Here is a 144,179-nt window from a genome sequence, read left to right on the forward strand (position 1 = left end):
TAGCTACAGAAATTAGGTAATTATCCATTAATTGCACAAGTAGAAGCATGTAATATGTTAACAAGAAAGTTTATTGTAGTGAAAAGCAGATTTCATGGATGAACAAAATTCCTCTTTAATCCAATATTTGTGGAAGAAGGGCCCAACTCCATGGAGTTGGGCCTTTCTTCCATGAAAACCATGATTAACTTTACGTGGAAGACTATTTAGAGAGTGAATTTTGGCTCATCTTTCACACACAAGGAAGAACAGTCTGCTGGCAATAAAATGCTGGGTCTAACTCATTTTTGTAAAAAATTGGAGTTGGGCCCTTCTTCCACTCAGGTATTCAATTCTATCATCAGTAGATAGCATCTGATTCTAACAATGATATCGTCAATAGAAAGCATCTGATTCTAACAATTCTATCATCAGTGGATAGCATCTGATTCAAACAATGCTATCACCAGTAGATAGCATCTGATTCTAACAATTATATCATCAGTAGGTAGCATCTGATTCTAAGAATGCTATCATCAGTAGATAGCATCAGATTCTAACAATGCTATCATCAGTAGAAAGCATCTGATTCTAACAATGCTATCATTAGTAGATAGCATCAGATTCTAACAGTGCTATCTTCAGTAGATAGCATCTGATTCAAACAGTGCTACCATCAGTAGATGGCTTCTGATTCTGACAATGCTATCATCAGTAAATAGCATATGATTCTAACAGTGCTCATCAGTAGATAACATCTGATTCTAACAATGCTATCATCAGAAGATAGCATCTGATTCTAAAAATGCTGTCCTCAGTAGATGGCGTCTGATTCTAACAATGCTATCATCGGTAAATGGCATCTAATTCTAAGAATGCTATCATCAGTACAGTAGATAACATCTGATTCTAACAATGCTATCATCAGAAGATAGCATCTGATTCTAACAGTGCTATCATCAGTAGATAACATCTGATTCTAACAATGATAGCATCTGATTCTAAAAATGCTATCCTCAGTAGATAGCATCTGATTCTAACAATGCTATCATCAGTAGATAGCATCAGATTCTAACAATGCTATCATCAGTAGATAGCATATGATTCTATCAGTGCTATCATCAGTAGATAGCATCTGATTCTAACAGTGCTATCATCAGTAGATAGCATCTGATTCTAACAGTGCTATCGTCAGTAGATAGCATCTGATTCTAACAGTGCTATCATCAGTAGATAGCATCTGATTCTAACAGTGCTATCATCAGTAGATAGCATCTGATTCTAACAGTGCTATCATCAGTAGATAGCATCAGATTCTAACAATGCTATCATCAGTAGATAGCCTATGATTCTAACAATGCTATCATCAGTAGATAGCATCTGATTCTAACAATGATATCATCAGAAGATAGCATCTGATTCTAAAAATGCTATCATCAGTAGATAACATCTGATTCTAACAATGATAGCATCTGATTCTAACAATGCTATCATCAGTAGATAGCATCAGATTCTAACAATGCTATCATCAGTAGATAGCATATGATTCTATCAGTGCTATCATCAGTAGATAGCATCTGATTCTAACAGTGCTATCATCAGTAGATAGCATCTGATTCTAACAGTGCTATCATCAGTAGATAGCATCTGATTCTAACAGTGCTATCATCAGTAGATAGCATCTGATTCTAACAGTGATATCATCAGTATATAGCATCAGATTCTAACAATGCTATCATCAGTAGATAGCCTATGATTCTAACAATGCTATCATCAGTAGATAGCATCTGATTCTAACAATGATATCATCAGAAGATAGCATCTGATTCTAAAAATGCTATCATCAGTAGATAGCATATGATTATAACAATGCTATCATCAGTAGATGGCGTCTGATTCTAACAATGCTATCATTAGTAAATGTGTTTAATATCGCAAATTTCAAAAACATCTAAATTTAAATTACTTGATATCAGAAGGACATTCCTGGTATTTAGAATGCAATTGGATATGTCTGATGTGCACCCATGTCCCACAAAAAATACTGTGCAAACGTTGATATCCGATCCCTTAATGATACAATCAAATAACAAAAACAAGAGAGTCCCATGATCTGCTTGAGCAACTGTGGTTTTAAAGTAGTTATCATAAATGCCTCTTTAAAAATGTTAGCAATGCTATCATCCCTAGATAACATCTGATCTAAATCGCTCGCAAGACATAGTGTCGTATCAGCCATTTTTGACAAAATGAGATAAGATCAGTTTCATAATCTATGTATAAAGCGCTACATTCTGGCAGACTTTCAAGACATGCATGTCATTAATTAATCAATAATTAGGTTTGGCGTATCTCACTCAATGGAATTATTGTGTACAACATTCCCCTTGTTTTGGACGACTGTAGACTATGCCATAGTCGAATTTTATTAAAAATATGTTATTTTAGTCATGATGAACCCATTTCGTTGAACTCAAAATTATAAAGTATTCAATAGTAAAATGGTCATAAAGAGTTAAAAATATCAGATGATTAGTGACAATAAAAGTAATTTAATGCAACATTATCTTGCATAATTATAATGGCTCACTTTAATACTGAACAATTCTGATTTTGGAATCTACCAGTTTATTGATAGCGAACTTGGGAAGCTAACAAACAGAGGGAGTGCGGTGACTGAAAAGATCAGATACAGATGTGAAAATCTAACAGTTGCACACAATAAATCAGAGTTTTATGCTTAAATGTAATAGCCAGAGTATGCAAAATGGGCAAGTGGACTACGGAGAAGTCTAGGACGACTGTGGCGCGGCGTATCCGTGACATGCCACTATGTGGCAAATATGTGACATACACCATTGTACACCACTATTTTGGTATATCGCGGCTGTGTGGCCAATATGGATATGAATTCAACTATTATTCGACATACTGGCGTATCACGTGTCGTATTTTGAATGGAGAATAATTTTTCAAAAATTTTGACATAGGCCTACTGGCGTATAAGTTTATCTAATTACAATTAATTGGTGAATGACAGCAATGTATTTTATACATTAAATCATAGTGTAACTTTTAAAGGGGCATTTCGTGATCCACAACCTCATCCCCCCACTTTTCCCATAAAAGTTGAGATTTTTACACCACTGGATATCTCTGGCTACATAATGTTTATGTACCAAATATTTCTTGCAGATTAATTCGTTTAGCAAAAATATCGCCAAATTTGAATTTCGTTCTGGTGCACCAGAACGAAATTACAACACATTGTCTATGGAGCAGTGTAATACACATAATCATGCATAACTCACAAACGCAAAATCGGAATCAACTAAAATTTTGGAAATAAGCTTTTTTCGTGGATATCTACAGAAAAATGTCATAAAAAGAGGATGCTAGGATCACGAAATCCTCCTTTAAGTTACATTTAATGTATAAAATATTTAAAAATATTTATATTTTCATATACATTCAAGAAAACGGGACATTTTAATCGAGGCAATGTATGACAAACGGTTAAAAGTTGCAAAAACTTCAGATGCAATTATCTCAAAACCGGCCATTTTCGTGATACGCCACTATGTCTTGCGAGCGACGTAATAATGCTATCATCAGTATCACTTTGTTGTTATCTTGCATCGAAAATCAACCAGATTATATGAGGACGAAGTAGGCCTATATACAAAAAAAGCATCTATAAAAAATTAATAGAAAATGTCGACGACGATTCCAAAAATGCCGACGATTCCAAAAATGCCGACGAATCCACATGTATCTTTAACATTTGGACCATTCCTTCCGATATTATGGACATCCTTATACAGATGTCCATAAAGCTATCGGAAGGAATGGGCCAAGGAATGCAAGATCGATTTTGATTCAACTTCTGATTTTATACCAAATTTTCAAGTAAAAATATATGAACATATGATGTCTTCACAAACTCTAATGCTATTTTTAGTGTTTGTTCCTTTGTATTTTTTTTTTTTTTTTTAAATATCAAAGTGACCTTGGGCACATTAAGTCACTTAGTTCAAATGTTTTGTCACAACGCTGAACTTTCCAAATCAGTGATTTTACGGTACCTATTTTGTATCAGTTAAAAAAAGGGTCAACGATCCTATTCAATTAACGCTTTACTCTCGACTGTCTCTGTAAGGCTGAATTCCCCATAATAATACGAGTTCGGTCCCCACACCAACGCTAATTTTAACAACCAGTACCAGTGTAAATTTTAAGAACCACTAAGCCAATAGCAGGGATGTTCGTACTTATCAAATTTCAAACTAATTGTCATGATTGTGTAAAAATCTCTACGTTATATCATCTTAACAAGCAATTGTCAAAAAGGTTCGCAAGGAAAGGTTAGTCATGTTCGTGGTTAAGGTCGAAGTTATTGTTATTGTTAAGCAAAAGCCCTATTCAGATAATGGTACACGTTGACTCTACAGTTGTCTACTACAGCATATTACGGTGAAATACAGGTCTTCAGTAATCTTTGCTTTTTATTTTCAGTACTTGGGTGAGTGTTTTGAAACTTTTCATTGCATTGTGGTAATTTTTTGAACATGTTCATAGTGTATGTAGCCTCTTAATGATTTGACATGCAGATATTAACGTTTTCAGAGCATAATTTGAACCTTAAGGGGGTACTACACCCCTGCTAAATTTTGAGCCTATTTTTGCATTTTTCTCAAAAATTATAGTGCATTGATGACAAGTAAGATATGTATATTATAGGGGCAAGGGCTACAACTACTGCACTGAAAATGTTATTTCAGCACAGACAACAGTTGTGGAGTTACAGTCAAAAATGAGGGAAAACCACTATTTGATCAATAAATCAATAACTACTTGCCTTGAGTTGCTGCAATTTCAGTGCAGTAGTTGTAGTCCTTGCCCTTATAATAAACATATCTTACTTGTCACCAATGCACTATAATGTTTGAGAAAAATGCAAAATTAGGCACAAAATTGGCCAGGGGTGTAGTACCCCCTTAACCATTTTAACAACAAATAATGTATAAATGTTATAATATAAACTAATTACAATATGTGCTTTACCGTTGTTCATATTTGTTTGTTTGCTTGTTTGTTTTGAATAAACATATGTAACGTGTTATTATCAAAACCAATCTTTTGTTGGGCAGGTGTGCCTCCAGTAGTGGGGTAGAACATTTACACGTATACATAGCTCCGTTTTGAGTGTATGTAAATAGGCCTACATAATAGTAGTCATATCATGCATGCATGTTTGACTGATTCTACGATTGAATTATGCTTCACCTGGCAAAAAAAAATTTCATTGGTGTAATATTTTCAATTTATTTTTTTAATTTAGTGCTAGATGTTTGTGCTATAGATGTTTTTCTGCCACCGGGAGTATAGTCACGCCACACCTGATTATGGAAAACGTGATAATGCCATTAACGTTGTAGTGCCAAACGAATGCTCCCGGCTTCTGAAGCTACACTTTTGTTTGTTTGTTTATTTGTTTGTTTGTATGTCTGTGTACATATTGTCGGTTACAGACCCGCGGTACCATGGAAACCCGGCATGACGAAGCAGACGCAGACCGTGACACTGCTAATATTCCAACATCAACTTCAACCAATCAAAGACGATCTAACAACTGTCAACTACCAAGAGGATACAAAATTATCTGCATTTTTGCGTTAATAGACGTGTTGCTATGTGTACAAGTGTTTATATTAAGTGGAGAGAAAGACATGGAGTGCTCGGTACTATCGTATCCTCAAGCATCACAGGAGAACTTTACGACGGTTCCTGAACAATTGAAGATTCTGATGCATAAAAGCACATTAACGGGGAGCGGCAAAGTAAGTCTCACGATTTAATTCCAAACAGTATCACCGGAAGATAGCATCTGATTCTAACAATGCTATCATCAGATAGCATCTGATTCTAGCAATGTTATCATCAGTAGATAGCATTTGATTATAAAAAATTCTACCATCAGTAGATAGAATCTGATTCTAACAATGCTGTCATCAGTAGATAGCATCTGATTCTATAACAATCAGTAGATAGCATCTGATTCTAACATTCAGTAGATAGCATCTGATTCTAACATTCAGTAGATAGCATCTGATTCTAACAGTGCTATCAGCAGTAGATAGCATCTGATTCTAACAATGTTATCATCAGTAGAGAACATCGGATTCTAACAGTGCTATCATCAGTAGATAACATCTGATTCTAACAACGCTATCATCAGTAGATAGCATCTGATTTTAACAATGCTATCATCAATAGATAGCATCTGATTCTAACAATGCTATCATCAGTAGATAGCCTCTGATTCTAACAGTGCTATCATCAGTATATAGCACCCGATTCTAACAATTCTACCATCAGTAGATAGCATCTGATTCTAACAATGCTATCATCAGTAGATAGCATCGGATTCTAACAGTGCTATCATCAGTAGATAGCATCTGATTCTAACAATGTTATCATCAGTAAATAGCATCTGATTCTAACAATGCTATCATCAGTAGATAGCCTCTGATTCTAACAGTGCTATCATCAGTAGATAGCCTCTGATTCTAACAGTGCTATCATCAATATAAAGCACCCGATTCTAACAATTCTACCATCAGTAGATAGCATCTGATTCTAACTATGCTATCATCAGTAGATAGCATCTGATTCTAACTGTGCTATCTTCAGTAGATAGCAACTGCTTCTAACAATGATATCGTAAGATAGCATCTGATTCTAACAATGCCGTCAGTACATAATGTCTGCTTCTAACAATGATCATCTATAGATAGCATTTGATTCTTACAATGAGATCATTTGTCGCATCTCATTATATCAAAGCTATATACGTGTCAGTGTTTGTGAGTGTGAGGCAGAGGGAGAGAGGGGGGAGGGGGAGTGGGTGAAAGACAGGGAGAAAGAAGCAGAATTTATGATTTAAAAACAAACTTGAATAAAAGCTGGTGACGTGCACTCGGCATAATCTACGGTACATAATACCATAATCACTCGATAGTTAGCATATGTGCCTTCTATCGAGCGCTCATAATAGCAAACCTGCAATTTTGTGTTCGTATAATCGATGATTTGCTCAAAACCCTTTACACTTTTGTGGATGGCGCTCTTCATATTTGCATGTTTTCAAAAGCGCTCGCTCGATATAAGGCACATATGATAACTATCGAGTGATTACGGTATACAAATGTAATGTATCATTCTTTTCTTTTGCAGCCTTCCATAATGGATGTCCTATCACGGTTAGGGTATTCAAAAGGCAGAACAGATGATTGGGATTTATTATGGAGTCGTTTGTATCTATTTGATCCTGTAGTTAAGAAGCGGTTTCCAGAATTAACACGACTCATTAATGTAAAAAATATGCCTTCAAATAGTAAAGTGAGTGTACTGCTAATAAAATAATCTGTCGAAACGCCCGGATTTACACCACAAGTCAAAAAGAAGTTTAGGGACCGTTGACAAACACTTGATGGGGGGGGTCTGATGCCAAAAAAATTCATCGCGAAAAATTTTTGGGCCCCCCTTTTCAGGTCTCAAAAATTTCAGCCACCCTTTTTTTTTGACAGGAAAATTATGGGTCAACCCCATAGAAACGCATATAAACTCAATTTTCCCGGGAAAATTTGTGGTCAATTTTTAAGGGGCCTCCTATTTTGCATCAGCCCCCCTAACAAGTGTTTGTGAACGGTCACTTACTGAGATTTGCGATTTGTTTGTGAGGTATCCATATTCCATACTGAGGTTGAACTTATTCATTACTGTCGCAAAGGTTATAAAATGTAAGCTTTCAAAAAACAAAATGAAAATTGATTAATATCCCAATCTACACACTGATCTGAACTATTCATGTATTTGCATGGGGCTTCAACTTCGTCAATACTGTTGCTTTCTTTCCTCATTTGTTTGTTAACTTTTTTATATTAAAAATACTATAATGAAAATCTTAATATCTTATCCTTGCAAATCTCAATGTGTAAAAACAAAATACAATGCTTCTTTTGCCATCTGCAGGTAAATCATTTTCCCGGAATAAGTTTTATGCTAGACAAGAGGCTACTACTGACCAGTACTCAGTCCAACAGATATATACCAAAAACATTTGAAATGCCAAAAGAAAAAACGCAGTTTTTAGATCTGGTACGTATACAAGGTATGAGCTGGTATGGGAGCAATTAAAAAAAATTATAGTGTCTTTACTCACCTTGGCTTAATTGTTTTAAATTTGGGGATATTCATGGAAAATTTTGCAAATATATTTTACAGAGGGAGTATGAATTTTAAATGGAATTAGCACATTATCCAACTTCAATTGAAATTCGCACTCCCTTTGTGGAAGATTAAGGTTGAATCTATCTCAGAGGGTGTGTGAAATTCAAATGAAGCGTGTTCATTCCATTTGAAATTCATACTCCCTCTTTGGAAGTTTTTTCAAAGATCTTCCACAGGGGTAGTGTGGATTGTAAATGGAATAGCATTATTTGGTAAATCTGGTGTCCATACGGACCGCATTGTCAACAACACTCATTGAATTCAGGTTTACATTTTTTAACACTCGGTCGTTTCAAGTTATGAGCTTTATTGGTTTTGGTCACATGGTTTCCTATTATCCTGCTTAAGCTCTTGACTGACGTCATTACTGATACCTTTGTCTGTACTCTTTGTTAAAAACTTAGAACTTGTAGAAAGCAGTTTCGGTTTTCATTTCAGTTGGTTACATAATCGTGAGACCACATGCAGAATCTAGTGGATTTAAGTTACCTTGATCAACGTATACAAAAGAAGTTTTTAAATTTCGCAGTGCAATATTAACAAGCAGAGACATTGAACAAGTCAATCTGCAGATGATCCGCGAATAATCCTTTATTTCCCTGTGAAAAAATATAGATCATCGAAATATTTCCAATATGAGACATGTGACATATCTTCAGAAAGCCTTTATTCTCGAATTTCAGATCATCATAAACCCTTATTCCATATGCTATTTAGTTATTACTCTTTAATCATGTTAATGATCGTTAATTTTTATGATTATTTTCAGATGAAGATACCAAGACATAAAAATCGATTGTGGATTGAGAAAGCTCAAAGACATAAGGGAAAAGTGAAACAAGTAAAAGGCAAGTTATGCTTAACATTGAATTATCCAGTCGCCGGATATTTTGAATTACCTTTGACGAATTTCGATGAGTACAATCGGTACAACTTAAGCTTAATCAGTATGAGGGTCATTCAAAAAGTTCTGCTTCAGCCTTCATATCTTTGCGTCTGTAAATGAAAGCAAAATACTTTTTACGATTTATATTAACAAATAATAATATAATCAGCAGTTTTATGAAGCTGCCGTTAGCTAAACAGAGTTTTATCAGAATGGAAGTTTTAACATCCCTGACAAATAAGGCTGTATCTTCGACCATTCAGATGTCATCACGAAGTCGCTCAATAGCAATGATATGGATTGAAACTTACACGAGATTCATCAATCAGTTATTCTGGTGAAAGATAGAATTTACACCATAATAGATGAACGATGGATCTCAAAGTTTCACGGGGAAAGACTCACCCCGGAGACTCGCTGGATACACGAACAGAAATAGACGGATAACATAATAATTATAACTTCACAATAATCTTTAATTTCGCATCATCAAATCAACAAAGTATCACAACATATCTGTCTCCATCAATAGCTGGTCACCAAATACAATGATTCGTATTTAGCCCCCGATTTAGCCAGAATCGATGAGAGAAAGACCGCGGAGCGATATATTTAAATAGCCAAATTGAAAAATAGAAAGAAAATAGCACCATAACAGCAATATACTCGTACTTTTGGTAAGAGATTTATAACTACAATTCCTTCATCACAACGTGTTAATTTTCAGCGAAACTTAACGGAGAGATCTGGAAAATTTCTATTAGGCCTACATACAGAAAATGCGACGTGACATTTGCGCTGAACATTTCGGTTTTGTTCGATGATGATCAAACAAGAAGTAGGCCCTATATTATTTTTAATAGCATTGTATCATATTTTTTCATTCATTTTTTCAGATATAAATCTTGACCAGAGCATCCTCGTTCAAGAACTAATTTCCAAGCAAATCCTTCTTCATGATCATGCATTCAAGACGAGCGTCCACGTTCTCTTCACGTCCATAGAACCATTGAGATTCTACACGGCCCTGCAAAGTGCTAACACTTCAAAGTGTTCATAGTTCTGGTCGCTAGGGTTCAACTCCCCGCACAGGCATGGAATACTACGTAATATGTATCATGTTCGCTTCCATTCAGCGATCAATAACCTGAAAAACCCATATGTAATGCAATTCAATGCACAAGCTCATACACCTGTGGTTCTTTGATGTTACTGCTTACAATAGAAACATTGATCAATAATGAACGTTGGTCAAAAGATGAGCTTACTGAAGTGAAAAATTATGTACATGCAGAATCATCATTTATGCATATTGCCTTGAAAATCATAAAAGGCGATTACTTGATCAACTCAAATGATTTTATTAGCGTTATTTATACACCATATTTCAATATTTCTAAATGTTTTATATGTCTTTTGACCCAGAAATGTATGTATTTGATGCGAAATTGTGATGAAAAATAATATTTTACCAGTCAGATTCAGAAAGAGAAAATCTCATTACACTCGTTAATTACATCACAATCCAAACATAGATGTTCAAGTTCATAGAGAATGTTACAAACTGTTGTATGTTTTGCTATTTTGTTTTCTCTGTAGGGAATGTGTTTTATCGTTAAAATCGGATATGAAAAACTATCATAAATACAGCAAAAACGGGCATCACTATTTGTGTGCGTAATACAAATTTACGAATTATATAGAGGTGACATATGACACTTATAAAAGCTGTATCTTGAAAAGGAGATTACTCTGATGCTAGAATTTCGGCATGGAGACTCATGTGAAATGAAGAAAAATATTCCTGATTGATTTTATGTGTCTTTTGAGCTTTAAATGTTTCAAAATGCCAAAATCAACAAAATTTGAGTAATTATGATGTCATCAACATGACATTAATATTCATGAGGAATAATTATTGCTCCCTCAATTAAGAAATGATTATCAAATGGTTGTATTTCATCGCACGACCTTCTAGTAACTGTATCTAGAAATTTATGATGGTTACTTGTCAATTTTTGCCGGAAACAAGCTTTTTCTATGGTTACTGACCAGCTCATTAGTGCGGTTCATCAGACATTGGGACATTCTTTACCGTGGGATTAATACCGCCCTCTGTTGATGACAGGGCTTCGAACTCTTATCAAGGCGATATAAGAATTGCCGGGCCGTGTCTACGTTATACCATATGAATTTGATCATGTACTTACTCCTGAGAAATTCTCTCTTGATGATCTGAATGACACCCGGAAGTACTTCACAGATGGTCATAAAGAAAACAAGAAAGTTCATACCGTATGTCTGGCATTTATAATTCACTCGTACAATGGGCCTTTTCAAGTTTTTCATTTGGCATTCAGTTGAAATCCATACACTCCTATAATGGAAGACATGAACTTGGGCTCTAAACTTCCACTCAGGGTGTGTGAACTTCAAATAGGGTTATCTGAATGGGTGACTTCATTTGAAAACTCAAGGTCATGTCTTCCATGGCTATGTTTTGAAATTGAATAGCGCATTGCATAATAATGCTTTCAGTTTCAGGGTTTTTTTTCATTGTTACTTCAAATCCGGGGCTCAAAACCGATTTTGGTTATCCCGCCGAAGACGATGACGACGACGAAGACGATGATGATGCATGATGATCCATGATGATGATGATGATGATGATGATGATGATGATGATGATGATGATGATGATGATGATGATTATATTAATAAAAATTATGACACTGATCATTTTCTATTCTAATCTTTAGTGATTTTAGTTTTTAACATGTTTTAAAACTAGGCCTATCATCCACTTAAAATATCTTTTTCAGTTACCAGAAATGAGTCGTCATAATAAAGCAGGATACACAGATGGACAGATGGTAGCCAGCTATTTAATGGATGCAGGTGAAAATAATATTAGGAAGCTTTATTAATAAAATAATATATACAACATGAAGTTTTCGAGCCATGACTGATGATCCATTTATATTGAAGTTATGTCCGTATATTTGTGGTGTTAAAATGCCCCTATTTAAATCTTATTGGGCCGTAAGGCGTAGGGGAAGGCGTATCGCATTGCGTATGGGACAAACGCATTGCAAAATGTCAAGTACTTTGGAAGAGATGTGCAAAACGGTACGCCTGCTACATCGAAGGTCCGCTAAGTCGAATGGTTCGCTAAATCTAAGATTCACCCTGATATCGAACTAGTACGTATGTTCATATACCAGACTGGTTTACTTCGTTATGTCAAATATCGAGGGCTTAGAGCCACAAGCAGCTATGTCCATTTGTTTTCTCAATTACATGTTACTCATTTCGGCAACAAATGTATATGCATGGTCACTTGAACAGCTGGCTACACGCAAGTGACCATGCATATACCCCAAAGTCACTTACATTTTCTTATGGATGGCAGAATTAACCGTCCATTTGTTACCGAAATGAGTAACGTGTAATTGAGAAAACAAATGGACATAGCTGCTTCTGGCTCTAAGCCCTCGATATGAAACAAGGCTCATATGTGGAAAAATTGATAAGGCTCGCTATGTCGAATATATACTTATTATAAGGTTCGCTACGTCGAATGTTCGCGTTGTCGAACTGATATTGTCCTACAGACCTAATTGAGGGCTCGATATATCGAATATGAAATAAGGCTAGCTATGTTGTAAACGGAGGTTCGCTATGTCGAATATAAATCAGGTTTGATAATACATATATTCGACATAGTGAACCTTATCTTATATTGACATAATGAACCTTGGACATTGCGAACATATTCGACATAGCGAATTCGACACAGCGAACGTTATTGTATTTTTTGACACAGCGGACCTTATTTTTCGACATACCGAGGCTTATTTCATATATGACATAGCCTTGACAATGGAACCTCTGGTATACCAGTTCAACATACTGAACTTTCGACATGTTCAAGTTCGATAGCCTAAACCGTCGATATAGTGGACATGGCAGGGGTACAACTCTCTGAATGATTGTTTCTGTTTTCGCTCTCTTCTCGTTAGTCCTGTCTGATCCATCGCTTTTTGTATCTCCTTTTCCTCTTCCCGTCAGTTTTTGTCACTGATAAGCCTTTGTTACTTATCATAACGAAATGTTTTATACATGACAGGTCTTGACGTATCTACGATACACGGCCAGATTTATGATGCCATTCGAAGCATTGTGTACAGCAGAAGAGATATTATACAACAAATATATCAAGAAATGTATGCTGGGTCCAAGTCAAGTTTTAGGTAAGGGGCAACAGTACTGCCATTAATGTATAAACTCAAGGAGCCACACTTAAGAAACATTCACACGTGAAACACACCTACACTACAAGTACCCCCATCAGCCCCCCTCACACACCCCCCCCACCCCACACACACACCCTCCCCCTTTACACCCACCCAGTACGCAAAACGAGGGGGCATAATGGGCTGATAGCATATCCGTTCTGTCTACATAGAATCATAATTTTTTTACAGAATGTTTCTGGGCTTTTTTTTCGGGTTTTATTACAGCGTGTTTCTATATTTTTCCAGTTTTAACAGATCGTTTCTGTTTTGTCACAGAATTTGTCTCTTTTAAAATGCAAAAACAACATTTTTGTATTTAACGTTCGTAAGAGAAGACATGACATTTTAAACATGGAATGAGCTACTTTGCCACGTAAATTGATTTGTTAAGAATAGGGGGTACTTACATGACTTAAGAGCTTTTTGCGTATCGTTAAATGTGCTATGAATTTTTTGTGGACAATGAAAGGAAAACAGCTGAAGCAAAAACGATGGGAATATGTATTATTTTGATGTAACAAACCGTAGAATTTCGTCTACAAGCATAAATCACTCTCAACGAAGGTTTAAAAAGAGACGAAACCCTCCACTAAAATATCGCAGTAGCTTGGTCTTACATTGATACATGTTTGTACAGCTGCCAGTATCAGTAATATATAGTTGCTCAAACTCCAAATATGTTTTTGTCTTTCGTCTCTTTCATACAAACAACCTCGTTTAGTGGCATATGCTTGTAGGTTGAATTCTACGGTATTAGTTCAACGCCAATGTTACGTATGTTACGTTTCATACTGTTGCTTGTCGCAATGTAAGGCTGTTAAATAACGTTATAAAATAACGTACACTAATAGTATGCTACATTATTAACGGTTTATTTCTACTTTACAGCTCTAATTTCTTTGAGCTCATGAGATGGGATTTTATCCTGGGCGACAATTTGCAAATCTACCTACTTGAGGTAGGTAATTCCGATTAGCTTTTCACGTCCATTTCCATACGATTTGTTTATTTTGATCGAATATTTACTTAATTTACGTTACAAGCGCCTAATAAGTTCAGTGGTACTGTGGTTAATATTTTTGCGCTGTGTGTATAACAGTATGACGTATAATAATTATTAAGTTTTTCAGTGCATCAATACTTTTGAAGCAAAATGATTCGTCTTAACATATTGTTCTATACATATCAGTTTCCCCCGATTGATAATAAAAATATACTCTTAATACTCAATGACACTAGAAATTTTTTATTATTGGACTTAAAAGGGTTACGAAGTTAAATTTAACAAGGGAGATAGTTCCCAGCAAACACAAAACGTTTTCGACATCATTCGCAAAAGGTTATAAAAGGTTGTCTGAAAACGTTTAAATGTCGGGTTATATAAAGGGTATAAAACGTTTTCATAACATTAAAAATCATTTTCTAATAATCTACTGCTCAGCAAACAAAAAATGTTTTACAGAAAACGTTTACACGTCGGGTTATATAAAGGGTATAAAAACGTTTTAATAACATTCCAAAAACATTTTTGAAAACTTGATACAGAACATTCTAAACAGAATGTTATTTTGGAGTTGAAAAAATATTTTGCGAAAAATGTTTGCCCAAAATATTTGCAATAACGTTTTAAAAACGTTTTCATGACCTTTATATAACTCGACATTTAAATGTTATTAAAACGTTTTGAAAAAAAAAAACATTTTAAGAACATTTCTGTGCTTGCTAGGTGCAAATATTTTAACATAATGTTATTTAAGTGTTGACAAAATATTTGGCAAAACATTTTTGCAAAAATAGTTTACAATAACATTTTTGAAAACATCTTAAAAATATTGTTGTAGTGTGTTTTCATACAAAACGTTTTAAAACGTTTTCATGACCTTTATATAACCCGACAATTTAATGTTACTAAAACGTTTTTATCTAAACCAAAAACCAAAACTTATTAAAAACGTTTGCTGTTTGCTGGGTTAAGACAATACGTTAAGCTTTTTTAGCGAAAAGGGTCCGCCTAAAAAATATTATGCTCCAAATTCACTGTGCTGATTATTAATACGGTCACTAAACGACTTTTAGGGATTAAGGGGTACTACACCCTTCGATGAATTTAGTAGTATTTTTGCATTTTCTCAAAACTAATAACACAGTGGTAACAAAAGTTATGTATAGTATTAGGGCAAGGAAGCCAGGTACTACACTGGAATTTCACTGACCCAAGACAAGCGGTTTGTTATTTATGATAAGAAATAAGGTACCACTAGGATGTACCTCGTTTCCTATCATATATACTGAACCGCTTGTCTTGAGTCACTGAAATTTCAGTGTAGTAATTGGATTCCTTGCCCCAATAATATATATAACTTTTATTACCAATGTGTTATTATGTTTTGAGAAAAATGCAAAAATAGTCACAAATTTACCACAGGGGTGTAGTACCCCCTTAAGATGTAGCCTACACTTTGCATTGTAGATGAATAATCAAGCGTTTCGTTTCAGGTCAACCCTGCTCCACAGATGACGTTTAGAGGTGCCGGTATTCCATCAACTATGAAAAACGAACGACACCTGTATAATGCGATGCGAACACTCGGAGTTGACAAAATAGGCGGCCATACTGCTAAAGGAAATTGGTGAGCGTGTTTTTGTTTTTATCGTAAACACAATATTTCGTTCTTGTAATCAATAACCAATCAGTCTGCCGCCTGGACAACCAATTCTTTAGAAATGCTTAGTCGCGCTAAAAGTCGATCGATACATGTAAAAATCAGCACAATTCAGAGATACACCTTTTTGCTATGAAATTAATTTTCTCGGTCAAATATAAAGCAATATATTTTTTTTTTCTTCAGTAATGTCAGTTAAAAACTTGGTGCTTGGATATACATTTTTTTAAAACCCTGGTGTTAAAATTAAGCATCAAATTGTGTCTTTTAGTGTGATATTTTTGATTTTTATAGGCCTTGAATTCGCCTGCGAGCTTTTTACGGAATTCATGTTTTAGCGTCTCAAACTAACATAGTTTGCTAAAGAAAGATATTTCCCACCTCTGTAAAGCACATCGTGTGGGTCTATATGTTATAGTTTTGTCAGAATTTCCGTTTTTGTTTTACCCTTTTTCCATTCATGATCCGAAAATGTCAAACTAAGTAAAAGTAGGCAATGGTGAGTACTTTTATCTCGAGAGCAACCAGCAGAAATAGTCGATATTTCCTTTGTTGTTATCCAGGTCAATTTTTCATTGAAAGCAAATTGCCCGACCAGCGATTAAATCCCCAATTGGGTGTTCTGGTTAAACATGACCAGTAGGAGCGCTATAGGTCTGGGAATTTCTTTGCTATATTGAAGTTCTGGTAACACTATAGCCATGCCGGTATTCCTATTAAACCCAGGGATATCGATCCACAATGCTAGTACTAGCCTTTAGATTTCACGTGTTGATTTAGAAATTTTTCAGCCGACAGTGAAAGATGGTGAAATCAAAACGGAAATTCTGACAAAACTATGATATATAGCTCACGGTGATGTGCTTTAGAAAGTTGGGGAAAATCCTTCATTAGCGAACTATATTACTTTGAAAAGCTAAAAGGTTGATCCAAGAAAAAGCTCGCGGGCCGAGCTGAAGCCTATAAAAATCGAATATCTTACACTAAATGACTGAATTTCAGGCCTAAGTTTAACACCAGGATTTAAAAAAAAATCAGTATCAAGCATTATAGTTTTTCCAGCCATTTACTGAAAAAATGAAAATTATTGCTTTTCATTTGGCTGAGAAAAAAAATTTTACACTGAAAAGGTGTAGCTCAAAATTTTGCTCATTTCAACACCAATTTCGATCGTTTGTATTGCCTCATTAAATGACTGAGTGAGCCTTGCAGAACAAAAGAATCGGTTGTGCAGGTAGCTGACTGCAATCACATCGTAACCATCTTTGAAATCCAAACAAGAAATATGTCTAAGGTTCCGTGTCTTTATTGGGAATTTTACGGGAGGGTACTTTTAGGTTGCGCTTAAAATTCATGGCGAGGGAGCGCATAACGGCATTAGACGAATCTTTCAAGAGTGTTCAAGAAGTATACGTTATTCAAACTATTTCAATTCATCTGTACTGTGAATGTTGTTCGTTATGAACAATTCAAACTTAAAACGAAGGTGATTTATTCCCGTTTTAGTGACGTTTCACAACTACGCTAGTGGTTTCATCAAATGCTAATACTTTTAACTATCAATAAATATAATGTTTTTGTTTTTTGTTTATCTTTGACAGGTTACGTGATAGTGACGTTCTGGTGTCGGCAAGCATATGCTATAAATCAACGTGCGAATCTTGCACATCACAGGTAAAAGTTGCCATCGATGTGAATACGACAGAGTGCCGAATAGCATTTTACTATAAACCGTGACTCTTCCGGCAATTTTTCAGGCATTTCGCTGAGCGCGATTAGAGATCAAGCTTAAATTGTATTACTCTCTCAACAGAGGGCGACATTGCTGATTTTATAGCAGTGAAAGGTTTATACTTGGATTGCATAGTGCAGTTTTGTCCATGGCAAATTCACCGTGACCTTTTCAGCCATAAACCCGCTTAGTGAAGATTAAACCGAAATTGCAGTACTAAATCATTATAGTAATCGATTGTCCAATGCAAATTTCTTACCACGTGATAATATTCATCCAATGAGCGATCGAATTATCCGCTACGGTCGACTAATCCAATCGATAATGATGCTATTGACATGTACGGACGGAGTTTTGGGGTATTTTTTACTGGTTGCTATCATTTACTTATCAAGGCGGTCCCCCGTTATTATAAGGACTGTGCTAATAATTTAAAGACTGACATGTCAGATGTAGAAAATAAACCATACTTGATTGACAGAAAGTTCTAAATTTGTACCTATTACGGTTTCGTGGCACCCATCTTCCAAATGCGACCAAGTCAGGGCGGCCCGGTGAAGCAAAATGTGCATTGGATTAACATGGGAGTTTGTATAAGATGTAGATTTCCTTTCTCATACAAATGTATGGTCCCTCGTTATTAAAGCTTGTACCGGGTGAAAAATTCAGATGTTTTGAAAAGAATAAGTAATTGAAACATTGAGCAAGTACTAAAATCATAGCTTTTATACTTTTTGATATATGATGCTAACTAGTTCATCTCCTATATCTACAACACAGCGCTACCAGTACGGGTCAATTGCCTATTGTGAGTGCCCCTGTGTTGTGTGCATACATCTACTATACTAAAATAACCAGCGAAGTGGGGGTGTGTGTGTGGATGTCTGTGTGTCTGTCTGTCTGTCCGTCCGGCTATGCGTTTCGCCGCGCTGCGACGCATCGATCCGATATTTCGGATATAGATAGGTATCGGAAAAAGCATGTTAACCGTGTGGTTTTCGAGGTTATCGGAGGTCAAGGTCAAAGGTCAAAATTTCAAACTTTGTCCGATCGGGCTCAAACTTGGTGGGTGGAATCCTTGATAGGAGGGTAATATATGCCCAAAATAAAATTGCGGTCAACCAAGGTCAAAGGTCATCACGGTGGGTTCAAATTTCAAACTTTGTCCGATTGGGCTCAAACTTGGTGGGTGGGATCCTTGATACGAGAGGAATATATGCCAGAAATAAAATCGAGGCCAGCCGAGGTCAAAGGTCATTACGGAGGGTTCAAATTTAAAAACTTTGTCCGATCGGGCTCAAACTTGGTGGGTGGAATCCTTGATACGAGGGGAATATATGCGCGAAATAAAATCAAGGTCAACCGAGGTCAAAGGTCATCCAGGGACTACATTTTATTATCACGGGAGTATGAACAAAATCAAACCGAGGTCACTCGAGGGCGAAGGTCAAATGGGGTCAGCATGCCCAATTGGGCTTAAAAGTAGTAAAAAGAATGACGGGAACATGTCAAAAAGTCAAAAGGGGCCATCAGGGGTCAAATAGCATCGCTATCAGTAACTCTCACGGCAACGGGTGAACTAGTGTAGTTAATAATAACTGCATGATGGCATTCGGCAAATGGGCAGCGCGTTTTCTGTCGATCGAGTGTATCTGTATGTGTTTCAATCTCTCAATATGTGTACAGAGAGGTGTCCTGGTACATGTATCCCGCATTCAGTTTCGAAAAGAGTAGGGTCTTCCAATCTGACGCATACCATTCACACAATATTCTATTGGACCTTCAAAATACACATAGTGTATTACACAGTTTGTACTATAATAATAATATCAAAAAAGGATTGCAATATTGTCATGAATATCTGTTATTGGGTGTAAGGTCAAAGTGGCCAAGATTGATGAAATCGGATCATCCTGAATTTAGCTCAGAGGAAATCCGTAGACGAATATAATGAATCAGTATTCTATTTTCTTTTCTTTTATAGGAATGTCTTCTATGTAGGCACTGCCTTCCTGATGATCACGTGACCATGCTGAAGGAATCTTTGGGACAGCATTTAAATAGACAGGGAATGAGACGACTTCATCCGAAACCCATGGTAAATTTGATGACTTGAAGGATATTTTTAGGGAAAGATTAAATCTTACTCAACTTAGTGGAGAGTCGTGTTCCGTTAAAAAATGTCAGAATGATAACAGTCGATATCTGTGCTGACGAAACTAAGTTGGACGTGGACAACTATATAGTATGAATTAAATCTCGTGTTTCGGGATTTTATCATACATCGCAGATCTTGTCACAACACAGAACTTAAGGCATTGATTTCTATAGGGTGTTTTAGTTCATTTTACATTACAAGTATGTAAATATCAGAACTTTGAGAATAACTTAATATTATTTTCAAAAAGTACATGTAATAAACTCGTGGTTTGGTGAGACTACCTACACTAGCTTGCAGAGAAGTTATTGCCCTGCTGATAAAACATAGGTGGGACTTTATATTAGAGACATTGCGATTTCCAAACGTAGACATCGGACGTACGTTGATCTATTCAAAACCACTCTCCTGTATCGAAGCGAGGTCACGTATTTAGCTATTTTTGAAAATGTTCCACGTGCGCAATCGACGTAGATAGTAGATACATCGTTGAAAATGCACAAAATTTGTCCATTTCACAATATGTTAAAGACAGTCAACATACGAAGGAAAGTCTAACTATTATTATGATCATTTTTGTTTGTAACAAATCATTATAATAAAGTTACAGCGATGTGTTAAAAATGGAGATTGCCCATTGAAATGTGTGTGATACTTTGCGTACAAAAAATGACATTGCGATTTCCCATATTGGATTCCAACGTAGAATAAAACGCCAATGCTACGTTGAAATGTGCTGATTTTACCTCATGTCTAAGTCCATGCAACGCGCCCAATTTTCAGGACGAAAAAGTCTCATTTTTAAAGTTAAGTCATCATGTATGGATGTAGTGATCTTTAATCTACCAAAATATATGTTTTTGGGCAAGTATAATATTTGGGGAGCACAAAAGTTCAAAATTTTAGTCAAAATCAAAAGCGGCCTGTTTGAATTAGGCAGAGACTCAGCTTGATTAGATGATTAGATCAAATATGATAGTCTTAATTCCAGCTGACTTGTTCTCCTTCGTGACGAATGAGCACAATCCAGTTTGGAACCGAGACTAGCAATATTTAACACCGTATTAACGTACGTAAAAACGTACGTGAAAACGTACGTTCCACGTGCTGCGTTTGGAACATCACACTCTCTCTATTATCTTTGCGACCCTCCATGAACGCAGCTTTGATGGGCAATCAGCCAATCCGATTACCGGTCTGTTGTCACTATAGTGGGGAGAATGAATCCGATTCCTAAGTTTACAATGGCTACACGCTAAAAAGGTAAACAAAGTTTGTACCCCTCTGAAAGCAATTGTAGATAGAACCCGAACTGAACTGTTAACGATGCACGTGTTGAATAATCCTTTTCTTTTCAGATGAATGGAGGAGGATCAGTCAAGGAATACGACACAAGGAGGGAATACATTCCAAAACGTGAACAATTAAACACCGACTGGATGGAAGAAAAATGCAAACAAGATACATACTGGTGTAGCTAATAGGGGCCGATTGCTGGTTATGATTGCATATTGGTTGAAAAACATTGTACCATAGAAACGGCTTTTAAATCTTGGGAAAAACCATTGCTCTAAAGTTCCATTTGACAGCTTTAGGTTCATTCTTCTTAAAATCTGTGAACCCTCTTCACGTGAGTGACGACTACAGACGACAAGATATTCTTTAATAATTTCTGTACCCTTTAATGACCATATTTATCATTCAAATGAGTACAAACAAGCCCAGTATTGGTTCAATGGTTACTGCTGAGATTCATTTAGAAGAACAAAATCATTTTTTAATAGTAAACCCTTTGAGCATTTGTTGGGGTTGCTGTGCTAGTACAGACCATGGATATAAACTACTGGGTACCACACTCTCACAGAAACTAAAGTTACAGTGGCGCGATGTCACGGCTTTGCCACCTTTTCGTGCCTTCGGCACTACACTCGCAGCCTCGCAGCTCGTTTCTCTCGATCGCAAGTAGTCTTTGGCAAAGTCTACTAGACTTTGCCAAAGACTACTTGCGCATGAGCTTGCGTTTCCTTTATAATCAGTTACCCAACTGAAGCTGTATTATAGCACCTCAGGCTCATAGCGATACCGCACATATAAAACAGACACATGTGCACAACCAGAGAAGATCCGATTTAATCAGTTGAGCTGTTTCAATGAGTGTTATCTTGGTTTAATAGCTTTTAATGGGGTTTAAGTCCTGCAAAGGTCGAGATGAATTCTACTGCACACCGTCATCATCCCTATATCTTCGTGTTGAAAATTGCCGTGATAGTACGATGAATCCTCACGTTTTTCAACAACTACGCATGGTGATTTTGTTCGAGATAGGCCGTGCGACTTAGGCTAAGCATACAATTTGAGATTGTGAGAGCCTGCCACACTGTTTCTATTCTATGTTTTACGATTTTCGCATGATCAATATATGGCTGGCCGTAACCGCCACAACGTGGAGCTGCTACGCGTAGCTTACTTTTCGCTTCGCGGAGCTAAATTGACCAATCATGTTAGATCTTTTCATTACGCGGAGCCAGTGGATGCATCCTCGTTCCAGAGAGAGAAAACTCTTGCCAAAATTAATGTTTACTATGGGGATTTTAAATGAATTGATTGTAAATAAACCACGACCAGTTGTACAGGATCAATACCATTGTTTGATTAGTGTATAGTCAATGTTACCTTGCATGCATGTGTTATGTGTGTGGCGTGTTTGTTTGTTTGTCTACTGTGTCAGGCCAGGATCACTGACACCCACGGTACTGATACTCTCATACTATCACGGTGATCATATTGTTGAATGTTGTTGACTTTAAAATAATCATGATGCAGTCATGTCTACAGTAGAACTCACCACGACCTTTGAAGGACTTAAACCCTATTAAAAGCTATTAAACCAAGATAACACTCAATGAAAACAGCTCAACTATGTTACATCAGATCTTCTCTCGTTAAATACACACTGCACTTGTGTCTGTTTTACCTGTGCAATGAGCAATGAGCTGGTATTATAGTTTAGTTGGGCGAACGATTATAAAGCGAACGCAAGGTAACAATACTGTGGGCTTTTGTTTACGAAATGAGACAATAGTCTGCTTATTGTTAACCAGCGTTCTTGAAAATGAGAAGCTTAATGACTTAACACGGTTTAGAAATAATTTCTTCATATTTTTTTTTATTAAAGTACCAATATTTCCAAACACCTAAATTAGCTAAAAATTTAGGACATGTTACAAAACTATATTTTCTAGAATTTCAGAGAATACTTTAAATATTGGCCGGTTATTTTTTACACAGTGACGTCAACTAGGCAATGGCCTATACTTCTAACATACACTATTTGTAGAGGTCACGCGTCAATGGTGAGCGCACTGAGTATTGTGTATAGGAAAACGGACAGTAACTACAGTATGTATGGCCTACTACTAGTATATAAAGTAAATCCGAACTGGTTTGCAGTTTGCTGAAGGTCGAATTCCGCAGGGACACCGCGCAAGTTATACAAATTAGCTCCCGGCGATACACTGCAGATCGCAGAACTGTGTGCATAGTTTACCACCACTCTGCCTAGCTATATAGTTATGTACAATACTGTATGAGTTTCTTATGAGTGCATGTCCATCTTAATAATAAGTCAGTTCGTACTTTTCATAAACTACTTTTTGAATCATAACTTTCGTGACCGAGGATATCTTGCAACTACGTGACGCTCGTCTGGCAAATTCTTAATGAATAAATTCGCTTCACGTAATGAGTAAGTCGTACTTAATTGGTCAGTTTTACCTCCGAGTAATGAAAAACTCTAACATGATCATGATTGGTCAATTTGGCTCCACGGAGCAAAACGTCAGCTACGCGTAGCAGCTCCACGTTGTGGCGGTTGCGGCCTACCATATCAGTATCCCATATGATATTTCTATTGCAAGAAAATTTTATTTGTTGTCAGGTTTTATCTTAAATACACTATCTGGAAATTAAATACACTAATTAGTGAGGACCGGTATTTTGCTGTGGATATGTTTAACTGCAATTTGCGGGTAAAAAATTTGAAATCCTGGGTAAAAATTGTGATCATATTTAACTCTTTGAGAAAATAATAATATAAAGGAATGCATGTAAAATCCAGCTGCAATACAATGTACATTATTGACACACTATCACTCTCTTTATCCACGTCAATAATAGAATATCGATTTCAATCGAATTGAATAAATTGCTCAGTTTTGAGTTTGTAGTTGACTACTAAGCGACCTAAGCGGTCGATTGCTAGCCAATCAGATAGAACTCCTTTTCTTGATGTTCGGTGAAATACCACTCGCCCGTCGCTCACCAACGGAGTATTAAATTTATATTTATCGTATAGGACGTCGACACTGTGTACTGTAGACATGACTGCATCATGCACTGTCGTGTGCAGCATCTTGCTGGCTCTAATTTGATACCATATTTGCTACCAAAACCTCTAAATTGACTAAGATTGACACCAGTTTACCAGTATAAAATTTGGGCATTTGTAAAAGTTGCAAATGAGACACAGTGTCTTCGACCCTATATCTTCATGGCAGGAATCGCCATGGTAGGTTAAATCCACAGCCACGATTAGCCATTTGGTTCAAACCTTTAAAGCTCTTTTAAACTAATAATTAGTCGAGGGACATAACTAAGGCTACTCACAATAGCCGGGTAATCGATCTTGGTTGTGCGTGATTAAGCTTGTATACCCCATTGAGGTCAATGGTCATCGACTTTATACTGCCTACAGTGAGTGCAGCTGTACTACACGCTGCACGCTGTAGTCCATAACAGGACCAACGCAATATAAAATGGTCAAATTTTGAGTTCAAAGCGCACGGCCAATTTTCAAAGCGCATGCTAGCGACTATCATATCTGTTCAACACGTATTTCCAAGTTTATGAGACCAAATCTGGTTTCTTGAGAAAAAAATCATGACGGGAGATATTCATCATTTTCTAACCCGGTATCAGAAGATTTTCGTCTGATATCAAAATCGTGCATAGCAATTCACGTGTATCGATCCCGTGTATTCATTTTAGTGTCCCTTCTGCACCAAATAATTATTAGCCAGGCGGTGTCGGTGTGTGAGAGGTGTAGGTGATTGCAGTACAAGACCATAAGCCTTTTTGAAGTATGGCGGGCACAAAAGGAGAGGACGTACTTTGGAGTGAGTAAACGTTTGTCAGCTGAGAAAGCATACAAAGGTTTACTCACTCCAAAGTACGCCCTCTTTTGTGCCCGCCATATTTCAAAAAGGCTTATTGACATAACCCAAAATAACTACTAGGTCATATCGATCGCAACATACCCGAGTAAAGCAGTATTCAGACTTTTTATTGTACGTACAATATTGTATGTAACATATATGGTCAATTCCAGCCAAAGGGCCAAAATTCTCTCTGGGGGCCATTTTGAAAATGTTTTCCTTTTCAATTCTAGACTTATCAAATGAGACGATCATGTCTAGTGAATCATCAGGTGGAAGTGCCATCGGATTGAAAAATAACTTTTCTTGCTAGACCAAATAAAGTGTTAAATGCGCATATGCATGTTACCCACGAATTCAAGCATTTTTCACCTGTTGTACGCCATAAAATTTCACTTTCTTTAATATCTTTCAATATTTTATGTTTGACTCATATACACTAGAAATCGGTGAAGACTTTGAACGTAAAATAGAATTTTATTACATATATCTACAAAGAAATATTTTGGTTATTACAAATTTTAAGAAAGAACCAGGTGTACAGTTAAGATTGTGTCAATTCTTCGAACTCTTTCCAAAGTGGCTGTCATTTAACATTACTGTATTATTTCGAAAGATAAGAATAAATGCTTCATATAAATATAAAGTTAGATTTTGTTTCTCGTCGCAGGATGAGGATCTCGGATGGATTCGTGGGTAACAGCGTCTGGAAAATAGCAATTCCTATTAATTTTTTTAAATAAAAATAAAAAATACTTTTCCTAATGTCAATAATTCAGGCTGCAATGGCACTAAAATGAATTTTAATCAAAATACAGACTACATGGAATATTTAGAATGGATCATTATGGCATTTTGGGTATAACAATTTTGAGAATAATGAAGTTGCCAAATTCAAATAGACAGAGCAAACAGTTTTATATTATTATTTTAGTAAAATCATTCCATATTTTCATGCAGCAATATTCTATTAACTCGTGTTTGACAGTTGCTATGAACTAAAAACACTATCAATACATTGTTAACTATAATTTAAGTAGGGATTCGTGGGTAACCAAAATGTTCGTGGGTAACACATATTTGAAGGTATGTATTGGTAAGCGGCCAAATAGAAAATATTACAGAAGGTTGGAAACCACCATGCGGTTATTCCTCCATTGTGTTTCAATGATTCCCGTTTCTCTAACCAATTGCATTTACCCAAAAATGGTAATTTAGGATAATCAATCAAAACTTCATGATGCAGCTTCAGTATACCTTCAAGAGGACGCTATTAAACAGGACTGTTTTGGAACCTATTTCGCATGTTTTCAAAATGTTAAGATGCATAAGAAACATATAATTTACGAGTAAATCCTTGGATTCGTGGGTAACGCCGAATTCGTGGGTAAAGCTATAATATCAAAACGTTAGGGTACCCTAAGCGTCATTACTCATTTTCTTATTTCATTCCATTAACAACCGCGCGAACCGTCCACTGACATCAACAAAAATCAAACATTTTCTCAAAACATTTGTATTACTAAAATCACAACTTTGAAATTATTAGTCATATATCACAGTCGATATACCAAAACAAACATGAGAATGTCCTGCAATTTATGATCGCATCGAAAATAATGTAGATGATATTGTTTACTCGCAAATAATTTTTATTCACCTCCACCTTTGTATTAAAAATGTTTCGTTTTCTGCATGAAATCCATGTTTTTCAACTTTTCTATGATTTTCTACGTATTTTGACCATTTATCTCAAAGCGTTATAATGACATGGAACCATTGTATACCTGGTCGAGGTATCCAATTGAAGCTTGGGATGTTTCCAAGCTTATCATCTAAGAAAGAATATGATTTGTCAAGTATCTCACTCGCCCGATCGCGTACAGCGAAAAATCTGAAAAAAATTTGGTACGAGCAAAACCCCAAATCACCTCTGCTTGAACTAGGTATATTGGTCTCTCCGCATTCTGTACACAGTCCGTGCAGTGAGCCGGTTCGTATGTTGAGGTTTCACCAAAGGTTAAAGATGGTAATCTGAGACTGCATTGAACTACACACAGAGATTGCGTTTGACCTTGTGATCCCTACAAGCAGTGTTGGAAAGAAGTTATAAGTCGCAGTTTGTAATGGGTCTCTCAAAGCTAAAACGTTTTGATATTTCGAGTGACGGTACTATAGTACCGTTTGGGGTTTGCGTTTCTTAGGTGTATAAACTGTAAGTACTGTCAAAATTATAGCATACCCATGGCTTGAATATGTGCTGATTTAAACTTAAAATAAACAATCTCCTTATTTTTCAAGGTTAGCATCTATTCGGGATTCGTGGGTAACAAAAGTTTAAACCGTCGTAGATTCTTTTTTAAAGCGGTGAACGTATTTTTACGATTTACAATTTTAAGCGCTTGTCAAACTAAATTCAGTGTCCAAAGTCATTAAATGTTAATTTAAGTTATGGCAATTATATTTGCTGGACTCGTGGGTAACAGTTGATACGTGGGTAACGTCAAATTTGATTTTATGGACTTTTATGGGTAAAACGTATTTGCATAAAATAATCACTTGGACCTCAGAATTATAGAACGAAACTTCGTTTCATGATATAGTCATTTATGACATATTCACTTAACATTTTTCAGAACGATCATTTTATTTTTGATACGCGGGTAACAACATTATTAGCCAAATTGACTTAATGGCCTCTAGAGTCCAAAAACTTTGGTGGAATTCAATCGTTTTACATATGATGAGAGATCATGCAAACGTCTTTCTAACGGTAATAATTTCATTTTGATTGAAGTACATTCAATGACATATATGGTGCTTTATCTTTGGATTCGTGGGTAACGCCAATTCATTTAAGCCATCATAACTTGTCCCCTGGTATGACTTGCTAGTAAAGGCCTATATGCACAAAGAGAGCACATTGGGCGTGACATGATATGCTCCATCAATAACGTGATTTCCTTTATTAATGACATTTTAAAGTGGAAAGTTAACATAGAGAGAATTTTGTCCCGCTTTCGCTGGAATTGACCATATACGTATTAGTCTGGTCAGTACTAAAATCGCAGAGTGATTTAAAAATATTACCATAGTCTGGTCAGTACTAAAAGCGCAGAGTGACTTTATTTATTGCATTTTAATTAAAAGAACCACTTTTTAGGTAAGTTACACAGCTGAAGTTGTGATAATATTGAGATACAACAATATCATGGTATAAACAAGAATATGTTCCTTTGGTAAAAATTTCTATAGTCTCTACCCTTAAAGAAAACTTAATCTTTGTTTTTCTTCTTTTTCAAAAACAAAGCAGGTGTTTAATTATTTTCTTCTTTTCTCTTTAATGATAAAATCTGAGTTTGGCGGGATATGTACTGCGGTGAGAATAGAACATACATCGCCAGTAGTTCATCGCATGTGAAAAGTAATTTTAAAAATGCCACGTTTGCCCGATTTCTTTCGCGGTCGACCAATAGGTTTGCTGGATGAAAATGTACCAGTAAAAGAAATCTACCAAAACACGTTTCAAAACGTAAAAGGGGCCAAGTTTAAAAAATCTTTCCTGTGTGGCTTTTCACCCTTTTTTAAACTTGGTCCCATTCAGTAAAGTGGTACCGTAATAACATGAAGAATGAGTCCTAATTTCTACATGCAACAATTAGGTTTAAGACTGTTCGAAAGCGGTGCAATATGACGTAGGCTATGTATTATCAAAAACATTTGAAGGTTTATGTTTCATTATATTGCGTGTTCATAAAGAGTAGTAGAGTATTATATATACTTAGCAAATTGACTGTCTGTCAACCTGCTATATATAGGACATACATCTGTACATAAGGCGCAGGATCGCACAAGACGATGAAGAATTTAACAAAGTAAATATTTGCGACTTTTGCTTAAATCAAAATACATTATAACGTCTTTACGGAAAAACTTCAATCAAGCACGAACATTAATTAATTTACTCTACAAAATGAACACTGAAAACTAAGAAAACAAATAAGTAACCTAAAGATGACTTCGTATGGGTCTTTAGAAACTTTCATAAATGGGACCAAGTTTAAAAAAGGGTGAAAAGCCACACAGGAAAGATTTTTTAAACTTGGCCCCTTTTTACGTTTTGAAACGTGTTTTGGTAGATATTAATTCTTTTTTTGAGGTAAAAAGATATTGCGCGGTAAGTGGTTCTTTGTAGCCATGCGAGGCGAAGTAGTTGGATATCCATATTTCGCGGTTAATGGTTCTTTGTAGCCCTGCGGAGCAAACTAGTTGGATATCCATATTTCGCGATGAGTGGTTTTTTTAAGCTTCGAGGGGCAAACTAGTTGGATATCCATATTTCGCGGTTAGCAGTTCTTTGTAGCCCTGCGGGGCAAACTTGTTGGATATCCATATTTCGCGGTTTGTGGTTCTTTGTAGCCCTGCGGGGCAAACTAGTTAGATATCCATATTTCGCGATGAGTGGTTTTTACAGCTTAGAGGGGTAAACTAGTTGGATATCCATATTTCGCGGTTAGCAGTTTTTTTTGTAGCCCTGCGGGGGCCTATGTTCGATATCCTCATTTCGCGGTTAGTGGTTTTTAAACGACCCGTAACCACCCCAATCAGCTGCATGGGGTAAAAGAATTATTTAAAAAAGTAGTAGCTGAACCCTTTAGTTCAGCCAGGGACTGGAAACGACATATTGATGACTATATATAGAGTGTATTCAATAAACAATACGAGAGCTGCTAAGTAACCGCTATCCGAACCATAAACACATGCATTATCAGACAACGAGTGTTCCATTTCCTCATAGCTTCTCACTAGCCCTAGAACTCTGGCCATAGTATCCGTTTTTACTTCCACTAGGGCCAGAGGCACTTACATTGAAAAAATTGTTGGGAATGCTTGAACGATCCAGTACAAAAAATGAAATCATTTCAATGCTTGATCGAACCAATACAAATGTGTGTCAGGTCACTAATTAACATGATAAAACCAACTTGAGAACACACAATCGCCGGTCATTTCTAAAGATGCATTTATACTTTAATCGCTTTTGCAGAAACCTGAATCGCATGCATGATCAGTGTACTAAATCGCCGTCATATCGGCCTGCTGAGCATGCGCATGATTCGCTGTTTTTCAAAAGCGACACGTAGGCTATTATTGACACCCTATGTCGGTCAACGTTCTCTAGAATTGCACACATAACTTGTGCAGTTAACGACAAGGATTCAGTCTGATGATGAGCAACCCATGGGTATAAACACAGCTTTACACAATGACTAATTTACATAGGCACAAAAGACCGTGTTCATGTACCGTTACTCAGCCAAACATGGCAGAGTAGGTCCCGGATGACGGTACATGTTCCTATCTCCTCAACGTTATACCTTTCCAACAAGGAAAGAGATACGAAAGGCGAACGTCTACTTCTCACGTTGTACACACGTCAGTCGAATTTGGCGGTGTTGGTTTGTTAGCCCTCCAAGTTATAACATCGTTCACTTTGTGTTGAACATTTTATGTGGGCCGCAATGTAATAACATAAAGATCATTCTGATCAGTGTGATGATATCATTTCAAGAGGTCACTTCCCGATTAACATGATTAAGCTAAACAGCCTATGTGGAAGAATTTTATGCATGAGCATTGAGCAACCACATCAATGATGTAGTAATGAATACCCTCTATTGTTATCGGATTAATTTTTACGACCTTCGATTACATGGGAGTAGCAACGAGGACACGGTGTTTGATTTCACTCACATAATAGATCAATATTGACCTTCATCCAGCAAGGATCAGCCAAGCACTACAGTGGCCAAGCACGAAATGTTTCTTGTTATCTCTTCAAGTATTTTTACCTTAGGTCTATAATCATAATGCAGGCCTAAATCCCGGGCCTAAATAAAGTGTACTGTTCGAGTAGGAGGATTTGTTTGATATTATTCTTGATTTTGAATAATATTATAGTACCTGTTTGTTTCCATATATCGGTTATTAAAATTACAATTCACCACATACACATTCCAGTTTGCGAGAGGTTTATAATGAATAAATGAATAGGTGTTATTATTTCGAATTATAATTATTTAGGGAGAGAGTTTTAGGATTTTGTTAGAAAAGGGATGATTGTTGATCATGTTTATTTTATTGTTTTATGTATTTTCCTGTCATTTCCTGCAAACCTAATAAAGATATTTTGATAATTGAAAATTGAAAATAGTCTGTATCATAAATCGTAGAGGTTGAAAGAGTCAACAAGCGTCAGAAATTATAATTTGCCATGGAACTTCGGTCATATTTTATTTGAAATATAACTGGATGTTAGGGTCTGCATGCATGGTATGTTGTGTATCACACCCATCATGGGTTCGAACCCCTTTATTGTATTTTATTATTAAACCTGAATAGCGTGATTACTTTTGAATGAGCGGCAGCACACATATTTTGTTTGAGGATAGCTGGATCTATCTCCTTTTCCTCACATCTTCTCTGTAGTACACTAAGCTGTCTTTTTATCTAGTGTTTAGACAATGTTTACTCAACCATTGCTATCAATGGATGTTGCCATTTTTGACGACTTCTAACTTTTGAAATGCCCAAAATGAATCAATAAAACCGTGTATAAGATATTTGTGGGGATATTTGGGCGCGATTACAAAAAATTAGAAAATAAATGGGCACTTCTGGGTTGGGTATCTACAGAGGCCCTGTATGAAATTATTGATTGGCCCCAAACAAAGAATTTGAACCGGTGTCCTTCACCGTAGTTATGGCGGAGTACAGTCCATTCAATCAAATGTTGTCATCAACCTATTTGATCGTAGTGCAGGGTTACGTGTGTGAGACGCACTGCCCCGGACGATTGCCACCATGCTTTTCGTTGAATGCATCTGAGTAGTCTGCCATATTTACGGGATGATACGTCACATGCAATGCCTCTATAGATTCTATAGAATTTATGTATGATATATTTTCGATGGTAATATATTTTCACTTTCAAAGTTTGTAGTTTTCATAATTGCAATTTCTGAATATTATATAAAAAGCGGGAATAAATCTATAAATGTAAGAGTATCGGATCATTTTGAATGTTAATAAATACGAAACGCCGGCGGTAAACACCAGCGATATCAGGGATTGCCGCGATTCTTGCCAGTAGCTTTTATGAATAGAATACAATAGTGGATACAATAGCGGATACAATAGCGGAACAATAGAGCTCTCTTACGGGTAAATAAACCTCGTCGCGTTTTGCTAAATTTCACTTCTTCTTTTTCATGAACTAACCGTTATTTCATTAAGTAGCCGTTATTTTTAAAACTTGGCAAAACCTCGACGCGAGGTTTTTAATTGCTCGTCGTATGAGTTGCGCCCAATGCGATTCGAAAATTGAAAACAAAATTACAGGTGACAGGAGAAGTGAAAAATCAGCCGACAGCACCTCGTGGACGGGTCACGTCTGTTCGTCAGGACATGTCAAAACTGAATTTGGCTGAAACCAGCAACGGATCCAGACTTTTAATAATAAACAGCATGCGCCGACGTTGTAATGCACTTGTGAACAATGTAGGAGGACACATTCCCTACTGAACATCTAGACTATTAGTTTTATTTCCATTACAAACACATGAACAGACCTGACATACTATATTGTTTGAAAATTGACTCCTACCCAGCAAACACAAAACGTTTTCGACATCACTCGCAAAAGGTTATAAAAGGTTGTCAGAAAACGTTTAAATGTCGTGTTAAATAAAGGGTACATTAATGGTATAAAACGTTTTCATAACATTAAATAACATTTGTTGGTTATTTACTGTATAGCAAACACAACTGTTTTACAGAAAACATTTAAATATGGGGTTATATAAAGGGTATAAAAACGTTTTAATAATATTCCAAAAACATTTCTGAAAACTTGGTGCAAATCATTCTAAACAGAATGTTATTTTGGGGTTGAAAAAATATTTTGCAAAAAATGTTTGCCCAAAATATTTACAATAACGTTTTTAATATGTTTTCGCGACCTTTTATTTATAACCCGACATTTAAAGAACATTTCTGTGTTTGCTGGGTGCAAATATATTAATATAATGTTATTTAAGTGTTGACAAAATATTTGGCCAAAAATGTTTGCAAAATTAGTTTACAATGACATTTCGAAAACATTTAAAAATATTGTTGTAGTGTGTTTTCATACAAAACGTTTTAAAACGATTTCATGACCTTTATATAACCCGACATTTTAATGTTATTAAAACGTTTTTACCTAAACCAAAACCCAAAATATAACTTATTTAAAACGTTTTAAAAACGTTTTGTGTTTGCTGGGTATGGACTAAGGTGCAACTTTTCAAACTGCCTCTTTTTTTTTACATAATGAACCATTGTGACCGAACGCAATGACTCAAAACAGCGAAAGAACACCAACAACCGCGACTCAATGGATATCCAACTAGATTGCCCTGTAGGGCTACAAAGAACCACAAGCCGCGAAATATGGATATCCAAATAGATTGTGCCGCTGTGCTGCAAAGAACCACAAACTGCAAATACGGATATCCAACAAATTAAAGAACCACAAACTGCAAAATTATGATATCCAATTAGATTGCCCCCGCAGGGCTACAAGGAACCACAAACCGCGAAATAAGGATGTCTAACAAGCTTAAACTACAAATTAGCAAGGGCTTGAAGAGTGAGGGAAATTAAAACCACAAACCGCGAAATAACGCCAACAACCGCCGCTTAATAGGGATATCCTACCAGATTGGCCCGTAGGGCTACAAAGAACCGCAAACCGCGAAATTCGGATACCCAACTAGATTGCACCGCAGTCCTACAAAGAATCATAAAACCGCGAAATATGGATATCCAACAAATTAAAACCATAAACCGCGAAAGACCGCCAACATCAATATGGATATCCAACTCGATTGCCCCGCAGCGTTACAAAGAACCACAAACCGCGAAATTTGGATATCCAGCTAGGTTGCCCCACAGGGCTGTAAAGAACCACAAATCTTAAACATAATCATCTTGCCAAGTCGTGACACTTAGACGCTTCCGTAGTATGCCCCCGGTGGGGTCACTCAACTTGCAATACTGACCGCACGATCGTTACCAAAATCGCGGAAAAAGGGGTAATTTTTAGGGCTTGTCCGCGGACAAAATTGTCCGTGAAATTGGAAAAATAGGGATGTTTTATCGCACAAATGTCCACGAAATTGAAAAAAGGGGTTCTTATTATTTTCTCCCGACCCCGTGGATAGCTGGCCAGATAAATAAGGAATAAATTTGGTTTCCTACTTCGTACTCATCCCATGATCAATATTGTTCTCGGTTCGTGCGTAGCCTTAGCATAGATTCACAGAAATTTTGCAATAGCCAATTTATATGCAAGGGGTACTACATGTACTTGAATTCAGTGATGCCCTGTTAATTACTGAAAAAAACATTCATAAAAGCCTTGTCCTTGAAATGTTGAAATAGGGTCAAAATAGGAAATGTGTCCTCGGAATCTAAAAAATAAGGGTGTTTCAGAGTACCATTTTGTCCTTGTTTTGGAGTAAAAAAGGGGGTAAAATTTCATGATTTGTCCTTGAAATCGACTGCGAAAGGGGGTAATTTGTACTTGTGGTAACGGTCCTACGTGTCCCCCCTGCCAGGGAGTGACCCCACCGGGAGTATGCCTAGCCACATAATACGCGTATTTCCCTGTTCAACTTGAAGTAAATAGATTGAATCTGTGTCTCTCTGTCATTGTCAAAATTGGGTATGTGTTGTCCATATTTACATTTTCTTATATAGTTGCCTTAAATAATTAAAGTATATTAAAATGTATATTAATCATATGTATTCCTATTAACATTATAGTCACGCGGTAGCTGTGACAAGCAAGTTTTTAAAAAAAAACGACTGATAGTTTTATTAAATTATTAATTGTTATAAATCAAGGATAACACAATTTCCAACATCTGTTTTTCGTTTTATTGGTTTTATTGAGTACTTCGTAACCTGATGACTTTCCACGCTTGGAGCTGCTTGGCTACATTCATAAAAAGAAAGGAAATCTACCAAAAAACGTTGACAACGTAAAGAAAGCAGCAAGTTTAAGAAGTCCCGACCTCGGCTCACTTTTTGAAATATGGGCCCCATTTTGAACATCAACAGCAAAAGGGTGTTTTTATTTTATTTTTAACAAAATACAAAGTTTCCAACAAGATGTAACGTTTTAACAATAGCATAACTGTCATTACATGCCTACTTGTTATTCGTTTAATTCAATCATTAATCATGAATTTAATATTATAAAACAAAACAAATACCGTGCAAGAACAAGATAATAACCTTTCTGGTCGTTCCAGAATGATTACAAATTAATATCGCATCGGCGCATTAAAGATACATTACGATTCTGGAAATGTTTTAAGTTGATAATATGATAAGGATAAGGTTTAAATCAATACCTAAGTTTTTTTTTTTTTTTTTTTTTTGTAGATTGTAGATTATCCTTATTATAGCACTTAATTCGACTGGAATGCTTCTGAGTTTTCTTAGCCGGTATTTAACACAATGGGGTGCGCGGGTGTGTGTGTTATGCAGGGGGTGCGGAGGGGTGTGTGCGTATTTCTGTTTATTAGTCTACAAATATTGAGTAATCATGTAATGGCTAGAATTAGAACAAGGGGGCCCATAGCGCCATTAGGCGAACGTTTACGGTATAACGAAAACAAATCTGTAAAATATGTCAAAATTATTTGCAGAATCATTATTTCACTTAGCATACTAATGTTGGTAATGGGTAATCATGATAATGGGATATAATATGTACCTGATTCGTGTGAATTCTCTAGTGGCGCTCTTCGGTTAACAAACATACATTCACGAACAGAGAACGAGTCAACCTTTTTGATATCAAGCAGACAAAAAACCAATACTAGTATAGCCTTTTATTGGACTGATAAACTTTAATAATGAAGGCATATTAGGCAGGACCAAGATGATCCTAGAGCTGCAATTTTCAATCTGCCTCTGGGCATTATTTGGAGGAATTGCGTTTGGACAAACAGGTAAGATTTCTAAAATTCAATTCAATGTCAAAATGTGGTACATGGAAGAAGTATATGACGTGTTGTATATCCTTCTGATATAGGCTACATGTCAGTTTGTTCTCATATTGTATATTGTTGTGTTCATTCAACCATCTTCTGTATAGTAAGTATTAAATGCCACACAACTTGTACAATTTGACACGGAAATAACTTAGACACGGAAATAACTGCTATCATAGAAATTAAATATACATTGTAGGGGTTATGAACCAAAAAATGTAGCTAAACGAGTCAATATTTTTGATGAAAAAAAATTCTCCAAAAATTATTACTTTATAACTTAACATTGTTCTGATTGTTTGGTATTTCTCACCTTTGCATTTACCATTTTCATGAAAAAAAGATATGTTTGCAATCAAAATAATATTGCTTCTTACGGTAAACATACAGAATTATGTTTCAAGTCACATTAAATGTTTCAAAAACATTAGAAGAAACAAAAGTGATTAAAATGGTAAAAACCATGATTTTTGCCCAACTTTGGTATTTTTGAACACTAGAAGTACTTCATGTGAAAAATATTACAATTGATTGTGATGAGCAGTTACATGGCTTTAACTGGACACCAAAAGCACATCAATAGCTCACCAAATATTGATAAAATGGTCACAATACTGATTTTTAGAATTTTTTAATGGGTGTTTTTGGTAAAAAATTCAATTCGCACATTTATATTTACTAGTTTTATGAAAAAAAGACATTTTTGTAATCAGCAGAATATTGTCTCTTGCGCTTATTATACAGAATTGTGTTTCAAGTGACATAAATATTTCAAAACATTTGAAAAACCAAAAATTAATAACAATGATAAAAAACACGATTTTTGCCCAAATTTGGTCTTTTTTCAACATTAAAATGACTTTATATGAAATAAATTATAAATAATTGTCAAGAAAAGTTGCGTAGCTTTAATTTGACACCAAAAAGACATCAATAGCTCACCAAATACTGATCAAATGGTCAAAATACCGATTTTTAGAATTTTTACTTGAAGTTAATTTAAATTTAAATGAAGGTTTTTGGTAAAAAATGCATTTCTTACCTTTAAATTCACTATTTTTTTTTGAAAAAAGAAGACATTTTTGTAATCAGAAGAATATTGTCTCTTAGGCTAAACATACAGAATTGTGTTTTAAGTTACATTAAAGATTTCAAAGTATTTGAAAGCCAACAAGTATTAAAAATGATAAAAAAAACCATGATTTTTGCCCAAATTTTGTCTTTTTTCAGTATTAAAATTACCTTATATGAAAAAGATTACAAATTGATTGTCATTAACAGTCGTGTAGCTTGAATTTGACACCAAAAAGACATCAATAGCTTACCAAATACTGATGAAATAATCAAAATAATAATTTTGAGGATTTTCCTATTAAAATGGAGGTTTTTGGTAAAAAAGTGAAATTTTCACCCCCATGGCCAGCGCTTTGGCGAGTAAAAAAATCGATTTTTGAATTCTGTGGAAAATTCTAAATAAGCTAGACCCTGTCAGAATTTTGGAACCCGAGGGGTGATTAAATCGATGCTAGCTGAGGGACCAATAAGAGGATACATATTGTAAGAATAGAAATTATTTACAAAATAATTTATCTTAGAATCAGTATTATAACGTAAAATATCAAGATTAAAATCCCCGGGAATGTAACAATTCTTATTTTCAGATGCAATTCGATCAAGACAATTTGAGAAATCAGTATTAAATAAATCAATATCAGTACGATGAGCTCTATAGATGTTACCCACAATTACATTCTTTGAATTGGGGGAAATTAACTCGACAAAAACTGATTCTGAGTGATCATGATGCAGTCATGTCTACAGTAGAATTCATCTCGACCTTTGCAGGACTTAAACCCCATTAAAAGCTATTAAACCAAGATAACACTCATTGAAGCAGCTCAACTGATTAAATCAGATCTTCTCTGGTTGTGTACAAGTGTCTGTTTTCAATGTGCGACATCGCAATAAAGCTGGTATTACAGCTTCAGTTGGGTAACCGATTATAAAGGAAACGAAAGGAAACAATGGTATGTGTACCATTGTTCACGAAATGAGACAATGACGTGCTTTTTGTTAACCAGCATTCTTCAAAATGAGCAACATAATGATTGTTGACTTAACACGGTTTGGAAATAATGTCTTCATATTTTTGGTGTTATCTGTCGTTTACATATCCTTCCTAAAACACAAAAGTGCGACCCTCTCCAAACATCTAAATTAGCTAAAAATTTAGGACATGTTACAAAACTTTATTTTCTAGAACCTATTTAGAATAATTTAAATGTAGCTTTTACCGTTTTTTTGTGGCATCCTTCAGAAGTGAGCGGTCCGATACCAATATTTTCGGTCAAATCTCCATTCAATTAACACGGGGAGTTGGCTAGCTATGCCTTGCCCTCACTCATATTTTACAAAAGTGCGACCATTTCTGAACATCTAACCTAGCTGTAATTTTAGGTCATGTTAGAGAAATATATTTGCTAGAAGTTTTGGAGAATAAATAAAATATTGGCTGGTTATTTTTCACACAGTGATGTTAACTAGGCAAGTGTCCATTCTCCCAACATACATCATTTGTTGAGGTCACACGTCAATGGTGAGAGCACTGTGTATTGTGTATAGGAAAACGGACAGTAACTGCAGTATGTCAACATTGTCAACATTGCCATGTGCACGATCCTGGATCAAATTTAATGCTTCTGTCACACTACACCGAATAGGTCTTCCGTACAAGAAACGGATGGTATTTTAGTAAATCCGTTGTTGTTCGTCAATGATCGTTTTATGTTCTTTTTATGTCCTGCTATCATCCGCCAAATGCGTTTCGTGTTAGGTGATGTTCGTTAAGTCCGTCGGCAAGTTTTGTGCATGCACAAAACTTGAAACGGAGTGTACCGAATACACATGTTCGGTATTTATCCGATGTGTGTTCGTATGGTCCTGCATATTGCCGGAGTTTGTTCGTTCTCCTTTCGTTCATGTTTGTTCTTTGTTCGTTGCACTCGGCCCGTGTTCGTTGCAAATACGTTCCTGTGAGGCCTTCACCACCGGATAGCATATTTTTGCATTCGGTGATGTACGTTGACCCAGACCGTGTTAGTGTCACACTACACCGGATCGGTCTTCCGTATAAAAACGGATGGTATTTTAGCAAATCCGTTAGTGTTCGTCAATGTTCGTTTTATGTTCTTCATATGTCCTGCTATTATCCGCCAAATGCGTTTCGTGTTAGGTGATGTTTGTTTAGTCCGTCGACAATACGTTTCAAGTTTTGTGCATGCACAAAACTTGAAACGGAGTGTGCCGAATACACATGTTCGGAAGTTGTCCGATGTGTGTTCGTACTGTTCTGTATAATACCCTGGGTTTGTTCGTTATTCTTTCGTTTATATACCGCAGGTGTTTGCAAGGTTTCGCAGGCGCTTGTGCCGGATGTAGGCCTATGGCGAACATGTGCATCGATCATGGGGGGGCTTTCTGAAGGGTGTGTGACGCAGTATCATATTGCCCCAGTACTTTAGTGACTGACAAGAAGAAAAAAGGGTGAAAGGAGAGAAAAAAGAAAAGAAAGTGAGAAAAATTGAAGAGAGAAGAGAAGAGAAAAAGTTGCACGTAATTTAGTAGGACCATGCATGTAAGTAGTATTGAGGGAGGGCACTTTCTGAAGGGTAGAGGACGCAATATCAAATTCCTACCAGTTTTAGTGATTGACAAGAAAGAAAAAGAAGAGAAAACATGGAAAAGGTTAAATTGTACGTTATTGAGTAGGCCCAGGATAGTATATAGTAAGCCTAAGTATAGGCCTGTGATTATTATAGGCAGTGCTTAAATGTGGTTCGATATGTAGGGCCCGTGACATTTTGTCACAAAAATCAGTATTAAGACGGACTTAGGCCTATAACTGACTTTAACATATCAATCCATGCATGTATTACCTGAAATTACGAGTCTGAAGTCTTATCTAAGTGATGTCAGTGGATCAGTGTAACATTTTAAATTTTGCAAATTCAGTTCGGGCCTTCTTTTTTTTTGTTTAAGGCAATAATAGTGTAAAATGATGCACCAAAAACAATTTTCCAAATTTTCCATTTTTTTAACTATTTTTTTACACAATATGCCTAGTCCTAATAATGTAAATAGGCCCTACAGTGCCCATGCAAATGGTTTCAATTGCACCTTCATTTTGAAAAATGGACAAGTCTTCCTTTTGCTTCTGCTATGGACATCCACGTGTTATTTTTAAAATAATTGTTTATATTATACAATAATCATAATGGTGAAAACTTTTCAATGGCTTCAATTAGGCTTTCGTTTCACCAATTTGCGGCTGTTTCAAACTAAAATAGTACCCAATAATAGTGCTAAAATTGATCCAAAAATGACAAATGGCTTCAATTGGGCCTTCATTGTCCAAAGGTTTCTCACGTCTATTGCCCCCGGACGCTGGTTGCCCTGATATATCAGATTTGTAGCCCTTTTGTACTTATTAGCCATTATTTGACCATTTTCGTCAAAGTTTTCCCCCTTAAAAGTTGTCTTTCCCCACTTTGTTCACCCTCTGAAAAAGTGCTTGCTACGTCACTGCCTCTAAGGGGTCAAATACCCTCTCAAACACCCTCTCCTCCCCCACTTTTCTGATAGGGTGGACGTCCCTGTTGGTGCCACATGCCACGGATTCGCCGGTCATTTGTCGGACGTTGAACGATTGAATATAAAACGCCTGCAGGATTATTAGCGGCCACAACGCATAGAGAGACGAACGGGAATCGGACCCCGAATCCCGACATTTGTAGGACGTTGACCCCAAATCCGGTCATTTGTCGGACGTTGAACGATCGAATATAAGACGCCTGCAGGATTATTAGCGGCCACAACGCATAGAGAAACGAACGGGAATCGGACCCCAAATCCGGTCATTTGTCGGACGTTGAACGATCGGATATAAGACGCCTGCAGGATTATTAGCGGCCACAACGCATAGAGAGACGAACGGGAATCGGACCCAAAATCCCACCGAATCTTCTGCCGGACTGGTGATTTTTCCACCGAATAAAATATTTTTGTATTCGGTGATGTACGTTGATCCAGTCCGTCGTAGTGTGACAGACCTATAAACTAGAGCGGTTCTCGGCTTTCGCGGTTCTCGGCATTCGCGGTTCTCGGTAGTGTGGGTTGGTCCGTATGTGACGTTTCTGTTCAGATCCTTGTGTGACCCTTCCCCCCCCCAGAAAAAAATCATCCGCCACCACTGGTTATAACAAGGGCCTTGTAAATGCAACTGGTGAGACAGAGCCTCCCATGACGTTTGTGTTTTCAGTCTGATTTCAGTTCCCTAACAGGTACAAAGTTTACGCATTATCATTAGGCCTACCAAGTATTGTATGTCCTATAATCTCTTATGTATGACATGGATCTTTACCATGATTGTGCAAGCCAAAAAAATATCATTTCAATACCCCAAACATGCGTTAAAAAAGACCATGTTTTACACATGCAACCTCAAGTTTAGACATATAATATAATTTGGCCTAAACCCTCATGCACGGGAAAAATCATGCCGCCACCATTGGTTATGACAAGGGCCTTTTAGGGTGCACACCAGTAAATAACCCCCACTGACTTTCTGTACAGACAGGGGCCGGAAAACAACTCAGTTCTTCAAAACTTCCCTTTCTGCAAGCAGAAGGTCAGATGACGACATCCATTGTAAAAATTAATATATGGTTGAATCCAACCAAAAGTGTCCACGGGCCAAAAATAAAAGTCCGAAATAAAAATGTCTCCACATTTTTTTTCCTTTTGCCCATTGATTGATGACATATTGGCCTTATAGGAACCAAAAGTGCCATTACTAATCTTGAAAAATAAATCCAGGACGTGTGATAGTAAATGTGATATCAAAACCCAATGTTACCTACGAATACCACTAGGATGCTTTCACTATCGCAATACTAATCAACCTAAAACAAATGGAATATTCCCATTGACGCTTTTTTCGTGTAATGTAGACCACAGGGTGTCAGGAAAATGCTAGCTCAACCAGAAAATATTTGTTTTTATTTTTATAACGCGATCAATATGATCTTAGTCAATTTATGCTAGTTTATTTTTGAAAATGAAGTTTAGGTCAGTTTCTGTATTTTATTTATCAAATGAGTATGAATCAATTTACACATTGTATAAGAACGAGTATGATATATGTTTTCAAGAATATTAGGAATTATACGCATACACCTAACGCTTTATACAATGAAAAGGTGAAGAAACCCGGGTATTCGTAGGTAACATGAGCGATTTAACAATATCTATATTGCGTTTATAGGTTTAAATTTTGCTATTATGGTAATGAATTAATAAAATGGTAGTTTTTAGATCTCTTTCAGATGGTACGTCCAAATGAATAAATGCTATTACCTTAGATCAAAACATTTTTGATGCTTTTAGCAAGATTTTGACCACTTCATTTTAATATACAAGTAGTTAATCAGCAATTTTACATAATAAATAATTGTTGAATGAATCCGTATATGGGTAATAATAGTGTCCTGGGGTACCGCTTAAAGTTTTTGACAATTAATTTCCATTGGTAGGGACACTTCATTACACATGTCATGTATTATGCTGTATTCGTAAGTAACATTTCAGTATTTGTAGGTAAGAATTAGACTTTTGGTGGATATCGCAATCAAAACTTCATTTTATAAAGCACTTTGAATGTATTATTTTATTTATGAGCGTTTATTGATACTTTAGACCCTATCATGTATTAATAATGTCGGTTCACAGCGGTGGAAAGAGGATTGAAGTAAGAAACAAAGGCACTAAAGTGACTTTAATTTGCTTAATTGCACACAAATCGCTTAAAACCGTTATTGCAGACTTGTGAAGTCCATCTTGGAGTCGGTTACGTCTTGTGGCCTTTCGTTTGAGGGCAACTACAATTAGCTTTATACCAGGGTCGGAGGGTCCATCAATGTGTTGTCTAGATCATGAGACAATGAGAACAGTCGTTTTTTCCATGGTATTCGTAGGTAACCTTAGCGAAAACGTCAACAGTTACGTTCGAATAAATCAATTTGGACACAAATTACTCAGAAACCAGAAGGTTGGTAAACATTTAAAATGAAGCACACATGACAGTGGACAAATCCAAGTATTTATCCCCTTCTAATCTTCTTTGAATCTGATTTTTCTTTCAAATGAGCAGACCGTCGTCTATTTCAGTACATATTTTTCACCAAAAGCCGTATTCAGTTTTGCATGGTGGGCATGTATGTGAATTCGCAACTTTCATTGACATATGATTTGATAGCAAACATACAGGCCTTTGTTATGTACCAATATGGGCATTGGCATGAATGGCGGTGTTTCACAATACTGTCATGATGTCAAAGTGTATTCGTAGGTAACATTCGGTTATCGAAATTTACCTACGAATACTTGCTTTTATTGTTGACATCTCAGAAATATTTAAACGCAGGTTATTGAAACTTGGTAGAAATAAAGAGTGTATCACCCTGCACCTATTGCTTAACTATTGTTTACTATTCTCTCACTTTGTGGAAATGGCACAGCTTTTAACATGTGAATACATGAATACAAAAGCCACCTAAGTCCATGCGAAGTTATTTTGAGAGAAAAACCCGTGTATCATTTTAATTCCTTCAGTTAGATTTACCTGGTCAATATGGTAAGTTTTACGTGCAAATGAGTGGATTAACCTGTATTAGGTATGACGATTAGCATTTCAGGGACTTCGTGGGGTTCATTTTAAATTTTGGACTTAGGTGGTTTTTGAATCATATACAAAGACAACAATGTTAGAATGAGATTACCACTAGTAAGATAATACAAAATAAAGCACACAGGTATGTATAATGTTGATAAGCATTCTGCCATGTAATATAAACCACACACTTTCCTTTATTAAACCCATTTTTGTTCAAAAGTCATTCTCTAGCAATGAATGTGTTACAAGTGGACTTTTATACATACTGGATTTCAATCAATGTGTTACAAGACACAAATCATGGAATTGGATGATTCATTCATACATGCTATTTTTCACATGCCCAATAGACACAGAGAATGAATTTGAGTTGTTCTTTCATGCATATGACAGGCCTATGTATAGCAACAATTTCCCATGCTTAACTCAATTTGGCCAAAGTATGGACTTAGGTGGCTTTTGTATTCATATATTCATGTATTCGGAGGTAATGCATATTTTTTACCAAACCTACCTTTGTGCCATTTAGAATTTCTGGCAGCTAAACACAATAATAAAGATGTCCGAATGCAATGCATTTCAGTATTGGACATATCAAAGCTTGTATCAATTGCGCAATTATTAGTGATTTCCATTTTTCAAAGATATATCTAGTGCTATGAAAAATTGTATTCGTAGGTAATGTAAAAAAATACCACTCAAAAAATTATCACAAAAAATTCATAATTATGTACAAATATGTGAAAAATTGAACAGGCAATCTTTGAATACACACCTTTCAGGAAATCAATTTAGATTCAATCCAATGACTTCTTTTCATAACTGATTTAGATGTTTTTAAAAATACTTTAAGAAATATTTTGAAAAAATGGGTAAAAATAGCATGTTTTGGGGTCTCTGTGTCTAAGTTTTTCACAGAAGGGGATCTTATTATATATGGCGCGAAGCGTATGATCAAGGCGAATAAACACAATACAAAAACGAATGCCAATTGATTAATACTTTTAAGTTATGGCCCTGAACATGCCGTGTACACTTTTCGTTGGATTCGACCATATATGGATTTCAAGATTTTTTTTCCAGAAATATTGTAAAAAGTTCAACCTATAACCCATACAGCTAACGCCACCTCACAAACAGCTTGGTGTTTCTGAAATGTAACACATTTTGAAAGTCGTCATAAAAAGTCGGATCCTGCTAAATTTACACAGACAATCTAATTTACAGGCCTAAATGAGGATTAAATATGAATCAGGGCCTAATAGTTGCCTTTTAAGCCTTTTTCTAATGTATTACATTAAGTCATATTGCACATTTCCTCGTTTCAAATACTGTTTTTTTTCCTTCCAGGGTGTAGCTAGACTTCTCCGTACTCCACTTGCCAATTGTGCTTCTGGCTATTGCATTTAAGCTTAAAACTCTGATTATTATTTGTGCACAATTGATAGATTTTCACATCTAATCTTTTCAGTCACCGTACTCCCTCTGTTTGTTAGCTTCCCAAGTGGACTACTGACTTTGGATTGCGGATAACATTTTTAACACGGGATTCTATTTTGGCCAATTTCTGGCCTAACTAAAATTGGTCATGATGTAATGCATCTTTAAATGAATCTGGCTTGTGATTGGTCCCCCAGATATCGTTATTGATTGAACAAATTCATCAGGATCGGTAGAGTAAACTAGTAAACCAGAGTTCGTAGTATCTGATCCAAGAAAATGCACTTACTGTGTACGTTTCAACAACCACTGTTGTCTTTGTCAACACTTGATGAGGAGTGACTGCAATGTACTGACAACCAACGCTAGAGGGATATGTAAAATCAGGCGGTTTTGGCGATTTTAGCCATTAAGCCCCCCACCGCATAAATCTGAAAGCCCCTCTGAGCCCCCCTCCTGGAGACGCCATTGCAAAATCAATGGAGAGAAACTATACTACCTTGTTTCTTAATAAAATGTAACGGGGTACATCAGGCAACTATGAGAGCCAAAAAGGCCTCAAATTGAGCAAAGAAAGACATTAATTTTCACGTGCATTTCAACCAAGACGCTTCATTAGTGGTGTTCGCCCTTAATGTCATATTATCATGACCGTTTTATTTTGTTTTATGTTAAGGGCTGGGGTATGAACGTTTGGACAGTATTTATTGTGGGACATTAGAGCACATCAGACATATCGAATTGCATTCTGAATACTAAGAATGTCCTGATATCAAATAATTTTGATTTTTTGAAATTCGCAATGTAATACACATTTTATGACAAATCATTAAAATTGATATTTTTGATATATAACAGTCCTCGAAGTAAATTTTATAAATTTAATGATACATTCTTTAAGTATATGTAGCTGGGAGGAAAGGCCGACGATCAATTGAAAATTTTGACCTTTTATATTGAAGATATGGATTTTTTTCCCCAAAACAAAACAAAACAAAATAGGTCTTTTTGGGAAATAAAATCCATATCTTCAATATGAAAGGTCAAAATTTTCAATTGATCGTCGGCTTTTCCTCCCAGCTACATACACTTTAAGAATATGTCATTAGATTTATAAAATTTACTTCGAGGACTGTTATATATCAAAATTTGAAAAATATCAAATTTTAATAATTTGTCATAAAATTTGCATTATATCGTGAATTTCAAAAAATGAAAATTATTTGATATGAGAAAGACATTCTTCGTATTCAGAATGCAATTCGATATGTCTGATGTGCTCTCATTTCCCACAAAAATACTGTCGAAACGCTCAAAACGCTCATTCCAGATCCCTTAAGTATAATGTCATATTACATGTTTCACATTTGTACGATTTTAAATAATTCTTTATCATGTTTATAGGACATGCTCTGTTATATTTTTATATCCTCTTTTCATTCTTGAAAAGATAGATCATGCTTTTATTTCACCCATTGTGTATTTCTTTATTAATTTGTGTTTATATGGCGATTTCAAGTGGGATAATAACTCCTGGATGACGTAAGCATAATGTTGATAGATTTAAATATCATTATAAATAGGCACTTAATAATAATGATATTGAAATAAATTGATAAATAGATAAATTAATAGATAAATAAATAAAAGATATATAAGCCAAGATAAATAATAAATAAATGATAAACTAGGAGTAAATTGCAAACATTAAATATCTTAGAGCAAATGAGCATTTAATAAGTTTTTGCGACCAATTTTTTGCCACTTCTTGTACGTTTTATCATTATTTTATCTTTTACTAATTCTTTTTGGGACATGCTCGCTTATTTATTTTTTATGTGTTCCTCTTATCATTTGTGAAGTATTTCTTTATTTTTGTTTTAGTACAAGTGATCACTGAGTATGTTTAACTGTGGAAATATCGGTAGATAAGGTGTTTTTTATTTCACCCTTGAGAATTATGTATAAGTGTATCAACATACATTTCACATGTCATGATTTTTCATTGTTTTATTTTAAAGCAATTCTTTATTGGGGTGCATGCTCTCATATATTAGGGTTTTTTTTTCATGTTCCTCTTGTCATCCTTGATAGATGGCTGTTTATTTATGTCGCGTGTTAAGTATTTTTTTAATTTTTGGTCGAAGTGTATAATTATCATCAGACACATGTCACATTTTTATGTATGATTTTGCATTATTTAATTTCAAATTATATGATTTTTTAAACGTACTAACGTAGTTCTTTATTTTTGTTTCTGTGAATATCATCCGAAAAGTAGGCCTCCTGCACATTATGATTTTGCCTTGCTTTATTTAACTCTTTACTGGGGTGCATGCTTCTGCTGGTTTTTTTCATGTTCCTCTTATCATTATTGACAAGATAGCACCTGCTGTACGCTGTTTATTTATTTCGCCCTAAATTATTTCTTTACTTGTGTCATTCTTGATAGATGGCTGTTTATTTATGTCGCGTGTTAAGTATTTTTTTAATTTTTGGTCGAAGTGTATAATTATCATCAGACACATGTCACATTTTTATGTATGATTTTGCATTATTTAATTTCAAATTATATGATTTTTTAAACGTACTAACGTAGTTCTTTATTTTTGTTTCTGTGAATATCATCCGAAAAGTAGGCCTCCTGCACATTATGATTTTGCCTTGCTTTATTTAACTCTTTACTGGGGTGCATGCTTCTGCTGGGTTTTTTCATGTTCCTCTTATCATTATTGACAAGATAGCACCTGCTGTACGCTGTTTATTTATTTCGCCCTAAATTATTTCTTTACTTGTGTTTTTAGATTTTGAAGTTTATATCATGATAGCACACGCTATGTTTTTATACCAACCGCGTTTTCTTTTTGAAAACAGTTCTTGTTTCAAATCCTGGTCCGCAATGTCAACATTCAGTTCGTTCATAAAATATGGCTATTTATTTATGTCGCGTGTTAAGTAGTTCTTTATTTTTTGCTCGAAGTGTATAAATATCATCAGACACATGTCACATTTTTATGTATGATTGTTCATTATCTAATCTTAAATTATATAATTCTTTAAACTTATTTCTTTTTTCTGTTTCAGTGAATATCATCCGAAAAGTAGGCCTCTGCACATTATGATTTTCCTTGTTTTATTTAAACTCTTTATTGAGGTACATGCTCCTCTTATCGTTATTGACAAGTCAGCACATGCTGTACGCTGTTTATTTATTTCGCCCTCATTTTCTTTACTTTTGTTTTTAGATCTTTAGTTCTTTATTTTTGTTTCTGTGAATATCATCCGAAAAGTAGGCCTTCTGTTATGATTTTTCCTTGCTTTATTTAACTCTTTACTGGGGTGCATGCTCTCTGCTGGTTTTTCATGTTCCTCTTATCATTATTGACAAGATAGCACCTGCTGTACGCTGTTTATTTATTTCGCCCTAAATTATTTCTTTACTTTTGTTTTTAGATTTTGAAGTTGATATCATGATATCACACGCTATGTTTTATACCAACCGCATTGTCTGTTTAAAGACAGTTCTTGTTTTAAATCCTGAATACAATGTCAACATTCAGTTCGTTCACCTCACAATGCGGTGCGATGTTATATAACTGTATATATTGCAGGGTTGCCAAACCCGTGATGTAATAGGCCTAGGTCAATAGGATGAGTTTTGAAGATTTTCCTCGCGACAATTTCCTGTCCTATAGACACCAATTGATGGTTAAGAAAAATATTGCATGACTTCTCAACATTGGCTTACGCGACTTCTGGTAGTTTTTATCTCATAGAAACCAACGGTTGATAAAAAAAATATTGGGCGACTTTTCAATGATTTGACCCGCGGTTTGCCCTCATTTGTTTGGCAACCGTGGTCTGTGTTAAGTGAATATATTTCGGTAAAAAAACAATTATCATAGACCATGTAGACAGAACGGACAATGGTCATAGGCGCTCTCCTCCATTTTGAGAAATATACTTTTACACACACACTACATTTATAATTAAAATGATCAGCCTTAAAGTTTTACCTTTTAGTGGGTTAAGCCAAACCTAAGTGGATGAAATATAAATCAACACTTCTGGCACTGATTGGTTTCCGTAGTTGTTATATGGAATACGAGCTGTCTGTAGCTACAAAATTGTCTGCAAATCGGCTTTTGCCGGGCCTCTCTTTTTCGGCGTTTTTCTCATTAAATTAGGGTCCCGTTCAAATAAAAACTAAACTGGTGTCTAGATGTAATCACAGTTAACACACCAGGAAAATTATAGAATATACAACAACCTAGTTACACCTGTAGACCGCGAACAAACATGCACCTGGCCAGACCTGGCCGTATCACTTAGTGTTCTCCCTACGGATACCCTTAAGGGTCACAATACCCTTAAGGGTCACACAATCATTTCTGACTTTAAATGAAAGTGAATCATGAATGTAAGGACCAACACCGCCACTTCTTCTCCCTTGACAAGGAACATTTAACAAAGTATAGCTTGAGATGTCAATAAGGTTCGATTGATCTTCCTTAAACCAAGTTTCGGGGAGAGCAATGATTGAAAAAGTATGATTCACATTTGAAATAAAGGCATCAATGAAATCACGATTTTTATTGAAATTACGGGAATTAAGATGCAATATTGAAAGAACACTTTAAATCGAGGCAATTATCAAAGAAGTAATTACATGAATTGCAGACATTATGATCATCAAGGTTATATAAATTGCAAAGATTAAAATAAACTATTTATATGTTTGTTTACACAAAATTTATATGTTTGCGATCCTTACAACCAGACATATAATTTGATATCACTGAAAACCAAACTGGAGTCAGGGTGACCCTAAAACCAGAGTCCAGCCACTCTGCGACTCTATGTCTAAAACGACTCCATAATTATTGGTCATAAATTTCTTGACTCCGCGGAAGAGTCGCCGTTGATGACTCTACACACACAGGAGTCAGGTGACTCCCAATATGGAGTTATAATGGAGTCAGTTTAGACATAGAGTCGCGTAGTGGCTGGACTCTGCTTCTAGAGGAACCCACACTCTACTTGAACAAAATAAGATTCTGAAAACATAATAATGATAAAAAAATTTTTTCACCCAATGCAAAATATATTGGTCTCGTTATGAGTTTCAAAATTTTGGACTCGACTACGTCTCATCTAATATTTTAAAACTCATAGCTTGACCAATAAATTTGTGCATTGGGTTCAAACCATCCAATTTTATAATTATCAGTACCCCTTCAGTCATGCCAAAACACTTTCAAACCTTTGTTCTAAGATTTAGTCACCAAAAGAATTAGCGCTGGTCCTCTACTAGTATTTACATTTCTACACCCTTACCAGCAAGTTATAACACCAATTATAACCCTGTAATACGGTTTGTTTTACACGCCCTTTAAAAACAACATACAATTTATTTAGACAAGAAAGTTGTAAAGTGTAATCATCTTTACTTTTATTATTTTAATCCATAAAATATAAATATCAAACTTCACACTTCTTTTGCTTTCATGTAAGCCTACAATCATCATGAACTGAACTATTTAAAGGCAATGATAATAACACAAGTTGTAAACAAAAACAGCTCATATAAATAAGTGGAATAACCTGTGGCCTAGATATCCCAGATACTTAGTAGGAATCCTGTGAAAATTATGTGCGTTTCGCGAACCAACCAAAATACCATAGCCACGATTAAATAATTCATATAGGCAATTGCAAGTGTGTAATACAATCCATGATAACTGGTCAGATAACATTTAGATGGCGGAAAGGCCGTGCTATATAGAACACTCACCCTACAAAAATGCCCCTAACATAACACACACCAGAATTATCATGAATAGCAAAACGTATTTGCTTACAACTCATCATCACACCATTATGCAGCAAAACGTAGAAAATGACCGAGTTGTATAGTACAATATTGTTGATCATCTTAACATTATGCAGGTTTGATATCCTGGTCATTATAGGCAACACAGAACTTTGTTTAACTTAGCTTTGGTGTCAATGAGATAATTGAGATTCATAGGGCCTGCACTTTGGCTCGACATTTGAAAGGGGTGTGAATTCATTTTTGGATACGCCCCTATTATAATTAGGTAGTACTCGAACACATTCCCTATATGTATATACATGTACCACATGTAGTAAATCTGTCTGCTTTATCTGTATTGTGCCTTTCTTAAGCAAATAGTTAAACACGATTTCATCAAACATTATAACAATAGCTCTTTTACAGTGTGCAATCATCCCGGGCAATAATTGGGCAATAATAGAGGATGTGCGTGAAATTATTGATTAGCTCCATACAAAGGATTTGAACCGGTGTCCTTCACCGTAATCATGGCGCAATGCAGTGCATTCAATCAAACGTTGTCGTCAACCTATTTGATCCTATAGTGCATTTGTTATGTGTGTGAGACGAGCTGTCGCGGTAGATTGCAATAGCTTGTAATCATGCTTTTGTTGAATGAATTTGAGTACTCCGCCATATTTACGGTATGAACGTCATAATCTATGAGCGTGTTTATAGTGAGCCAGATTATGCGGTATTTATGCGTGGCAGTCTATATTTGTTTATGTTTTACTAACCATTGCAAATCTAGACTACGCGGTAGTTTAGCTAAATAACGGAAAGATTGTCTCACTATAAACACGCTCTAGGTGATTATTTGCATTGGATGTCTTGAATACGCTGGCGAAGTTGTGTAATAATCGGATTAATGCTATAAAAGTAGGTGAATACAAGTTTTGAATATATCGCGTTGCAAAGCCCCATTCAGTGATCCCAGCGAAAGTGAAAAAAAAATCAAATTGTTACTTTTATAAAAATTTTTAATGAAAAAAATGGCAAAAAACCCAAGAAAACGGCAGTATCGACGAAGTTGAAGCCCCATTCAAATAGGCCTACATGTAACTAATTTATTATATATACTGTCAGTATATAAATTAAATCAGTTCAATTCACGCCGAGTGTCCTTGACAGGTTTGACTCTGCTTCAGCGGTCATGAAAGAATTCAAAAGATAACCTCTGCCCCAACAATCCCAAGCAATTGTCTGAAACTGCTCTTCGGATGATGATAGTCATATAATGATCAAAAGATTATTAATATTACTGACTATATCATTGTACAAAATCTGAATTTTGATGATTTTTACGATCGTCCAGATGAAAAAATCACTGAATGGGCCGTTAGTTCCCTCCACTCCTTACCCTGGCAATATGAATCAAAGAAAAATAAAGAAAAATTAAATAAAACAAGAAAAAAAAAAGAAAAGAAAAAGAAACAATAAAAGAAAAACAAATATGAAAAGTTCGAACAATATTTGGTTTATAAAATTAATGTGACCGTGATGAGGCTCGAACTCACCACCTTCCGATTTAAAGTTCGAAGCGCTCGTGTACCAAATTCTGACGCCTTACCAAGTGAGCTGTGCTCCTGAGATACGAAATAAAAATAAAATAATACACTGTATACCTGCTTGTGTCGGTAATTGATTTGCTCAAATTCCATAATGGTACAGTGCAACAGAGCAAAAATGCCCAAAATTTAAAAGCTATATAATTTATGAACAATATACACTATACATAAAAATACTAATACAAGGGAATTTCAACATAAGAATCCAAACAATTAAGTACCAACATGCACAGCTTTGTCCTTATATCACATTTGGGTTTTTAACAAAATGTTATCAAACCTCTACTGTGATTGGCAGCTGCACAAGGCATCTCTTTGATAGCTGATAATGGCCAGGCGGCGGATGACATGATCGAGCCGGCAACTCGTGAAACCGCTCGGCCGTAAGGCATTTTCCATATACTCGGTTAGTTTTGTGGGGTTCATTATCGAACCCCAACGGTTTTAGCTTGTATTTATATTATTGATCAACATAGGCCTATTTGTTTGTGATATTTCAAACGTTTTAAAATTTCAAAATAATCCCATTCAATTACACGGTTGACGATGAAAATTTACTGAATTTAGGGAATGCACGTCATACACCACCTGATAATGGCCATCCATTCAGCAAGTGGCTACTAACTGACCTTGACAGGCTTGAATGACCACTGTCATCTGCTACAAAACCATCACACTCTAGGACCTGGTCGCCTATATTAATTACTAGTCAACATTTGCATAGGAACCGCATAGCCGGAGGCAAGGTTCATTATTGATTGGAGAATATATACGTATTTATTACTAATAGACAAGAAATATATATATATCGTGTGTTTGCGATTTATTCCGTAATCAATAAGTATGATGAACAAACGCATTTCTGGCAGAAGCGCTCACAGCGTAGTGGTATTCGATCTCGACTGTTAAATAAAAGGTTGTGGGTTCGAACCCTGGTAGAATTTTAATTGGAATAAATTTGTTTTTCTTTTGTTAAGTAAGAGGTAATAATTATGGCAATAAATCCGCCGTATAAAACTGAACACAGCTCAATCCAGCCTCATATAGGCCTATATCATGTAAATGTATTATGTGATGCAAATGTTGACTAGGAAAAAAATATCGCGACCTGGTCACTATAATGCTACAGGGAGCACAGTACTTTGACAATGGAGTGAAAGACTATTATTATTGATTAGGCGCGGATTCTAAAAGTACAGCTCCTATGCGTGTGTAGTAAAAAATTGGAATAGAATGTTTGGAATCATGTAACTAAAATACTAAATGCATTCTGCAAAATGTGCTCTTACCAATTTATAAAGCATTTCATTAGCTTTAATTTGACATATTGTTTGACATGTTTGGAATTATGGTAAATCATTAAATAAAATATTTATTAATTAATCAATTATGTCAATTAATAAAAAATTTAATGCAAATATGCATATTTTCTCTGACAGAATTGTAGGATTTGACAAGAGCCATCTTTATTGTAAGTTTGATTCTTATAACATACCGGTATCGTATTGCGTCCCGTTATAGTTGCAGAAAAATACGCGTGCAGGACACACATACGCACACCCCCCCCTCCACACACACACCCAGAGGATCGTACCGCTTTACAATCGTATAACATTCATTGGCGCTAGTAGTAGTAAATTCCAATTTTCTTTGCTTTACCTCACTTGTTCTGCTCAAAATTAAAAGGGGACATATCTGACAGTAAAAGCTTACATTTTATGGAAATTATGTTTAAATTTGCTTAAACAGCACAAAACAGATAAAGCAGACTAATGTACTATACATAGGCCTATACATGTATGGTATGCCAGGGACTGTTTAAGAATATATCATTAGATTTATGATATTTACTTGGAGGACTGTTATATATCAAAAATGTGAAAAATATCAAATGTTAATAATTTGTCATAAAATTTGTATTATATCGTGAATTCCAAACAATAAAATTTATTTGATATCAGAAAGACATTCTTCGTATTCAGAATGCGTTTTCTTTTTCTTTTCTTTTTTCTTTTCTTGTTTTATTTATTTTTTTTTCTTTATTTTTCTTTGATTTATATTGCCAGGGTAAGGAGAGTAGGGAACTAAAGGCCCATTCAGTGATTTTTTGATTTTTTTTCATCCCGACGATCGTAAAAATCATCAAAATTCAGATTTTGGATACTAGACTGCGGAACTCAGTCTCCAATGATAGTCAGTAATTTTTATATTTTGGACATTATTTATGACTATCATTTGAGGACTGAGTTCTTATGATCCGAGGAGCAGTTTCAGATAATTGCCTGGGATTATTGGGGCAGAGGTTATCTTTTGAATTCTTTCATGACCACTGAAGCATAGTCGAACCTGTCAAGGACACTCGGCGTGAATTGAAATACCATGTCACTCGCCACAAAAGAATGTCAAAGGTCATAAAAGGCCTATGGCTGATTTTGTACGTTTCGTCATTGTCATAGATGTGCTAACATAGGTTGCTAGTGTAGTGGTTCAGCCGAAAGCCGTGTGTCTAAGACAAAAAAAAATGCATTTACGTGAGTCTGTAATTTATATACCGGTACTGACAGTATATAAATTAGCTACATGTATTTGAATGGGGCTTCAACTTCGTCAATACTGTCGTTTTCCTGTTTTGTTTTTTTGCCATTTGTTTTTCATTAAAAAATTTATACACGTAACAATTTGATTTTTTTTTTCACTTTCGCTGGGATCACTGAATGGGACTTTGTAGCGCGGATTATTCAAAACTTGTTTTTACCTACTGCTATATAGTATTAATCCGATTATTACATAACTTTGCCAGCGTATTCAAGACATAGGTTATGTAAGGGATAAACTGTACATGGGTATAGGGTATAGAGGCCCTGCATGCTTTTATCGATTGGCTCCAAACAAAGGATTTGAACCGGTGTCCTTCACCGTAATCACGGCGCAGTCCATTCAATCAAATGTCGTCAGTGTGCGAGACGAACGATGTATAAATCTGGAGGTCACATCATCACTTATCATGCTTATTGTAAAAAGTTTGTCCAATGCATATACTGTGTGTATTGTTCCCGGGTATTGTCAATGCAGTCAAGCAAACAGGTATTATATTTTGAAAAGGCCGCTATAGTATATTCACAGGGGTGTCTTGAATGGCCAATCATATGGGACATAATCAAATTGCAGTGACTGCTTCCTTTGTTACCACATGTCAGTCATCTTGTGATTATTGGACCATGTAAACCTGCAAAAAAACGAGCCAAAGTGCAGGCCCTATGACACTCTGTCTTGCCCCCTTGCCAACCTGAAGAGACAGTACAGTTTATTGTCGACCAACCACTGATTGCAGGATTTAAGATCAGAACCAAGCATATCAGCGACATCCTTGGGGTCTTTGTAATTTGCAATGATAATACTGTCGTTGAAATAGAGCAGTAACTTGCTCTATATCTATCTCTATATCGTTTCTGTAACATAAGTACAACAAGGGGCCCAGCAGACAACCCTGAGGGACGCCACCTCTATGGTGCGAGAGGTTGTGGGTTCGAACTCTGGCGGTAGTTTATTACGCTCTCGTGTAAAAATTGAGTTAGCTTGAAATTCCCCTTTTTAGCGCTCAGCCTTAAGTTGAATACAAACTAAATACAGGGCGTTCGTGCATTTGTTGTTAAAAGCAACTTCTCAATTGATTTTTTACTTTGATAGGTAAAGATGTAAAAAAAAATACATGTTTCCATTTTTTGCTGGTCAATTTCGCCCTGAAATCCAAGATGGGCGCCGATATGAATATTAGAGAGATTGCGATTTCTAAACGTAGGTATCGGGTGTACGTTGATCTATTCAAAACCACTCTCCTGTATCGAAGCGAGGTCACGTATTTAGCAATTGTTTAACATTTTCCACGTGCGAAATCGACGTAGATACATCGTTGAAAATGCACAAAATTTGTCCATTTCACAATATGTTAAAGACAGTCAAGGATAATGAACATACGATGAAAAGTCTAATTATCATTATGATCCTTTTTGATTGTTACAAATCATTATAATAAAGGTACAGCGATGTGTTAAAAATTGACAAAATTTAAAATATTCATACGCAGAGATTGTCCATTGAAATGTGTGTGATACTTTGCGTATAAAAATGACATTGCGATTTCACATTTTGGACTCAACGTAGCATTAAAAACGTACGTTCCACGTTGAAATATGCTGATTTTATCTCGTGTTCAGGTAAAGGAAACGTAGAGAATGAGTGTTTCTCTACGAATGTTATAGTCAAAATATCATGTGTTTTTTGTATACAGGTGAGGGGTGGCGCAATATTTTTTTGTATCCTCGGGGCGGTGAATTATTATAGGGGAGAACAGATTTGTTGGCAGATTACGGTACTGTTTTGTTTTTATGGTAATCTAATCTTCCATTTTCTTAAATCATCTTGGGGTTCTATGCGAAAATTTTGAATAAAAGGGGGAACCCAGCGTCTTTACCCCGGAGACTATAGGCCTACAAGAAAAATGTACCATGCACGATGCAGTCAAAATCGATATGTATTGTGCGCAGCAAAGTACACATATTGTTGTATTTCTACTCTATACGCTGACGAAGTGACGTCATAATCGGATTAACTACCATAGCAATAGATGAATACAAGTTTAGAATAGATCACTCCGCACTACAGCAGTTTGCACTCATCACCTCTCTTCAATCGTATATTAGATTGAATATAATATCGCTCTTTTCAAAGAGACTAATCTTACAGGTGCAAGTGATTAGCATAGCACATCTATAGTCGTGTTCGGACTTAAATCACTTATTACTGGACTTAAATTACGTCGGTAATAGTATCGGATATAAGAGGCAGTGTGAATGAGCGTCGGATATAACTATACCCGATATAAGTCGTGTTCACACAGTCGGACTTAAATCACTTATTACCGGTCTTAAATTACGTTGGTAATAATTTAGTATCGGATATAAGTGGCAGTGTGAATTAGCGTCGGATATAACTATATCCGACGTAATGTGCTTTAAATCCGACAATTTGTTCACACAGTCGGACGGTAATATGGTTGAACAAATTCATCAGGATCGGTAGAGTAAAGTCAATCAAAAGGTTCTTTGCAGACAAAGAGCAAAGGGATGGTTGTCCTGCCATATGTCAAAGGCGTCAGTGAAAGAGTGTCGAGAGTCATGAAATCCTACAACATCTCCACTGCTATGCGTCCACACAGCACCCTTAGGAAACAGCCGGTGCACCCGAAGGATAAATGCGATCCGCTTAATACAACTCAAGCCATATACAACATTCCTTGCTTGAACTGCGATCTCTCATACGTGGGAGAGACGGGAAGGAAATTTGGTACTCGACTAGATGAGCACCGCGCGGAAGCAGAAAAAGAACTTGGAAAAACAGTCACCAGAGCAAGTAGGAAAGAATCGCTTACAACCATCCATAAATCGGCCATCACAGACCATGTTGCAGAGAGGAACAATGTCATCGGTTGGGGGAGGCAGAGGTCATAGGCACGGAGCAAGACAGATATAAACGTTGGGTCAAGGAGGCTATAGAGATCAGGAAGAGAAGGGGCGCCACCATGAACAGAGATGAAGGTCAATATCAGCTTTCTCACATTTTTGATGAACTGCTACATCCTGTGAAATATCCATCAAAACATCCAACAGGAAAAAAAATCAACTGGCAACACAGTCAACAAGTCAATCACCAAAAAATCAATAGGTGATTGGATGACCAGTTCACAGTAGCAGTCTTCATTCAGTGTTGATAAAGATAACCGAGTGGTTATCGAAACGTACACAGTAAGTGCAATTTATTGGATCAGAAATAAGAACCTTTTGATTGACGTCGGTAATAGTATCGGATATAAGTGGCAGTGTGAATGAGCGTCGGATATATAAAAAATTACTATATCCGACGTAATGTGCTTTAAATCCGAAAATTTAAGGCTGAAGATGACGAGGGTTAAGAGCTGTTAAGACCGATCGAAACGTTACGTCCGGTAATAGTAATTACGTGTGGACATGCAGCACTATTGGGCTGTCGGATATAACTGTGAGTATATCACTCGCGCAAAACTTTAAGCAGAGTCATAGGCGTAGATCCGGGGGATGGGGGATAAATCCCCCAATATTTTGCCAGGGGATGGTCCATACAATCACCCCCCATGTTGACGCCTGATAATGGGTTTCTGACCAAATTAACCTCATATTTGCCCATTTTTGCCCCCGAAGTGCAAATTTTCACGCGCTTCGCGCGCATTTATTCTACTTTTACACCATTATTTCATCAGTTTAGCTTCAAAATAGCAAAATTTTTCGCGCGCTTCGCGCACAATTGAACCAAAAACTTATTCTGTCGCCAAAAGGTGCTGGATTGACTATACTTGAATTTTTTTCCAACTCCATCCCCCAATGTCAAAAAGAAATCTACGCCACTGAGCAGAGTAATTTACTGCGTGATGTCATCATGGCTGCAGCTGCAAATATTAATATAAATAAACGCAATAGAGGGGTCAATTGGAATGACAAGGGAACATTGGCTATCCTCAAAATTTGGAGAGAGACACGGAAAGTATTTCTGGGATAAAAAAAAAAAAGCTTTGAGAGGAGATAGCCACGCTATTACATGACAAGGGGGATTCCCCATACGGTTGGGGAGCAGATACATGCTAAGATAAAGGCACTGAAAACTCTCCATCGCACCCTCCGTGATCGGGTAAAAAGTTCGGGCGCAGGAGCAATTGACCATCCTTATTGGGATGACCTACACGAGTTTCTAGGGGGGGGGGAGCAAATGTAAACCCTCCAGAGGGCTCGGGGGGGGGCAGTATGGCCCTGGAAGTAGATGTAGATGACATTTATTAAGCCATAAGCATGATAACAGAAAGGCATGTAATTGGATTTTATAAGATGATTAGGGGGTCCCAAATATACGGAAAGAAAAATAGGGGTGTCATAAAATATTTTTGATGACCAAAATGTAGGGAGTCACAACACAACATGACTACAGATAGTGTGTTTATTTTATTCAAAAAGACTGATGCCTGTTTGGGGGGGTGCAAACGGTAGGGGGGGTCATAAAATCTTTGCTGACGAAATAGGGAGGTCGCAATTTTATTGAAGCCGACTTTTGTAAATTTGGGACCCCCCCCAGAAAGAAATAGCATGATGACGGGAGTCATTGTTATTTTTTTATTTTTGTCATTTTTTCAAAGATGTCCGCCATGTAGGGCCTACGTGTATAAAATGCGATATAGAGCTAAGTCTACTGTAAAACGGGACTACTTAATCAAACTAAAATAATAATAATAATAATAACAATAATAATAACAATAACAATAATAATAATAATAATAGAACCTACATAAATACAAAATTGGTCTGAATTTTGGAACTTTTGAATTTGCATTTTTCTTACATGACATACCTACCACATTGTCTGTAATTTTTTCTAAAGAGGGGCGTTTATTGAACATACGCTTCGGACATACGCTGGCGAAGTTACGCAATTTATCGGATTAATTACCATAGCAATAGGTGAAAACAATTTTGAACATATGTGACCGTTCACGGCGAATGAGCCGTAAATTCCTTCCCCGGTCAATTTTGTTTTATTTCATGTTTAACAAATATACATCATAAGCTTTAAAATGGTATATCATTTGACTTCAAACGATACCCAGAAGCGGCGTTATAGTTTGTTAAACTTTGCTCCTTCAACGACATTGAATACGACATTCGTACACATTTTACGCTGTAACTCAGAATACAATTTAGGGCATTTACGGCTCATTCGTGCTGTACGGTCACATATAGAGGAATCCAAATTTACGCATTCCTACACCTGACTAGCAGCCTTTAGTTGGGCAGCCGTCGGCTACAATGCACTCAAAATGTGAAATGATTCGGCCTTGGCGAAAATTTTAAACTGCATTCCATCACACGTTTTACACCTTCCGCGAAAACACAGGTAGACAAAAGAAAGATTTAAGTTTACAACACAATACAGTTCCTTCGACAAAACACACAGCTGGTCTATTCGCTGTTGAAGTGACATAATAATCGGATTAACTACACGCGGTATCTATGCATTGATGTACTTGCAAACAAAAGGACTGTGTATGAATAGATGCGACGGGATTACCTGCGGAATTATCTCCATTATATATATTATTAGCTATTATTCTATTGACCCTCCTCGTCCTTGCATCTTCTCTAGGTGTTATGCGGCTTTTATTTGCACAATTGGACGCTCAAAACACCAGGTTGGTGCTAGCGGCTACCCAAAGATGTCCGACCAAATCCTGACCATGACTTGGCTAGTTGGATTCGTCTATAGACGAATCCAAATACACGCATTCCTACACCTGACTAGCAGCCTTTAGTTGGGTAGCCGTCGGCTACAATGCACTCAAAATGTGAAATGATTCGGCCTTGGCGGAAATTTTAAACTGCATTCCATCACCCGTTTTACACCTTCCGCGAAAACACAGGCAGACAAAAGAATAACACAATACAGTTCCCTTCGACAAAACACACAGCATGGTCTATTCGCTGTTGAAGTGACATAATAATCGGTTTAACTACACGCGGCATCTATGCATTGATGTACTTGCGAACAAAAGGACTATATGTATGAATAGATGCGACGAGATTACCTGCGGAATTATCTCATTATATATATTATTAGCTATTATTCTATTAACCCTCCTCGTCCTTGCACCTTCTAGGTGTTAGGCGGCTTTTATTTGCACAATTGCACGCTCAAAGCACCAGGTTGGTGCTAGCGGCTACCCAAAGATGTCCGACCAAATCCTGACCATGACTTGGCTACTTGGATTCGTCTATAGATTGAATACAATACTGGTCTTTTCAAAGATACTAATCTTACAGGTGCAAGTAATCATCATGATTCACCTATTGCTATGGTAGTTAATCCGCTAATTACGTAACTTCGACAGCGTATAGCGCTATTGCCGACAAATTTGGACGCGCTAAGGGATTAGCGGAAATATTTAATTCGATCGGACATAAGCCTAGATAAAATATTACCGGTAATAAGTGCATGTGTGAACACAGCGTATGATAGCTATAGAGGCCTTGCGTTTATCGATTGGCTCCAAACAAAGGATTTGAACCGGTTTCTTCCCCGTAATCATGGCGCAGTGCAGTCCATTCAATCAAATGTTGTCATCAACCTATTTGATCGTAGTGCATTTTATTATGTGTGTGAGACGAACTGTCGCGGTAGATGTAATCATGCTTCTGTTGAATGCATTTGAGTAGTCCGCCATATTTAGGGGATGATACGTCATATGCACAGCCTCTATTCAGTTGGTCGTTGTATGATTTTGTTCGTTCACTCATTCAAATTTGTATTTATATCATTTGAAGACTGAGCCTATTTGATACATCCTCCGTGGAACAGTTTCAAACAAATATAGCTAGGGATTATTGGGGCAGAGGTTATCTTTTGAATCCTCTTAGAGGGCTATCATTTTTTTCGGAAGGGGGGGGGGTCCCGAATTAACAAAAAGTCTGCGTCAATAAAATTGCGCACCCCCTATTTCGGCAACAAAAATTTTATGATCCCAAACCCCATAATTGTATTGAAATCAGTCTTTTTGAATAAAATAGCACACTTTCTGTGGTTATCGTGTTACTCCCTACATTTTGGTCATAAAACATTTCATGACCCCCTCCTATTATTCTTTCCAAGACTTTATGACTCCCGTATATTTGGGACCCCCCCCTTTCGAATACAATGATATACCTCTTATGACCACTAACGCATAGGCAAGGACACTCGCGCGAATTGAAAGACTTTTCGCACGCGACAGTTCGTCTCACACACATAACAAATGCCTATACAATCAAATAGGTTCATTACATTTGATTGAATGGATTGAGTTACTCTAAAATGAAACGATAAAAACAAAGAATCATGAAAAAAGACACATACAAGATAAAATAATAAAATTATTTAAACAATGTTAAAGATAAAATCAAGAAAATAGAGAATAAAATTTCCTCAAATCAGAAAAAAATATTGACAGACATCATAATCTGTCAGAAATTACTGCATGAAATTCGAACCATCAATCTTCTCCACAAGTTATCTTTATCCTCGCACTATAGTCTAATGCTCTGCTCACTGGGCCACAACGTATCAGGTGAATGATTACCGCATTATCATGAACAAGTTTGTTCGATCTTGTTCATAATTGTATGTGTCGATAGGTTTCACCCTTTAACTACACGTACCCTTAATGATCAGTGATAATAGTCGGCTTTTACAGGGATGGCGCTCTCTCATTTCCATGAACTCCATAGCGCCATTAGGCGAACGTTTACGGTATGTGCCGAATTATATAGCGCAGTGTATAGGCCAATCGTGGAGATAGTCTAAAAGCATATGACCTATGGCGTACGTATGCTCGACTGACACACAGCGAGGTCAGTCACCGAGCTAATCGGGGCTATTGTCAGTAGCCTTTATAGTCAGATGTCCTTCGGCCCATTATGCGACTCAAAACTATGAAACAGGTCGATACAAAATGGCCATGCGTGGCGGTGGATTTAACCTACCATGGCGATTTCTGCCATGAAGATATCGGGGCGATGACACTGTGTGACGACAACATGGCATGCATGCATGTGAAATATCATCCACATCTTCACGGCCCGGGCTCAGTCGAATATTTATGTACACAAAGAATCATACTTACCAATATAGCCTCAAACTTGACATTTTCCCAATTTCATAGCAGATTCTGACGAGGGGAAACGGGTCTGGTTACACACCCTGTGTGCACTCGCCACTGCTGTGCCGGCATATTTACTGTACGGAAACAGGACGTGTCGCCCCACCGGTCGATAACCAATACATATACATACACTACCAGTTCGCCGCAATACATTACATACCCCTACCTGTTACATGGTAAGTATACCCTGAAAAATGGTGAGCCAAACCACTAATTACTCACTAATTGATGATTGCCCCTCCTGGTTAGATTCACAGCTTGAGTCGCAACTATTGCCTTGTATGTCAAATGGGAACTGTTTACGTGCAAGAGCCTCCAAGTGGGTGCTGGGGGATTTGTGGTTGGGTATTCGCAACAGGTTTCTCACCTCTATTGATATTGCAGATATGCGACCACTGCCCTTTCTGTTCCTTATATGACCAGAGCGAAAGTTTAACATATCGCACGACTCTGTACGTAGGATATTTGGTTAAAAAGATAAAGGGTTAAGTGCACAAAGTAGAAAAGAGTGACTATATCTCATTAACCAATGATCCTGCAGATATGCGACCCATGACTTTTTTGTTCCTTATGACTAGAGGAAAAGTTTGACATATCGCACGACACTGTAGGATAATTGGTTAAACAAATAGAGGGATAAGTGCACAGAGTAGCAAAAGTGACTATATCCCATTAACCAATGATCCTACAGCAGTAGCCTATCGCCTTGTATTAGTATAGGCCTACAGATATGCAACCGCTGACATTTTTGTTCCTTATGGCCAGAGGAAAAGTTTGACATATCGCACGACTCTGTAGGATAATTGGTTAAAAAGATACAGACTTAAGGAATCTAGAATGAGCGTTTATGGCGTTTCGAAAGAATTTTTTGTGGGACATGAGAGCACCTCAGACGTATCGAATTGCATTCTGAATACGAAGCATGTCTTTCTGATATCAAATAATTTTCATTTTTGAAATTCACGATATAATACAAATTTTATGACAAATTATTAAAATTTGATATTTTTCAAATTTTTGATATATAACAGTCCTCGAAATAAATTTTATAAATCTAGTGATATATTCTTAAAGTGTATGTAGCTGGGAGGAAAAGCCGACGATCAATTGAAAATTTTGACCTTTTATATTGAAGATATGGATATTTTTCCCAAAAACACCTATCTTTTTTTGGTGTTTTGGGAAAAAAAATCCATATCTTCAAAACGAAAGGTCAAAATTTTCAATTGATCGTCGGCTTTTCATCCCACCTACATACACTTTAAGTTTAAATCATCCGATTTATAAAGTTTACTTCAAGTACTGTTTAATATCAAAAATATCAATTTTAATGATTTGCCATAAAATGTGTATTACATTGCGAATTTCAAAAATCAAAATTATTTGATATCAGAAGGACATTCTTCGTATTCAGAATGCAATTCGATATGACTGATGTGCTCTAATGTCCCACAATAAATACTGTCCAAACGTTCATATCCTTTCCCTTAAGGGAAGGGGTATGAACGTTTGGACAGTATTTATAAATACTGTCCAAACGTTCATATCCCTTCGACATCAGACATATCGAATTGCATTCTGAATACGAAGAATGTCCTTCTGATATCAAATAATTTTGATTTTTTGAAAACAAAAGGACTATGTATGAATAGATACGATGGGATTACCTGCGGAATTATCTCTATTGTATATATTATTCTATTAAAGCTGTGTTCACACATGCACTTATTACCGGTAATATTTTATCTTGGCTTATGTCCGATCGAATTAAATATTTCCGCTAATCCCTTAGCGCGTCCACATTTGTCGGCAATAGCGCTATACGCTGTCGAAGTTACGTAATAATCGGATTAACTACCATAGCAATAGGTGAATCATGATGATTACTTGCACCTGTAAGATTGGTATCTTTGAAAAGACCAGTATTGTATTCAATCTATATGTTCAAAATTGTTTTCACCTATTGCTATGGTAATTAATCCGATAAATTGCGTAACTTTGCCAGCGTATGTCCGACGTGTTATGTCCGATAAGCCTAACCCGATTTTAAATTTTTTCACTGAAAATTCACTTTCAATAAACGCCCCTCTTTAGAAAAAAAAAATTACAGACAATGCGGTAGGTATGTCATGTAAGAAAAATGCAAATTCAAAAGTTCCCAAATTCAGACCAATTTATCATTAGTTTATTAATTTCATGATTTTGTTTACAAGTGAACTCAGTCATGTGTAGCATGATTGAGTGGAGTTTGACCAGCTTCAATCATGGTATCCAATTTCAGGGTCCTCTGGCATGGTTTATGAAAAATTATAATTTTATATTATTTGCTTTGTGTTATATTATCTCATATTGTCATTGGTTTACCTGGCAAGTTGTGGTTTATTTTACATCCTTATATAACTAGCTTGTTTGACATGGTCTCTTATGCTTTTATGTTTCTATTAACTCATGAAATGTTGGTTCGAGTTAATTTATCATTAGTTTATGAATTTCTTGATTTTGTTTACAAGTGAAGTCAGTCATGTGTATCATGATTGAGGGGAGTTTGACCAGCTGTTTTAAGTAGGTCAGACTTCTTCGATCATGGTATCCATGGCGGGGTCCTCTGGCATGGTTTATGAAAAATTATAATTTTATATTATTTGATTTGTGTTATATTGGTTATGCTTTGTCACATTTAAATTATTTAGTGATTTTGTGATATTGTGAGCTTAGAGCAATCCTTCGTTTTTCTTCACTTGGATTGCTCATCCATAATCTTTGTAAATATTATTTTGGATTATATTAGTACTCTAGTCCAAATTAGTTTACATTATTTGTTTGTTTTGTTTGTCTTTTTTGTAATATTTTGGTGATAAAAATAGTGTTTAATATATTTATATTTTCTTACATATATTATTACAAGTGCACAAAATTGTTGTATTATTTGTACCAACTGTATTAATATAAATGATATAAGTTTTTCTTGTACAATATGTAACTCATTTGCTCATGATGAATGCATTAGAAGTGATCGACAATACCAAGCTTCAAATTACTGGAATTGTAGGGAATGTATCATTCGAACTATATACAGTCAGCTACCTGCACAACCGATTCTTTTGTTCTGCAAGGCTCACTCAGTCATTTAATGAGGCAATACAAACGATCGAAATTGGTGTTGAAATGAGCAAAATTTTGAGTTACACCTTGTCAGTGTAAAAATTTTTTTCTCAGCCAAATGAAAAGCAATAATTTTCATTTTTTCAGTAAATGGCTGGAAAAACTATAATGCTTGATACTGATTTTTTTTTTAAATCCTGGTGTTAAACTTAGACCTGAAATTCAGTCATTTAGTGTAAGATATTCGATTTTTATAGGCTTCAGCTCGGCCCGCGAGCTTTTTCTTGGATCAACCTTTTAGCTTTTCAAAGTAATATAGTTCGCTAATGAAGGATTTTCCCCAACTTTCTAAAGCACATCACCGTGAGCTATATATCATAGTTTTGTCAGAATTTCCGTTTTGATTTCACCATCTTTCACTGTCGGCTGAAAAATTTTCTAAATCAACACGTGAAATCTAAAGGCTAGTACTAGCATTGTGGATCGATATCCCTGGGTTTAATAGGAATACCGGCATGGCTATAGTGTTGCCAGAACTTCAATATAGCAAAGAAATTCCCAGACCTATAGCGCTCCTACTGATCATGTTTAACCAGAACACCCAATTGGGGATTTAATCGCTGGTCGGGCAATTTGCTTTCAATGAAAAATTGACCTGGATAACAACAAAGGAAATATCGACTATTTCAGCTGGTTGCTCTCGAGATAAAAGTACTCACCATTGCCTACTTTTACTTAGTTTGACATTTTCGGACCATGAATGGAAAAAGGGTAAAACAAAAACGGAAATTCTGACAAAACTATAACATATAGACCCACACGATGTGCTTTACAGAGGTGGGAAATATCTTTCTTTAGCAAACTATGTTAGTTTGAGACGCTAAAACATGAATTCCGTAAAAAGCTCGCAGGCGAATTCAAGGCCTATAAAAATCAAAATATCACACTAAAAGACACAATTTGATGCTTAATTTTAACACCAGGATTTTAAAAAATGTATATTCAAGCACCAAGTTTTTAACTGACATTACTGAAGAAAAAAAAATATTGCTTTATATTTGACCGAGAAAATTAATTTCATAGCAAAAAGGTGTATCTCTGAATTGTGCTGATTTTTACATGTATCGATCGACTTTTAGCGCGACTAAGCATTTCTAAAGAATTGGTTGTCCAGGCGGCAGACTGTATAGTTTCCCATTCAATCATTTCAATAATGATGATGACTTCAATAATGCTATTCAAGGCTTTGATTCAATTGTTGAACATGATCAAGTGGATATAGAGAGTTCCCGTGTTTTCAAGCGGAACGGACTACAATAGTGTTTATAACGTGATTCGCACCGCCGTATTCCTCATTCCTTTGATTTGGTCAATGACCCTATTGATGCTACATTCTACAAAATAACATTTGCTAATTATTGCGCGAGTGTTGGTATTCTGAAAATTGTAAACGGAGTTTAGGTTTCCCTCCAAGATGGCGGGTAACCCAAAACACGGGAACTCTCTATTGATATCACCAATAGCTTTGATCACCTCTGCTTTAATCCACTTCGTTAAGATGATGATTTTAATGCGGCTAGTTGTGATATAGATTATGTTTGTAAGTACATCTGACAGCTTTAACACAAAATGTAAATAACAACTTGATTAATAATGGTATATCAATGTTCCATTTGAACATCAATAACATGAACAAAAATTTTGATGAATTGAAATCTCTCCTGCAAGTATGCAAAATGAAAATATGTGCGTTTGAGCGCCCTCGGCGAATTAGCATATATTTATTTTCTTCACGTTACGTCATAATGAATGACTTGGGTGTGCGCCGGGGCGTGTTAGTGTTTGGTAGTCACTTCAGGTTGGTAGCACCACGCAGCACACACGCTTTTTCAAAAAATTTTGTTAAATCCAAAACATTTTTAATGTGTATTTTCAAAAGGTTTTGCCTCTGTCGGTTATCCAGGGTGGGTATTTGACTGATTGTTCGGGGAGGAAAGAATTCAATCACCAGGTTGACATGAGGTAGAAAGCCAGGGGTCATCGTACGTTCTCAATTTTTCTCCAAAAATATTAATCAGGAGTTTTTTCAAGAGTTTTCGTAGCCCGCTCCTACCGCGATTGTTTTCTTTTAGGCTTTAGGCTTCCCCATTGTATTAGTCTAGGATCCCACTGCATTGTTTGTACAAGTAGAGTAAGAAATAAGATTCACAATTATTATAATAATTGTGCCTGCTCTCATTGAGCTCACGATTCGCTGTGGCCGGTGCAAATAAATACCAACACAACGCAAGCTTATGTATTAAAAAGTGTTTTATTGGCGGGCATTGGTGTCGTTCTTTGGGAGTATAGTGGAGAACATCGTTTCTCAATAATTGCTGTGACTGCAACACAACGCACTGAAGGGTCTATTGTTCTATTGTGTCCGATTTGAGCCCTGACATACTGGAAAATGTTGCCAATCAATATTCATGAAGTCGTGCGATCGACGCCTACAGCTGTTTAATTGGGCGACTTTATTGTTAGGTGCTTTTATTCATACATTGGGCGTATCAAGCTGCATCGGTTGGTCCGCAGTTATATTCAATATAGTATTATAGGCCTACAAGTATGATTTGCTTTGCTTTATTGATTGATTCAGAAATATTATGGCTATATGCTTCTCGAGTTATTAGCAAATATGTCACATTTGAGGTCCTATTTACGCGGTACCTATGTAAATTATATGGTAGGCTAATGTCCTTAAAAATACTACAGTAGGAGCGAAATGAATAAAATATACATGCGTTAATATGGAGTATATCATAATTACTTCAAATTCTTATAAGTAGGCCTATTGGCAAACAATATAGACGACTTATAGATTATTGTACCCGCCACACACAGCGCACAATTTACCCATGCTGCTGATCTGTCCGTAGCGAAATGGTAGAGCAAAGCGTGTTCACTGAGTATAATCAAATGAGCGTCCAAACCAATTTGGGCGCTCCAATAGGTTTGTATTGTAGGTGAACCTCTGTTTTGTGTGCATGCGACAACTCACACACACCCTTGGGATGGACTAGTACAAAAGGTACCTCTCGTTCGTATAGGCGCTTTCACGTGGCTTTCGTTTCATCACTTATTGACAGTAACCTGCCTATTATAGCGTTAATACGCTGTCAGGTCAGTTACCGATTTAATGGCGGAAGCCCTTTGTCTCGAACAAAAGGTACCTCTCGATGAATAGCGTGTCGGGAACTCCAATTGGCACAAAGGAACAATAGGCGTTACGTAATCTATTTCCTCTCCTTTCTATATAAGCTCCTTGCTGAAACATACTTTAAATGTACCCCACCTGAATACTATAAGCTTCCTGGTTATCAATTTGTTTATAAAGACAGAGAAGGTATGCGCAAGGGCGGTGTAGGTATGTATGTGAGTAATGATATCAAATATAAGATCAGATCTGATTTAAATGAAATTCATTCATCATCATTTGAATCATTCTTCGTTGAAATTGACAATGAAAAGGGTAAGAACATCATTGTGGGAGTAATATATAGACCACCATGTATTACCACCATTACATCAGGTAATAGTATTGAGCTTTTTAACTCTGATTTTGATTATGTTCTAAACAAACTCAGCTCAGCTGAGAACAAAATCAGCTATCTTTTAGGTGATTACAATATTGATTTGCTTAAAGAAAAGAGCAATAATCATATTAGTGATTACTTGAGTATGATCTATTCTTATGGTTTTTAGCCAACAATAGATAAACCGACTTGTATTACCAGAACATCTATTATTGACAATATTATTACGAATAATTAATTGTTGGGCCAATCACCAGTCTGAAATATTTGTAGTTGATATCAGTGATAATTTTCCCATTTTTACTAATACTAATATAATAATAGATGGAAATAATGCTACACCTAATAAAACTCAAACTGTATTATTAAAAGACAAGTTACGGATGATATATAAATTTGTTATTAAAAAGACTTCATTAGTTAATTGGAATGACGTACTAACTGACGAGGTGGATACAATGTATACTGTTACGAGTCGTACTTGACTCAAGGCCAAAATCACCTTTTACCCGAACTCACACGAATGCACAACACAAATACACTGTTTAATTATGCTAACAAAATCTAAGTCTTTAATTGAAAGCACGTTATTATTGGTACAATATATGACAACAAATGCACATACACAATAATCAAATATAATCACTCTTTATCTATTTTGTACTTAGCCAGCATTCTTCTCCTTGGCAATCATAAAGTTCTTGCAATGTTCTGGACGACTGATGTAATATATCCTTATTCACTTGTCCTGCGAAAATCAGTGAAGTCCTTTGTACACTTGCATTGATAAATCCTTGCGTATAAAATCCTTATACGAAAATGGTGTTCTCCAAACACGTTTATAACTCCTTGTGCAGTCCTCCTATACTAAACTCCTTGTGCCGTTCTCCTATGCTAAACTCCTTGCGCAGTTCTCCAAATTTAACTCCTTGCGCTGCTTTCTCCAAACTTGGTGCTATTTCTACCTTTCACACAATATCTTCAGGAAGCAGGACTGCGATGCAGTTGTCCCTACTTATTTTGACAGTTGCGTTGAATCAAAACACCAGACTTCAGCAAGTCGACAGAAGAATATATATTCCTTTCTTGGAAGAATAACGTTCTTTGACGTATTCTAGATCTTCTCCGACAACACTGGTAAATAGTAGTACTTTGACTACATAAAATATTTCTGGTTTGCAATTTCCTTTCTTTGAAGGAATTGGACTGTAAGCATAGCCCAGATCAACACTATCAACTGTGACCATAATTGTGTTTACATTTTCTTATATCCCAAGCATTGGAAAAACCCCATTCTATTATGGGCCATTTACTACCTTCACATTATGTTCAATCTGGGGAATTCCAAAGTCTTAATTATAACATTAACCTTTCTCATTACATCACTTCTTTATGTGAATTCCATTACATCACTTTCATTTTACAACCTCAGGGGTTTCCAAATATTCCAAATTAGATATGATTCAACTTGTTTTGCTCAATTTGAGAGGGGAATTCCCCCAAAATGTCATCACTCATGTAACTTTGTAAACAAAGATAAATCATCAAATTAAATTATTCAGGGCACATCACACCCTCCCCCTTAAAAGAAGAAAGTTTGAATGTAATGAAAACTTTCTTAAATATTTTCTTCTTTTACATCAACTTCAACATAATATTAACTTTGAGTGCTTAACTCAACATACACAGTGACTACTTGTCACACAAGTTCCTTTTTAAAAGAATTTTTGTTTGTCAGTTTTTATGCAATTCTGGACAAGGCATCAGCCATTACATTGTCTTTTCCTTAATATGTTTGATGTCCAGATTGTACTCTTGCAAGGTCAAACTCCACCTCACCAGTCTTTGGTTTTTGTTCTTCATCCTGTTGATGAAGGTGAGGTGATTGTGATCTGTGAAAACAAGCACAGGGTATACTGTGGTACCCAAATACACATCAAAATGTAGCAGTGCTAATAGTGCTAATAACCCATGCACAGCTAGATCACATACTAATAAACAGCAAGTGGGTAAATTCTCTCCGCAACTGTCGAGCATACAACTCAGTAGAAGTGGACTCCGATCATCGTATTGTGAGCATCCGTCTAGCTGCCAGTCTGCGAACTAGCAAAGGAAAACCTTGCAAGAGACCAAAATTCAACTGGAAGAAGTTGCAAGATCCTGATACAAAGGAGGAATTTCAGCTGGAGCTATCAAACAGATTCCAGGTCTTGAGCATGGATGACACCACACCCATCTCTGACAGGTATGAGACCTTCGAAACAGCGGTCCGTGAAGTTGCCGAGAAAGTTATTGGAAAGCAAGAGCCATGCGGACTACCAAGTTGGGTATCAGATGCAACCATCAGACTTAAACTTGAAAGGGAAGAGGCCAAAAAGCGGTACTCCATTTCAAAGTCTCGTCAATCTAGAGAAAGATGGAGGAACTTGAACACCAGCCTTAACAACTCCTATAAATCTGATGAGCTTGCTACCCTCAATAAGCAGATGGAAGACCTGAAGCTGGCCGACGAGATGGGGAATTATACCACCACCTGGAAAATTATACACTCGCTTTCTGGGAAGAACTCAAGGAAAGGGTGAAAGTCAAAAAAAGAGATGGATCAGCTCCAACCAGTGACCATGAACTGGTTGAGGAATGGAAGGAATATTTTAGCTCACTCCTTAACAACGACAGTGGCACAGCAGCTTCAGAACTTCCTGCACCAGATGTTGAAGATCTTCCTATTATCACTGAGCCCCCAACTCGTGAAGAAGTAGTCAAAGCAATAGCAGCCATGAAGACCAACAAGGCAGCAGGATTGGACTGTGCTATAACTGCAGAAGCACTTCAGGGAGGGGGGGATAGCATGATTGATATGATTCTCGAATTCTGTATGGAAGTATTCTCAACGCTGACACCACCACGTCAATGGGTTACGAATGTAATCATTCCTCTACCAAAGAAAGGTGACCTCTCTCTCATGACAAACTACCGTGGTATTTCGCTTATGTCCTTGCCGCAAAAGTGTACAACAAGATCCTTCTGAACAGGATCCAACCCCACATTGATCCTTTACTGAGAAACAACCAGGCTGGCTTTAGATCTGGTCGCAGCTGTGCTCAGCAAATACACATTTTGAGGAGGATCATGGAAGGCTTCAAGGAGTACCAACTTCCCTTAACAGTCACTTTTGTGGACTTCAAAAAGCCTTCGACTCCATCAACAGGTCCGTCATGTTTTCAGTGCTGCGGCATTATGGAATACCAAAGGTTGTGGTCAATGCCATCCAGGTGCTCTACAAAGACTCCAATAGTGCCGTTATGGTAGATGGCAGTATCTCAGAGCCTTTTCAAGTAACAACTGGAGTGCTTCAGGGTGATGTGTTGGCACCATTCCTGTTTATTATCCTGGTAGACTACCTTCTGATGAAATCAACTTCTGGAATTGACGCTGGAATTGTTACCTACCCACGTCGGTCAAGCAGGTATCCTGCCAAGATGCTGAATGACCTGGATTTTGCTGATGATATTGCCCTGCTGGAATCTTCCATAGACCGGGCCCAGTCACAGCTTACTAGGACTGCAACTGCAGCAGCAGATCTAGGCCTTGAAATCAGCGCACCTAAGACAGAATATATGACTGCAAACTGTAACGCCCAACCAGCACTTGAAGTCTATGGTAGTACCATCAACCATGTCACAGACTTCAGGTATTTGGGTTCCAAGATGGGCTCTAGTGTTGGAGACCTAAAAAGAAGAAAAGCACTAGCCTGGGCAGCTTTCTGGAAACTGGAACGCCTTTGGAGAAGCCCGTCCCTGCCAATCGAAACAAAAATCAAGCTGTTTCAGATAACGTGTGTTACTGTCTTTCTGTACGGGTGCGAGTCATGGGTAATTACCAAGGACATGGAAAACAAGATCAATGCATTTGCAACATCTTGCTACAGAGTCATGTTAAACACCAAGCGTGTGGATCGGATTCCAAACGAAACCATCTACAACCTGACCAACACCACTCCACTGGTTGCCAGAGTCAAGATTCATCAACTCAAATTTCTCGGCCATATACTGCGTCTTGAAGATGGCGAGCCTGTGAAAGAATATGCGCTTTATATTCCACCACATGGGAAGAGGAAACCGGGACGGCCGCGCACACTGTACTTACAGTATGTCCAGCACCTCCTGGGAGATACTGAAGGGATGCTGCAGCCAAACAAAATTGTTTCGCTTGCCCAAGATCGCATTAGTTGGAGAAAGCTTGTAGTCGCCTGCTCCGCAGCCGACTGATGATGATGATGATGATGATGCTAATAGCAATGCTAGACACTCCTTCTCAATTGTGGAGTAATTTCGCTGGTGCTTGCTGAATTTCCTTGAAAAGTAACAAATGGGGTGATCTATTTGATCTTCACCCTCTTGCATCACAACACCTCCACAGCCTATGTCACTGGCATCAACAGTCAACTTGAACTGCTTCTGAAAATCAGGTGCAGTAAGTACTGGTGAGCTCATGAGTATTGATTTGACTTTGTGAAAAGCATTTTCACACTGTTCTGACCAAATGAATTTTGCATCTTTCTTCAACAAATCAGTCAAAGGACTTGCTATCTCTGAAAAGTTTGGACAGAACTTTCTATAATAGCCAACCATTCCTAGAAATCTCATGAGTGCCTTCTTGTTTACAGGTGGGGTATTGCTCAATTGCTTCAACTTTGGCTTTGATAGGTTTCACCTGACCTTGACCTACAACATATCCTAAGTATGTGACTGTGGCATGGCAAAACTCACTTTTTACCAGATTGACTGTCAACTGTACTTCTGACAGCTTCTTAAACAATATTGATGGAGTTGTTCCATGTGTTGTTCCCAAGTTTGACTGTAAACAATCAAATCATCTACATACGCTTCACATCCCTCTATGTCTGCCACAATTTGATTTACCATTCTCTGAAATGTTGCTGGTGCATTTTTCAAACCGAATGGCATGACTTTGTATTGATAAAGACCAAATGGTGTACAAAAAGCAGAAATCTCTTTGGCACGGTCTGTGAGTGGAACCTGCCAGTACCCTTTCAATAGATCAAATTTGCTAACAAATTTTGCATTCCCAATTTTGTCTATGCAATCATCAATTCTTGGAATAGGGTACGAGTCTGTCTTTGAATGAACATTTGCAGCTCTCATGTCTGCAACCAATCGGTATGAACCATCAGGCTTGGGAACAAGTATACACGGTGAACTCCACTCACTACTACTTGGTTCTATGATATCATTGTCTAGCATATAATTAATCTCATTTTTGAGATGTTCCATTTTCAATGGATTGACTCTGTAAGGATGCTGCTTGATTGGTTTTGTATCACCAACATCTACATCATGAAATGCAGCATTTGTTCTACTTGGCGTATCAGGAAATATATTGTCAAATTTGTGAATCAAATTTGCAATTTGACTTTGTTGATCTTGAGAAAGATGACCTAACTTTGAGTCCAAATTAGTGAGCACATCAGAATTGTTCAATTTTACATTATACTCTTTGTGCTCCAGCTCTTTATCCTGGTCAAATGTGACATCAGAATTGTCATCTTTACTCTTGTCTACATTGGCGATTTTGTCTACATCGGCATGTTTGTCTACATTATCAGCATGTTTTACTGTACACACAGGTTTTGGAATGCCACTGTCACTTCTTTCAACATACTCTTTGAGCATATTTATGTGGCATAACTGCCTGCTCTTGCGTCTACCAGGAGTCTTGATAATATAATCTACTTTCACCCACTTTTGACTCCACCTCACATGGGCCATGATATCTGGCTTGTAATGGGTGTCCTGGAATTGGAAACAGTACTAGAACTTTGTCACCTGGTTTGAACACTCTTTCTCTGGCATGTTGATCATACCATTGTTTCATTTTGGCCTGACCCTGTTTCAAGTTTTCTTTGGCGATATCAGTTGCTCTGTTAAGCCTATGCTTAAAATTAAAGACATAATCCAATAAATTGATATCTGATTTCTCATTGAGCCACTTTTCTTTCAACAACTTTAAGGGCCCGCGCACTGTGTGTCCAAACACTAACTCAAAAGGACTAAATCCTAAAGTTTCCTGAACAGCTTCCCTAGCAGCAAACAATAACAAGTGTACTCCCTCATCCCAGTCCCTCTGAAATTCCAAACAGTATGTCCTGATCATGTTTTTCAAAGTTTGGTGGAACCTTTCTAGTGCACCTTGTGATTCTGGATGGTAAGCACTTGAGGTATACTGTTCTATACCTAATTGATACATGACCTGCTGAAATACTCCAGAAGTAAAGTTTGATCCTTGATCTGACTGTATGGACTTGGGGAGCCCCACAAATGTGAAGAACTTGGTTAAAGCTTTCACTATAGTCACTGCTTTAATATTTCTCAAGGGTATGGCTTCAGGAAAGCGTGTTGACGCGCACATAATTGTCAGAAGGTATTGATTACCTGACTTAGTCTTTGGTAGGGGCCTACACAATCAATAATAACCCTACTAAATGGTTCATCAAAGGCTGGAATTGGCTTTAATGGAGCAGGAGGTATTTTCTGATTTGGCTTCCCTACTACTTGGCATATGTGACATGTTTTGCAATATTCAGAAACATCTTTTCTGAGAGTGGGCCACCAGAAATGTCTCAGAATTCTGTCATGAGTTTTCTTAACACCCAAATGCCATGCCATGGGACTATCATGTGCTATGTTAATAACTTCAGTGTGGTAGACTTTTGGTACCACAATTTGGTGCACTACCTTCCACTCTTCATCGGCAGGTACATCAGGTGGGCGCCATTTTCTCATTAGCACACCATCTTGTTTGTAAAAACAGACAGAATTTTGTTCTGCTTCTTCTAGGGTCAATGCCCTTTGATTGATCTCTTTGAGTTCTGGGTCATTTTGTTGCTCCAGAATTAGCTTGTCATGACTTAATGGGTCTCTCAATGTTTCCCCAATTTGTCCATGCTCAGAGGCTGTGTCATTTTTTATCCCCTGGAGAAGGACGTTTATCTTCTTTCTCATTCAACTTTGACACAAATGTGTCTTCCAAATTGTAGCCTAAGTCATCAATTTGGTTGTCCTCAATTGTTTCTAATGAGGCCTTCTTACTCATTGCCCGTGTAACTGCACATGCAGGAAATATCTCCTTTTCTTCACTACTATCAACCTGTAAACAGGGCTTATCTGTGACTATTGGGTCAGGAAAAACCTTCCCCCCTGCCAAATCATTTCCTAGCAACATGGACACTCCCTTGACTGGCAATTCGTGTCTAACTCTTATGGTTACCGGACCAGAAACCAAGTCAGATGTCAAGTTAATTTTGTGGAGAAGTACATTAAGTATTTCCATCCCAATACCCTGGATCAAAGCATTACCAGCTGAACTATCCTCATTAAAGGGCAAAGTTCCTTCCAGAATCATAGACCGTGCACAACACGTATCTCGCACAATCTTAATGGGCTTTGGACTTCCATTATCACCAAGTGATACTACTCCCTCTAACACAAATGGTTCAAATTCTTCACACACCTTGTCTGTCTCACCTCCCTTTTGTGGGAATTCTTGTTTCTTGATTTGACTGACTTGTTTCTTTGACTCAAGTGACACTGCACATCCTACAGTATATAGCAGCTTGCTGCTGTTTTTGTGCATCTTGTTTGGCTTTTAAGGTCCGACACGTAGTCACTGTATGTCCTGGTTTCTTACAAAAATTGCAAAATACTTGGGATTTAAATTCAGTCCCACCTGTTGGTCTGGTACCTGAACTCCATGGGGTCCCTCTACCACCAGCACTATGCTGTGAATTAGACCAGGATCTGTGATTAGACTGAGATCTCCCTTCTTGTGTACCACCCTGATTTGCTCTAGGTTGGTTATTGCTGAACCTGTTTGAATAATTTCTGTTATGACTAAATCTACTAGCATTCAATTTGTGAGTTAAGCCATAGTCGTCCGCCATTGTCGCCGCGTCACTTAGCGTTTTAATTTTGCTAGCGCTTTCATCCAAGTGGGTTTTAATGTCAACGTGGACACATTTCTTGAACTCTTCTATAAGAACCAATTGCTTAAGTTGGCCGAAATCATCTTTGACTTCTTTTGAACCAAGCCACCTGTCAAACATTTGTTCTTTTACTCTAGCAAATTCTACATGGGTTTGATCTGCTTGCTTTCTTGAATCTCTGAACTTTTGTCTGTATGCTTCAGGCACCAGTTCATAGGCCTTAAGGACTGCCTGTTTGACTTCTTCATAATTGTTACACTTCTCTATTGGTAGAGCTGAGTAAGTTTCCCTGGCCTTCCCCACAAAACTACTTTGTAACAGTAGGGTCCAATGCTCTGGAGGCCATTTCAAATTTGTAGCTACCTTTTCAAAATGATGGAAATACTCGTCAACATCTTTCTCTTTGAATTTATGCACAAGCTTTACATACTTTGTAACATCAAACCCTGACTTTGAGGAGAAACTTGATGAGTATTTGTCACCTAGCTTTGCCAACTTCTCTTGTTCAAACTTATACTTTTCCTCAATTTCCCTTTCTTTCAAATGTGCTTCCAAATTGAGCTTTGCTTGCCTGTCCTTTTCTTCTATTTCTAGTTTTGCTAGTTTTTCCTTTTCTTCGATTTCTAATTTTTGGTGCTCAAGCGCCATCTTTTCTTGGCGTGCTTTGTCTTCCATTGCTAGTTTTTGTTTTTCAATGTCTAGCCGTTCTTGTTTTTCTTTATTTTCATTCTCTAACTTGATCATTTCCAGTTTTTCTTTTTGGTCCATTTCTATTTTCTTTTGGTCCATTTCCATTTTCTTTTGGTCCATTTCCATTTTCTTTTGGTCCATTTCCCTTTTCCTGAATTCTAATTGAATTTCCAACTCTTTCAACTTAAATGCTGAGTCCCCGCCAATTTCTACTTCAAGTTTCTCTTCCAAATAGGATTCATCAAAAATGTCCTCCCCGACCAAAACATCAATCAAGGCATTTTTGATTATTTGCTTTCTTGTAGCTTGTGTTACTTTCAAGTCATAATGTTTGGCAAATGCTAATAAATCAGGCTTCTTCAACTCATCAAACTTCTCCCAATTTATACTTTCAAGAAACTCTTCTGCTTTGAACTCTGCCATACTGTACTTTCACTTTCAAGACTCAGTATATTAATGTCAACTTTTTTACAGTGTATATCCCGGACGAGCCCCCAATTTTGTTACGAGTCGTACTTGACTCAAGGCCAAAATCACCTTTTACCCGAACTCACACGAATGCACAACACAAATACACTGTTTAATTATGCTAACAAAATCTAAGTCTTTAATTGAAAGCACGTTATTATTGGTACAATATATGACAACAAATGCACATACACAATAATCAAATATAATCACTCTTTATCTATTTTGTACTTAGCCAGCATTCTTCTTCTTGGCAATCATAAAGTTCTTGCAATGTTCTGGACGACTGATGTAATATATCCTTATTCACTTGTCCTGCGAAAATCAGTGAAGTCCTTTGTACACTTGCATTGATAAATCCTTGCGTATAAAATCCTTATACGAAAATGGTGTTCTCTAAACACGTTTATAACTCCTTGCGCAGTCCTCCTATACTAAACTCCTTGTGCTGTTCTCCTATGCTAAACTCCTTGCGCAGTTCTCCAAATTTAACTCCTTGCGCTGCTTTCTCCAAACTTGGTGCTATTTCCACCTTTCACACAATATCTTCAGGAAGCAGGACTGCGATGCAGTTGTCCCTACTTATTTTGACAGTTGCGTTGAATCAAAACACCAGACTTCAGCAAGTCGACAGAAGAATATATATTCCTTTCTTGGAAGAATAACGTTCTTTGACGTATTCTAGATCTTCTCCGACAACACTGGTAAATAGTAGTACTTTCACTACATAAAATATTTCTGGTTTGCAATTTCCTTTCTTTGAAGGAATTGGACTGTAAGCATAGCCCAGATCAACACTATCAACTGTGACCATAATTGTGTTTACATTTTCTTATATCCCAAGCATTGGAAAAACCCCATTCTATTATGGGCCATTTACTACCTTCACATTATGTTCAATCTGGGGAATTCCAAAGTCTTAATTATAACATTAACCTTTCTCATTACATCACTTCCTTAGGGAATTCCATTACATCACTTTCATTTTACAACCTCAGGGGTTTCCAAATATTCCAAATTAGATATGATTCAACTTGTTTTGCTCAATTTGAGAGGGGAATTCCCTGAAAATGTCATCACTCATGTAACTTTGTAAACAAAGATAAATCATCAAATTAAATTATTCAGGGCACATCACAATACTAATTTCATATCTAAATTCAATGACTTATATGATGAATGCGTACCAAATAAAAAAATTAATCGTAAAAATAATCAAGAACCACATTCTCCATGGATAACAAGAACTCTTAAAATCAATTAACCATAAAAATAAATTCTATCAATCTTTTCTGAAAAATCGTACGACTGCCAAGCAAGATCGGTATAAAATATACAGAAATAAATTAAATTCACTCCTCAGGAAAGCCAACAAAAGTTCCTTCACAAATAAACTAAATAAATACAGAAACAATATGAGGACACCTGGAAAATACTTAAAAATATACTGAATAAAAACAAAAGTTCAAACTTCACCACCAAATTTCGTGATAATAATAAGGTATACACAGATCCAAATGACATTGCAAATGGCTTCAATAAATACTTTGTTAACATAGGTCCAAATTTGGCTTCATCAATTGAATGTATTCCAGGTATTGATTACTCGCATTATCTGTCAATGAGTAAATTCAGTCATAACAACAGCATATTTTTACACCTATTACTGGGCACGAAATCCTAAAAATAATCAATGGATTGGACTCCAACAAAAGTCCAGGGCATGATGGTTCATTTATAATACAAAAAATTGCTCTTATGATAGTAAAACCACTTCAGATAATTTTTAACGAGTCTATTTGCACTGGTAAAATACCTGACAGTTTTAAAGTAGCGAAGGTAATTCCACTGTATAAGAAGGATGATAATGACTTGTTTTCGAACAGGTGCATGTCATATTTAGATCATCATCGCATTTTATACAAACGTCAGTATGGTTTTAGAAAAAACCACAGCACATATATGGCAGTGATTGACTTGGTTAACAAAATTACTGAAGCTGTTGACAATGACAATTTTACAGCAGATGTCTTTTTAGATTTATCAAAAGCATTTGATACTATAGACCATACAATATTGTTTGATAAACTCTATCACTATGGTTTTAGAGGTATTATACACAAATGGTTTAAGGATTATTTGAGTAATAGAAAACAATATGTTTATTATAATGGTGTTTCATCTCAACAGCAAAATCTTACTTGCGGTGTGCCACAGGGTTCAATACTGGGTCCACTGCTTTTCATCATATACGTTAAGGGGTACTACACCCATTGCATTTTTTTGTGCATTTTTTGTGCATTTTGTGAAGAAAATGAGAAAAAGAAATTGGACAAAGTGGTATGCAAAATGAAGGGGCAAATCTTCTCGTTCAATTGGTGGCATCAGTATCAATGACGCGTACATACTTCTAATGGTATAAGCCAAAAAGTGGTACATCGCTGATGTTTTAAATTCACTTCATTTTGGAAAGCTTACTATCAACGGATTTCGTTAAAATTTTGGATATGTGTTGCTAACACATTAGGGAAATAATGTTGATATGTAAAATGGGAATAAGTGGTCCCTGATTTCTTTTATGACTTCATGAACTTCGTGCTCCACAACTATCAAAAACGAACCGGTTAAAATGCTTCTATTTTCAATGTTGAGCTATATTTTGTATTTTGAACTTGCGACACTATTTCACTGAAACTTAATTAAGCCATAGGTAACAGGTTACCACAACCACACTACAGCAATGTTGAAAAAGATTGTATTTTTTATCATCTATACCACCATATTAGGTAGTTTTCCGTAAGCTTCATTTTTGTGATTTTGGCAACTATTTTATATTTATTCGCCCAATCCATCTCAACTAGGCAATCTAAATTGTAATCACCATTTATTTTAGTATATCCACCTCACAAATTTCCATTATATATCCAGTAACAGACAAAATATCAAAATTGATGCCTCATTATGACATGTATGATATCACAGACTATCACATGTGTTCAAAATTGATGCCTGAATTTGACCTGAACCAATTGACCTATAACCTGAACTTTGATGACCTTATAGCCTTTTTTTAATCTCTTTTCCTAACAAACACATTATTGAAGATACATACATGGTGCAGTATTAAATTGTCTATGTGGAAGAGATTAGGCGTATTTAATTTATTCAGTGTTATAATCAGTGAGTACATTTCTATAGATAGTATAACAAAGGATTTAATGTATTCTATTCATGTATTCTACTTAGACATGTTCAATAGAATAAATTATGGTTTGTTATGAAACACACATCTCAGTTACTAGGTTACAGTAAACAAAAAATATATAGGGCTAAAATGGCTTACTAAAATGGTTTTAAAATACTTTGTATGTAGATATATTTTATAAGTTCATGACATGAGGTGATGAACATATATATGTACTTTATAAATTTGCAAGAAAAAAAAGAAGAGGGGTACTGATGAAAATCAGGGTGTTATTCCCCCTTAACGATATTAACTTAATTACTGATTCACTTGATGTGATTTCATTTGCTGATGACACCAATTTATTTTACTCTCACAATCAGATTAATGTTGTTGAGGAAGTCTTCAACAAAGAGCTTATTAATGTGAATAGATGGTTTCAGGTAAATAAATTATCTGTCAATGCTAAAAAACCGAATTATATGTTACTCGGTACCAAGAAGAACACAAAACCCGAGTACAATTTGTTACTGTGTCTTGATTCTGACAGGCACTCTACAGTAAGAACACCCCTTGAAAGAGTGCCGAGCACTAAGTTTCTAGGTCTACAAATTGACCAGAATATCACTTGGAGAGAACATATTGATAATATTGTAAAAACATGTTCAAGAAATGTCGGTATCATTAATAAATTAAAAAACTTCCTCCCACATGAGGCGTTATATACATTGTATTGCTCTTTGATATTACCGAATATCAATTATGGTATTTTGGCTTGGGGATGTGCATGTTCATCATACATAAATGATCTTTTTGAGATTCAAAAGAGGGTACTTCGTATTATAAGTGCAAGTGATTATAGAAGTAGCACTAATCCTTTACTGATTAGATATAATACTTTAAGTGTCAGGGATATGTATACATTTGAACTTGGTTTATTTATGTACAAACATGATAATGGATTTTTACCAAGTGTTTTTGATGATTTGTTTGTAAAACATTCTAAGATCCATGACTTAAACACCAGCAATAAAGATCGTCTGAGGCTTCCATTTATCAAAAGAGCTTTCTGTGAAAAATCTATTAAATATGCAGCTACTAAGTTATAGAATAATGTTGATAACAGCATTAAAAGTTCATCATCGATTATAAAATCAATTTCGCCATGTATTTAAAAAACATCTTATGCAAAGTTACTATTAACTCTTATTGTATCTGGTTTATATGACCACATTAGATATTTATATTTTATATTAAATAAATAAATCCAAGTAAGGTAAATCATCCAAAGTAAAGTGCTCAACCAAGAAGGGAGCTGGAATACATTTAAAATAGACTTGGTGATTTATTAAAGCATTATTTACAATATTGTTTCATGCAAGCCAGCCGAAGCCGACCTACACTCGTCAGAATATGCTTATCACTGGAAACTGATTTCTATTTCTAGCGCGGAATGCTCACGCCGCGAAGTGGCGACGGCGAGCGCGAAGCGCGATCACCGAGCGTAAAACGCGCGGAGCTAGTGCTAGATCTTTAGACATTTTAATTGGCATACATTTACAGTCAAAATTTAGGTCGGCTTCGGCTGGCTTGCATGAAACAATATTGTAAATAATGCTTTAATAAATCACCAAGTCTATTTTAAATGTATATTTTATATTACTTATTTGTGTTGTGCATTTTCTTATTTACTATTGTTAACTGTTATTTTTCATGTATTTAGGTTAATTCATATCAAGATGTGACAGCTTACTGTTACTTCATTGAAGTGACAGTCTGCTGCCATGTCAAATGATGAATTAACTAATCAAGGGATCACAGACTTTCAGGCCTCTTCTTGGCCTTTCCTGTAATTCCTTCACTCTCACTTGTATTATGATTTTATATGTATTCTAGCTTTTTGCTGTTTGATGAGTGAAATAATAAAATAATAAATGAATGACGTACCAAATCTACACATCTTAACAACCAAAACTAACATTTTAATCAAATAGCTTTTATGGTGTAGCCAAGATTTAACAGTATAGGTCTAAGTATGGGTAATTTCAATATCCTGGCACGTACGATAACGGAGATGTGATGATTGAGGTAGAACTTTTTGAATGACCCTCGTACATATTAGCTCTCATTTTATTACTGTATTATTGTTTTCATTCAACCGCCTTCTGTACCCAGGTTACATATATAATTAACACGGTAATTGAATTGATACACGGAAATAACTACAGGGTGACCGTGTTTGAAAAATATTAAAAATATAGAGTAAACACTGTATCTAATTTTTATAAGTACAATATATTGGCACACGTCTACGTCCTCTACTTTTTCTGTGACTTTAATGGAAATAGCTTGATTCGGTTTGGAGTGGCATCGATATTACTGAAAATGAACGAAAACTGCATTTGTGTAATTTTACAGCGCAAAGACATAACACATCGATGCGTTATCAGCATCGTCCCGCCACACTGTGCAATATATTAAAGAAATCCTACATTTTAAAGGGAATACACCAAATTTGACACAGGTGTAGAACTTACAACGTTGAATAATTCTTGGTATGGGATTAAGTAAAATATTTTAATATGACTATAGATATCTAGGTTAAAAAACATAAATTGTATGTGATTTTTACCACAATTTTTACCCAGAAATGTCATTATTACAGAGAATATAACTTCCGCAAGGATCCTCCGCAGTCAATTTTAATCTTCTCCATTATGTAGCTGTCGGTTTACCAATAAACTGTGGAAATAAATAAATGCTACAACACAAAGTACAAACATTCCTTGTACTTTCGTGACAAATCCATCTTTGCCGGCATTTAAAATGATGAAACTCACACACCGCAATAATTATCTTCAAACTGTCGCCATACTGTTACTCAAGCATAACAAATCCTTTATTTCATATAAGTATTACTTCGTAGCATCATAAATAATCGATAGATGTGTCATGTCAAAAGGAGACACTTTTGGGCAGGTTATCAGTTTTGAGGTTTTTACATAAATTATCTTAAATATAAAGATATTTTGCTCCACAACGCCGTTTTCCCCAATGAAATCGGACATTCCTAAGCGAAGATATTAAAGTTCGTAAGGTGTGGTACAGTAAAATTGGAAATTGAGATATTGGCCTTTAAAAATATTATTGACAGTGTTTAGAGTAGGAATTACCTTGAAAAATGTCTCAAAAAATACACGATGCCAGTTATATTCCGGTCTGAAACTATCAGACAATATTTTTAACAGTAACAACATCACAAATTCACAACAAACCCAAATGGTGAAAAAATCACCCCGGACAAATTTTTGGCTATATCTCCATTTACGATCCTGTCATGTCAAAAGTGTCTCCTTAACATGACACGTCACATTTAGTGGAGGTAAGAATAGATCTAACTGTATAACATTTTCCAAAAAACTTTGCTGAACAGTTATTAATTTTACAGGTTTTCAAAATAGGTTGTTTTATCAAAACCTAGAAATCACCATTTTTACGCAGTATCCTGTAACTTCTATTAGAAACGTCCAATTTCTAAAATCTAAAATTCCTAAGAAAGCTAAATATATGTAGATCTTGGAATTTAAAACAATATTACCAATAGTAACGCTCTTCATATTACCAATAGTAACGCTCTTCATACCTAAAATAATTGAACTTACATCATTCTGGGACACCCTGTATGTTCTCTTCTCGTTGTAATTATACACATTGTAGGGGTTAGTTACCGCATTAGTAATATTCTAAAATTGCAAATACTATTGTTTAGAGCGCATGTTTATATAATTTCACGATGACTCAGACAGCCCCGCTTACTTGCTTAAACAGATGCTGGTTTGTTATTTAGGGAGACAGGTCACGAAGTCCAAATACAGCAACTTCAAGTAACAGACCGTGTTAATATCTGGTACACAAATATTTTAACCAATCTGCTCCCAAATTAAAATGTAGTATTTGCTAGCACTTAGCAAACACGTACTGTAGTTTTGCTTGGAAGGGCGGATAGAAATATAAGGACATGGTTTTCTTGTAGTAAATTTAAAGCCGAAATATTTTTAGAAAGTGCAATATTTTGCTGATGAAAGAAGTACATGGTTTGATTTTCAGTACCAACGGTAACCTGTCCGGATCCTATCAACATTTTGGCTGCAAACCGTCTGAATCCGTTGCCACCAAACCCCTCATCTCAAGTCAGCTTCAGCAGTCCACCACTCGCGAACTTCCCGAACAATGCTAACGTTCAGCTGGCATATAGATACAGCAACTTCGATGTCACCCCAGCAGCTAACAACCAACTCTTGACGATAATTCAATCTACACAACAAACGCATTCTTTGAATAATCTGCCATGTGGATCAAACATAGTAACGGTCACTGCAACTGATAATGCCGGAAATACTGCAACCTGCACATTTACGTACTTCAGACTATGTGAGTATATATTACTGCTATTAGATTGGTTGTATCTTTGAGACTTTGATTAAGCTACACTATGAGCCAAATTGAACTCATCACCCGTGGCAAAATGCAATAACTTGCATTTAACAAGCATATAATGTTGACATCAAGGTTGTCTACAAGCTGTGTGGGTTTTTTTGTACCCAACACACTTAAAGGTTATTCTAAGCATGTAGGCGCCCATTGTGGAAAAAGACAGATGAGCATGCCTGAGACCCTAATAGTCCAGGGGGTTGTGGTATGATATTATGTCTCGTGCATTTTGAATGATTAAAACATCCCACCTATCTAAATACCTTCTATAGGTCCCAAAGAGCAAGAAAAGTTTTGGTGGACAAATCTGAGGTGTGGCAGAGGGCGGCCATCTTGATTTTCAAAATGGCCGCCATTTTTGATATTTTTTTTACTATAATCCGAGTTGTGAATATCCTATGAGGCTAATTTTGGTGGCAATACCTACATTTCCAATACCTATGAGTCCAATAAACCTGATGCCAACTTGCTAGAGGAACAATAAGATTGGCAGCCATCTTGATTTTCAAAATGGCTGCCATTTTAACATTTTTTACTATAACTTGAGCTGCGACTATCCTCATTTTAGCGGTAATACCCACATTGTCAATACCAACCAATTTAAAAAACATGGTGCCAGATTGCTAGGGGTACAATGACATTACTCGTTGACCTACGATAAAACGCCCAATAAAGACTTAGTCACCGGACCGCGCCGGCCAGTTAAAGTACATGCCCTATCCCACCACTCCACGCCATGCATAAATTCTCCCAGTCACATTTCCCAAATATGAAATTAAAATTAAAGTAAAATTTTAATTTACTTTTTAAAGTTTGGCAGAGGCGGGGTTCGAACTCACGGCGCACGGCTTAGTACTCTATGAGCCTAGCGCCTTAGACCACTCGGCCACTTGTCTTGTTGTTATTCATTTGAAACTTATTTAAAAATATAATCGCAACTTCAACATAGGCCTACCACGTGACAAGCAAAGACAGAAAACGTATTATATTTTGGAATTTTATCTGCTTAAATCATTAATGTGTATTATAATAGAGCTACCATTATTTATATTGTTGAATTCTCAAGCGCATCATTTCGAATTGGGTTTGGAAGATACATTCTCCTAAAGCCCGATACTGACTCCACCTGTACATTTTAATTTCATCGCGGGATGCTGAGATGTTTGAAAAGCATCGCAGCATCGCATACCGCTGCAAAGTGGAGTCAGGATCGGGCTTAATTCGAACCACCAGCATCCATGGTTCGATGTAGAGAGTCTTTCCTATTCAGCATCGAAGTGGTTACGTAATTCTCTTGGTTACCGGATCACGCTATTTTTATATCCTTCGAGTACCATATACTTTGTGTGGTGATTGTTTCGATCGTAGTTCATTACTCTGGCGCGTGATCCCGTTGGCATAGTAACATTACGTAACTTCGATACTGAATTCAGAGGAAATATTGCAATTACACACCTTATTGCCTTTTAACAATAACCAATGACACTAGCACGTAATTCCAGTCAAGCACCAATCTTTAATCCTATTGTTGAAGAGGATAATAAGCTTATACTTATGTATAGCATTCGTAAAAAAGCTTAAGTCTTTGTTTGCTTTGGTTAAATACTGTTCAAGTGGTGGGTTAACCAACAATTAACAATGAGAGGACATTCCTGAACCTCGTTCAGTTGGCGATGATTTGAAGTGACTGCCAATTATGACCATTTGATATTTAATACCAGCAATGTGGAAAAAAGAAATAATGTAGTGCCACAATAATGTACCCTTTTACGGAAGGAGCAAAGTTTAACAAGTTACAACTCCGCTTCTGCAGTACGAATGTCAGCGGCGAATGTCAGGTTATTATTTCCCAGTCTTGAAAAAAAATTGCAGGCAGAGGTGGGAATCGATCTCGGTACCTCCCGGTTAAAAAGCACTGTGCAAAACCACTAAGCCAACTAGATATCTGTCGTGAGATGCTTGACATTAATATTTTGATATTGCTGAATGGAACAAATCGCGGAATTAAATCAGTAATAAAAGAAGTAGATTCTTATTTAGCGGCCAAATTGGATAAAAGGGGAAATATTTGTCCCTGCTCTAAAGAAAATATAGGTTAGAAAATTACCAAATAAATTTAAATTAAAATTGAGATTTTATATTTATTTATTTCACAAGGCGGCATTATCACAGACAAACACTGTATACGCTAAAAACTCGACCCTCATTACTAGATGATGGCATAGCTCAGTGTTCGAGCATCAGACTGGTAATGTCAATATCGTTGGTTCGATTTTAATGCTACGCTACAATTTGTTCAATTTTTTTTTTTTTTTTTTTTTTTTTTTTATTTATTTATTTTTTATTTTTTTTATTTTTTTTTATTTATTTATTTATTTATTTATTTATTTATTTATTTATTTATTTATTTATTTATTTATTTATTTATTTATTTATTTATTTATTTATTTATTTAAATAATTTGATATATTTGAAAGGGGTATTTGAGAAATTTGAAATTTTTACCCCCGTATAATCCTATGGGGTCATTTTGAACCCACCCCATCCCAAATTGCCAAAACCTATGAGTTTAAATCATACATAATGATCAGTACGTCAATCATGAGTGAACACCGGTTGGTCACTGCATTTATTTGGGAATGGGTAGGCACTGCAGCTTGATTCACCATCCACAACATGATAATGTGTGCACATGCTATATTATATACATATGAATTGGAAGACATTCTTTGATGTATTACTGAGCTCAATGATCTGAAATTACTGGAGTGTGAGGTCAGCATAGTATTTTATTAACAGAAAGTATAGACGAATCCAAGTAGCCAAGTCATGGTCAGGATTTGGTCGGACATCTTTGGGTAGCCGCTAGCACCAACCTGGTGTTTTGAGTGTCCAATTGTGCAAATAAAAACCGCCTAACACCTAGAGAAGATGCAAGGACGAGGAGGGTTAATGTTAATAGAAGAATAGCTAATAATATATATAATGGAGATAATCCCGTCGCATCTATTCATATACATAGTCCTTTTGTTCGCAAGTACATCAATGCATAGATACCGCGTATAGTTAATCCGATTATTATGTCACTTCAACAACGAATAGACCATGCTGTGTGTTTTGTCGAAGGAACTGTATTGTGTTATTCTTTTGTCTACCTGTGTTTTCGCGGAAGGTGTAAAACGGGTGATGGAATGCAGTTTAAAATTTCCGCCAAGGCCGAATCATTTCACATTTTGAGTGCATTGTAGCCGACGGCTACCCAACTAAAGGCTGCTAGTCAGGTGTAGGAATGCGTGTATTTGGATTCGTCTATAGAGGCCCTGCATGAAATTATCGATTGGCTCCAAACAAAGGATTTGAGCCGGTGTCCTTCACCGTTGTTATGGCGGAGTGCAGTCCATTCAATCAAATGTTGTCATCAACCTATTTGATTGCAATCATGCTTTTGTTGAATGCATATTTACGGGATGATATGTCACATGCAAGGCCTCTATTCTCCAAATTCATTTCCTAATGTATGTGAGAATGATACAATAATGACATGATGAACATAGTCATTGATGCATCAGTTTTAAAATAGACTAGGCGGTTACCATATTTGGCGGTTCTCGCCTGGGCGCGATTACCAGGCTGATGGTGACATGCCAATATGACAGTTTTTACTAATTTGACCTCAGATGACCCCTGGCGACCCCAAAATGACCTTCCAAAATTTGGCTCTAAATGTTAACTGTACCCACCAAGTTTCATACCCATACAAGAGTTTTTAGTAATTTGACCTCAGATGACCCCTGGGTGACCTTGGATGACCCCAAAATGATCTAAACTTATAACTCTAAATGTTGACTGTACCCACCAAGTTTCATGCCCATATATGAGTTTTTACTAATTTGACCTCAGATGACCTGTGGTGACCTTGGATGACCCCAAAATGACCTTCAAAAATGTTGTTTTAAATGTTGACTGTACCTACCAAGTTTCATGCCCATACGACACTTTTTAGTAATTTGACCTCAGATGACCCCTGGGAGCGGACCCCGGTGTCAGATGACTTTAAAACGAACATAAACATCTTCTTGACAGGACAGAACTACACCCACCACCGAGTTTGAGCCCCGTACGACCTAGTTTCAAGCCCATATGACAGTTTTTAGTCATTTTACCTCAAATGACCCCTGGGAGGGGGCCCGGGGTCGGATGACTTAACGAACATAAACATCTTCTTGCCAGGACAGAACTACACCCACCCACCGAGTTTGAGTCCCGTAGGACCTAGTTTCATGCCCATATGACAGTTTTTAGTCATTTGACCTCAAATGACCCCTTGGAGGGGGCCCCGGGGTCGGATGACTTAACGAACATAAACTTCTTCTTGCCAGGACAGAACTACACCCACCCACCGAGTTTGAGCCCCGTACGACCTACGACGGCCTCACATTAGCAGTCACAGACAAAACCTAAATCTACAGAATATATCCATTACTCGTCTCGAAAGAGCTCAAAATAAATAACTTAGAAAATTTTCTTGATGTCCTTTAACATGTTTCCATAGTTAACCATCGTTAGCCATGGATATCTATGCTGTAGAACTGACCGGTGACTAAGTCCAATTTATTGGGACGTCTATCGACCATCAACGAGTAATGGACTGGCAGTCATCTTCAAAATGGCTGCCATTTTAACCTTTTTCACTATAACTGGAGTTGTGAATATCCTACGAGTCTCATTTTAGTGGTAATATCCACATTCTCAATACCAACAAGTTCAAAAACATGGTGCCAGATTGCTAGGGGAACAATGACATAACAGCTATCTGGAATTTCAAAATGGCTGCCCTTTATGGTCTATTGATAACAATGACTCTAGCTCTTAATGTTGTACAAAGTTCTTCACCTGTAATGAGAAATGCTCACATATTTGTAAATTACTAATGAATTGAAAATGCATTTTAGTTTCACTTTTGCAACTTTCAGTCATTTGTACAAGTTACTGCACTTGTACACTTTACTCCACACTCTCTACTTGTACCCTTCTCTGAACTTGCTTTGTAATACATCAAGGATTAAACGGTATTATGGTAATTAACCCCATACATACACATAGGGATGCATGCATTTTCTCACATTCATTTGACTCAATAGAACAGCCACAAAATATGGTACAGTTCAGTCTATTATTCCTTCGGCACTAATTGCAGCAATTATTGTCACATTTTGACTTAAAAATTCACATTTCAACAAATGGGTCACTGCTGCTGCTAGCTGGATGGAGCGGGAGGCAAAGTTGTCATCACTGGTAGGAATTTTCCATCAACAACATCACAGCCATAATGCTGGGGTCGTGGTACCTCTGGACTTGGGACAAGATCATTGTGCCAAATCATTGTCTCATGATGTGTGGTACAAGTGAAGCTCTAGTTGGCGGCAGCTTTTTCAAGAGCCACCACCTAACATCTGCTACATTTGTTAAAACTGTGCGAGGCAAATTACAACTTACTAAATGCTTCAATGGCAGACAAGACTGCATCGGATGCATCTCTCTGCTACACCAAGCTGTGAAAGTGCATACACTATATCATTATCTGAGTCAAGTTCTTTCAGTGTCTGCCAAAACTGCAGCTTTGCCTTGTCAGCAAATCTCCAAGTGATGTCTGCCCCAATAGTGCGTGGAATCCAGAGAGAGATGCTGCCTTTCCGACACTCAAACCATTGTAGGTATTACCCTACGGGTTTCTGCAACTGTCACAAAAGATTATCTTTACAAAGATTTGGGTAGCATCTAATGGCAGAGACTAGGACATCTGTATCTGGGGAATCAATCTAGATGGACATGTGCTGAGACATTATTACAATGTAGAATTAGCTTTCTTCTTGGAAACATGAGATACCTTCTAAATCTCTAATGCAAATGCACTTCATCATAGTCACCGACTCATCGTACTTTTGCCAGTGTCGTTCTATAAAATGCCTTGCTATTTTATGCTAAGTCAGAGCTCGTTTTAATATTTTTAGTGTATCTTGTGATTAGAGATAAACTATACTGTCAATGACTGCAACACATTTTGCAGCAGAGGTATCAGCTTGTTAGGCATAATTGCTTTTGTACCAGTTCCCCACACAAGTTTTTCCTGGTTGCTCCTGAATTTGCTTGTATAGAAAAAGAAGCAGAGACAGTTGCTGATATAACCACACAGATAAAGCAAAAATACAAAATGAACACAATAGCAACGGCCAAGCTTCAGGTGGAGAATGCTGCTCTCCTCACACATATCATCAACCATTTCAGAAAGTTTGTTTGCAAATGAATGTGATAAAGTGATCAACTTCGTTAACTTAAGTAATTATGCCTGACGAATTCCAATAAGAAAAAGAAACATTTGCCCAATATCTTCAAGACAGAATCACAACAGGAAATGTGAATTTGTAGGCTCCAATGAAATGCTGCAGCTCAAGATGTGGTGATCAGCTGGGATGAAAGGGAAAGTCAATATTGGCGATCAGCTGGTATAACTCAGGGATGGGCACTCTTTGATCGCTTGCTTATTGTCTCGAGCGCACGAGATATTGACTTCAGAGAGGCGGTTGACACCAATGAGTGTTCAGTTGTACCAAGATCTTTGTTTGCAGCTGTTTGTTTCTTTCGTCATGCTACATTCAAGACTAGCTTAATGTCAATCCTTGAATGAGTACCAAAGACAATACATACACTGCCTGAGGTAATGGATGGTGTCGAGACTGCTGCACAATCTGATACATTTGCTGAAAATGTGACAACTATCGCTGCAAGTGTCGAAGAAACGTACTGAATCGTACCGAACTTTATGGCTGTTCTATTGCATCAGATAAATATGATAAGAAAATGTGTACCTCTGAGATGTTAAAGATGATAGTTGTAATGAACTATAATGTGTATAATACTGTTTTAACAGATTTACTTATATATAAAACAAATTCAGTATTAAAAAAGTGTTCAAGCGCAAATGACTGAAAGACATGCCTTTTCAGCTCAGTAGTAATTTACAAGCATTTAAGCAATTCTCATGAAAGGTGACGAACTTTGTACAACATTCAGAGCCAGAGTCATTGTTGAAAAATGAAAATAGACCCTAAATGGCCGCCATTTTGAAATTCCAGGTGCCTCTTTATCTCATTGTACCCCTAGCAATCTGGCACGATGTTTTTTGATCTTGTTAGTATTGACAATGCGGATATTACCGCTAAAATGAGACTCATAGGATATTCACAACTCAAGTTATAGTAAAAAATGTTAAAATGGCAGCCATTTTGAAAATCAAGATGGTTGCCAGTCTTATTGTTCCCCTAGCATGCTGGCACTACGTTTATTAGACTCCTAGGTATTGGAAATATGGGTATTGCCACCAAAATTAGCCTCGTGGGATATTCACAACTCGGGTTATAGTAAAAATAATATTAAAAATGGCGGCCATTTTGAAAATCAAGATGGCCGCCTTCTGCCACACCTCAGATTTGTCCACCAAACCTTTTCTTGCTCTTTGGGTCCTATAGAAGGTATCTAGATAGGTGAGATGTTTTAATCATTAAAATCCCACGGCCGACCACAGTCTCCCGGACTATAACGTAAGAGTATGTTTGATTGTAAGTGTAATCATACACATACACACCCTGGTAACACAAAACGTTTTCCACATCATTCGCAAAAGGATATAAAAGGTTGTCAGAAAACGTTTAAATGTCGGGTTATATGAAGGGTTTATAAAGGGTATAAAACGTTTCTATAACATTTAAACACATTTTTGGATAACCTACTGCAAATATTTTAACATGATGTTATTTAAGTGTTGACAAAATATTTGGCAAAAATGTTTGCAAAAAATAGTTTACAATAACATTTTGAAAGCATTTTAAAATTATTGTTATAGTGTGTTTTCATTCAAAACGTTTTTAAAAAACATTTTCATGACCTTTATATAACCCGACATTTATGTTACTAAAACGTTTTTACCAATATAAAGCCCAAAATATAACTTGTTTAAAACGTTTTTAAAACATTTTTGTGTTTGCTGGGTTTACGTGTAACATTTGACCCCGTAACTATGACGTGGCATTTTTGCCAATAGCCATTGATTCTAGTGACAAAGTGATATCATTGTACTTTGTAATTTGTGAACTAAACAGAAGCATTTTGAAAATATTTGGTTTCATACCGGAAGTGACCAGGGGCTATTGTAACGTGCTTCCTGGCACGTTCGTGCAGTGAGATTAAAAATCCGTGCAGTGAGAATTCAAAATCCGTGCTTAAAATATATATACGCCATTAAGATTCAACACTGCATTTTGGGCCAAAATGAAGTAAACTTGCTAACTTTTGCACGCTTTGCGCACACTGCTGGTCCATCAAATACCAGTCGCCACCTTCATTTGGAGCTAAAATAGTCTGAATTGAACTATTTTCCTAGTAGAATCGGCACAAATTATTTTCGTCCTCCCCCCTAAATGTTAATGCTTCAACATAATTATTATGTTCCGGTTTGAGGCAAGAATCATGACAATTGTCCAAATTTTTTTACACATTTTAAAGAGCACACCGTTAAATCAACGCGCCATTCGTGTAACCCTAGTGATTAGAAATACAAAAACTGTTTTAAGGTATTTTGGGCTGCTCTTTGGAATAATAACCAGAGAGAGTGTAGACTACTCCGTAGTCCACTTGTCCATTGTGCATACTCTGGTTATTGCATTTAAGCTTAAAACTCTGATTTAATTAATTTGTGCACAATTGATAGATTTTCACAACTGATCTTTTCAGTCACTGTACCCCCTCTGTTTGTTAGCTTCCCAAGTGGACTACTGACTTTGGATTGCGGTTTGCATGCTTAACACGGCTGTCTATGGATGATTAATAACTACATGGTACACAACTTTGCGGCCTTTGTGTTGGCGGGAACATTAAGGTGCACGAGCGCGTCTTGTACCATGCTTGTACTTCCAAGCTTTGTAGATTCTAAAATCAGAATTGTTCAGTATTGAAGTGCCAATATAATCATGACATTATGATATGTTGCATACAATAATATATGCCCACGTATACTTTACTTTTACTGTCACTAATATAATTATATAAACTTTTTCATAACAATTTTATACTAGTATTTATATAACAATCTGAATCTGCTTATTGTTGGTTCTAGGTGTTGTTTGTCCTCATCCTATCCCGTCGACGCAAACATTTACCAGTTTCGCTCGTCCCATTTTCAACTTCCCAGTTGGCGCTTTGGTAACTTACACATATACCAATAACGGTCAAATAATTGGTACATTCCAGTTCAATCAGGCCACGACACACTTTCTTCAGGGATACCAAGTAGGAACAAATACGGTAACTTTGACTGTGGCAGATACAAATGGAAATTCAGTGTTTTGTACATACAACTATATTATTACAGGTAATTATTTGAAAGCCGTATGAGTCTCCTATAAATTACATGGCAAAACTGTAATCTATTTAATCAGTCCACCACAGAGTAACACTGAAACATCTTAAAAGGGCATTTCGTGATCCACAGCCTCATCCCCCCCACTTTTCCCAAAAAAGTTGAGATTTTTACATCACTGGAAACCTGTGGCTACATAATGTTTATCGTGAAATTAAAATTTCGTTCTGGTGCACCAGAACGAAATTACAACGCATTGTCTATGGAGCAGTGTAATACACATAATCATGCATAACTCGCCATTTCATGTACATATCCTTAAAACTTTTGAATCCATGCTTTCTACAAATGTTTTCAGCTTTGACAGCTAGTTGCCATGGCAATTGCCATGAGCATGAAAGTTAGTCTTAAGAACACAGTGGTCAATCTGTCATCCTAACCAGCTGGACTTCACTTGGGTCACCATATTATATGCCCTCTGGCAATTCCAGCCCTGAAACTCACTCCCCTGCCCAGCTGACCTCCAGAGCACCAGGAATGTGTTGACATGCAAAAGGTCGAACATCAGTAGGTGTCGAGGTATATGAGATCAAATTATGAAATCCAATATCAGAAAATGAAACTAGTGAAACAAAATTTATTACCCTCGCTTTTCTCTAATCGAGGGTAATTTTGCTAAAGTTCTTTAAGGACCCGTCGACGAAATGCGAACGCAAAATCGGAATCAACTGAAATTTTGGGAATAGGTTTTTTTCGTGGATATCTAATGAAAAATGACATAAATAGAGGATGCTAGGATCACGAAATACTCCTTTAAGTAAGTAGATAAAAAGTAGATACATTTCTTACGCCAATGCGATAGGTATAAAAATCAGTCATGAATCGAACACCACAGTAGAGTGATTTAAAAATGATAAAAAAACCCTGCCATATGCGTTGAAGTTAGCCCAGGATGTTTATATTATCTTTAACCATTAAAAATATGTGTTTCCAAATTAACATGATTAAGAACGGGTCTTATATCACAAGTCAAACATCGATATCACATCGATATCACGCATTATAGTGCAGCGAAAACGAGGTCAAGAAGAGTATTACGTGATTAGGGACCGTTCATTATTTCCACCGGAGGGGGGCGGGAGAATACATGGGGGTCAGATGGTTTTTTAGTTATTGAAAGGGGGGTCAAATGGTTTTGCACCTCAAAAATCCTGGAGCTTCGCCCCCTGGACCCCCATCTGGAACATTTCCCCTGGGCCCCTGGCCATTAGACTTTGCGCTTTGCGTGTCGGCCGACACTTAGTCCGATTTAAGTCTGGCCTCGGAGGAATCTGCGGCTTGTTTTTCACCTGCCACGGTGTGAATTGACATAAATTTGAACCAAAACTAAGTAATTGATTATAACATTTTGAAAAAATGGGTCAATGGGTGAAACATTCCAAAAAATGGAGAAAAATTCTAGATTTTGCATCTAATTTGCCAAATGTGCAATACATATTTGCTGAAATAAGAAATTTTGAACCAAACCAATATTCAAGCTGCTGCACAGTAATGCTGTGGTCAGACTCTTCTTTGCTCTTTTATAATGAAAAGAGACAGCTACACCAGCCCAAACCGCTCCCCCAATACACATCCACTATCAAACTCCACTCCACACAGGTGTCATTTCCATACCCTAGTTACACTACAAAGACTCGCCCAAACCACCATGACAGTAAACTTGGGCAATGTATTCAAATACATTATAGAACAATAACATCATCATCATCATCATCATCATCATCATCATCATCATCATAATATTAATAATAATAATACTAATAGAAATTCACCCTTTCAGACATTATATTTAATATGGTTGTGTGATGGACAAATGTTCCGGAAATGTGCAGTGACTGCCAGTGAGTAGTGAACACACACAAACCACAGCCACCCTAGCCCCATGGATGGGGTGTACATGTCTGTGTGCATGATTTCTCTCTTTCAAGAGTTTAATGAATTAGAAAGTTCCATGAAAGAAATTGTAGATATTTTATATCTATTCAAAATATGTATAATTATCAATTATTCCATTAACGATAACAGTAATGATTCTGGGAAGTGACAGAAAAATCTAAATAATTTGGTGGATATGTAGGATATTATGACAACAAATTTTGAATCAAATTTGAGATATATTTTGACATTTAGATATAATCATTTTACATGGATCTAATTGGACCTTCTGTGTCCAAGTGAGCGGAACCGAGTATGTTTGTGTCTGAGTCCGGCAAAAGTGGACTTGAGTCCGATCGATACATCACTGATTCATGTATGGTAAAAAAAAAGATGTCACAAACTACTTTTTATTCCTTTTAATATACTGATGAAGAAGATTTTGCAACTCATTCATTTTACACCAAAGGGGCTATCATCTGCACCCAGTATCAACATGTATGAGAAGTTGATGCATATTTACTACAATTTATGAGACTGAAAATTAATAAATCAGCTTGATAGTTTGATAAATGAAGAAATTAAACTCATTTGATTTTTTATATTCAGTATGATTGCATTAAATTACAACCTCTTTACTAAAGACATTTTGAAGTCAATGATTTAAATTAAAAAATGAAATAAATTCATTTTACAGCCATTTTAGCCTAATTACATAAAACTAATGAATTATAATAATTTTGACCCCAAGTTTCCAAACCTGCCACTTGAAAGATTGTTCTTGGTGCAAAAAAATGTAACTTTAATCAGTCTTATGGATAATATCACTGTGGTTTGTTCAGGAACCTGTGGTATTGAAGTACATACATGTACTAGCTGGAGCACAGGGTGGCAGTTTGAACCAAAAACTGTGTACATGCATGTGAAATAAATAATATTAAAAAAAAAAAAAAAAAACATGTTAAAATATCCCGTGGGGTTCTACCTGGTTGAAGGTATTTGAGGATGTGCCACGATTTTGGGGTCCTTTTCAGCGATTTTGGTATATTGATGGGTGGCTATTCAGTAAAGACCAATATTTGGAGAAAAGTGCCAAATTACTGCAATTAGGGTAAATTTGGGTGCCTTTTGTGAAAAATTGGTATACTAATAGTCGGGTGGCAAAAACAGTAAAGGTATAATTTTCAGCCTGATATGTGGCAGTGATGTGATCCATTCGTGCATCTATTGCGCGTCATTGCGTGTGTGCATACGTCAGCGCTTTAAGCGTCCACTAGCTACTTGAAACTGTGCCTAATGAAATGCACACTGACATCACTGCTACATGTACATGGTGATGAAAAGTGGTACAGAGAAAGTTAGCTTTCAAAGGTCTGTGTGGCACATCCCTGTAACCAAAATTACAAAGACCCCACTCCTCCGCAGGAATTTCTATTTTGGTTGGTGGTGGGGGGGGGGGGGGCATAAGATTTTCATGTAGCTCGGGGGGAGGTCATATGGTTTTTATTATCGGAGAAGGGGGTCATATCGTTTTCGGCAGTGACTTTCTCTCTGCTCCCGCCCCCCCCCCCTCCAGTAGAAATAATGAACGGTCCCTTATTTCGTTATTTCATATTCACGCTATACCCGTCATGACTTCGCCTTCATTGTTTTTATAGTACGTGATATCGATGTTCATCCTATCAACGGCAGGAAGGTGCCAATTATAGCTGAGACTAGTTACTAGTCTCAGATTATAGAAATGGTCTAATATATTATTCACATTTTGCCATGCCATGTGAAAGTATGTGCACATTAAATAATACTGTTAATAATCTTAGATGTACTTATCATAAATTAAGACAGTAACATTATTATTTTCTATTTTAATTTACAATACAGCCAAGCTAATAATTACATGTCCTCCAAACCAAAACAGTCAAGTTACTTGTGGACAAGGCACCTCTTTCCTGTCTTTCCCTGCCGCAATCGCGGTAAACGGAGTGGGATTGGTAACGATCACATATGACAGTGATTTTATTGCGTTCAATACTCAAAACCCAAGCCAGATTTCAGCAACATTTCCAGCGGGAACGTCGCAAGTTACTGCTATTGCTCGGGATACAGCTGGCCAGACAGCAAGTTGTACATTCACAGCAACTGTTACGGATGGTAAGATTAATCTTTCTATTTATGTGTTTAGCTGAAATTACACTCCGTAGCTGAAAGACATGTGATTAGCTATGAACCAATGAGAGCAATTGTTGTAAAGGCGTGCTACCCCGGGGGCACTCAACTTTGGAGGTGACGCGTATGTAGGGCTGTTAAGACCCCCTTTTCAGCATCGCTGTCACCCAAAGACCCCATATTTTTATGAACACATGCTCTGTCACCCGAAGACCCCCTATTTTTCCATTTGATCTGTCACCCAAAGACCCTTACAAGTTCAATTTGAAGAGCAACTTTCATTTTTCACTGATTTTGTTAATTATTTTGAAAAAACAATGAAATTTGAAGCCATTTAGAACTAGAAATTAGATTTTCTAGGTTTTAGTCACTGGAGGTCAGAAATCTTTTAAATAATATATTACAGGACCGCCTTGCTAGTAGTTGCTATCTGGTGCATGCCAAATTCAAGAAACCCGCTTTTTTTTAAGAAGCGGCACTACTAAAGATGAATTTTGACTTCAAATGAGGCCATTTGGGTACTATGTTGGTGTATTATAACTCTTGTTGTTTTACAAATCTTTAAAGCTAGCCAGGAAATACCACCTCATCAGTATGTTTACTGAGACCACAGACCTGACAGACCCAGAGGGTCTGTGCTGAGACTGTATTCCCTGATATGCGGTGCACGAGCAATTAGCTATATACAGCCTGTCTCAAAAAAAATTGTGCAAGTGAAAAGCGCCCTCTCTGGCAATTAGAAAATACCGTTGTGACATGATGCTTACATCAACGTCTAGGGCACAGTCTTAGCTCTCAAATACCGTTTGTTCTGTTCAATTTGCTCTTTTTAATCTCGAGATATGTTTAGTTAACAACGAAAGGGTAATGTCACAATTGTGCCACTTTTACTAGGGAATAGGGATGTACATGCTGTACATGTAAATCAATTCTAATGCACTCCCCCCTTCGGGGCTCGTGCATTAGACGCATCAACACCAGCGCGCGTGCATTATTTTGTCTAATTTCATTAATTTATCAAATTTCATGAACTTGTCAAAGTTCATTATTCTATAAGTGTGCAATATTTGTTTGTCTTTTAACATGTCTTGAATGACAAAGAGAACAGTATTTACCATGGTAAAATCATTGACATGCACATGTATTTAATCTTACAGGAGAATGTGAAATATTTATTTATCGTTTAATTTGTCGTAAGTGGAAAAAGAGAATCATTATACCATTATCATGATAAAACATTAAAAACAATTTTGTATTGTTGTGTAATTGATGCATTCTTTTAATTTCACGAAGGAACTCTTGATAAACTTGATGCTATCATTGATTTACATGTATAGCCCTCTTGAAGTGGCACAATTGTGATGTTACCCTTTCGTTGTTAAGTAAGCATATCTCGAGATTAAAACAAGCAAATTGAACAGACTAAACGGCATTTGAGAGCCAAGACTATGCCCTTGACGTTGATGTAAGCATTATGTCACAACGGTATTTTCTAATTGCCACAGAGGGCGCTTTTCACTTGCACAATTTTTTTTGAGACAGGCTGTAAACCAATGAGAACATAGTGTTTTTTGTTGCGTTGGGAATAACGAGCTACCTCGTTGGTCAATAAGCGAGTAAATGAGTAAATTGTATATCCATAATTATATATGAGGCAAAATTACACCTCAATCACATCTACAAGGTCTTTTAAATCATGGCATATTTGCAATAACATGCGCTTATCTCAGCGTCCCGCGCGTGTAGCTTTAAAATTGCGCCCGTGCCGACTCATCAATCCTTGTTCTGAACTAGGACGAATAAGCAAAATCATCACAGCGCGAATTGTCAAAGACATAACGAACTCCACCAAAGTTAACTTGAAGAAAGCTGGTGATAAGAATCCCAGTATCGACATTCAAGGACCCTAATAATACACCGATGGCATAACATTCTAACATTATGCCATATGCGGCTTGACTAACCAAATTAACTTTAACTTCTGTCGTATAATCATCCTTTAATGGTGATGTGCAACCACCACTGGTTACTTGCCCAGCTGATGTCAGGTCTGATGTTCAATGTGGATCTACAAATAGGCAAGTTCAGTTCCAACCTGCATTTGCGTTTGACAATGCGGGAACGCATACATTTAGCTATAGTAGTGGTACGGTTACTGCTACGTTTAAAAGCGGTGTCTCAACTGTTACAGCAACAGCAACTGACGACTGTGGTTTGACCGACTTCAGCAAGTTTACTGTCACTGTTACTGCAGGTATGGTTATGGCACAATGCCTAAATAAACATGAACATGATAAATCCAGAGAAGATGTAAAAAATAGGAGGTTGACATCATAGAGCTATCCTCAAATAAAATATGTGTGATACCGCCCATTCAAAATAAATGATGAATAACCTATTTAGCCGCTTAACAATAGAATGCCACAATGGGGTTGGACGTGTGTGATACACAAGTTACAGATCTGAGATGACTACTTTTAATGATAGGTTAGTGCTTTCATTTCAGTATGCCATGAATACCATACATGCAGGCCCTGTCATCCGGTCAGATTTCAGATAAAGTATGACTGAAGTTCCATGGCAAATTACAATTTTTGCCGCTGCCCCGGAAAGCTGTCGCCCACGTCTCTGGAAGAGATACGTTGATGACGTGTTAGAAATTATACGCAGAGGACAAGTCGACAATCTCACCGATCATCTAAATTCCATTGATTCCAACGGCAGCGTCAATTTTACCTATGAACAAGAGCAGGACAGTTCTATTCCCTTCCTTGATACCCTGATCACAAGAAACCAGACGGGTCAGTGAAACTTAGTACATACAGGAAGAAAACGCACACCGATCAGTACCTTCAGTTCTCCTCCCACCACCCTCTCCATCAAAAGTTAGGAGTCGTCAGAGCTTTACTAGACCGGGGTGAGTCGCTAGTCACCGAGGAAGCAGACAGACAGAAAGAGGAGACCAATATACGCGAAGCGTTATCTGGCGGTGGTTACCCAGAATGGTCGATCAAAAAAGTCAAACAAAATAGAGCCACTCCAAAAACAAAGACTACCTCAAAGAATAAAGATGACAGTGAAAAGTCTAAAGGTATGGTTGTAATTCCCTACGTTGAGGGGGCTTACTAAGCGAGTATCTAGAGTTTTCAAAAAACATGGCTTTTCTACCGCTACGAAACCTCACCGCACCATCCGAAGTATGCCTGTTCACCCAAAGGACAAACTTCTCCCTAAACAAAAAGCAGAGGCGATATATGAAATCCCCTGCGGAGATTGTACTAGTACCTACATCGGAGAAACCGGGCGCCCTTTTGGCGTTCGCCTCAAAGAGTACCAAAAAGAGGTGGAGAAATATGAAACGAAGCCCTACATTAGAGCCAGCCGCACGTCATCGATCACAGACATTCACAAGTCAGCTATCACTGATCATGTTGTCTCCACTAATCATTCTATCAAATGGGAGGACTCAAAGGTCATCGATAGAGAAGCTGACAAGACCACTAGATGGCTGAAAGAAGCCATCTGGATACGCCGAAAAGGAAAAGACACTCTAAACAAGGACGAGGGGGCCTACTCACACAACAACATCTTTGACCAACTCATCACGCCCTCTATAGCGGTTCCTGTTGATTATAAAAGGAAGCAGTCAGATGTGATGAGTTGCCAGTCTGATGAAACCACTAGTGTAGTCGTGAAACGTCACTAAAAATGTGAGTTTAACATCTTCATTTTTCTTGGATTTGCATAAAACGAACTATGTTAACAGTGAAATCTAACAATCCAAATGAACTTGTTCAAAGAATTTTTGCCGCTTGTTGTCACTTTCAGCCTCATTATTTATGATAGAGAAGATTTTCAATTATCAGAATATCTTTATTAGGTTTACAGGAAATGATAGGAAAATACATTTAAAAAAAAAAAAGATCAACAATCATCACTTCTCTATAAAAATCCTTAAAGTTTCTTCTTTAGAAATTTATATATTTACCAAAAAGGGCGGATTTTGAGGGAAATTTTACAACACTCGATTTCTTTCTTATCCACTTGTGGTATCCCATCCAAGCAGCAGTTCCTTAACACACATGTTTCATACTTTTCAACAAATTCTGTATAGAAACATTGGAAATATTTCCAATTCCGAAGTGCAAGTCGGTCAACCGTGGGCGGTCACACTTATAACATCACAGGGTATTTCAAGTGTATGTTTAACTTCTTGAGAATAAAGTACTATGAATAGATGCAACGTAGGATTACCTACGGGATTATCTCAAGTATATAATTTTGTTAACCCTCCTCTTTCTTACACCTGCTCTGATAAAACACAGCATTTACAGTATGAACCGGAAGACAGTGGTATGATCGACGGGGAGGAGATAAGTTTAAGTGACCGCTTAGGTTCTAATTTCAACCAGACCTGAGTTCGATTCCTAGGCGGGATCACTTTTTCTGCTTGTCTCCTTTATTTTTTGCGACTGCGAACCTGGTAAAAAATCATGTTTATTTAAAGTATGTTCGAATGATAAAATAAAAATATTGAATTTACGAATGTTGTTGGTGTCTACTAATTTAGTGAAACTAATTAGGCCTAAATGAATTTCCCAAATCCATGACTATTATACGCGTGTTATGACCATACCCATGGATCGTATGATTTGTGGGTACTAGCTAAATTGTATGCCTACGCCGTCACAACATTTCACTCAAAATTAATATTGAATGTTTATGAGTATACAGCCTGTCTCCAAAAAAATTGTGCAAGTAAAAAGCGCCCTCTATGGCAATTAGAAAATACCTTTGTGACAAGATGCTTACATCAACGTCAAGGACGCAATCTTAGCTCTCACATGCCGTTTGGTCTGTTCGATTTGCTTGTTTCAATCTCGAGATATGTTTAGTTAACAACGAAAGGGTAAAATCACAATTGTGCCACTTTTACCAGGGAAGCGGGCTATACTGATATTAATGCGTCTAATGCACTCCCCCATCGGGGCTCGTGCATTAAACGCATCAACATCAGCGCGGGTGCATTTTTTTTGTCATAATTTCTCTCCCAACAAGTAATACGCGTTCATTAATCTATAAGTTTGCAATATTTGATTGTCTTTTAACATGTCTTGAGTGACAAAGAAAACAGTATTTACCATCATAAAATCATTGACATGCAGTATGCACATGCATTTAATTTTACAGCAGAATGCGAAATATGTATAATTTATCTTTTAATCTGTTTTAAGTGGAAAAGAGAATCATAAATCATTATGCCTGTATCATGATAAAACAGTGAAAACATTTTTGTATCGTTGTGTAATTGATCACAGTTGTTTGATGACATGTAAAACTGAGTTATTTTTAAGAAATGTTGAACAATGATGGCGCTATTTATCTAAAATTTACAAGGGGTAGACACTTGTAAAATGGTATTGGAACATCAGCAAACAGACTAACAAATGACAAGGGAATTTTCAAAAAATCTTTTTATCATGAAATGTAAGATATAACTCATATTATTTGGATTATTTAAATCAAAACTATATGTAATAGCGCCCTCAATTTGCACACAAATGTACAGTTTATAGAATTAAAATTACCACAAAAAGCAGAAAGAGATGAATAATTTGATATAGAAACGAAAATCTATGTTAAAAATTGGTACAAAATATTTTTTGTATATACAGTTTATTATTGTGATAGCTGTTGGTGTTATTCAGGTCTAGAATTGAACATTATTATAAAGTTTTGTTAGAAAAAATAATAAATGATCACATCAAACAACTGTGTGATGCATTCTTTTGACTTCACGAAGGAACTCTTGATAAACTTGATGCTATCATTGATTTACATGTACAGCCCTCTTTCCTGGTAAAAGTGGCACAATTGTGAGTTTACCCTTTCGCTCTTAACTAAACATATCTCGAGATTAAAACAAGCAAATTTAACAGAACAAACGGCATTTGAGAGCTAAGACTTTGCCCTTGACGTTGATGTAAGCCTCATATCACAAAGGTATTTTATAATTGCCACAGAGGGCGTTTTTCACTTGCACAATTTTTTTTGAGACAGGCTGTAATGGTAAGAATATTTTCATGAGGTGAAGTATGTGCTGTTCCATTCAACGAGGCTTTGTCGTCCATTCAATGAGGCTTTGCCGAGTTGGATGGAACGCTACATATTTCACCGAATGAAAATATTCTTTCCATTGAACGAATAAAAACATTCAATATTAATTTTTTTATATATAACTCATATATAATTTCTTTTCTTCCACTTAATTTTGTAAATCACCAGGAAAATAAATTGAAAAATATATAAACTATGTTTATTTTAGTAGCGACACCACACCTATAATTTGCGTGTCCAGGTGGTCACTGCGCACGCTATACGCACGCGTAAAACAGCGTTGGCGTGGTAACTGCGCGTTAGTACAATGGAACATTGACTATTGCGCTCGCGCGGAGTGCAATAGTCTTTTTTCTAAAAATGACAAACATAATCAACTGTAATTGACCAATCGAATGACAAGTATCTTTGCATGAGTTATATAATATAAAATGACCCAGCTCAGGAGAACTTTCTTGAAGGATAGACAGAAATGCATGATGCAGTCATGTCTACAGTAGAATTCACCACGACCTTTGCAGGACTTAAACCCCATTAAAAGCTATTAAACCAAGATAACATTCATTGAAAACAGCTCAACTATGTTACATCAGATCTTCTCTGGTTAAATCCACACACACAAGTTTCAGTTTTACCTGTGCAATGAGCAATGAGCTGGTATTATAGTTACAGTTGGGTGAACGATTGTAAAGCAAACGCAAGGTAACAATTTATGTGTGGCCTTTGTTCACGAAATGAGACAATACTGTACATATTGTTAAACACATTTTTGAAAATGAGAAACATTGTAGAACCATGTTAGAATTTTAATAAATTTCTTTTCTTTTTGTTAAGTAAAAGGAAATAATAATGCCAAGAAACTTGTGTCATCAAACTGAATACCGTGGAATCTAAACTCATATACTTACGTACATGATGTATGCGATGCAAATGTTAACTACGGTAAAAATACCGCGTCCCGCCTAGTATTTTCCCAAGTTCAATATGGAAAAGCTATGTAGCTGACATGTGCTTCCAACAATGATATTAAAAAGCAACATTATACAGGAACAAGTCACAAAGGCACTCCCATAAAATAATTTAGATTTGGGTTGTCCGACTTCATCATTTGCTATTTCCACCATGGTTTAATAACCTTGACATCCACATCCAATCAATATAAGGGTATTTCAATCCCTTTCATATGAGAGCCAAAAATTTGAATTTAATTAATTCAATTAGTTTTCAATCACAGGTGACATTATCCCACTACGTATTACCCGTGGACAAGATGTAACTTCACAAGTTCCGTGTGGGCAAACTAGCACACAAGTGTGCTTCAACAAATGTACAGCAACAGATAATTCAGGAAGCGATCCTAATGTAAGATACAACAGTGGATTCATTCAATTCATCCCTCAAGGGTACCCATCTGGTTCGACTATTGTAACAGCAACCGCCACTGACAATTGTGGTCTCGCATTGTCTGCTACTTTTACTTTTTTAGTAGTCTGAAGAGTTAACAATTATAATTTTAATTGTAGAATTCAGTCCATGCGATGATAATTTAATCATTGGTGTCAAGTGGACGTTATACAAGTACAGATTATTTCTAGCATTTACGGTCCTAGGCTATTAGCGGGGAGGAGATAAGTTTAAGAGAACACTTATAGGTTCGAATTTCAACCAGTCTAATCACGAAGCTCCCGTTGTGATGTCACAGGTCCTGTCAACCTGAGGTCCTGGGTTCAATTCTCGGGCAGGCTCACTTTTTGCTTGTTTCCTTTATTTATAAATTGCGACGGCGAACCTGGTGAAAAATTATGTTTATTCATATAATTCGATGCAGTGGTGTCAATTTGCAAATTATCATGTTTTTCATTAACCGGGGGGTCAGGGGTCAGTGGTTCATAAAAATTTAATAGCACCTAGTTCGGATGTAAAATTCACACAAAATGCTTTTTGAGTGATTACAAAGATAATTAAATACTTTTCATGCGGGGGCTATGTGGAATTTTTTTAAATGTATTCCTTGTACAATGAAATTTCACAATTAATGTCCATTGGAAACAAAGGTGTCCCCCTCCCCCCACATCCGGGCATGGACTCTGACTGAGTCCGGACTCGGGTCTTATTTTTGTTGGACTCGGACTTGGCTCAGACTCGGCACCCCCGGACATGGACTCCAGTCCGGACTCGGACACAAAAGGACTCGGACTTGGCTCGGACTCGGATACAAATGGACTCGGCTCGGCTCGGACTCGGACAAGTTGGACTCGGGTACAAGTCTGTTAAACACAAACTTGAAGAAAGCTGACGATAAGAATCACAGTATCGACATTCAATGACCCTAATAATATATCGGTGGCATAACTTTCAAACATTCCTCCGGGTACATGCGGCTGCTTGACAAACCAAATGCAATTAACTTTATCTTCTGTCATATGATATATTGTCCGATTTCATCATTTACTATTTCCACTAAGGTTTAACGACCTTGACCTCCACTTCCAACCAACGACGCTTCATGGAGACTAAAAATATGCATCTATTTATTTGCTTTTATTCAATCATAGGAGACATTGTCCCGCCACTTATTACCTGCGGACAAGATGTAAGTTCCCAAGTTCAGTGTGGACAAGCTAACAGAAATGTGTGTTTCAATCAATGCACAGCAACAGACAATTTAGGAACTCCATCTGTAAGATACAGCAGTGGATTCACTCAGTTCACTCCTCAAGGAAATCAACAGTGTGCGATCTACCCAATTGGAGTGACAACTGTAACAGCAACAGCCACTGACAATTGTGGACTCTCAATGTTTGATACTATAACAGTTACAGTCACTGGAGGTAAGAAATCTTTTTAATAATATAATACAGGACTGCCTTGCTAGTAGTTGCTATCTGGCATTCATGGACCTAATAATATATCGATGGCATAACATTCAAACATTATGCCTTTGGGTACATGCGGCTTGACTAACCAAATGCAATTAACTTTATCTTCTGTCATATGATCCGATTTTATCATTTACTATTTCCACTAAGGTTTAATGACCTTGACCTCCATTTCCAACCAATGACGCTTCATGGGGACTAAAAATATGCATCTATTTATTTACTTTTATTCAATCATAGATACTGTCCGGCCATTTATTTCCTGCGGACAAGATGTAAGTTCCCAAGTTCAGCGTGGACAAGCTAGCACACAAGTGTGTTTCAACCAATGCACAGCAACAGACAATTTAGGGACTCCAACTGTAAGATACAGCAGTGGATCAATTCAATTCACTCCTCAAGGAAATCAACAGTGTGCAACCTACCCAACTGGAGTGACAACTGTAACAGCAACAGCCACTGACAATTGTGGAATCTCAATGTCTGATACTATAACAGTTACAGTCACTGCAGGTAAGAAATTTGGTTAAATAATATATTACAGGACGCCAAATTCAAATTTAAGGAACCCATTTTGTTTTTGCCACGAAGCGGTACTAAAGTGGAGTTTGGATTTTAAATCAGGCCACTTTGGTACTATGTTGGTGCATTGTAACCAGTGGCGTAAATATCTTTTTTTTTACATGGGGGGTGGAGTTAGAAAAACTTTCTTGAAGTATAGTGAACCCAGCACCTTTTGGCGGCATAATAAGTTTATGGTACAAATGCGAGCAAAGCCCGCGAAAAAATTGTCATATTGAAGCTAAACTGATGAAATATAAGCGCACAAGTGGAATAGATTCGCGCGAAGCTTGAAAAATGGCACTTTTGGGGAAAAAATGGCCAAATATGAGGTTAATTTGGTCAGAATCTCAATACAGGTGTCAACATGGGGGGGGGGGGGGGGGATTGTATGGACCATCACCCTGGCAAAATATTAGGAGGCTTTATCCCTCATCCCCCCGGGATCAACGCCTATGGATGTAAGTGAAGTTTCCTATTCGTGTGCATGCTCATGTATAAGCAGGAATGTATCAATTGTGACGATCTATAATCAAAGATTTGTTCCTTGTTTAGTGGATCTGAACCCAAAATATAGCAAGCAGGATTAGTAAAAACATGTACATTCGATTTTAATGGACTGCGTTATTTCGTTTTCCCATTTGAACAATTTTAAACGAAAAGGGGGAAAATACATATTTCTCATTTTATAATTGAAAGTTAAAGTGAGAAAATGGTATGTTTTATATTATCATTTTCGGAAACGAAACTGATTTTAAATTTCAGCGGGGGACGTATCATTCTTTTCTCTAGTATATTTCTATCAAACAGGACAAAGAAAAACAGTGAAGATTACATTTCGGGTTGTGCAATATTGTGAAAAGATCATGGATTAACTTCTGTTGTACCATTTCTTCCATTTACCATGTTTACCATAGGCAAAATAAAATAGATTTTTATTTCACTGCTTTCAAAAGTGAAGGTGGATTTGCTTTAGTTTATTTTATTTTCCATATCGAAAATAGGAATAGAAATTCTGTTTTGCTGTTAATGTTTATTCTTATTTATTTTATGTAACATATATATCCCTTATATCAACCGAGCATTGTTATCCTTTGTTTTATTCGGTATAGAAGTATTAAGGGGATATGCAATAATTATTATCCGGGGGTAAATTTCCGAACGGCCCGCCAAAAATCGCTTCCCCTCCCCCCGGTCCGCCAAGCGAGCAGGAAAATTTGCATGATAAAGCGTTTCCGTACTGTTTTCCTAAGCCTTTTTAGAGCGTTTTATTTTAAATGCGCCCCATGAATATGTGCGAAAATCGATTGCCCCCCCCCCTCGGCTCGCCAAAAATTGCTTCCCCCCCCAAAAAAAATTTTTTTTTACCCTCCCCAGGGCTCATAATTATTGTACAGCCCCTTAAAAAGTGGCGTAGCCAGCACTTTTGCAGAGGGTATGCAAAGCACCTTACGAAAATAGTCAAAAATCGGCTCAATGTGCAAAAAGACCTAGAATCTTAAATATCAGGGCGGACAGCATCCCACAGGGAGGCAAGGGAGTTGAGAGACTTCTCACAGTGGGCATATGAAAAGTTTATATACTTGCACCATTTGCTGCTTTGTGATATTTTTGTTACTGATAGTGTTATTTTATACAAGGGTCATTCAAAAAGTTCTACCACCATCATCACATCTATGTTATCTTACGTGTCAGGATATTGAAATTACCCATGATTATACTCATAAATCTCGGCTATAAAATCAAAGTTATTTGATGAAAATGTGATATGCCAGTGGCAGGGTTTTCAATTAATATAATATTTTTGTGTAAAAGCTGAGCATCCTATGTATAACGGAATATATGAATAGTAACTGTACATAATATATAACGATTCGTGATACAATTGATCTGGTTTGGAAGGCAGAGCATTTATTTTAATCTTATATACGCCAAATTTGTTTTTGAATTTAGTGAAAATGCAAACTGAAAAGATGGTTAAATATGAATTGGGCAATTCTATAGAACCCCGCTAAAGATTACTGTTTTTAAAGTAATCTAATCTTTTATTTTCTGAAGTTAACTTTCGGGTTCTATGAGGATTTTTGTGTAAAGTATAAAAATCCAGCAACTTTCCGACAATATGTGCGTTCTGACATTTCCTTACAATCCGATTCGTAGTCTCAGGCACATACTGCATGTGGTTATGGTTTGTAAGGAGCGACGAGTGTTGGGACGGACAGAAAGCGGCTGTTAGGGGGACTACCCAGCAAACACAAAACGTTTTCGCAAAAGGTTGCTAAAAAACGCCAAAAAAAGGGACATATAAAGGTATAAAACGTTTTGGTAACATTCAAAAACATTTTTTGATAATCTACTTCAAATAGTCTAACATAAAGTTATTTAAGGCTACACGGTGTATTGTTGGTCGAAGCAGCCAAAGATCGATTTTCATGATCTAAATCAATATATTATTGAAAAATAACAATTTGATGTTTTGCAAAAGTTCATTCTACAAATCATATACTTTGAAAACTTGCTTGATTTATTGTTGTTAATGAGTTATGTACGTTTTACGAAAGTGTTGTTGTTTCAGCCCTCTTTACAACATAACTCAAGAACCACATGGCATTCAAAAGTATATATGTAATATTTGAATTCTTCTAAACACTAGCTATGAAATGATCAATGCAATTGTTGCAAAAGCTCACTACCATTTGCAAGATACTGTGAACTATCAAATCGCAACAGTTTAAAATAGTTGCTAACCTTAAGCGTTGACAAGATATTTGGCAAAAAATGTTTGCAAAATATATTTTATCATGTCTACGATAACATTTTGAAAACAAAATTATTGTTGTAGTGTGTTTTCATACAAAACGTTTTAAAACGTTTCCGTCATCTTTATATAACTCGACATTTAATGTTATTAAAACGTTTTTATCTAAACAAAAACTCAAAATATAACATGTATAAAACATTTAAAAAACGTCTTTGTGTTTGCTGGGTTGCCAATTCGTCTCAACTCAATGATTATGACAACTGGTACTATATATATCCTTTTAGTGACGACCAGATGTTTGAGCTGTATGTAAAAAGAAACACATGCAGCAGCCGACAATGGCATCATTTTGATAAGTTGTTTGTAACTGTACATATAAACGCATAAGTAAAAACATGATACATGTATAGAAGACATGATACTTATATTGTGCGCAAAATAATTAAAGTACCAGTTATGTTCTACCCTGTTTATCGTAAAAAAAGACAGATATGTCAGATGCAAAAGCTATAATTGCAGCATACAGTTTGCTCCATTGCATGCCCTTTTGATCTGTGCACAAAACGTTCTCGAACAAGAAGACTAGCCCCGTGCTTTCCATTGATTAGCACTTTAAACTAGCGTCGTGCTTTCATTGATTAGAACATAAAAGTGCAACTTTTGATTTCGTTCCTTCATTATATTTTAGATCACCGTTTCTTTAATTCTCAACCAACTTCAACAAACGAGATCTTAATTGAGAGCTAAAGGTGTTGGCTACTTACTTTAATTTTGACATACTTGTCTTCGTTTAGGATGTACAGGAGTAAACATATCTGTTACCGTAATTATTTTGCGCACTGTATATCATATATGCCTTGTGATATTTTGTTTCTTTGTATTCATTGATCGATAAATTTCATTTTAGGGAAATCTCAGTCCATCGACAAATGTCCCACAAGTGCGTTAACAGCCATCCACGCCGTCATGCATTGTTGTGCCATCTAGCGGGTTCTTTCTGGCAATTGGGCTAGTCAAATTTATTTATGGCATAGGGAGGAGTGGTGCCAAGGGTCGAGATTTAGAATAAGTATATACATTATGTGACCTGATCTGATCCACTTAGACCAACGTTGGAAATCTTGGAAATTGAGTTGTTGTCATTAATAAATTATTCAGTACCTATGCTTATTGATGTCCCCGGTATAGACTGCAAAGTAATGAACTTGTTATGTCAAGTTATGGCCTTATTGTTGCATATATCACAATTTCATTATTCTACTAGTATTGAATGAACTTTTATCTGTCTCGTGTTCTCTCCCTTCGCAAAACACCATTCTACTAAAGTTGATGAGACACCGCTTAATCTGCAATGTCCAAACATAGTGAGAAGAGTAGACTCGGAACAGACATCTACCAATGTGACGTATTCAGTAACTGCAATAGGTGGCACACCTCCGTATACCTTGCTTTACACTCCAACTTCTGGTAGTACTTTTCATACTGGGACTCACACGAACTGCCTCAGCAACAACTACCGATGCAGCTGGTGACCAAGCTTTGTGTCAGTTTACTGTTCAAGTCCTAGCTGTTGGTAAGCCTGAAGGTCGAATAATGTGTTTCACTTCGCTAACCTTGAAAATGCGAACTTATACCGAACTTTATTGTTCATATCAAACAATAGACGCCTGCATTTTGAAAATGAAATTGTTGTAAAAACATCAAATCAAAATACTGAAAGATGATGAGAATGTATATGAAGAGCTTAGTTTCAAAACCCTTACATCCACTTGCCGAATTTTAAGAACACATCAAAAAATCATCAAAAAATCATTGATATAAGGGAGTTTTCAACAAAAGCAGTTTTTGGTGGGATGCTTGGGTAGGATGAGCATCCCACCATAAACTGCTTTTGTAGCAAACTCCCATATATCTGTGATTTTTTTGATGATTTTTTGATGTGTTCTCAAAATTCGGCAAGTGGATGTAAGGGGTTTTGAAACTAAGCTCTTCATAATACTGACTCACTTAATCACTTACATTCTTTACAGGAATAATTTGCCCAACTGTCAATTCTAGTTCATCCAGCCAAGTTTCATTCGACAGTCCTACTCTGTCCAATTTTGAAAACCCTGACATTGTTACCATAACATACTCTTACGGAGGTCAGTCTCAACAAATTGCAGTTTCTCAACAGACGCATTCATTTGACGACAAGTTTAATTTTGCGACTGGCAGAAACATCATATTCGTATCTGCATCAGATGGCGCGAATACGGCGGCGTGTTCATTCACGTACACGAAGATAACAACAGGTATTTAGTATACTATAAATTAACATTAAACTCTATTATATTCATGGACTGATTTTATTATAATGTACGTCGAAATAATTTTTAAGTTAGACAGGATTTGATCTCCTATACTACAATATTATTATTCTTGCGTAATACCGCGACTGCCAACATGGAAAGGTTGTGATTTCCAAACGTCGTGATCGTACGCCAGTCTATCTATTCAAAATTACACTCTTGTATCGAAGCGAAGTCGCATATTTAGCCAGTTTTGAAGATTTTGCAAGTACGAAATGAACGTGAGGACAACGTTGAAAATGCACAAAATGTGCCATTCAACAATAGGAAAATGAAAACGAAGGAAAGTCTAACTATGATCCTTTTTGATTGTAAGAATGCATAATAATAAAAGCAACAGTGAGGTGTGACAATTTGACTTCATTCATACGCGCGGTTCATACGTACAGATTGTCCATTGAAACCTGTATAAGATTGACCGTATAAAAATACATTGCGATTTACCTTTTTGTAATGATGTAATGTAATGTAATTTTGCAATTGATAATTACAGTTGCTCGAATTATAGCCACGACAGACACAACTATTAGTATACAGATTTCCAACTCTGATGACGACTACATTGAATATCAGGTACACTAAAACATGACTTCCGTACTTTCTTTAGCATGTTTAGGCAATAACATAAATAAAATATTAATAGTTTTACAAAATTTGTTTTTGGGTGTTTTTTGTTTGTTTGATCTGGCTACCACGATAGCTACTGCACTTGGAATCATTCGATTTGTTCAAGGTGAATATTGTTTAGCGAACTGTGATATTCTTGCAATGATTTGCACTCTCGGTTAATAATTAATATTAAGTAGACATTTGTATAATGAATATTCCAGAAGATACCAAATGTATAGTAGTCGTACTTCTTTAACACAGCGATTTTATAATTGACTCATTCACTTGAATTTCGACTCGACATGTACAATATTTTCTCTTCAAATGTTAGGTTCTATACCATTCAGGAACAAGCGCTAGGAAAATAGACATTGTAGATGCGCAGCAAGAAATCATAGTCCTTGAAGATTTAACACCAGGAACCTCATACAACATTGAGATCACAGGACTAACAGTGGATAATCAACTGCACGTACTTGCAAGTCTCAAAGAGTCAACTGATGAGGGTAAGTTTGGTCTTTTAAAGGGGCGTAGTTTGAGTAGCAGTCAACGTGTCTCGCTTGTCCAATTCCACCCAACTAAAAATGGTGAGCTGTTAGGGGTTCCATAAATAGGGCACCTTGGTGTTATTTTTTTTTTATTTATTTATTTATTAATTATTTTTTTTATTTATTTATTTTTTTTTTTTATTTATTTTTTTATTTATTTAATGTAAATTTTATAAAGCACTTAAAATAATTCTTAATTCTTTGTTTTCCAATTAAAAGCTCCTGGTGCCAAGAATGCAAATATTGGCTTAATCGTTGGGGTAGCAATTGGCGTTTTGATTGTCATCATCGTATTTCCCGTTGCATGTGTTTTCGTTTACCGGTAAGTTAATAGCCCCACCACATGATTGTAATGTAGTATTCAAACGAAATTCCTATATAGAATGTAGACAGGATGGGCATATCCTGGGTAGTGATGTAGACTGGAGGGGCATGTTAATTTCATCAGTTTTTCCAAAATATATCATTTGTTTATCTCTCCTGTTTTTCATGAACACACACACACACAAAACACAGTCTTTAGGTCCTAAACACTATTGTAGATGCACCTTCTCCTCGATTTGTAAACATGTGATGCTAAAAACTGGAAATGTTTAGTGATAGGACATTTGGGATTAAGTATTAGGCAGGACCAACGAAATGGCGTCAAAAACTGCGTAGCTTACTTTGTGGCGTACACGTCAAATGATTACAAGGAACCAATCAGCACAGAGTAACCGCGACTGTTTCGGAAAACATGAGTTTGGCATTTAAATGTTACACTGTTTTATGCTCAGTATACAGACATTCCGCGAGTATGAATACAACATGACATTGTTATGAATTTGACATTTTTTAGAACGTGTTATAATGCTTAATTGCTAAACACACCATTACGTGTAATCCCATTGAAAGCGAAGGTGCCCAACGCATTTCACATAAAAAATTCTGTACTACTCCTCTTTTTGCCAAAAGCCAAGTGTTTCTAGAATGCTGCTAAAATAAGAAAAATTTTAATGCTAATTTATTGCACATTCTAGGGAAGCGTGGTTACCTTTTTGAAATAGCCGAGTGGGAGGGTTTTCAATGAAATATTTTTTTATGTCACCCCTATGTATAAAAGAATATATGAATATTACTGCACATCATATATAACAATTCGTGATACCCAAAAAGAGTATTCGTGATACCCAAAATTCTAAAGTTTAGGTGGTTTAGAAGGCAGAGAACTTTATTTCCATTTTATATACGCCAAAATATTTTCTGAATTTAGTAAAAATTAACACTGAATTGTTGGTGAAAATTTTATGTAAATTTTACATTGGTCCCCACTAAAGATTATTGTTTCGTCTTTATGGGAATCTAATCTTTTAATATCTGACAGAAACTTTGGGGACTTATGTGGACTTTTCCTATAAATTGTAAAAAATCAGACCGTCTTACAAGAAAAATTGTAGGCTGACTAGGCTCCCTAACTTGCAACTGACGCGATGTCCTGAGCACAGAACACGTGCCACGAAATCAAAATCGATTTATGTATTGTGTATGTATCATAGGCCCCTCGTATTGTCTGTATGCGCTTGAGAATTCAACAATATTAATAATGATAGCTCTATTATAATACACATTAATGTTTTTAAGCAGATGAAATTCCAAAATATGGTACGTTTTCTGTCTTTGCTTGTCACGTGGTATGTTGAAGTAATGAAGTTGCGATTATATGTTCAAATTTTCAAGTTGGCACCAACAAGTCAGCTGGCCGAGCGGACTAAGGTGCTGGTAATATGTCGATACTGTAGGGATACAGTTTCCTTTTTTTTTTAATTTCATATTATTATTATTATGTTAGGGAAATGTGGCTGGGAGAATTTATGTAGGACGAATAGAGGAGTGGTTCTGTACATACATACCGAGGCATCCATACTACACCCCATACACCCCATACCAAGTGACGTTTTCCTATCTTATAATGTAGAGATCCTCGCTTTGTAATCCTCGTTCGTTCCTCGCTTTGTCATTTTCCCCGGTTTGTACATGTTGTATGCGTAGATCTTCCTTAATTGCTCCAACACACTTTGAATCTCTTCTTTATATTTCCGTAAGGCAAAGACAGAAGGGTAAACCACAGAACCGCCCTTCCAACAATGGTGAAAGAGGGGGACCTGATGGTAATGACAATGAAGGATATACTCTGCCTGAAGCAGCAAGGGACAGATCAGATGGCTATTCAATACCATTGCAAAACACCAGCTACACAGATTTGAAACCACCTAAACCACACGAGTATGAATCGTCCATACCCTCGAATCAGCCTGTTCAACAAGAGACACCGATTCAATACGATTCACCGTACATGGAAGTGAAATAATTTGGTATAATACCTTGAACCACCAACTGAAAGAGTTGACCGCTTTTAAAAGGTCACATTAAAGCAATAATGTACGATGTTATAAAATTAAATTAGAGGTGTTTTTTTTTCAAACCTGATTTTTCTAACATATTTATAATGTTTACACGTGTCTCAACTCAACTTGCACTTAAATGGAATCGGCCAAATTCGAATTCGTTGTGTTTGTCAGGTCAAGAGATCAATTTTGACATAATATCATTTTCAGACATTAGTTGTCAGCATTTTGAGTAAAGAATAACAAACTTTGATGGAAATCGTACATGATGCCTTCAACGCATGAAAACTTGCGATAGCTCGGGTCTCCGTTAAAAAGACAAGCAAATATAACTGCCAACATTTGTTTGAGCATGTTGACCTAAGTGATACAGGACATGCGGCGAGGGGTATATATATCACGTATGGTAAAGATTCCAATGATTTTACTAATTTAAATAATTAGTTACGCAAGGCGGGTGTTGTTAAATATGGTAATATGTAAGGCCCTGTGTAAAATATGGGAATGTGTGAGGCTTTGTGTGTAAATATATGGATATGTGTGAGGATTTGGATGTACGGTAATGTGCAAGGTCTTGTGTGTAAACTATGGTAATGTGTGACACTTTGGATGTAAACTATGGTAATGTGTGAGACCTTGAGTATAAAATATTGTAATGTCATGAATGTGTGAGGCTGGCGTGTGATGTAAAATATGGTTATGTGTGAGGATTTGTATGTAAAATATTGTAATGTGTGATGCTTTAGATTTAAATTTTGTAATGTGTAAGGCTTTTGATGTAAAATATTGTAATGTGTAAGGCTTTTGATGTAAAATATTGTAATGTGTAAGGCTTTTGATGTAAAATATGGTAATGTATGAGGCTTTGGATGCAAAAATGGTAATGTGTGAGGCATTTTCCACTATCTAACTAAAAATGGGGTACTACGACCCCTACCCATATTCAACTCATAAACCCCTCAGCTCTTATACTAAAACACGTTTTTAAATTTAAAAAGAAGACAATTATGTTTTTATTTTTTTTTTCGTAACCTTCCACTTATTAGATCAATTTTAAAACATTCCTCTTTTTCTTACAACACTTCCAAGATAAACCTTCGTAATGTATGTTAATCATTCCCCATCCCTATGTAAACTTTAATCTTGTTGTGTAGACTCTTTGGCATCCAGCAATTTTCACCTGTATCGAGTGTTCCAATATATCTTGTACCAAACTTGGTTTCAATAATTTGGTATTCTGTTAAATTGTTAGGTTTTTTTCTAATGCACTAAAGCTTAAAGTCTCTGAATAGTTTTCTGTAGGTGTATTTACGAATAAAACTAGTGTGAAATGATTGGCATACTTATATATAACCTGTTGAAGTGTTCTGTTTCATTAAAAATTGCGAGACAGTGATGTACAACAGATGGGTATGTGCATTCCTAGAACAGCCATTCCAGAGGGCGGTATGTAAGTTACTTGGAATAGCCGGATCTAGTTTTGTGTTTACATTTCTGAATTCACTACCCCAAAGTCTATGGTATTTATATTTTCTACAAAACCGGCTAAAACTGAATTTATTTTAGGCACCACATCAAATTCGGTCCTATAGAACTATTGGTGCCCGATTAGGTACCGATGACACTTAACATCACTCCCTGGGATGTAATAAATTCATTAAATTTCATTTAATTTAAAAAAACGAATGCACTGTACAAATGTTAAGGGTCCGATATAAAGAGCCATCAGTACCTATTAGGCCACCGATAGCGCTATCGGACCAAATTAGATGAAGAAGTGCCTTAGAGAAGTAGTTTAAATGAGAGTTTTGTACCATAAAATCTGCATGTACTGACTTTTTTTCTTTTTATGTCAAGCATATCTAGGAATTAACAGCCAAAATCTAGAAGATAACGCTGACAAAACTTCGGCCAGGCACAAATGACCTGGTGAAGGGGTCGCACAGATAGCTGACCTGAATTTGTTTACAGGACATGCAAGTGTAGCCAACAATCGGGCTGATTACCCTGATCGGAACCGACTGTAACGAGGTCTTTTATCATAGGTCATCTGCCCCGCCATTACCAGATGAGCCCGCCTGTATTATTTGCCTTTCTCAGTTCCTTACATACTCAGCAACATTTTGGTCTTAAATGTGCATCCAGTTTGGCGCATTAGTCTGCACTGAAAACCCCCATATGTCGCGTCACACTCCCTGCACCCTCCTGGCCCCACGGTCTAGGCTAGTCTGAAGATTCGCTCCTCCGAAGGTTCGCTAGTCCTATGTTTCGCTAGTCCGAAGATTCGCTAGTCCGAAGGTTTGCTAGTCCGAAGGCTCGCTAGTCCGAAGGTTCGCTAGTCCTAAGGTTCGCTAGGCGGACTACGAAGGAGGGGGATCAAGTCCTTATGCTAAATAAAAAGATTGGTCACACCTAGGAGGCTAACATTTCGGAATAACAATGACATACGAAAACGAATACGAAAACGAAAACAGAAACTGAAAAGATAAAAAGACCCTAAGTTAGGGAAGTTACCCAACGTGTTAGATCTTATTTACTAGCATAGGGACTTATTACAATGAAAGTAATAGAAATCTTCAATGATTTTGACACCATAATGTGAGTGTATGTAATTTTTATTTTCTTTAAAGTAATATACAGACAATAGTATTGACTAGTTACCTTGGTCAAGCTTTAGAACAAGCCAAAGTTTAGTACTTCTGGAGTATTCAAGAAGCTCAACGAGTATGTCAAATACCCCAGAGGCATACTATGGCGTCTGCTCCTATACATTGATAAAATCTCAAATTTGCACCCTGCGCCCATGATGTGTCTGCAAGATTGCAACTTTCAACCCATTAGCTTAAGGTGGCTCAATCCAAAACCTTTTAATAAAAATCATGGCCAAAACTTGGACAACTATCTAACCAAATAGTCATAGAATGTGTGAATTGGTATATTGTATTCTTGTAATGCTGCAATAAAACATTAGAACTATAAGTATGAAGAAACAGTACTGTTCAAAACTCTATGTGTTAAGGATGTCAGAAAAGAAAGAGAGAATCGATTGTTGGGTTTTTTTTTTTTGTGGTTTTTTTTTTTTTTTGGGGGGGGTTTTATTTTTTTATTATTATTTTTTTTCAAGTAAGGGTCTGTCGTTCAAAGACAGCCAGTTTTCTGTTGACCTTATATGTGAGGGTAGCCATGGGTGTTATGCGGCAGGTTTCTATTAAGCAGTCTAAAGCTGGGCAGAGGCAAATGTGATATCTATAATAATCATAATAACTACGAAGGTCATTCAATAAGTTCCACATTCACTCTTATAACTTTGGTTTTGTAAATGTTAGCTTCTGCACACTTGGCATGATAATTCCTTTAAATGTCACCTACAAATGATGGCAAATGTATAGATGAGGTGACCTATGATGTCACATGTTTACATTCAGACCGCCCTCTGTTGTTTCTAAGCAGGCAAAATAACACAGAAGTGTCTATGACAGACCACATAAATCTCTTTAAAACTCAACTTTCAAAAAACCTTAGAAGTTTTGTGTGATATTATGTATATAGCTTGATGCATTTATAAACAAGATTGATACCATTTTTGTATTATTTGCTTTGAAACCAAAGTTAATGAATAAAAATCAACTTCTTCCATGTAAACTATAGTGTTTTTTGCCTGACAGTTTTGATCACAGACCAACAGAGGGCGTATCAAATGTAAACACATGTCACCTCATCTATATTGATACCTTTTCCAGATTTTTGTAGGTGACCTGAGAACCAAAATAAGATTTGATATACCGGAAACGGTAAAATTTCGTAGAATATACCAGGTCCGGTCACAATATTGACTGGGATGGAGTTACCATTTTGGAAAAGGACAGCAGGAACGACACAAGGAAAATGCCTGAAGCGATTCACATTAGGAGAGACCCGCAGCCCAAAATCAACACCTTGCAGGAGTACGAACTATCTCCAGGTAAAACATGCTTCTAGTTTTTTTCTAGCCCTTTTTCTAATACAGACAATTTCTGCATAAATGTCTTTTGGTCATTTTAAGAAAAAAAAGAGCAACGTTTTCGTTGGAGTGATGCAGTTTTTTTTTAATTTTACATAATTTTCAATATTTTTTCTTTGTATATCATGGCCACTTCAATTGGGTTTTTACTTTGTATTCCCTGTAGATATAAGTACAGATTTGAGCCATTTCAGTACCCTGAATCGTGATTTCATGTCTACAACAAATGGAAAAAGATATTACGAAAAAGATAATACCCTAACTTGTAATCGTGAAAAATATCAAAGGGCTACTTCTTGCAGAAGCTGAGATATGAGGGAGGCAGAACTTTTTGAATGACCCTCGTATTATCAGTCAGTAATACCAAATTGATTAACTTGTTTTAAACAATATTTATTGACACCATCACTGTACTAGTATTACCTCTAGGAAGTTGGGAAAGGTGACCATTATTATTAGACCAAAATTTGTGACTTTCAGACGATGGGGTCCATTGTTGCATAAAAATTAGCTAGATAAGTTTTGAGTAACTTTCATGAAAATTCTCAAAATCGTGTGAATATGGTCCATCACCTGTCACTCGGTGGTATTAATCCATTTGATATTACTCAGTGCAGTGGTTAGTGCGATAATAACTCGTATATAACTCGTACATAAAGGTTGTCTCAAAATTATTAGTACCAATACTCTTAGTTCCCAAATATATACCTCACTCGACCATTAAGAAAATTAACAGGATTAGAACTACAATATCTGTCCTTTAACTTGCAAGAAACAAAATTTATGTTCTATATAAGCTTTAGGAAATGCACATTGTACATTAAAGCCATATTATAACATTTCTGTAAAAATAGATTTGTATTTATTTTCCATAAAATTTTAGCTTTTACTGTCAGATATGTGCCCTTTCAATTTTGAGCCGAACAAGTGAGGTAAAGCATAGAAAATTGGAATTTACTACTAACCAACGCCCATGCATGTTACTCCCGCGGTTGTAATACGATACGATCCTCGGGGTGTCTGTGTATGTGTATCCCGCACGCCGTGTACGTACTGTGCATACGTGTTCGACTATTATTTCAATCGTAATAATAAAACGCCGGTTATTATTCAAAATCTCGGATTTTGACAAAACTACAGCACCTAAAGTCTTGATTTTTGCAGAGTATCTTTATTAACTAAAGTACATTACAATCGTGTAAAAACCATAATTTAAAAATAAAAAATTTGAGGGCGTTCTCCTCAGCAAATGTTATAATATGGCTTTAAACTGTAACTTATGCTAATTATTAAACTGTCTGTAAAATATTATGCCATGTTGAGATATTAATCAATTTCAAACAAATAATATTATTATCTGTAAATGATATTATTTTGTTTGTGCAAACGTGTGGTGCAATATTATATTGAATGCAATATGATATAGGAACTTGGCAGGAAGGTAAATAAAGATAATATTCTGGGTAGGTAATTTAATTTATTTTTGCCCTCAAATTAAGGAAAATTATTTACCCTGTCTCCCTACTAATATGATCATATTAATCATTCTACAAACGGTCTTAAAATAAACATATGAATTATCTATTGTTGTTAAGTTTATGCCACATATAAAACGTTTTGAAGATACATTTGAAACAATGAAATACATAAATGAATACATTGTTAAATCTTTAATCATCGCGGGTGTGTCGGAGGGGGCAAACTACGAAATAGCAATAAGCCATCAAGGTTGGCCCGCAGGACTACAAAAACAATAAATTTAAAATTAAACTATAAATTAGCCCCCAATACAGGGCAGAGCTGAAGAAAGAGGGAAATTGAGGGGTAATTATAAAAAAAGAAAAGAAATAGGTGACAGGCTGTGTCTAAGTCACCCATTTCATTCACCTTCCTTGCATGCCCTGCGGGGCTCTTCTATTTTGGAACTCCGTCAATTGCAAGTCTTTACTATGGAAGTCGGCGGCCTCAACCCTGCCGAGCTTGTGGCTTTTATAAAAAAAAACCATTTTGGGCTAAAACTAAAACATAAATGTTTTTAGCCCAATTTTTTTTTTTCTTTTAAGGGAAGAAGTGCACAAAAAATCATTTAAAAAAAATTAAACCAGCTAGGAACTTCATACTTGGTGTAAATAACACTTCAGACCAAAAAAACAGAAAAATGCAAAAACAAATCTCATTTGCATATTTAATTGGCGACCATCTTGGATTTTAGGTTCCGTGTTTCAAAATAGTAACGGAACGCAACCGTCAATGAAAGTTAAAAAGCAGCAAAATAAAATTATGGAAGTAGATTTCTTATAAAATGCTTCATTTCTTGACCTGATAACGCCAAAATAATGCAATTTTTGACCTAAAAATGTGACAGTGCCTCAAAAAAAAGAAAAACATAAATCAAAAATCTACTTCCACATTTTTTTTACAAATAACAAAACACACATTCTGTGAAAATTTCATTCAAATCCATCGTAAAATGCCCTCAAGTTACTCTTTTGAAATGAAGGTAGTATATAAGAGTAAATGTGTTGAAAAGTTAACAAAGTGTCGTTTTTGAAATTACAAATATAATATGTGAAGTGTGGAAAACTTGAAAAAGTTCCAATTTTGAAAAAGCGAATTTTAATGTGTGAAAGCTATATAATACTAATAGTCAAGGTGCTTAAAGGTTGAAAAAATGTCGTTTTTGAAATTACGAATTTAATATTAAGATATTATAAGTGTGTGGAAACGTGGAAAAGGTGCCGATTTTGATAAAGTGAATTTTAATGTGTGAAAGCAGTACATAATAGTAAATGTGTTGAAAAGATGTCATTTTTAAAATTACGAATGTAATATGTGAGGTATATTGTGGAAAACATGAAAAAGTGCCGATTTTGAAAAGGCTAAATCTAATATATTAATAAAGCATATAATAGTAAATGTGTTAAAAAGGTGAAAAAGTGTAATTTTTGAAATTACTAATGTAATTGGTGAGGTAGTATAAGAGTGTGGAAAACATAAAAAAGTGCAAATTTTGAAAAAGCTAATTCTAATGTATGAATATAATAGTTGAAAAGTTTTAAAAAAAGTGTCGTTTTTGAAATTTTGTAATTGGCGAAGTAGTATATTCAGATTGTTGAAAACATCAAAAGGTCGATTTTGAAAGAGCTAATTATACTTGGTTAATAGTATTAGTTGGAGAAACACTTTAAAGTCGTCAAACTATTGGTTTATAAAAACTCATTTCACGACATTTCGTTTTTATTTCAGCTACTGATATCCATGACAAATCCTTTTCAAGTTAAGGCAAAATTTCATGCCTGATTGCGTTTTGCTAGACTTCTTCATTTCAACTGAATAATTATATGAATACAAAACCCACCCAAGTCCATACTTGAGTTAAGCATGGGGAATTGTTGCTATACATAGGCCTGTCATATGTATGAAAGAACAACTTAAAATCATCCTCTGTGTCTATTGAGCATGTGAAAAATAGCATGTATGAAAGAACCAGGATTTGAGTCTTGTAACACATTGATTGAAATCCAGTATGTATAAAAGTCCACTTTTAACACATTCATTGCTGGAGAGTGACTTTTGAAAAAAAAAGAAGGGTTTAATCAGGGAACGTGTGTGGTTTATATTACATGGCAGTATGCTTATCAACATTATACATACCTGTGTGCTTTATTTTGTATTATCTTACTAGTAGTAATCTAACATTGTTGTCTTTGTATGTGATTCAAAAAAACACCCAAGTCCGGCATTTAAAATGAACCCCCACGAAGTCCCTGATATGCTAATCGTCATTCCTAATACAGTTTAACCCACTCATTTGCACGCAAAACTTACCATATTGACCAGGTAAATCTAACTGAAGGAATTAAAATGATACACGGGTTTTTTTTCTCAAAATCACTTCCCATGGACTTGGGTGGGTTTTGAATTCATGTATTCAACTTCTTATGCCCATAATTATCCTCTTCCAATGTTTCAAATAATTCCCCTCACACATCACAAGATATGTTTTTTCCCCAAAATAAGAAACCGATTTTTGTTCTGTCCTATATCATGACATGTATCACATACAGGTCTGAGATCTATGTTTGATATAAGAATTAGAAAACAAACATTACACAATGAACGTCAAGTTAAGCTTATATTAAAATAAATTAGTGAATTTAAGACAGAAACTATTATCATTAAATATTTTGTTCGTGCAATATAAAGTGTCGTGCAATATGATATAGTTAACTTCACGCAAATATTAAGTAATATTACCCTAAAACGAAAAACAGTATATACCGTATTATATTTAATACGAATAATTGAAAGAGTATATTTAAATACTTTTTAATGAATGTATTCCATTCTACATAGAAGTATAATTATATGCGTATAAAGTGGATATAAAACTCTTATAGGCTTATGAATGTCAAGAAAGTTTAGAAAGGTATCCGAAACGGACCTCCTTCATACAAAGGCAGAGGATGATTTAAGGAAGCCCCATCATGCACTGCAGAAGTGTTATCACTAGAGTTTCAACTGCCACTTTACTTTTCAAATCCCATTGCATTCTGTGCAAAAGATGTTGTTTTAGAATTGTGTGTGTGTCATTATTACTTCGTCGATTTCAGAACTAAAGTGATGTGTGTTTAAAGGATAATGCACACCTTCTGTACATAAAATGTGAAATCGACCAGCATGTTCACAGGGTTTTTAATTCAAATATAACTGTACAAATTCAAATTTAACCATGCACTTATATGCAGCATAGCAGAGCAGTGGTGTCATGTTACTCACACTGCTCATCTGCTGCACAGTTAACCAGTGGTGTTGGGAAGTGCTTAAATCATCCTCTGATACAAAGGGTTCTATTTCAGCATCCTTGCAGGAAGTAAACAAAACACAAAAAGAAATTCCTTACTTATATAACCCGTTATAAATCTAAACATGCTTATGTTGTTGAAGATTTGATTGACACAGTCACGTGCAGCATCTTGTTAGTTCTAATTTGATTCTACATATGATCGATTGATCTTCTTTGCCATGTTACTAAGGTAACAAACTACCTGAGATATGGCAAACTATTCTTTTATTAAATGTTTCTGCAAGCGGAGTAGTATGAAACCATTTTTATCACAATCAAAGCATTTTTCAATTTGTGCCTCCTGTGGAATCCAAATTTTGACATTTTACCTTCTCCCCCGTAACTCAAGAAATGAACATCGGATATAGGTCAAACTATGCTATTCTGAATCCTTATGACGAAAGGAATACATTGGTATGGTTCTTAACAGCATTTGACCAAATTTGAAATTTCACCCCTGCATAAGCGGCCATTTTGGGTTTATGCAAATTAGGCATTGTTCCACTACTTGGACTTTTGGGGACTTTTGATATGTTCTTAAATATACTTTCCTGAAATTGGTGGTGATTAAATGGTTTCTGTTGCAATTACTGGTGGGTGGTTTTTTAATTTGACTATAGCCTATATGTTGGATTCTGATTTTTCTGTGTTTGATGGGTTGGTACTAAATGTTTTCAGGGACAATGATCGTGCTTGTTTGTTCTGTCGCATATCGGCAATCCGCGACGCGATTGTGTACAAATACGGATTAAGAGATGAATTTATAGGGAGAATAAATACCACAGACCACGTATACATCTCTAGAGGAATTACGGCGGCCCCTGTCTGAGAGAGGATGCCCATAATAATAACCGGCATCCAACATATGAAATCCGTACCAACTATCGCCCCCATTTTGATTGCAATTCTGATATCATCCCGTTGCGAATTATTTTGCTGAACTTCTTTTCTGGACATCTTCACTGCGATAAACATAACAACATAGCACACAAATATTCCCAGGAAGCAGACTAAATTGATGCCTAAGAAAATTGCGATGGAATAATACCAAGCGGGCTTAAATTTGTCTGGAACAGGAAGATCAAATGATCTCCCAGAATCAGGACCGCCAACATCGCTTGATTGGATGCTATAACTTGAAGGTCGGGTAATCAACGGAAGGCCGATACAGACATCCGACAAATCGTACAAATCAGACTGGGGTCCCGCTTGCAAAGTAGGGACTAAACCTAATACGAAGGCTATTGCCCATATGATTACTGCCGCTACTTTGGTGGACACGCTACGAAACTTGAATTTACCAAAGGGAAATAAAATGCAAATAAATCTATCAATTGATATCAATGTTATGAAGAAAACAGAAGCTTCACTCGAGAGTAGGGATAAAAAACTCGCAAATTTACATAATTTGGACGAACGCCATTGATCTGAGTACACGAAATATTCATCGCCATAATACAAATCAACAGACGCCAAAATTAGCATGTATATTCCCATTTGGCAATCTGAAACTGCCAAATTGCCAATTAAGAAAGACTGTTTAGCTTGAGTGGCTGTCGTTTTCTTTTCTCTAACTCTCACTGCGACAACGTACACGTTACCAACAAGGGCACTGATTCCAAACACCCACATGGAGATACGAAGGATGGTGTTCTGCATGAGACTTCCGCACTTGAAAAGTGGAGGTTGCTGTTTCAGGATGACACATTCTTCTAAGCTTTCAAAGTGACAGCACAAGAAACGATCATCAACGTACCTGTTAAATATAAAAATGACCAATTCGATTTACTTTCCGGGCAGTATAGTTTAACTATGAGAGTTTATAGAAATATGTACCTGTTGGCGTATCTACGTATCACTACACAACTTCTGTGCATTCAGCCATTGTAGAGGTGATAGGCAGCAAAGCTGAGTGGTTGTTGAGTGCTTTTAGATGCTTTTAAGCAGTATGCAGACTCCGAGTATTAGACGTACAATATTGTATGTAACATATCTACGTTATTTAAGTTAGTCCTATTCTTTTTCCATTATGTTTAAGTTCTAACGAATGTTTGATGACGTAAAATCGATAATATGTTATCTGGTAGAAATATATTATCGATTTTACGTCATCAAACATTCATCAGAACTTAAACATTACTGGAAATAGAATGGCAATATATTAAGGTCATGTTTTTTATAATGGGCACCTATAAAGGGTGGCTCTGTTGCATTCTTACTCATCAAGACATGTTTACATGCATGTAGTTTATTTATTTGATATTTATTATGAGCTTGTCTAGTACTATTTTGTTCCTTAGACATTGGCCTTTCAATTTCTGAAACAAAAATTTATGATTTTCATTTGTACTAATTACTGTAACTCGTTAAGTCTAATTAGTCAGGGGTGGCTCATGTGGTGGAGGATCATGTGGTGGAGGATCACAATGCTGTACAATGGTGATCCTCCACCACATGATCTTCAATAAACATTATTGATGGATTTCTACTTGTTTCTGTACTTGATCTCAGCCAAGTGATATCATGTTTAGTATTCATTGCCTCAGTATTTGTTAATTAGACAATTAAAATTTACTAATTATTTGTAGCTACACTAATAAAGTTCATTGACCTATGCATTTGAATAGGGATTTAATGTAGGGAACATTCAAAAGGGTGCTACGGGCAAACAAAACATGATAAAAGACTCAAATTTCTTAAGCAGACCTTGGTTGTGATCCTCTTTACTTAAGTAAAATAAAAACTAGTAAAACATAGAAGATAGGCGACAAATCTGAAAGAGCGCCCTCACGCTCAATTTTGATCCAAAAAGTCAATTTTTACGAAAACGCTTTGTCAGATTCACTTTTAACTTTCAAAACTGGATTGCTGAGCTTATTTTACATCTAGTTACATACCTCAATCATAAAAATGTGCATCTCCAGTGCCAAATAAGGGGTGTTTTGAAGAAATTTATATAAATATAGATAGATTTTTGACAACCCTGCATCTACATAATTGAAGTACTTGAACGTCATAAGTTCCATATGACTGGGTGGGCAATTAATTTAGCTATATTAAACATTTGTCAAATTTTTACATTATCAATGTACGTCGGGGGGTGACACCCCTAACTGAATTAATATTTTCATCCTAATTTTTGCTTGTTACACCCTGTATATTTTATGGGTCACCCTGTATAATGACTCTTATTGTATCGTTTCTGAAATCATCTGAGTATATGCTCTCAGAATATATATACTTTAATTGGGTTCTAATGTCAACTTTTAAAGTTATAGTACCAATCCTGTAAAAGCATGTGATTCGCTTGAAAAATACACATGCAACGCATTTGGTGCCCAACATAAAAAACATGACCTTAAATAACGTAGATATGTTACTTACATACAATATTGTACGTCTAATAAAAAGTCTGCATACTGCTTAAAAGCATCTCAAAGCACTCATCAACCACGCAGCTTTGCTGCCTATCACCTCTACAATGGCTGAATGCACAGACGTTGTGTAGTGATACGTAGATACGCCAAAAAGTACACATTTCTATTTTAATGATTATCGGTACAGGTAAACCCCATATTTAGCTTACAGGTACAACTTTAGAAAAACTTAATTTGCACTTTGATTTATCATTATATATATCACATTTTGATGAAATATATTCAACAGTCAAGTAATTAATAAGCAAAGCAAATAACTAGTGCAGTTTGATGACATTTCATAACATAATTATGCGCTGCTATTTTGAGAATGTTCATGGCATTTTGCACAAACATTTTTTAAGCAGTTATTATAAACATTCTTTGGTTGAAACTAATTTCATGTTCAATTTCCAATCAACACCAGAATTGAGTTCCCCACAGCTTCTATCGAACTGTAAATTATCTGTAATTTCAGAGTTTTCGGGGTCTTATAGCGTTTTTTCTTAATATATTTTAACTAATGAATACAATGTAAGGGACATGTATTCATAAAATATTCAGCCATTTGTTATGGCTATAATAAATTGAAAGGAATATTTTATGAATCTAGCAACCTCTTTTTATGGCATGTTTCAGTAGAATGAGTAGATATCCACAACAAAAATCCTATTCCCAAAATGTCAGTTGATTCCAATTTTGCGTTTGTGAGTTATACATGATTATGTGTATTACAGTGCGCCATAAGCCACTGTGTTGTAATTTCAGTGTTTTTTCTTTTTTTACATATAAACATTATGTAGGAAGAGGTTTCCGTTGGTAAAAAGATGTTTAATGTTTCATCTACACAAAATGATTAGGAGAGACTGTGATGAATACAAAATCCGTACAGAGTGTCTGTTTAAAGCAAATCTGATTAATTCTGTGTCTTTAGAGGGTGTATTTTTATGAAGTGGTTGAGGGTGTCAAATCCAATGGCGGCCAATATAAATATAAAAATTCCAACACATTCCGATCGAGTAACTTCCTTCTCTCTATGCTTCTCTAATCATAAGAAACACAAGGATGAAGTGGCTGTTAAATTAGAGGATAAAATAAGCAAAAGGACAGTGACCTTTTGCACAATATTTTTTTAAATGATTCAAACAAACAGTTCTCGAATTTGTTTATCTTGATAGTTTTGCATCGCTTTGGGCCTAATTTAATGCTATATAGTGATTTTTTATATCACATAGGGTCGCATAGAGGTTGATCTTTGACCGACAGGTTTTTTATCATATTTACATAATTATACCAAACTGTGCTTTTTCTTTTTTTGTGTTAGGAACAATAGTTTGAGACCATTTTCCTTGAATCAGCTCACTTTAGTACATTATCGGGATACAGACTTTATTTATTAGTTTCTTTAGCGATATTGGCAAAATAATTATTTTCCGTTTAAAAAACCCAAAAAACTTACAGCTTTTTCAAATTGTGCAGACCGCGAAATCCTCCCTTTTCAACATCTACTGGTGTATCCATTCCGCTCCGTCGTATCAAAACTCTAAAAAACAAGTTGAGAAAATATACTTTCAGCCATGTTGGTATTTGTCAGCTTCGTATGATTTACGATAACCCGCGAAACTTCAAAGCAGTTGGAAATTCTCAGCATTACGATTTGAAATTACTTGGTACTCTAGGTTGGTCAACATGAGTAGGGTTACATCTTTTCATAGAGAAGTCCTTTTATTTTCAGAGAGCTGATCTTTCAGAACTCTATCGATTGTCATTTTCAGAACGCTCTGAAGATGGCACTTGATGGAGTTCCGAAAGCTAAGCCCGCTGAAAGGACTTCTCTGGGAAAGATGGGTGTGTTGGTGTGGTGCTGGACGGTGGTGAGGGTACCTATGGGTGTGTGTGGAGGGGATGGGGGTGTGGGGGTGTGTTGGGGTGCGAGCCTGCGCGTGCCGTGTAAGCATCAGAGGGGGATACGGATATAGCTTTTACAAAGTATGAAATAACACCCGGCAAACTGAACTAGTCAAAGTGCTACGCAATGTCTTTAAGACCTGTTCAAATATTTGCAAATTGACAAGTTTGATATAAGTTTCGTACATATAAAATGTACAGGGTTCTTTATCTAAATATGCCAATAAATGAGTTCGTTCTTTTTAATATTATAACTATATTATAACGACAGCGATCGGAGCACTTGAAAATGTACATGATGCAGTCATGTCTACAGTAGAATTCATCTCGACCTTTGCAGGACTTAAACCCCATTAAAAGCTATTAGACCAAGATAATACTCATTGAAACAGCTCAACTGATTAAATCGGATCTTCTCTGGTTGTGCACATGTGTCTGTTTTCAATGTGCGATATCGCAATAAAGCTGGTATTATAGCTTCAGTTGGGTAACCGATTATAAAGGAAACGGAAGGAAACAATGGTATGTGCACCTTTGTTCACGAAATGAGACAATGCCCTGCTTTTTGTTAACCAGCATTCTTGAAAATGAGCAACATAATGATTGTTGACTTAACACGGTTTGGAAATAATTTCTTCATATTTTTGGTGTTATCTGTCGTTTACATATCCTTCCTAAAACACAAAAGTGCGACCTCTCCAAACACCTAAATTAGCTAAACATTTAGGACATGTTACAAAACTATATTTTCTAGAATTTCATAGAATAGTTTAAATGTAGCTTGTACCGTTTTTTTGTGGCATCCTTCAGAACGGAGCGGTCCGTTACCAATATAGCTCAATATTTTCGGTCAAATCTCCATTCAATTAACACGGGGAGTTGGCTAGCTATGAGCTAGCTATGCTTTGCCCTCACTCATATTCTACGAAAGTGCGACCCCTTCTGAACATCTAACCTAGCTGTAATTTTAGGTCATGTTAGAGAAATATATTTGCTAGAAGTTTGGAGAATAGTTAAAATATTGGCCGGTTATTTTTCACACAGTGATGTTAACTAGGCGAATGCAATATACTTCTTCATACACTATTTGTAAAGGTCGCGCGTCAATGGTGAGAGCACTGTGTATTGTGTATAGGAAAACGGACAGTAACTGCAGTATGACACACTTACAAAATCTCAAGCTTTGTAGTTTCAAGAAAGGTGTCGGTTTGGATCGTAGATATTGGCACATCCGATAAGTATCTGAAATCAATGTTTGCTACATGTTAGTTTTACTTTCTATAGTTTGATGAAATAAATTTTTGAGTTAGATAATGAGAAAATTAATATCAATATCCAGATAAAGGGTGCAATTTACATTCTTCAAAAATCCAATCCAATCCAAATACGTTGTCAACTTGTAAATGAATTATTGTGTTCTTTGATAATAAAAAAAAAGAAGCAATGATGTTAAAGTTTCGTTTCTGATCTCGAGCTAAAGGCAATAACTCCACTGTCTTGTGCGGGTATCCGGACTAATTCACTGTGCTCAGTAAATTATCCTTATCGTAATAGTTTAATTGTTTTCATTATTTTTGATAGAAATAAGAAACATCAGAATATCCGTATTGTCCTGCCTCCTTGTAATGTGATGGGGATTATCCATGTTATGGACAGGCCAATACTAACACGGCATTTCAAAGAGAGTATAAAGATAACTACGGCACACAATTGATTACGATATATTTCCCATTATATTTCCCACTTCCCATTATGTGGCTCAAACTGTGGTAAAGTTTTACATTTCAAATGTCCCGACAGTGAACTATGATATACAAAATCATGACTTACAATACTTTCAACTGAGGTAAACCTCGAAAGGCGTGACTTGTTAGCATTGAAATGTTGTTGCGAGAAAGGTCTCTGTAAAAAATACGGACAAAACAACATAAGATCAAGGTTTTCATCACTTTACTCCTAAAGTTGATACTGGTTCAGGACCTGTTGAAGGTATACTTGTATAACATAGTTAGTGTACTAAAAGTATACAATGTATGTGTTTTACTGTATGTTTAAGGGGTGGGGTATGAACGTTTGGACAGTATTTATTGTGGGACATTAGAGCACATCAGACATATCGAATTGCATTCTGAATACGGAGAATGTCCTTCTGATAAATAAATGATTTTTTTAAATTCGCAATGTAATACACATTTTATGGCAAATGATTAAAAATTGATATTTTTTTATATGTAACAGTACTCGAAGTAAACTTTATAAATCTGATGATTTATACTTAAAGTGTATGTAGGTGGAATGAAAAGCCGACGATCAATTGAAAATGTTGACCTTTCGTATTGAAGATATGGATTTTTTTCCCAAGACACCAAAAAAATTTAGGTCTTTTGGGGGAAAAATTCATATCTTCAATATGAAAGGTCAAAATTGTCAATTGATCGTCGGCTTTTCCTCCCAGCTACATACACTTTAAGAATATGTCATTAGATTTACAAAATTTACTTCGAGGACTGTTATATATCAAAAATGTGAAAAATATCAAATTTTAATAATTTGTCATAAAATTTGTATTATATCGTGAATTTAAAGAAATGAAAATTATTTGATATCAGAAAGACATTCTTCGTACTCAGAATGTAATTCGATATGTCTGATGTGTTCTCATGTCCCACAAAAAATACTGTCGAAACGCTCAAAACGCTCATTCCAGATCCCTTAAAGGAAATCTGTACCATAAACTAATCAATGGCTATATAGTTGCAAAATTAAAAACAGGGAAAATATGACACAACATCCAATGGGGGAGTAACACAAAATATATAAACAGAGTTAAAAACCCGACGTTTCGAAAAGACAAAACTTTTCTTTTTCAAGGAGTAAAAATGAGACCTGCTCTCAATATAGTGGAGACCAGCTCTGATCATAAAAAGAAGAAGATAAAAAGCTGCATTGACTAAAACATTGATTAAGCAGCAGAAAATAAAAGAAATCTAAATAACAGTAGAGCCTAGAGTGGGTTAAGAGAGGTGTGAAAACCATAACAGCAGGCAAAGTATGGAGAGCCAAATGGGACAAAAGACTAGGGAAAGGCACAAAAAACATATGGTAGGCCAAGCAGGTCACAAAGGGGGAAAACGACGTGGTAAGGGAAAATTGAAAATAACCAAAATCTAATGAAAAGGAGGACCACTGACCCCACAACCCGGCACACGGAACAACATCGCCCGCCTAGGTGGGACAGCCAAGCGGTACCAACGTCTATGTGCGTTGGCTCCCGCTCCCAGACCATGAAGACGGCATGCCAGGAGTGACGAGGTGGTCCGATTTTGGACAAAAAAGTGAAGTGAAAAAGGTATGCGACAGTGACCTGCATGACCGAGCCATGTGCAAGGAGAGGGAGATTATGAATGACCCTTGATGTTGATGCCTTTCGGTGATGTAGTCTGTAGTGTCTTGATCCATTTGGCTTCCAAAGCCAACCGATGGTAGTAATTCTGGCTGTTAGGTCTGTCGATGGCCATGATGGTGATGTCTTCAGTACTGTGACCTGCTTGGTTGAAGTGTCTAGCAACTGGCTTGTCTCGGTTGTGTTTGGTGTCTCCACAGTGTTCGAGTCGGGTCTTCAGGGCCCTTTTGGTTGCCAGCCAGTTCAAAGTTATTTTGGGTGAGAACGAGCTCCATGAATTTGCTCAAAGTGTTGATCTCAGTGGGAGAATGCTGCTGACTGAGGTAGTGTTGGGATGCTGCGATGAACTCATCAGTGGGTATGTTGGTGTAGAGGGATGTAACATCCATGGTGCACAGGATGGTGTTCTGAGTAGAGGACCATGTTGAGTGTTGATTAGAGAGAGTCTACGCAGGAAGTCATTGTCATCCTCCACATATGATTTCAGAGTTTTGACATGGGGCTTGAGATGTAAATCAACATATAATGATATCTTCTCTGTAGCAGTTCCACAGCCGCTGATGATAGGTTGGTTCCCTGCTGGTCAGTTGGAACAGATTTTTCCTGTTTTTATATATAGTTGCAGTAATAATAAAAACGACAAACAGTAAAAGTCCCACACTTATATACGTCCAAATAAAGGAGAAATTCATGCCATATTGATACCCGATGTATTTTTATTACGCTGTAACGGTACCCCGATTTTGAAACCAGCGAAATCCGTGCCACAAGCCTCGTCCCTCGTGAACTTTGGTGACACGAAGCGAATACTACCAAAGTTCAGATTCAACATTCGTTAAAAAAAAACGCAACAATTCTTACCCATAAAACTACAGAAGAACATAAAAAAATGTATTTCAAGTAATATTTATGATCAGCAATGTCTTTTGAGAACGAAAAGTGTAAAAAGAGCACTAAAAACAAAATTCGCTGTGGGGGTCGCGAATGCCATAAAGCAACACACGCTCGCCGAAGGTAGCCGAGGGTCTGTGTGAAAGGTTACACTACCGCTTGTGGCAGAAAGGATTCGCAAGCAGCTATCATGGCGGCTTCCATGAATCGCAGAAACGAAGGATTAAAAGTGCTTTTTCTTTGTTAGGAATATTCCGAAATTCATATAGACCGTCTGGTATGTTTAATTTAGGGGTATATAACTATATTAGCCATTGATTAGTTTATGGTACAGATTTCCTTTAATGTTTTTTATCTGGCAAATAAAATGAAATGAAATGTACTAATTCACTCGGGTTTAAGTTTACTATCATCATTCATGAATCATTAAAATACAACAGATGAACCAAAATAAGAACAATAAGTCCTTTATTGTTAAAACAGCCAAATTATGATTTCAGTTTGGCATTTACATAAGTTTAAACCTGTTCAAAGGTTCTTTATTATGATCAAAATCTTAGTTTGCTTGATCTGGTCACATATTATCGGGTTACTTACAACCATGTTAAATTGGTAAGGCCTTCAAATGCACCTTGCTCGAGACGATCAATACTGTTCCTTTCTAAAGACCTGTCAACAAGAACAGAACGTACTCTAGTTAAACATGTTAAAATACAGATTAGAGTGTGGGAAAAGGTTAGAAGGCATTGGACCTAGAGCGCCAAAATAGTAATTATTGTTATGAAGAGTCACTAACATGACTAAGTTGAAAATATCACAGATTACAAATCCATTTGAAACCAATTTTAATTTCATATAATTTATTAAGCCTATCCATAAACTTATGAGAAATTTTTTTAAACACAAATCTCCACATACATAAATGACGGTGAGATAAATTCATCCAGGATTTGAACTTAAAACCCATATAAAAATTACAGATGTGGAAATAAGAGTATAAACTGACCAGTAGGTTCCAATTGTAGTCCGACTAATTAATAGCATATATTCTTCTTCTTCTTCCTTATAAGTGCCTCCCTCATATGTATGAGTATTATCGCACTGCGTACAGACAAGCTGTACTTATTTTTTACTCCGGAACCTAGAGTAGATGAGTGTATTTTTGAAGTACAGTCAACAGTACCGGGATGATCCCCTGCTCTTTTCGAACAGCCTGTGACATTCTTTAAAAAAATGCATGTACACGGGACCGACAGCTTAAAGTGCCCTCCGAAGCACTAAGCAAATAGAGTGAAGTGCCTTGCTCAAGGACACAAAGAGCCAGCCGAGCTCAGGCGGACCTGGGATTCGAACCCTATATGATGCCCTTGGGGAAAAGTTAGCCCATTATTTGCAAGACTATCCATGCCTTCAAGGTAAAATAAACCTACTCATGCTACCGGGTCATGTTACTGTCTGCCCGCGGTCTGGATCTTACCCAGGGAAAGATGACATTCCAATATTCCGCTTTAAGGCTGTAACCTTCGGATCACGTGACCGATGATCGACCAACTGAGCTAAATCTAGTTTAATAATAAATTGAACCCGATCTGTTTATTGCTTTATACTCACAGTGTATGTAATGCAAACATTCCTTTGAATAAACCAGGTTCAACAGTACTGATTAGTCCACCGGTAAGTTTCCTGTATACAAAAAGCCGCATCTTTAATGTGGTGAAGATGAAGAATATGTCCTTATGCATTCATTTGATACTGCACTTCGGTACAGTAAACTGGGACTATACTATGGGAACACGTACATTCTTTTAATCAACACGTATTTTCCATTATAACCGCATAAAATCTTACAAAATCTTACAAAGAAAACCCCTGCGCATGCATCCCATTTGATGCAATGACGCAATCACCCTAAGTCATATATACGCACCGGGCCAGCGAAACCTGTGGTATATGAGGTCCGTGATCGTGTTCGTGGCACCCGAGGGGTCCCAGATTCAATTCCCGGAGGTACCAAGTTAAACCTTTGTTCATCTTCTCTCCTTTTCGTTCATTCTCTGCCTTCCGATAGCATAAAACCATGGTCCGTGTTATGCTTCAGTAGGCTTATAATATACTTACTATAGTATACTCTAACCTCACAAAAAGTAACTCGGCCGTTACAAATACCCCTATAGCTTCAGAACTATAAATAGTATTCACAATATTTTAACACAGAACGACGAAAGGAAATTTTTACGCGCATTTTTTATAACCCACCAATATTGTTCATTATTATGTTTTCAGGGTTATTAGGAGTTAAGAAAACCTAATAATAATAATATTGGATGGCTTATTTCGCATGATACCATAACATATCGGGTTCGTCATACAAATATCGAACTCGCCGTTGGCTCGTCCGATATTTTTATGACTCATCCGATATGTTATGGTATCATGCTCAGCCATCCAATATTATATCAATATTAACATCGCAGCAGTATGTTTTAAAAGGGCATTTCGTGATCCACAGCCTCATCCCCCCACTTTTCTCAAAAAAAGTTGAGATTTTTATACCACTGGAAACCTCTGGCTACATGTTTATGTTCCAAAATTTCTTGCATATTAATTCGTTTAGCAAAAATATCGTCAAATTTGAATTTCGTTCTAGTATACCAGAACGAAATTACAACAGTGGTCTATGGAGCAGTGTAATACACATAATCATGCATAACTCGCAAAAGCAAAATTGGAATCAACTGAAATTTTGGGAATAAGCTTTTCTCGTGGATATTTACTGACAAATGTCATAAAAAGAGGATGCTAAGATCACGAAATCCTCCGTTAAAGGGGAAAAAAACCGAATTTAAAAGTAGCAGTAAATTGTATTGATTTGGAATCAGCGCTAGATTATGGCGGTTTTTACATGCCACAATGCTTGCATTTAATAACCATTGATCGCAAATTTAGTTTTAGTACACTTATTTTGAGAGGCATCCAAACATTCTAACGGCGCTTATCAACTTCCACATTATACTCACAACGTATTGGTCGTTCGAGCCATATTTGTTATAGTCTCCATACTCCAGCCTTCACTACAATCTATCTGCAGATTATTTCCTTGATAGGCACAGTTACATTCCTCAGGACATCTCTTAATATCTGCACAAAAAGTTTTGGATGTAGAATGTATCGACATCTCATGAGTATGAGTATATTAAATCCACTCTGGGTTATGCACAATTGGTATAAAGTCTTCACAAAAAGTAACGCAGCCATTATAAATGCACCCAAAGCCAGAACTAAGCTTTAGATCTGTTATGACGCTATTTGCTTTCCATAGCTAATTTAAATATATATCGCTCCGCGGCTCCGTCTCCTCAATTACCCCGGCCTATTATTCGTGGCAGTTGTCAGCCAGCCATAGCCGGGAATGGAGCTAAGAATATTTACTCAGCTATATTATGTTGTGACCACTTGGTTGATGAGTAATTAAAGTTTATTTGTGAAGTTATATTTTGCTCTCCGTTTGTTTCTGTTTGAGTCTTTCCCCGTCTCAGATGGAAGATCTACTAGCCATGTATTTGGTTTAATTTCTAGTAATCAGATAACTGGTTAGTGGATCTTCACATCAATTTCTGAGTCATATTAAATGGTGCAGAATCCAATCTTTTCCGGTACCAAGCAAGCTGTGACTGGCTGTCAGCTGCCCCCTGGTGGGAAAAACCAACCCCCAGGTAAGTTAATTTGGTATTATTATTTATAGCAATATTGGATTGATTCATTGTATATATATTATGTGATATTTTTGATAGATTAAGTGAAATACGCTTCTAGTGATTTCCCGCCAAAGTTGAATTGTGGCGCGAAGAATTTTGTTGCGTGTTTTCTGTTTTCGGCCATTTTGTGAATTATATTGCAGCGTGATATTCTTGTATTGATACAGTGTATATTAATGGTGAAAAGTAAATGTGATTATGGCTCCTCCTATAATAAGCCACTTAGCCCTAGGCAAGGCCTATTTAGACACAGGTGAAGGTGCGGGAGGTCAAGGCGAAGGTGAAGTTTCAATAAACGATGTAATGGCTGTAATACAGAGTATTAAAGGTAAATTCCATGGTATGGACGATAGATTCAAGAGTTTGGAAAAAGATGTTCGAGACGCTGAAAGGGTTGAACGAACTCATCGTAATCAATATCAGTCGCCTCATCAAGCACATAACAATGCAAATGGGTCATTCAACTCAGGCCAGTCCAGAAATTTCAGGCCGCCCATTGTATGCTATAGATGTGGACGATATAATCATATGCGTCGTCGTTGTTATGAAAGGTTCCATATTGATGGGCGTCCTTTAAACTAACTGACCCATCTGATACTATTCAAACTGTAGATTCAGAACAAGTTCAGGAAAATTCAGATGGGAAAATAGGTATCTTACCTGAACGATTAAATTGTCAAACTCCTGTGAACAATTACTCTCCGTGTGAAGATGTTTGTGATCGGAGTCATACTTTGTATCCAACTGAAGAACAGGTAATACATGCACAAACTGTACAGAAATTTATTTCGAATGATTGTAATGTAAACAAGAGCAGTAATTCTCCGTGTAATTCAGCCCAAGTTCCGCGCAATGGAAAATTTGATTCAAATTTTGCCGCGTCTGAATGCGATAGTGATAACGTTGAAACAGATTTTGATGAAGAAGTTTATATTTCTGTCACTATTGGTAGCCAAAACATTGACTGTTTAATTGACACTGGTTGTACAATGAATCTAATCGATCATGAGTACTGGCATTCTTTAGAATTGTCACACCAAATTGCAGTGTCAAGACCGCGATTAACAAAAGCCCGTACCGCTAACAAATCTGTGTTGCAAATCAGTGGTTTTGTTGTTGTTCCGTTGTTTATTGAAGGTGCAAATTTCTCGTGCCAATGTATATTGCTCGAAATCTTAGTCAGGAAATCATGTTGGGAAAGAGATTCCTAAAACAGCATAAGGCCAGATTAGATTTTAACACACAGAAATTGCGGTTGTTTAAGAAAAGTCATTTACGTGTAATTGAAAGGCAAGAAATTCCGTCTCATTCACAATCAGTGGTGCGTGCGAGGTTATCGAATAAACTTCCAAAAGGCACAATAGGATTATGTCAGGGAGGACGGAGAGTCACTGCTTTAGGAGTATTGATTGCCAATACAGTATCAAGTGTTCAACCTATTGCTAACAAATCTAGTTGTAGTACTCAATTACTTGTGTTAAACACTAGCAATGAACCAATTGTGTTGTATCCTAGAACAAAACTTGGTACATTTACACTTGTAAATAACAGTGAAATCATTCATTTTACCGATATAGATGACTCTGTAGTAGATGAAGTACCTGTATCATCAGTCCATGTAAAGGCACAGAATTCGCCAGATCCTAAGGTACGTGAAGTTCTTTCTCAGGTCAATTTCAATGATTCTCATTTAACTGAAACCGATTCTGATATGTTATCTGATCTTATAGCTGAGTATGTAGACGTTTTTCAAACCAAAGATAGTCCTAGAGGAAGATATACGAAAATTGAGCATGTCATAAGAACTGGTAATCATCCGCCAATCAAATGTCGTCCTTAGGCTGAGTTCACATAGAAGTATACGGTATACGGTATTCGCTATACGAAATACGCTCATTCGATCAGGCTGAGTTCATATAGGAGACATACTATGTGAACTCAGCCTGATCGAATGAGCGTATTTCGTATAGCAAATAGCGAGTATGTCAGTTTACTCATTTTCTTCGTCTTATCAAATGCTTGTAACTTTACTTCTTGAGGTCACATTGCATTCAATGAGGTGTCATAATGTGCAGAATTAGATGGTGCATCTATTAAAAAAATGAATTTACCCACATATGGTTTAGGTTTTTAAAATTAGGACGGTATACGCTGCACTAAAATCGAACATGCACGATACCCACTATACTATACCATACGCAGGTATACGGCCTTTTCGAATAGCTCTTATGTGACCCGGTACTATGAAATTACCTTGCTCGATTTTAGCTATACGCGTGCACCTGCAAAACGTGCATCGTATACCCGAATAGTATACTTCTATGCGATCGTAGCCTTATGTGACCCGGTACTATGAAATTGCCTTGCTCGATTTGAGCTATACGCGTGCACCTGCAAAACGTGCACCGTATACCCGAATAGTATACTTCTATGTGAACGCAGCCTTATAGACAACCTCCTCATGTGCAAGCTGAAATACGTAAACAGGTCAATCAGATGTTAGAAGATGGTTTAATCAGAGAATCCACCAGTAGTTGGAGTTTTCCTGTTGTAATGATTCCTAAACCTGATGGTACACTAAGATTCTGTTGTGATATGAGATTATGTAACCAAATTGTGGAAAAGAATAATTTTCCTCTACCTCACATAGATGATGCGTTAGATAGCTTAGGCGCAGGAACACCAAATTATTTTTCCACACTAGATTTAGCGTCAGGTTATTACCAAATTGGACTTGAAGAAAGCTCAAAACAAAAGAGTGCTTTCCTTACACAAGATGGTTTGTATGAGTTTAATGTAATGCCAATGGGGTGTACAAATTCTCCAGCCACGTTTCAAAGAGTTATGCAAGAAGTGTTCAGAGGTTTAAATTGGAAATTTGTATTAATATATCTTGATGATGTAATAGTGCTTTCCAATTCTTTTAATGAACATGTAGATCATTTGAGACAAGTGTTTCAGAGGTTGAGAGAAGCCAATTTGAAGCTCAAGCCTAAAAAGTGTACTTTTGCTCAAGAACAGGTACGTTATTTGG

The 144,179-nt window shown here is 36.5% G+C and overlaps 4 protein-coding genes and 1 long non-coding RNA gene across 5 annotated transcripts; 3 read left to right on the forward strand and 2 right to left on the reverse strand.

Moving 5' to 3' along the window:
- The first annotated feature begins 4,381 nt into the window (after nt 1–4,381).
- On the forward strand, nt 4,382–22,652 carry LOC140140130 (probable tubulin polyglutamylase ttll-15). Its single transcript, XM_072161968.1, has 14 exons — nt 4,382–4,501; nt 5,511–5,819; nt 7,216–7,380; nt 8,014–8,139; nt 9,041–9,119; nt 10,054–10,173; nt 11,331–11,452; nt 11,980–12,055; nt 13,287–13,410; nt 14,344–14,413; nt 15,952–16,085; nt 17,720–17,792; nt 19,835–19,948; nt 21,367–22,652. Exons 2-14 carry the CDS (start codon nt 5,523–5,525, stop codon nt 21,487–21,489), a joined length of 1,623 nt encoding a protein of 540 aa, XP_072018069.1. The 5' UTR covers nt 4,382–4,501; nt 5,511–5,522; the 3' UTR covers nt 21,490–22,652.
- Nucleotides 22,653–35,930: 13,278 nt separating this feature from the next.
- LOC140139098 (uncharacterized) lies at nt 35,931–96,650 on the forward strand. Its single transcript, XM_072160880.1, has 3 exons — nt 35,931–36,287; nt 86,820–87,143; nt 96,373–96,650. Exons 1-3 carry the CDS (start codon nt 36,218–36,220, stop codon nt 96,648–96,650), a joined length of 672 nt encoding a protein of 223 aa, XP_072016981.1. The 5' UTR covers nt 35,931–36,217.
- Nucleotides 96,651–100,554: 3,904 nt separating this feature from the next.
- LOC140139601 (uncharacterized) lies at nt 100,555–121,794 on the forward strand. Its single transcript, XM_072161306.1, has 11 exons — nt 100,555–100,701; nt 103,603–103,807; nt 109,389–109,664; nt 109,953–110,225; nt 113,829–113,857; nt 114,460–114,607; nt 115,065–115,328; nt 115,879–115,958; nt 116,326–116,500; nt 116,762–116,864; nt 118,625–121,794. Exons 1-11 carry the CDS (start codon nt 100,555–100,557, stop codon nt 118,887–118,889), a joined length of 1,965 nt encoding a protein of 654 aa, XP_072017407.1. The 3' UTR covers nt 118,890–121,794.
- Nucleotides 121,795–127,610: 5,816 nt separating this feature from the next.
- Nucleotides 127,611–129,499, reverse strand: LOC140139439 (G-protein coupled receptor GRL101-like). The gene has a single exon (XM_072161195.1). The coding sequence runs from the start codon at nt 129,429–129,431 to the stop codon at nt 128,394–128,396; it is 1,038 nt and encodes a 345-aa protein (XP_072017296.1). The 5' UTR covers nt 129,432–129,499; the 3' UTR covers nt 127,611–128,393.
- Nucleotides 129,500–137,999: 8,500 nt separating this feature from the next.
- LOC140139567 (uncharacterized) lies at nt 138,000–140,508 on the reverse strand. The gene is made up of 3 exons (XR_011857170.1): nt 140,408–140,508; nt 139,002–139,073; nt 138,000–138,059 (listed from the first exon to the last, which is right to left on the reverse strand). It is a non-coding gene; the product is annotated as an uncharacterized lncRNA (long non-coding RNA).
- Between the last annotated feature and the right edge of the window lie 3,671 nt (nt 140,509–144,179).

The sequence above is a fragment of the Amphiura filiformis genome, chromosome 18 (assembly GCF_039555335.1).
Source record: "Amphiura filiformis chromosome 18, Afil_fr2py, whole genome shotgun sequence".
NCBI lineage: Eukaryota > Metazoa > Echinodermata > Ophiuroidea > Amphilepidida > Amphiuridae > Amphiura > Amphiura filiformis.

Bases quoted from the DNA above. Each gene is read 5' to 3' on its own strand.
- LOC140140130 (XM_072161968.1), top strand. From the start codon at position 5,523: ATGGAAACCCGGCATGACGAAGCAGACGCAGACCGTGACACTGCTAAT. The intron at 8,140-9,040 runs GTACGTATACAA...GATTATTTTCAG, and splicing joins AAACGCAGTTTTTAGATCTG to ATGAAGATACCAAGACATAA. The intron at 12,056-13,286 runs GTGAAAATAATA...TATACATGACAG, and splicing joins CAGCTATTTAATGGATGCAG to GTCTTGACGTATCTACGATA.
- LOC140139098 (XM_072160880.1), top strand. From the start codon at position 36,218: ATGATCCTAGAGCTGCAATTTTCAATCTGCCTCTGGGCATTATTTGGA. The intron at 36,288-86,819 runs GTAAGATTTCTA...TTTGATTTTCAG, and splicing joins AATTGCGTTTGGACAAACAG to TACCAACGGTAACCTGTCCG. The intron at 87,144-96,372 runs GTGAGTATATAT...TGTTGGTTCTAG, and splicing joins ATTTACGTACTTCAGACTAT to GTGTTGTTTGTCCTCATCCT.
- LOC140139601 (XM_072161306.1), top strand. From the start codon at position 100,555: ATGACAGTGATTTTATTGCGTTCAATACTCAAAACCCAAGCCAGATTT. The intron at 109,665-109,952 runs GTAAGAAATCTT...ATTCAATCATAG, and splicing joins AACAGTTACAGTCACTGGAG to ATACTGTCCGGCCATTTATT. The intron at 110,226-113,828 runs GTAAGAAATTTG...GTCTTCGTTTAG, and splicing joins AACAGTTACAGTCACTGCAG to GATGTACAGGAGTAAACATA.
- LOC140139439 (XM_072161195.1), bottom strand. From the start codon at position 129,431: ATGCAGAACACCATCCTTCGTATCTCCATGTGGGTGTTTGGAATCAGT.